The following is a 126,197-nucleotide window of genomic DNA, read 5'->3' as shown; positions in this document are numbered from 1 at the left end:
GAAATAGTATGCGCTGGCATAATTTGGTTTAGCGACGAAGCCCACCTTCATTTGGAGGGTTCGTCAACAAGCGAAATTGGCGCATTTTGGGGACTGAAAATCCGCATTCCGCGACCGAGAAGTCTCTTCACGCTCAACGGGTGACTGCCTGGTTTGCAATATCCAATCACGGAATAATCGGTGCGATATTTACCTTGATGGCACGGTAACTACCGAACGGTACGGGAATGTTTTGGAAATTGATTTCATCCCCATTTTCCAAGGTCATCCTGATTTTGACAATTTGTGCTTCATGAAAGGCGGTACTCGACCGCCGTAGAAGCAGGAGAGTGTTTGATTCCCTGGAGGAGCAGTTTGAGGACCGCATTCGTGTTCTGGGGCACCCAGAGGCCACTGGCATGGGTCTCGATTGGCCGCCATATCTGGATCTGAAGACATGCGACTAATCTTTGTGAGGCTATATTAAAGACAGTGTGTACAGCAATAACCCCAAAACCAATGCTGAGCTGAAAACAGGCATTCAGGAGGTCATTGACAGCGTCGATGTTCCGACACTTCACCGGCTAGTGTAGAATTCCGCTATTCGTCTGCGTCACATAATCGCAAATGATGGCACGCATATCGAACATGTCACAACCTACATCCGAAAAGGGGTAGTGACGTTTACATGTTGAATAAAGCGTATGTACGCCGTAGTTAGTAACTAATTTAGGTTTTTTTTCACATAGTTCAATAATTGTCACTCTATATCTTTCATATATTATAAAAACGTAAGTTTTTGTGCGTTGTAGTATGTCTGTTACCCCTTCACGGTGAAACGGCTGTAAGTGTATAGATAAAATTTGCAATGAGGGTTGCCTGTACCTTGAATTAAAACAGGCTATCTTGTATATTTCTAAAAACCAAAGGGTTTCGGGTGCGGGAGAAAAGAAGTGTACCTCATGACGCGGAAGTAGCCATACTTCATTCATCCAGCATCTGTGAATGAGAGCACTAGTGACTTTTTGCAGACTTTACACGTGATTTCAAGCCTTTACGAAACTTTTCCTCGCTGACATCCCCCACAAAAAGATGAAAGATGTTCGTCGCTTACTTAATTTTCGTTGTTCACTCAGGAAAACTGGCGCCTAAGCCATAACACTTTATTTTATTACTTCTTCACTACTATCTGTATTCGCGGCACATTTTGCATGCAATATTCACATATATCACTGATTTTTTGTTGTTGTTGGTGTCATCAGTCTTCTCACTGATTTGATGCGACCCAACACGAACTCCTCTCCCGTGCCAACCTCTTCATATCACAAGGGGAGGCCACGGCGTTTGGAACGCGGATTTACTTCAAACTTCTCCCACTCGTAGCACTACATTAGGACAACAAAATGTGTAAGCGGTAGCGCGTACTTCTCAAGCGTTACTGAGAAAATCGCAAGATAATTTCGGTCGTCAAGTATATACCTGTGCGTGGCCGTTTTTACCAGGAAGCGGCAGCAGCCGAGTGGGTAGCGTTCAAGCCCCTGATCGCTGGATCGAGTCCCGTTCGTCACTCTTTTTATTTCTAACACAGTCGTTTTCTTTACTATTTACATTACAATTGATATAATGGGAAAAATGCTTGTAATCGGATGAACATTTATTAAATTTGCAGTGTTATTTGGCAGCCTACAAATTTTTATTGTCACAAATAATATAATATTCATAACTATCGACTAGTAAACGACCAAACGCATAAAGTGATACTGAAAATGTCTGCTTGTCCGTGATTTGAGAAATCACGTATACCTGGAAGGAGCCCGAAACTACTTGTTACCTCCAAGATTTGACCAGCACAGACAGCATTCGAAAGACGTACAATTAATCGTCGCTTTCGACATTACGAGTACAATGGCAGAATGGTATTTTTTTGTAAAAACATGGAAAACATAAAGTTAAACGGCACCAGCTGCATTGAATAAATGCTGTTTTCGCATACGCAAGGTCTTTTGAGATTTTACGTGGAAAAGCGAACCTCGTTAAAATTTTCAAAAACCTCTCTTTCAGCCAAGAATTTGGAAGAAAACCATGCATAACGCTGCATTTCCTCAAATATCGGCGCTGATAATTGATCATGCAGTATCGAGTGTATTTTAATAGCGTCTTCAAGAGGCAATTTTCGATTAAATACGAACAGTTTTGAAGATAAAAATTTGTATACTGCCAAATAACATTGTAAATTTAATAAAAGTTCATCCGATTACGTGTATTTTTCCCATTATATCAATTGTAACTAGTAAAGAAAATTGTGTTAGAAATAAAAAGAGTGACGAACGGGACTCGATCCAGCGATCCAGTGATTACGGGGCTTGAACGCTACCCACTCGGCTGCCGCCGCTTCATGGTGAAAACGGCCACACACAGGTATGTACTTGACGACCGAAATTATCTTGCGATTTTCTCAGTAACGCTTGAGAAGTACTCGCTACTGGTAATATATTTTGTTGTCCTAATGGAGTACTCCGAGTGTGCGAAGTTTGAAGTTAATCCGCGTTCCAAACGTCGTGGACTGCCCTTGTCAGAGCAGCACTTGGAACCTACGTCCGCAATTATTTTCAGGATTTACTGCAATCTCTGTCTACAGTTTTTGTCCTCTACAGCTCCCTCTACTACAGTGGAAGTCATTCCTGATGTCTTGACAGATGTCCTATTGTCCTGTCCCTTCTCCTTGTCAGTGTTTCCATAAATTCCTTCTTCTCAGTGTTTCCATAAATTCCTTTCCCATTTTGCGCAGAACCTCCTCATTCCTTACGTTATCAGTCCACCTAATTTTCAACATTCGCCTGAAGCACCACATCTCAAATGCTTCGAATCTCTTCTGTTCCGGTTTTCCCACAGTCCATGTTTCACTACTGCACAACGCTGTGCTCCAAACGCACAGTCTAACAAATTTCTTTTTCAAATTAAGGCCTATGTTGGATACTACTGAACTTCTTTTGGTCAGGAATGCCCTATTTGTCAGAGCTAGTCTGCTTTCGATGTTCTTGCTCCGTCCGTCGTTGGTTATTTTGCTGACTAGCTAGCGTAATTCCTTAACTCCATCTACTTCGTGGCCATCAATCCTGATGCCATGTTTCCCACTTTTCTCATTTCTGCCACTTCTGCTTCGATTTACTCTCAATCCATATTCTGTACTCATTAGACTGTTCATTCCATTCAGCAGATCCTGTAATTCTTCTTCAGTTTCACTCAGGGTACCAACGTCGTTAGCGAGTTGTATCGTTGGTATCCTTTAAATTTGAATTTTTATTTCACTCCTGAACCTTTCTTTTATTTCCATCATTGCTTCCTCGATGTAGAGATTGAAGAGCAGGGGGGAAAGACTACGTCCCTGCCTTACAGCCTTCTTAATCCGATCACTTCATCCTTGGTTGTCCACTGTTATTAGTCCCTCTTGGCTCTTGTACAAGTTGTGTATTACCCGTCTCTCCCATTAGCTTACCCCTATTTTTCCCAGCATTTCGAACACCTTGCACCACTTTACACAGTCGAAAGTTTTTACCACGTCGACATATCCTTTAAACGTGTCTTGATTTTTCTTTAGTCTTGCTACCACTGTCAACCGCAACGTCGGAATTGCCTCTCAGGTGTCTTTATGTTTCCTAAAGCCAAACTGATCGTCATGCAACACATCCTCAATTTTCTTTCCCTATCTTCTGTATATTATTATCATCAGCAGCTTGGACGCACGAGCTGTTAAGCTGATTGTACGATAATGTTCGCACTTGTGCGGTCTTGTAGTCTTCGGAATTGTGTGGATGATATTTTTCCGAAAGTCAGATGGTACGTCGCAGACTCATACATTCTACACACCAATTTGAATACTAGTTTTGTTGACACTTTCCCCAATGATTTTAGAAATTCTAATGGAATGTTATCGATAGCTCCTGCCTTATTTGATCTTAAAGAGTTCCAAAGCTGTTTTAAAACCTGATTCTTGTACTGTATCTCCTATCTGTTATAAGTCGACTCCTGTTTCTTCTAATATCACATCAGACAAATCTTCCCCCTCATGGAGGCCTTCAATGTGCTCATTCTATCCATCCGCTCACTCCTCTGCATTTAACAGTCGAATTCTCGTTGCACTATCTTACCACCCTTGCTTTTACTTTCACCTAAGGTAATTTGACTTTTCTATGCGCTGAGTCAGTCCTTCCGACAGTCATTTCTTTTTCAATTTCCTCACATTTTTCATTCAGCCATTTCCTCTCAGCTTCCCTGTACATACTATTAATTTCATTCTTCAGCGACTTGTATTTCTGTATTCCTGAATTTCCCTGAATGTGTTTGTACTTCTTTCTTTCATCGATCAACTGAAGTATTTCTTCTGTTAGCCTTGGTTTCTTCACAGTTACCTTTTTTCTATCTATGTTTTTCTTTCCAACTTCCGTGATTGCCCTTTTCGTGATGACTGGGTGTTGTGTGATGTCCTTAGGTTCGTTAGGTTTAAGTAGTTCTAAGTTCTAGGGGACTGATGACCATAGATGTTAAGTCCCATAGTGCTCAGAACCATGTGAACCATTTTTTTTTCTTTTTCGTAAAATAAATAACAACCGCCTTCATTCAGAACCGCGATTTCATTTCAATGCACGCTGTATTTTGAGCCCTAGGGGTTTATCATCACGTGCTTTGACAATCCCCATAGATTTTTAGCCGATTTAGGTTAACTGTCGACATGGTAACTTGACAAGGTATATTACAATGTAGCACATTGTCAATGTTAGTTTACAAAACTAAGACAAATTGAAGAATAACTTACTGTCTCCATCAGTGAATACATAGTTTCGAAGCACAGTATGACTAAACATTTTTACGCACGCATATATACACTTTCTATTCTACAGCACATGTGCACACAATAATCAAAACGAGTCAAAGTATTTTAGAAGCAAAGATGCTGCAGTTCTACAAATACAAAGCTTTTGTTATTTCAAAGAAGATACAAAGCTACTAGTTCATTAGCTGTACAACATATAACTTACAAAGCGTTTGTAAATATTTCAAATTCGGATGAATGTCGTCAAATGGTTGCACTATTAAATATTTGTTTATTTAGGAAAAAATAAACTTTGATATTTTAATATTGGTGTTTTTAAATAGAAATTGATACGATCAAAGCAACTGCAATAAGTAAACGGTATTCAGAAAAATCTGTTGACAAACTATAGAACAAAATGTAGAACAACACCAGTAATTGAAGCACTACAGGAATAACAACTTACACAAAATATATTTTCACAATCATTCCCTTTTTAGGCACAGCATCACAAAATATTGCTAACTTATTTAGAAAAATTAATGTTAAAATATAATTTTCCATTAAAGTATACTTCTCCACAAACAACAAACACCAAACATGGACACAGTAAACACAAACACCTCTGTAACAGAAGATGGTGAAATATGTATATTACAAAGTAACTGCTGCCCTGCATTTTACATAGTCAAAACAGAAAGAACTCTCTACACATGTTAAGAAGAACACACTGATGCGTTTATGTTTAATCACTTTGACAAACCCACAATAGCCAACTACATATACCTTAATAGAAAAAAAGAGTAAGTGACATCCACAACAGCCTAATAGCACTCCAGACAGAAAACCATGCTTAGAAACTTGGTCTACAAGAACAAACATAAATAATGTTACATAAAGAAAAATCTTCTGAAAACATGTTGAATGAATAAACAGAGTTTAGCAGCCACAGTTTTCTCAGTAAATTTAAAAGCTCATTTTTCCCTAATTAAACAAATATTTAACACTGCAAACCATTTGATAACATTCACCACATTTGACAAGTTCACAAATATTTGTTTTGTAGATAATGTCTCGTAACAACTAATATTGTAATAACGTTGTATCTTCTTTCAAATAATAACTCATGTGAATATATAGTCCATCATGAGGTCTTTGACTGTTTATCAATACAAATAAAACAGATTCTGCAACAGTCACTTGTTTATTTTGCTCCTACACGTTTCGACGGTTCAATCCATCATCTTCAGGTGGAGAATTGTTTACGGTAAATAAGTTACATAAAACCGCAACCAGTCATTTTTTTGAATAATTATGTTTTATTCCCTGAACCAGTTTTCGAACATTTTCAGGTTCATCTTCAGATGGTTTCTGGAAGTTACATCATTATTTTTGGCATAATGCTGGGTGCCAAACTCTACCGGCCACACTATCAAGAGTTTCTCTCTCGTTTGGTCAAGCGTATAATCGTCAGGAAAAAAGAAAGATTGCGACCGGCCGATATCGTGTGTATCATTCAGAAGTCGCCGGCAACAAGAATCGATGCCACAGATATTAGCCAGAGCTTGGTGCAATCCAGAACGACGAATCGGAGGGACTACTGGATACCAAAGCTCTTGTCTCAGATGCAGCGCCCTCATACTGATGTCAATATAGAGCCGAGCCACGAGGTGCTCTGCCCGTTCCAAAACATAGCTGCAGCAGTCAACGCCACCGTAGGACAAACTAGTAGTTAAAGTTTCTGATGAAATTTATTTTCGTAAGTGTTGCACTTAGTACTGCAAGAGAACGGTTTGATAATACACTACTGGCCACTACTGGACCCGAAGATGACGTACTACAGACGCGAAATTTAACCGACAGGAAAAAGATGCTGTGATATGCAAATGATTAGCTTTTCAGAGCACTCACACAAGATTGGCGCCGGTGGCGACACCTACAGCGTGCTGACATGAGGAAAGTTTCAAACCGATTTCTCATACACAAACAGCAGTTGACCGGCGTTGCCTGGTGGAACGTTGTTGTGATGCCTCGTGTAAGGAGGAGAAATGCGTACCATCACGTTTCCGACTTTGATAAAGGTCGGATTGTAGCCTATCGCGATTGCGGTTTATCGTATCGCGACATTGCTGCTCACTTTGGTCGAGATCCAATGACTGTTAGCAGAATATGGAATCGGTGGGTTCAGGAGGGTAATACGGAACGCCGTGCTGGATCCCAACGGCCTCGTATCACTAGCAGTCGAGATGACAGGCATTTTATCCACATGGCTGTAACGGACCGTGCAGCCACGTCTCGATCCCTGAGTCAACAGATGGGGACGTTTGCAAGACAACAACCATCTGCACGAACAGTTCGACGACGTTTGCAGCAGCATGGACTATTAGCTCGGAGACCGTGGCTGCGGTTACCCTTGACGCTGCATCACAGACAGGAGCGCCTGCGATGTTGTACTCAAAGACGAACCTGGGTACACAAATAACAAAACGTAATTTTTTCAGTTGAATCCAGGATCTGTTTACAGCATCATGATGGTCGCATCCGTGTTTGGCGACATCGCGGTGAACGCACATTTGAAGCGTGTATTCGACATCGCCATACTGGCGTATCACCCGGCGTGACGGTATGGGGTGCCATTGGTTACACGTGTCGGTCACCTCCTGTTCCCATTGACGGCACTTTGAACAGTGGACGTTACATTTCAGATGTGTTACGACCCGTGGCTCTACCCCTCATTCGATCCCTGCGAAACTCTACATTTGGTTCTGAGCACCATGGGACTTAACATCTTAGGTCATCAGTCCCCTAGAACTTAGAACTACTTAAACCTATCTAACCTAAGGACATCACACACACCCATGCCCGAGGCAGGATTCGAACCTGCGGCCGTAGCAGTCCCGCGGTTCCGGACTGCAGGGCTAGAACCGCACGACCAAACCCTACATTTCAGCAGGATAATGCACGACCGCATGTTGCAGGTCTTGTACGGGCCTTCCTGGATACAGAAAATGTTCAACTGCTGCCCTGGCCAGCACATTCTCCAGATCTCCCACCAATTGAAAACGTCTGGTCAATGGTGGCCGAGCAACTGGCTCGTCACAATGCGCCAGTCACTAGTCTTGATGAACTGTGGTATCGTGTTGAAGCTGCATGGGCAGCTGTACCTGTACACGCCATCCAAGCTGTGTTTGACTCAATGCCCAGGCGTATCGAGGCCGTTATTACGGTCAGAGGTGGTTGTTCTCGGTACTGATTTCTCAGGATCTATGCACCCAAATTGCGTGTAAATGTAATCACATGTCAGTACTAGTATAATATATTTGTCCAATGAATACCCGGTTATCATCTGCATTTCTTCTTGGTGTAGCAATTTTAATGGCCAATAATGTATTTGTTAAATTTCCTGATGAAATTCATTTTCGCAGATGTTGCACTTAGTATTGCAAGAGAACAGTTTGTTAATATGTGCTTCAGGTGATGCTTTTCTAATCAATGACAGTTGTAAATTAACCAGAAATCCTGCCATAAAAAAGAGTGTCAAAATTAAGCAATTCTTTTATTCATCTCTGTACTTAATAGGCAATGTCCCAACTAAGTTATAATCGCCCAGCAGAAACCACTAAGGATACAAACTTGAAATTTGCGGAGGATGTTGACCTTATACTGTACGTGGGATCTAAGAAGGGATTTTTCTTAATTCTACGCCCAACTGTGTGAAACAGTAAAAGGTTTAAAAAAAAATGTCGCTATTAAGGCAATTTTGAATCTAGACCTATGAAAACTGTCGTTTTGTTTCTTGTTCAGAATTAAAGGAATACATGTTTCAGAAGTTTTGGAAATCTAGCCCCTTTGGGGATGCAGCAATAAGTGATTTTTTAAAAAAAACATTATTAAAGAACTACTGAACTATTTTTAAAGCTACAGCCTTGAGAATTGGTATTTTACTTCTGTGTTAGAAACTGAAAAAAATGTTTCATTTTTTTTCAACATTCATTCCCTAAGGGGGCTCTTTAGTTAGACATTAAAAGAACGTGTTTTAATGTGTTTGGATGTTGAACTCCGAAGGAAATAAAATAGGGGATGAAATGTTTTATGAAATCTTTGATTGTAAAAGCATGTTTTAAATTAAATGAATGAAAATTTGAATTTAGCTTCTCGGTTCGAAATGAAAAAAATACGTCTGTCACTATTTTTGGGAATTCAGCCACCAAGGGCATGAAATAGGGAAGACTGATTCACTGACTCATCACCGACCTGCCTAAACCACTAAGGATAGACACTGGAAATTAGCAGAGGGTGTGGATCACAAGAAAACAAATACAGAGGGCTACAATGACATCCAAAGCAGCTGGGAAAAAAATAAAAACTGGTATTTTAGGAGCAGCAGAAGAAGTAATAGGAAAAGAAAGGACAGAGAAAAGGAAAGGAATGGATCACTAATGACCTACTAAGTATGATAGAAAAAAGAAGGAAATTAAAAAGTTCTGTGAAGAGGGAACAGAATCAACAGAGAGGCAGAACAAGCAAGGGAAAAACACCTTTGATCTCTGTATTTCAGTTGAGGACAACATGAGAAAGGGAAATATTGACAAGGCCTTTAAATGTGTGAGACATTTCTCTGGGGACAGAAGAAACAAGTGTAGGGCTGTGATGGATGAAAATGGCAATATGTTGGATGACGATGATATGAAGTTGCAAGAAGATGGAAACAATATATAGGAAAACTGTGCAGCGACCAGAACTGTCTGAAAACATCATGGAAGAGAAACAGAAGTAGATGCACACAACAGAGGTGAACCTATGTTAAAGGAAGAGTTTGAACTAGCTCTGAAAAAATTGAAAAACAACAAATCGCCTGGTATAGACAATATCCCAGCAGAACTTCTGAAATCTGGAGGAGCAAAATTGAATCAGGAGTTGTATAATCTTAGTTTTAACATGTACGAGCAGGGTAAAATTCCTACAGACTTTGAGATAAACATTAAGATCCCCATTCCAAAGAAGCAAATGCTACGTGAAAATTATAGGACGCTCAGCCTAGTTACTCACGCCTCTAAAATAGTAACTTCAATTACCGTAAAACGCATAGAACAAAAAGTCGAAGCTACACTCTCCGAAGACCACTTCGGATTCAGGAAAGATAGAGGAACCAGAGAAGCAGAGAAAGCCTTTGATAATGTTAAATGGGATAAGATGTTTGAGGTTGTAAGACGTATGGTTTGCCGGTGATGGGCGAGGCATGACAGAATCTCTGACCAGAGAGTAGTTTGTCGTTAGTTGTTGCTTGTCGCGAGTCTGCGCTTGACTGCGCGAGTCGACAGCAGTAGTCTGGTGTAGTCTGCGTGAGTCGGCGGGAGTCGGCATGCGTCGGCTGTGTGCTCTGCTCGCGACTCTGGTCAGGATTCTGGAGGATGAGTATTGTTGTAGAAGGTAAAGAAGCAGCCTTGCGCATAATTAATAATGTATGTTAATTGTAACTTAATTTGTTCAAAAAAATGCCCCCATAATAATTTTCATAATATAAAGTAACTTTTTTAAAGAAAAGCATTCACTTCAATTTAAAGAATATTTCCAATGCATGATCATTCCTTCCAAGAATCAGAAAAAAATATACGCCAGCATTGCACAAAGCTGTGTCGAAAAATGACTAATTAAGAGCAGATATAATTGCAGTTTTATTGAGGTAGGAATTTTTGCTTTTGTTATTCGGAATACAGGGCCGAAGGTCAGTGCCGCTGTCCTCATAAAATTCATCAGGTTACAAAACGTTTTTATTATTTTGGTGTTTAGGAATTTTTCTGTTTCGAACTTGACATTAAATGAGAATAGAATTTTTGTGGTAACATTAAATGTGAATGCATTTCTGCACACAGACTATAAATGGGAGCCAATTTTGTTCAGAGGTTACAATATTATTTAAAATTCATTTAATTATTATTATTTTGGGGAGTTTACATTTGGCTCCATTTCCATTTTCATTTATCATTAAAATTCGTGTGGGGAGGTTACAAGGTACTCAAAAAAGTAGGAACAGACTATAAAGGTAGAAAAATTATATGGAACCTGTACAAAAACGAGACAGCAGTTATCCGTGGACGGACAAAAAAGGAAGAGGTGCAGATACGGAAAGGTGTCCGACAAGGTTGCGCACTATGCCCTGTTATATTTAACCTATACATTGAAGAGGCGCCGAAAAAAGTAAGGGAAAATTCACAGACAGGTGTAGTAATTCATGGCAAACGAATAGATATGATAAGATATGCCGATGATATAGCCGTCCTTGTTGAAAGTGAAGAAGATCTTGTAGTCCTACTGAATAGAATGGATGAAGTTATGGGGGAAGAATATAATATGAGAATTAATAAAGCAAAAACAAAAGTAATAGCATGCGACAAAAAAGATCAAGTGAAAGTCCAAGTTCATGTAGGCAATGAACTGCTTGAACAAGTTGATAAATTGACTTATCTGGGCAGTAATATTACCAGGGATGGAAGGAGCGAGGCAGAAGTGACAAGTAGAATTGCTCAAGCAAAGGCTGCTTTTAACAAGAAGAAAAACATCTTAACATCTAAGAGCATCAGCCTTGAAATCAGGAAAAGATTTTTGAAATCATATGTGTGGAGTGTGGCATGCTATGGGTGTGAAACATGGACTATCGGAACAGAGGAAGACCAGAAGCTAAATTCTTTTGATATGTGGTGCTATAGACGCATGCTCAAAATAAAATGTATCGACAAGGTCACAAACGAAGTAGTTCTGGAAAGAGCAGGTGAGAAGAGAAGCTTCTGGAGTTTCATTGTTAAAAGAAGAGTGCAATTTACAGGCCATCTATTAAGACATAAAGGACTCCTGAACACAATGATAGAGGGATATGTCGAGGGAAAAAGACCAAGAGGAAGACCACGGCTGAGGTACATGGATCAAATCGTGAAAGATGTGGGATGTAACACCTATAAAGAAATGAAGAGAAAAGCTGAAAGACGCACAGAATGGAGACAAGCTGCCATTGTAGCTGTTGCAGACCAATCCTTGGATTGACCACTACAGAAGAAAAAGAAGAAGAAGAAGAAGAAGTGGATCTTACACTGTGGGCATCGTTTAAGCATGGATTGTTCGAAATTCCACTCCTAAGTGGGTGAAATAGGGGGGGGGGGGCATGAAAGGCCTGTTGAAAATATGTCTTTATTAAGGCATTTTTGAGCATTTTTGAACATAGTCCTACGAAAGTTGGCATTTGGTTTCCCAGTCAGATATAAAAAAATACGCGTTTCAGCATTTTTGAGAATTCAACGACCAAGGAAGTAAAATAGTACGTGAAAGCTTTTTTTAAAGTAAATCATTATAAAAGAACTACTAAAACATCTTTTCAGCTACATCTATGAAAACAGGTATTTTACATGTCGGTTAGAAATACAAAATACGTGATCAAAATATCCACGGGTGTGCTGCCGGTCTATAGTGTCCAACGGCCACAATATTTCGGCGATCATACATGTCGCCATCATCAGGTGAACTGACGGACTGAGCTCCTGTGAACGTGCGGGCACGGAGATCCGTACGCTCTGGCTGCTGAGAGGGAACTGGGTTCGGTCACGGCGGCGGGCGATTTAAATACCCTCCGCCCGCGGCGCGCTCCCTCCGCCGTCCGCGCCCCGCGCCACGGTCGCGCGGTGGAACAGATTGCGACGGCGTCTGAGATGACGTCGGTGTCATGGCTCTGTCCGCCGTGGTCGTCACAACTATACGTTTGCTCGATTTACTCTTGATTAACCCGATCGCTGGTTCCCAAGCCTTGCTAAGATTATAGCCACAGTCACGGTTTATGAGGTCGTCATTGGTGCGAATTTCGATGGCCTATCTAACAACGCTGTCCCAGTATCTCGACGTCTGTACCAGAATCCTCGTGCGGTCATACTCCATGGCGTGATTTTCCGACAAACAATGTTCAGCGACCGCCGACTTGCTCGGATACATCAGTCGAGTGTGCCTCTGGTGTTCACGGCATCGATCCTCGACGGTACGCATCGTCTGACCAATATACGACTTGCCACATTGACACGGATTCTGGTACACGCCGGCCTTCCTCAAACCGAGGTCATCTTTGGCGCTCCCCACCAGTGCACGAGTTTTATTTGGAGGACAAAACACAGTTCCGACCCGGTGTTTCTTCAGAATGCGGGCGGTTTTTCCCGAGAGTGCGCCTGTGTATGGAATAAATGCAGTGCCTACCTCCTCCCTCGTGACTTCATCCATCTCAACAGGTTGTGCTGCAGTGGTTGGGCGGAGTGCACGTTGAATCTGCCACTCTGAGTACCCGTTTTTTCGAAATACAGTTCTCAGATGTTGCAATTCCTGGGGTAGACTCTCTGCGTCAGAGATAGTGCGCGCCCTATGTACTAGAGTTTTAAGTACCCCATTCCTCTGTGAAGGGTGGTGGCAGCTGTCTGCGTGCAAATACAGATCAGTGTGCGTAGTCTTCCGATACACCCCATGACCTAGGGTGCCGTCAGCCCTTCTCTTGACCAAGACGTCAAGGAAAGTTAATTTACCCTTCGTTTCAGTCTCCATAGTGAATTTGATGTTGGGGTGTATGGAGTTTTGATGTGTAAGGAAGTCAAGGAGTTTATCCATACCATGTGGCCAGATGACGAACGTGTCGTCCACGTAACGGAAAAAGCAAGTAGGTTTCCATACGGATGACAACAGGGCTTCCTCCTCGAAGTTCTCCACGTACAAATTCTCTACCACCGGTGAGAGTGGGTTACCCATGGCGACTCCCTCCGTTTGTTCGTAGTATTCTCCATTAAAAAGAAAATACGTCGAAGTCAAGACATGCCTAAAATGTTCAGTGGTCTTCTCGTCAAACTTCTGACTAATCAATTCTAGTGACACTCGCAGGGGTACCCTCGTAAACAAGGAAACGACGTCAAAACTCACCATGATATCTGACTCATCCAACCTGAAGCTATCAAGGCGTTTAACAAAATCCACGGAATTACGGATGTGATGAGGGCATTTACCCACATAAGGACTTAATATTCCCGTCAGGTATTTGGCCAACAAATATGTAGGTGCCCTGATGTTGCTGACAATGGGGCGTAATGGTACCCCCTCTTTGTGAACCTTCGGGAGTCCATATAGTCTAGGCGGTACCGTCGTTTCCTTGTTTACGAGGGTACCCCTGCGAGAGTCACAAGCTCGGATTGGCTGAAGCATGGGGAAGGAAATCGGCCGTGTTCTTGCAAAGGTCCCGCCCTTTTGCTGACGCGATTAGGGAAATCACGGACAACCTAAATCCGAAACCAAAATATTACTCGCAATAGCGAATAATTTTTACTTCAGCTACATTAGGTATTGAAAGAATACCTGCTGGTGACGCATGAAAATCCGTGCCCTGACCGGGACTCGAACCCAGATTTCGCGCTTATCGCTAGCGGTCGCCTTACCCACGTCGGATGTACGTGCACGCTTCCAGTATCGATTCAGCCCTCTATACGCCACAGTGTTTACATTCCCTAGTACTCACATGTATGTCTGAAGGAACAAACAGACATTGCAAAAATAAGTGTTACAGCCAAGACAGCCAAAAATGGCGATAACACTAATTTGAACAGGTTTGTCTCATTAACCCGCTAAGAGGGTACACCAGGGTCAAGCTCAGTTTTGGAACCCATACTCATGACTTTTTTTCCAATAAAATAATTAATAAATTACAAAACTGACATTAGACCTTTATTACTCACACTTAAGATTGTATTATGTATTTGTTTAAGTAAACATCTTTCGCCCAGTGGGCACTACACATCGACGCAAGGCCTTTCGCGGAGAGGGATGCGGCTTCGTGAAGCTCTGAACACGACAATTTTGAACCTAGAACTAAATTTCAAAAACTGCTTTGAAACTGATGATATTGCCCAACGTACCGCGTAGGATATTTAAAAAAATGGTTTTTAACAAAGTGACGGCACTCTGGAATAGAAGTAAATATTTTCAACAGGAAAGTCGTTATAAAAACTTGCAAAATACCGAAATTAAAATATATCGCAAAGATTCTAAATACTGCAATAGAAAAAAGGCCAACTCACAAGTTACAAAAACGTATAATGTAACTGCACATAGAGGGTGACAATTACCGAACTACATGAAAAAAACGTAAATTAGTTACGAACTAAACTTTATTCAACATGTAAGCGCCACTACAGATATTCGGATATAGGTTATGACACGTGCGATAGATATACCTGCCATCATTGGCGATGGTGTGGCGCAGACGAATAGCGAAATTCTGCGTGTTCCCCTGGAGTGTAGTAACATCGGTACTGCCGAGACCTCCTGAATGGCAATGGTTCAAATGGTTCAAATGGCTCTGAGCACTATGGGACACAACTGCTGTGGTCATCAGTCCCCTAGAACTTAGAACTACTTAAACCTAACCAACCTAAGGATATCACACACACCCATGCCCGAAGCAGGATTCGAACCTGCGACCGTAGCAGCAGCGCGGCTCCGGACTGGAGCGCCTAGAACCGCACAGCAACCGCGGCCGGCTGAATTGCACAGCAATGGTTTTTATCTTAATGTTGTATACTTTGTCTTTAATACAGCCCCACAAAAAGGAGACGCATGTGTTTAGATCCGGAGCATATGGCGGTCAATCGAAGCCCACGCAAGTGGGTACCCCAGAGCCAAAATGCGGTCCCAAAGTGCTCCTCCAGGACACAAACACTCTTCTGCTTCGATGGGGTCGATCTCCGTCTTGCACGAACCGCTTCTTGTCGAAATCAGGATCACTTCGGATAATAGGGATTAAATCATCTTCCAAAACCTTCACGTACCTAGATGTTAAGTCCCATAGTGCCCAGAGCCGTTTGAACCATTTTAAACCTCCACGTACCGTTCGCTAGTTACCGTGCCAACAAGGAATATCGCACCGATTATTCAGTGACTGAACATTGCCCACCACACAGTAACCCGTTGAGGGTGAAGAGACTTCTCTGTCGCAAAAAGTAGATTCTCAGGTCCCCAAATGCGCTAATTTTCCTTATTGACGAGCCCATCCAAATGAAATCCGGCTTCGTTGCTAAATCAATCCATACAGTGCATGCTAATTCCCATCATACCCCGCGGCCAATCTTGCAGTTCGAACGTCCTCAAACAAACCCTTCGGAAGTTATGACGATTTCATATCATATAGCTCCAAACCGGTCACCCTGTGTATTTTGTGTGTTATGGCTCCATCTAACTTGAATACGACTGTTTGACATACAGCTACGTGCAGTAATCGCTACTGGACATCTGATAACGGATAAATTAAAAAAAGCGTCATATGAGCGATAAAGCCATTCCTTGCCTGTGTTTGACTTTTGTCGTAGCGACTCAGTCAGCCTTATTGGAAAACTACTGACTCTTATAAAAATGGTAGCCTGTTTGCTGCATGATTTGTGTACCATTTATCTTACTGAAGTTAAAAAATTCTCGAAAATCTTGGAATCAGTGGGACTGATATATAGCCAGTAACAGGTTCGATAACAGGCAAAAATTGCCGAGACTCTCGATTCCTGCAATGGATTGACTGTCTACATCTACATCTACATCCATACTCAGCAAGCCACCTGACGGTGTGTGGCGGAGGGTACCTTGAGTATCTCTATCAGTTCTTCCTTCTCTTCCAGTCTCGTATTGTTCGTGGAAAGAAAGATTGTCGGTATGCCTCTGTGTGGGCTCTAATCTCTCTGATTTGATCCTCATGGTCTCTTCGCGAGATATACGTAGGAGGGACCAATATACTGCTTGACTCGTCGGTGAAGGTATGTTCTCGAAACTTCAACAAAAGCGCGTACCGAGCTACTGAACGTCTCTCTTCCATTGGAGATTGTCTATCATCTCCGTAACGCTTTCGAGATTACTAAATGATCATGTAACGAAGCGCGCTGCTCTCCGTTGTATCTTCTCTATCTCTTATATCAACCCTATGTGGTACGGATCCCACAGCAGTGAGCAGTATTCAAGCAGTGGGCGAACAAGCGTACTGTAACCTACTTCCTTTGTTTTCGGACTGCATTTCCTTAGGTTTCTTCCAATTAATCTCAGTCTGACATCTGCATTACCGACAATTAATTTTATATGATCATTCCTTTTTAAATCACTCCTAATGCGTGCTCGCAGATAATTTATAGAATTAACTGCTTCCAGTTGCTGACCTGCGATATTGTAGCTAAATGATAAAGGACCTTTCTTTCTATGTATTCGCAGCACATTACACTTGTCTACATTGAAATTCAATTGCAATTCCCTGCACCATACGTCAATTCGTTGCAGATGCTCCTGCATTTCAGTACAATTTTCCATTGTTACAACCTCTCGATATACTGCAGCATCATCCGCAAAAAGCCTCAGTGAACTTCCGATGTCATCCACAAGGTCATTTATATATATTGTGAATAGCAACGGTCCTATGACACTCCCCTGTAGCACACCTGAAATCACTCTTACTTCGGAAGACTTCTCTCCATTGAGAATGACATGCTGCGTTCTGTTATCTAGGAACTCTTCAATCCAGTCACACAATTGGTCTGATAGTCCATATGCTCTTACTTTGTTCATTAATTGACTGTGGGGAACTGTATCGAACGCTTTGCGGAAGTCAAGAAACACGGCATCTACCTGGGAACCCGTGTTTATGGCCCTCTGAGTCTCCTGTACGAATAGCGCAAGCTGGGTTTCTTTTTCGAAACCCATGCTGAGTCCTATAGAGTAGATTTCTAATCTCCAGAAAAGTCATTCTACTCGAACATAATACGTTTTCCCAAATTCTACAACTGATCGACGTTAGAGATATAGGTCTACTGTTCTGCACATCTGTTTGACGTCCCTTCTTGAAAACGGGGATGACCTGTGCCCTTCTCCAATCTTTTGGAATGCTACGCTCTTCTGGACACCTACGGTACACCGCTGCAAGAAGGGGGCAAGTTCCTTCGCGTACTCTGTGTAAAATCTAACTGGTATTCCGTCAGGTCCAGCGGCCTTTCCTCTTTTGAGCGATTTTAATTGTTTTTCTATTCCAATGTCGTCTATTTCGATATCTACCATTTTATCATCTGTGGGACAATCTAGAGAAGGGAACCACAATGCAGTCTTCCTCTGTGAAACAGCTTTGGAAAAATACGTAATTAAATTTATACAGAGCGCTAATAGTGGGAGTCCTACTCGCATCTGGCCATTTGTTAATGTAGGGTACCATTACCCTAAAGACCTTTCGCCACATGAAGGAAAATAGCCGATAACTAAAGTAAACGACAACTATAATTTAAACGTGAACAGTTGCCTGAAAATGAACCTGTCTGTTCAAAACCGGTATCGCTTCTATTTGTGTAAGTAAATCACGTTATTAGCAGTGGATGGCTGTTGTTTTCTTCGGCTGGACGGAGTGGCCGAGCGGTTACATGCGCTTCGGTCTGGAATTGCGCGACCTCTACGGTCGCAGGTTCGTATGGATGTGTGTGATGTCCTTAGGTTAGTTAGGTTTAAGTAGTACTGAGTTCTAGGGGACTGATGACCTCAGATGTTAAGTCTCATAGTGCTCAGAGTCATTTGAACCATTTTTGTTTTCTTCCTTGCAAGAATCGACTTGTAACTTCCGTGACGCTCTAGATTTTGCGTTTTCTTCTATACGTGCAGTGCCTCCTCTGTCGTTATTGCGAATGGCTGCGCGTGGGGAATTGTACAGTGCCTTGAGACTGACCTACTCAATGTTCATCGGCGGAGCGGCTCGCTTCCTTTGGCAACACAACATAAACAAACGTGAACCAATACTTCCGCGTGCTGACTCCCCCTGCCCGTAAATCAGCCGCGCAAACACGCAAACACGCTAACAAGAAAGGTCTAGCCTAGTACACGGCGTGAGGGTATTGTGCGCAAAACCGGTAACTACGTAGTAATAATGTCTCCTAAGTACTCGTTCACTGTGTGTTGCCACACTAGGGAGTCCATTAATTCATGAAACCTAATATATAAGCCTGTGACGTTTGCTCGCTGAATAATAGGGAGCGAAAGCAAAAATCCAAGATTGCCAGTTTACCGTAACATATTTGAGCTGCCGCACCCTTCAATTACGACAGGTGCACATAAAACCTTCCTGATTTCCAATGGAAATTTAGAAAAAAAATAAACTTTTAGACATACATATACTACTGGCCATTAAAATTGCTACACCACGAAGATGACGTGCTACAGACGCGAAATTTAACCGACAGGAAGAAGGTGCTGCGATACGCAAATGATTAGCTTCTCAGAGCATTCACACAAGGTTGGCGCCGGTGGCGACGCCTACAACGTGCTGACACGAGGAAAGTTCCCAACCGATTTTTCATACACAAACGGCAGTTGACCGGCGTTGCCTGGTGAAACGTTGTTGTGAAGCCTCGCGTAAGGAGGAGAAATGCGTATCATCACGTTTCCTACCCTGATAAAAGTCGGATTGCAGACTATCGCGATTTCGGTTTATCGTATCGTGACATTGCTGCTCGCGTTGGTCGAGATCCAATGACTGTTAGCAGAATATGAAATCGGTGGGGTTCAGGAGGGTAATACGTAACGCCTAGATGGATTCCAACGGCCTCGTATCACTAGCAGTCGAGATGACAGGCATCTTTTCCGCATGGCTGTAACGGATCGTGCAGCCACGTCTCGATCCCTGAGTCAACAGAAGGGGACGTTTGCAAGACGACAACCATGTGCACGAAAGGTTCGACGACGTCTGCAGCAGCATGGACTATCAACTCGGAGACCGTGGCTTCGGTTACCCATGACGCTGCATCACAGACAGGAGCGCCTGCGATGGTGTACTCAACGACGAACCTGGGTCCACGAATGGCAAAATTTCATTTTTTCGGAAGAATCCAGGTTCTGTTTACAGCATCTTGATGGTCGCATCCGTGTTTGGCGACATCGCGGTGAACGCACATTGGAAGCGTGTATTCGTCATCGCCATACTGGCGTATCACCCGGCGTAACGGTATGCGGTGCCATTGGTTACACGTCTCGGTCACCTCTTGTTCACATTGACGGCACATTGAACAGTGGACGTTACATTTCACATGTGATACGACCAGTGGCTCTACCATTCACTCGATCCCTGCAAAATCCTACATTTCAGCAGGATGATGCATGACTGTATGTTCTATGTCCTGTACGGGCCTTTCTGGATACAGAAAATGTTCGACTGCTGCCCTGGCCAGCACATTCTCCAGATCTCTCACCAATTGAAAACGTCTGGTCAATGGTGGCCGAGCAACTGGCTCGTCACAATAGGCCAGTCACTACTCTTGATGAACTGTGGTATCGCGTTGAAACTGCATGGCCAGCTGTACCTGTACACGCCATCCAAGCTGTGTTTGACTCAATGCCCAGGCGTATCAAGGCCGTTATTACTACCAGAGGTTGTTGTTCTGGGTACTGATTTCTCAGGATCTATGCACCCAAATTGCGTGAAAGTGTAATCACGTGTCAATTCTAGTATAATATATTCGTCCAATGGATACCCGTTTATCATCTGCATTTCTTCTTGGTATAGCAATTTTAATGTCCAGTAGTGTACTTGCCATTTGCGGCATCATACATGGTAACTCAAACGTTTTGTGCAAAAAACTAGTGCACTTCTACATGGAGTCCTTCCGTAGCCTGAAAAATGTCCAAACATACTATGTGCGCACGTGCGTGTGTGGAGTATTGGACGTTACTGCATCCACAATGCGTCTGCAGAGGTCATCATGATGCCGTAAATGCGATGCGTCACAATGCGTTATTAGATAACTCCACAGGAAGATATCACAGCGAGTAGGTCCAGAGATCGCACGGGCCAATTGGTTAATCCATCACGTTCTATGAGGGGTGTTCAAAAGGAGAAGTACGAAGCAGCACTGTGGGTATAACTGAAGTCTTTTTTTTTTCTTTTTCCAAATATAATCACCGGACTCCTGAGCACAGCCACCCCGATATTTCAGGAGCCGTAGTATTCCCTTTTCCCAAAAGTCCTTCAGTTAGATGTCCGGCCTGAAGCGGTTCCCTTTGAAATGCTTTTACGCCGACGAAAGACATGAAGCATATGAAGATCTTATCTGTTCTTTCGGACATGTCCGAAAGAACAGATATCATTTTCATATAGTTAAGGCTAACCGGCCATTGACCTTCTTCTTCTGTGCTAGATGCACACGCATTGCCCGAACTCTTTCGGGACTGGGTAAGATTTTGTGCCGCGAGTAATGAGTATGGCGGGCAGGGGCAGTACGAATGTGGTGTGTGAATATTGAGTTGGGAATGTGGGTCTCACGGGGAGAGTGCAAGGGATAAATCCCTGCAGTCGCGCTATCGTCTGTGCCCTCGGTGGCTCAAATGGAGAGAGCGTCTGTCGTGTAAGCAGGAGATCCCGGGTTCGACTCCCAGACGGGTCACACATTTGCAAGCGTCCCTGTTGATGTATATCAACGCTTGTCGACAGCTTAGAATATTGATTTAATTATCATTTCATTAAAATCGTAGGGCGACATGTCCGGGCTTTAGGGCTGCTCCTACTTTAACTTGTACATTACACTTTGTGTGACACCTAGCAAGGTGGCGCAGTGGCTAGCACACTGGACTCGCATTCGGGAGGACGACGGTTCAAGTCCGCGTCCGGCCATACTGATTTAAGTCTTCCGTGATTTCGCTAAGTCGCTTCACGAAAATGCCGGGGTAGTTCCTTTGAAAGGGCACAGCCGATTTCCTTCCCCCATCCGTATCTAACCCGATGAAACCGATGACCTCGGTGTTTGGTCGCCTCACCCACATTAACCAGTCAAATTTGTGTGACCTTGGAGCCATGTGGACGTCTATTATCGTGAAGCAGAATCACTCTCTCCGCGAGCAGCAGGTTTTCCCGTGATCACGGAAGTCGATGACTATCGAACCTCGGACGTCGAAACAGATGGGGACCATCACCTTGCGTGGTGAGGGCTCGGCTTTGAATTTTTTAGGGGGAGGTAAGGGCACTGCATTTGCGTCCCTCGACGTCTCACTACATTACCCCAAAGCAGCATATGCAAACGTCAATGGGTTTTGATGTTGCGACGTTTCGTACCTTTTCATCTGAACACTCTGTGATATCCACGCAAACATTTTACTACATATACACTCCTGGAAATGGAAAAAAGAACACATTGACACCGGTGTGTCAGAGCCACCATACTTGCTCCGGACACTGCGAGAGGGCTGTACAAGCAATGATCACACGCACGGCACAGCGGACACACCAGGAACCGCGGTGTTGGCCGTCGAATGGCGCTAGCTGCGCAGCATTTGTGCACCGCCGCCGTCAGTGTCAGCCAGTTTGCCGTGGCATACGGAGCTCCATCGCTGTCTTTAACACTGGTAGCATGCCGCGACAGCGTGGACGTGAACCGTATGTGCACTTGACGGACTTTGAGCGAGGCCGTATAGTGGGCATGTGGGAGGCCGGGTGGACGTACCGCCGAATTGCTCAACACGTGGGGCGTGAGGTCTCCACAGTACATCGATGTTGTCGCCAGTGGTCGGCGGAAGGTGCACGTGCCCGTCGACCTGGGACCGGACCGCAGCGACGCACGGATGCACGCCAAGACCGTAGGATCCTACGCAGTGCCGTAGGGGACCGCACCGCCACTTCCCAGCAAATTAGGGACACTGTTGCTCCTGGGGTATCGGCGAGCCCCATTCGCAACCGTCTCCATGAAGCTGGGCTACGGTCCCGCACACCGTTAGGCCGTCTTCCCCAACATCGTGCAGCCCGCCTCCTGTGGTGTCGCGACAGGCGTGAATGAAGGGACGAATGGAGACGTGTCGTCTTCAGCGATGAGAGTCGCTTCTGCCTTGGTGCCAATGATGGTCGCATGCGTGTTTGGCGCCGCGCAGGTGAGCGCCACAATCGGGACTGCATACGACCGAGGCACACAGGGCCAACACCCGGCATCATGGTGTGGGGAGCGATCTCCTACACTGGCCGTACACCACTGGTGATCGTCGAGGGTACACTGAATAGTGCACGGTACATCCAAACCGTCATCGAACCCATCGTTCTACCATTCCTAGACCGGCAAGGGAATTTGCTGTTCCAACAGGACAATGCACGTCCGCATGTATCCCGTGCCACCCAACGTGCTCTAGAAGGTGTAAGTCAACTACCCTGGCCAGCAAGATCTCCGGATCTGTCCCCCATTGAGCATGTTTGGGACTGGATGAAGCGTCGTCTCACGCGGTCTGCACGTCCAGCACGAACGCTGGTCCAACTGAGGCGCCAGGTGGAAATGGCATGGCAAGCCGTTCCACAGGACTACATCCAGCATCTCTACGATCGTCTCCATGGGAGAATAGCAGCCTGCATTGCTGCGAAAGGTGGATATACACTGTACTAGTGCCGACATTGTGCATACTCTGTTGCCTGTGTCTATGTGCCTGTGGTTCTGTCAGTGTGATCATGTGATGTATCTGACCCCAGGAATATGTCAATAAAGTTTCCCCTTCCTGGGACAATGAATTCACGGTGTTCTTATTTCAATTTCCAGGAGTGTATTTGCTACATCATTGTGTTTGGAATCTGGATGAAAATTCTCGTGATATTAAAAAAAAGGACTTCATCGTTACTAAAATAATTAATTATTGTCAATGACATAATGAAATATTATGTAAAAACCTGTATCTCAGATAATACCTATGGGAAAAGGTAATGATAATCTCCATCTTTCGTTATCTATGATTCTTCTAGAACAATCCTTTTTCTTGTTGGAACTGTTGTACTGATCCGATGTGATTGATGACTCGTATCACAGAGGTCTGTAAAAAGCTGTATTATCTTGTTAAGTAATATTTGAAAAATAGAGTTTCTGTGTCATTGCAGTCAACCCTTTCGTTGGAACTTTTGTTTCAACATGATTCTCGTCCTAAATGAATGATAAGTTTTCTTAACAGCTACAACTGAGCGCAGCCATTAGCGCTATTGATCTACGGTGCGGTTTATTGGTAAATGCTGAATAATCACTGATTAACATTAGAATTACTTTTAAATGTTAATGCACATAGTAAAAGTGCAGGAAAGGTTTAGGAGATTCGATAAGTGATTGTCTTATGTTCAAATGGTTCAAATGGCTCTGAGCACTATGGGACTCAACATCTGAGGTAATCAGTCCCCTAGAACTTAGAACTACTTAAACCTAACTAACCTAAGGACATCACACACATCCACGCCCGAGTCAGGATTCGAACCTGCGATTGTCTTATGTTAGCCGCCATCTTAGTGAAATATTGCAACGGCAGTTTCAAACTGAATTTTTAGATAGACATAAATCTTGATCGACGTTATTGCGATAATAATTCTGTATTAGTGGCCCAGAACCCACTCAGAGGTAATAAATTTCACTTAGATTGTGAATAATCTTTAACTATAGTGCAAACAGCATCTTACGTGATAAAAATTGTTCTGTGCTTATGTATGAAGCCAGGTTATTTCGTAACAACTTTCATGAAATGTTTTTATGAGCAAATAATACGTTAGTGTTGTGCGCATGTGGTATTGTGTGTCAAAACTGTTCATTCTGCTTAAAGAAATGCGTTGCCACCTCGAATAAGAGTAGCGGTAAATTGGACAGACGATCTGCAACTAGTAATGGGACTGTTATGCAACGTGTGAGGTAGCGGGGGAGTCGTGGCGCCCTGGAAATATTCAGAGTTCAGAGTGGGCGGCCACCCCTCTGGCCGCTCGGCAGGGACGAGGTCGTTAGCATCCACGTGGTGCCTCACAACGGCCGGACCACGTGGTCCATCGCGCGCGTGGCTGGGAGTTCCTCGGTGACGCTGTGCGCCGGGAGGGCCAAAGATGGCGGACTTTGTGATACCTTAATGGCAGACATTGCACAGTTCGTATGAAATTAATAGTAACCAGATGAATCATGATACCTCAAAAGGGAACAGGTACATTACTATTATTTGGACGACGATTCTGATGGTGTAATCAGATTTTCCACTCATTTATTAGTTTTAAGTTTAGTATCGTGCGGTGAATTATACAAGTAACACAGAGCAACGAATTTCCAAAATATAAACTCTTCATCCGATTTTGTCGATCGCCGTGTCTGTAGAAAGCTATTTGTGTAAACCTAAATTGGTATGAATAACAAACTTAAATAGTACTTGAGTTATTGGAGGTCAAAGTGGCCGATTACTGTCGATCACGTCACGCCATAAGTACTCCACAGTGACACAAAAGAAACGGTAGTAGGATGCTTGCAAATATATTTATTCATCTATCTCTTTGTTTATATCCGATATATACTAGTCATGAAGAAATTGGTTAAATATTTACAGAGACATTAGGCGACTGACCTTCCTTTTGTTCTATTCCTTTGATATATGTTTATTTAAGTTCTTTGTGTATCTAATAACGTGTGTCAGAGCATGTTTATGGTCCAGCCGTAGGAATATTTATTTAATTTAAAGTTTTTTATATGTAACTTCAGTATTTCGAATGTGTTTCATTATGTTTGTGAGTGTACATTGGCTTGGAGACATGGAGGGAGCGCTCTAGCCAATCACAGCGCTCATTACTAAGAGAGGCGGATGTAGGCTGGGAAGGAGCATCGTTTCCGGAGAGGACACGGGGGAGTTCCGAACAGTACGGCAGAGGACTAGAGATGGGCAAAACTGTTCTTTTCAGAGATTGGATCAGAACTGTTCACTCCCTGAAATGAATTAGCTCTTTTTCATGACTCACCACTCATTTACAATAGAAAATAAATGGAAGGCACATTGCCCTTTAAACTTGGTTTATTCCAGTACTATACCTGTATTTTGATATTATTTGATCCTATTTTGAAGTAACACACATAATGAGTAAGAATTTTGTATTGTTTATTGAAATTTCCACGATATGACAAAGTTTATGATTATTGATTTATTTTGCACTATCGTGGTTTTTTGGGAGATCGGAAAATGTTGTAACTTGAGATTTACATTAACAATATATTTGGCTATAATGCATTAAAATTTCATTAACCTCATACAAATACATCGCAAGCCATATATTTTTAATGTGAACGTTTCCTTCCGAAGACGCCTAAAATCGCAAAATCCGTACCAGAATAAGAAAAAAAAAATATAAATTTGACTGTAAAACGAAAGTGCTGCATATAGCCTTACGCAGAATAAAACAAGGAAAATATTGGTGTATCACATTTTGCGATACATTTATCGGTTCGCTCGTAATTACAGCGTAAATTCGAGTGTCCATAATAAAAATCCTATAGTAAGAGGAGTCATCAGGAACCTAATCTAATCAGTTTAAACAAATAAAAATAAAATAAAAACAATTGATGTATACATAACATAATAATGTAATATACATAGCGGTATTACTACGAAGAACAATATCCAGTAGGGACGAACTCCGATGCAGAGGCGCTGAGTCGAGCAGGTCGAGCAGCGAGCTGTATTACTGCGTGAGCCGAGACCGCAGAGACCAGAGTGACACCTGAGTCGCTTTGCTCAAAGCTCTGGCTAGAGTCGAGAACGGTGGGGTGAGCGTTGAGAGGGCGAGTTCCGAGGGTGGGGGGAGTGGTGAACTCACCCGCTCCGAGACAAATCGTCCGTTCTCTTGCGAGCAGGTTGTTGCAAGTAGTTCCTATGTTATCCGCTAGGTGGCTCTCTGTCCTGTTGCTCGCATCAACTGCCCAGAGGGCAGGACGTGCGACTGAAACGATCGCCGACAGGGTGCGATGCGAAGTTAAGCTGCGCCAGACACTGGCTGCACGCTGCAGACGACGCACAGAGACGGCACGGCATATGTGAAACACAAAATCCAATGGGGCACTGCACAATGCAGGCAGCCAAGGTAGAAGCAGGGCAGAGGCCGGCGCTGGCTGTGTTGTGTGGCGTGCACTGTGCTCTGACCAGCAGTGGCGCTGCTGATATGCTCCGTCTCTCTCTCTCTCTCTCTCTCTCTCTCTGCCGTGGGAAACGTTTGGAGCTACCGTTCTTTTTTTCTGAATCACTGATTGTTCACTCCTTTGAAAGATTCAACTCTATGAATTAGTTCAAGAGCGGATCCCCCATCTCTACAGAAGACACGAAGAGTGCTGTACGCGACGGCGCGGCGGACGCACGGTCGCGAGAGAGACTTGGAGAGAGTCGAGCGGTTGGCGCGTGGTCGCGGCAGATAGAAATACTGTGGGGTGCCGGCTTGTGCACTTGTGAGATTTCCGTGGCTTCTACAGTAGTCTACGTAGTGTGCGTTTAGAAGTAAATATCTCGCGAGCTGTGTTGTTGTTCGTAACTAATTACGTGCTGTAGGAATCTATTGTTTCCCTGTTCATCATCATCAGTTATCTGCTATATTAGCAGCTCCTTTGCCTCTCCATTTTCTGCGATCCATTGCTTCCTTCTTAAGGCTGCTGTATGTTGTACCGTCCATCATGTCATCCAGTATCTGGAATCTCTTCCTTCCTCACTTCCTTTTCCCTTCTACATAACCTTCTAAAACTGTTTTTATCAGTCCGTCATTCTTTCTTAATATATGCCCAATCAAATTTCTTTTTCTTCTCTTTATTACATCTAGTAACTGTCTTTTCTCTCCCACTCTTCTCAGTACCTCTTCATTTTTTACTTTGTCCATCCAACTTATTCTTTCCATCCTCCGCCATGCCCAGATCTCAAAAGCGTCCAGCATTTCTCTGTCTTTTTTCCTCATAGTCCATGTTTCAGTGCCATTTACAAGAACACTCCATACAAGACATTTTATGAGTCTCTTTAGAGTTCTCTGTCCAGACCGCTGCAGAAAATTCTCCTATTCTTATAAAACACCTCTTTTGCAATTGCTATCCTTGTTTTAATTTCTGTGGTGCACTTCCAGTCGGTGTCTATCCTGCTTCCAAGATACTTAAAATTTTTCACCTGTTCTAGTATTTCTGCATTCAGCATAATTTTTATTTCCTTATTTCCTCCTGGTGCCAATACATTTGTTTTCTTTACGTTAATTTTCATTCCATATTTTTTTCCGTTAGTAGCAATGGTGTCCACCAAATCCGTGTAATTCTTTTTCCCCTGTGGCTAGAAGGACCATGTCATCAGCAAACCTCAAACACCCTACTCTTCTTCCTCCAATTTCTACTCCTTTGTCATCTAATGAGCATTGGTCAATCATATTTTCCAAGTAGAGGTTGAAAAGAGTATGTGATAGACAGCATCCTTGTCTTACTGCTTTTCCTAGTCTGATCCAGTTTGTACTTTCTCCTCTCACTTTAACTGAAACTTTTTGATTAAGATATAATGAGTTTATAAGTCTTCTGGTTTTCCAGTCCACTCTCTTTTCCCTCATTATAGTAGGGAGCTTGTTCCAAACCACATTGTCAAATGCCTTTTCTAGATCTATGAAGCACATACATAGGTCTCTCCTTTTTCAATAAACCTTTCTCCCAAGATTAGTAGGAGCCCTGTTGCATCTCTGGTGCCTGTATTCCGTCTAAAGCCAAACTGCTCCTCGCCAAGATTCTCCTCCATTACTAAGTCTTTTATTAATTATTCTTAACATCACTTTGGCTGCATGTGAAATGAGGCTGATTGTCCTGTGCTCGCTGCATTTCTTGGTACCTTGTTTTTTCGGTAATGGAATCATTACTGTTGTCAGAAAGTCCTCAGGCCATTCACCACTGTCATATATTTTATTACATAACCTCAACATTTCTCCCGGTATTGTATCTGTACCTACCGCTTTGCCATTTTTCATTGCAGCTATGGCAGACTTTACTTCTTCCATTATGATGGTTGGTCCATTCCCTGTTATTCAACTTATATTTTATTTAATTGCTGGGCCATCGACACCTATAAGTGTTTTTCAGAAATATACCACATTCTCAAAAGTACTTCTACTATAGTACTCATCATTTAAAGTGGTTAAGATAGTACCTGCAGATTTTATTTAATTGCAATCTTTCATTTGTAAATTTATATGTTACATACATAATTCGCAACTGCCGAGTGATAGAAACCTTCGACCATTCGATTCATGCGTGTGTTCTTATCGTATACTGTAGACTCAGCAGTATTTGGCCTGTAATGCGGCAGCTAGGTATCGCAGCCCCTGGACAACGAAACCAGCCAAAACTTTTAGTATTTCAACATTGAGTTGGAGGGTACGTAGTTAGGGGCCACACCATCATTCATTTTCTTATTGTTTGAAAGCACGCAAACAGCACCAAAGATTGCTAAAAATCCTTACTCTTGTATTGTTGAGATTATTTAATGTGCATGTAGCTTGTTTGCTGGTCCTATAAGATCACTTTTGTGCACGAACTTGGTACCATTTACACTGCTTGACAGACGACATTGGTACACGATCCCAGGTCGAGATTTATTTAACAAAATGAAGATTATTAGCCGGGAGAAGCAGATATTACAGAAAACCTCATGTTACGCTAATGATAAGTAACTGTTTTTTTTTGTAGTCTTGCCCAAAATTGTACAATACCAATCTACCACGACACACCACAACTCCTTACATCCACCAGAGTGGAAATGTTCGGTTTTGCAAGTCACGGACATATAAATTCCACTCCCGTAGTGCACTATACTACCGAAAGATAACGTTCGGCTGAAGGGGAAGAAACTGAGGAACAGCAAATTGCTCGAGCTTGTCCAGATCAACGATTACTGTTCCTGTGTGCTCGATGAACAAAATGGTCCAACAGTGCTGTCTTTCATCAGCACACACCACACATTCATCTCTTCACTGTCTCTGACGTGTGCCCGAATACAGCCGGTGTTTTACGAGCCTGAGATGCGAATGATATGCCGGTTAACTTTCCCACTTCGTCAGAGAAGACGACGTTTCCTGGATAGCTACGGTTTTGGCCGATCCATTCCAACAAAGTTCGTGGCGAAGCTGCAATTCGTTCCTCTTCAATGTTTGTACAATGTGAACCTCGTAAGCTTGCATACGAAATCGACTGTGCAACACCTTGTGAACTGTTGTGCGAGGGATATTTAGCACTCGTGATTCTCGATGAATTGATGTTGCTGGGCTTCTTTGGAAGGTCTCTCTGATCTCCTCTACCATTTCATTAGATGTGCGTTTTCTGCCGAACCTGACGGTTTACACTATCATATCCAGGCCTAATCGTCTTAACTTCGGGTCGCTCCCTTTGAAATTTACGTAGCAAATTTCTTTGGACATCAGTGGGTGATTTTGTTTCCGCTTACCGCGTCACGAATTTTGCTTTCTCCTGAGGTGTAGTCAGTTCTGGCTTATGATTGAGCACCTGAAACAAAACAAATCATTAAGGAAAATGCCAGACAAGTGTGAGTAGAAGTCACGCTTTGAGGGTTCCACATAAGCTTAATTATGTATGTAGATAATAAAATATAATAAAGTTTGTAACCCTGTGTAGACATACATTTATAGGCACCGGTGTCTATATCTTTGACGCACTGTAGCGTCGTTGGATGACTTTCAGGATATGCTTTACTACGAAAAACTTCGTTTACTAAGTCCCCTCTACAACATCTACATGTGTGTAACATAAAGCTTCGAGGGTATCTATTGATCACCAGCGAAAGTTTTTGTAAAACTTAAGTAATCTGCTTTTGAGATTAATACGCCCTTAAAATTTTTTGTTTGGGGTACCTTATCTGAGCAATGGCAGAGTCGCGGTCCCTATATGCAAACCATGATCAGCGGAATGCAGAGCTTCATCATTAGGCAGTGAATAAAACTGACGTTACGGACAGTTAGAAGAAATACGTGGTAACGATTTTAAAAGTACTGTTGAACACATCTACAGTTTTAGGGCCAACGCATGTCATACTGATTAACGCTCTCGATAGTGTAATAAACACGTTTCATTTCTGCTTAAAGTAATTACTATGTGCCAGTGTAAAGTAGTTTTTTTCCAGTATTTGCCAGGAAGTAGGTTAACTTGTAACTGTCTGCTTGCTAGTGCATGTTACTGCGTTCGTATCCAATTACAAACGTTTTTCATGTTGAAGCAAAGCTTAATGCAGTACTACCTTATGTACGTTCGAATGAGCGAACCTACATAATTACGAAAAGGTAAAAACAACAGAGGTATTAAAAGGTAATAGAAGTGCTACGTCACATACAGCAGTTCGTACGACGTCTAATCTGCTAATTGAAACTTCGACGGCGTACGTTATTTGTGACTTTCTCTACAAGAACCACATTTTACGCAACATGTAAAGAATTAGACAAGATTTACGTTGTGATTGCGGGAAGGTAATCGGTCATATGAATTATAAACTGCAGTCTCATTTAGTAGAAGTGCCTTAGAGGCCCCCGTATCATGACATCTATCCACTTCCGTATCACTTTCATTACCCTCACAATTATGTTTGCCTCACCGATCCGTTCCCTGTTCATTCGTTTGCTTCCTTGTATATCCCAATAATAACTGACATGCATCTCTCTGTTGTTGGCTACACAAACCTTAGCTTTTCTACGATCTTATCATTAACTGTCCAAAGTGAAGCCAGCTGGCATGCACTGATCGTAAACTTTCCTTATTTTACTGCTAATGTAATTGATTATTTGACTTCTTTCGTCCCAAGTCTAATCCTAATAATTCTAAAGTTTTCAGCGAGTCAAACTCTATCTACAACTTGTACAGAAACAAAACTGCAGGTATAAAGAGTTCGAAGACGTGAAAAGGCGGCACTGGTCGAGAATGGAGTGAGACAGGGGTGTAGCATCTCCCCGATGTCATTCAATCTGAACGTTGGGCAAGCAGTCAATGAAACCAAAAACAAATTTAGAAAGGAATTAAAATTCACGGGGCAGAAATAAAATCTTCGAGATTTACCGATGATGCTGTAATTCTTTACTTTTTATCACAAAACGGTATTATGTGACAAAATTTTCTTTTTTCTGAAAACACGATGTTTAAAATCAAAAAATAAAAGTACCGTAGTCCAACGTTTACAAAGCAGGAATGTATATTATTAATAAGTCTAACTTGAGAAGTTTCCCATCTTCCACGTTGTATTTGTTTTTTGAAGTTAATGTTTTACCTTCAATTATTTTCTCGCCACTCACTTTCTTTTGTCGGACCGTTCAGAGGAAATATGTAAGTTACGAAATAAGGAGTGAAGATTTAATTACTTAATTGCGTTTCATTTATTATAATCAGATGACATATCCTGTACCTCTTATGAAGTAATATTTCCTGCAGAAAATTTACTATTTACCTTTACAAAGGCCCTTTTCAAAAGGTTGGATAGGAACTGTTCATTGACCAAACGATTTCGTAATTAATCTCTGGAATTCTGGCTACGTTAATTCCTACACTGTTTCGGTGTAGGAAGCCTATTAAACTTTCATGGTCGACTGTCGCTAAACAACGACGGCAGACAACCAAAAGATGTGAGCGTGAAACTTAATCATATCTTTCTTTCAGCGATGGGCACTATTAATGATACATTTTATTATTTTCAGATTACGACGAGATGCTTGCAGGCGGTGTTGATGCCGATTATTGGACACAAAAGAAAATCACATCGCCATTGGTATGTGCATTCTTGACGCGACTTTGAATCATTCGCATTTCGTAATGTAATTTCGCTAGGTATTGCTCCATTGCAGAATTTTCTCTACCGAGAGGGCACCTTCCAATTCTCAGAGATGTCAAAGGATTTGAAATATAAATTAAACGCAATGGATAGCGTATTGCATAGACGTCATAAATATCACCAAAGTAAGACAAAGGAAATGAAGCACGGTTGGATTAAATCAAGTGATGCTGAAAGAATTAGAAACTAGATTATGGAATGAGACCAAAAATAGGAGATGCGTTTTTCTCTTCTGACAGAAAAATAACTAATGATGGCTGAAGTAGTGAGGATACAAACTGCAGATTGCCAATATCAATAAAATCCTTTCTTAAAATTGGAAATACGTTAACATGTAAGGTAAATTTCAATGTTAGGGACTATTTTCTGAAAGTATTTTCCTTGAGTGTAGGCCTGTAGGGAATTGAAACATGAATGATAAATAGGTCTTCAGACAAGAAGAGAATAGAAGCTTCAGTAGAATGTAATTCAGTGAGAAGAAGCTATTTTATGTTTCCTTCAGTCGAGTACGATAATGAAAAGATACTTATCCATCCAGAGAGCTGCATATTAATCGGCTGCTTTTGCACTTCTTTCCCCATTCATAATTTCTGTTTTCACCATTCGTTACTCATAGAGTATTCGCCTGGACAAAGATGGCGTTCAGAATTTCACAATGACAGGTGTACTGACGTTGATCATACACTATGGATCATTGTGTATCTCTTAGTTTCGTGACGTTTCTACGTCTTTTAACCCTGCAGACCTTGGCTGAAAGTTATTTTATGTTTTGTTTCCTAGTTCAAAAAGACAGACGCGTCTGATGATACGCTCACAAATCTAAGTCGGTCATATAGTAAAGCAAAAAATTTGCTTTAAAAGACTGTTTTGAATTTTAAAAATTTTAAACCTTGGGTCACTGTGTACTCAATGTGTTGTTTTCTTCATGTTACGTAATTTGCCTTTAAAATGTTTGGTTATTAACATAAAAAAGAATAATCAACAGAAGAGAAAAATTAGGAATTTAGTTTACTACAATACGGTTTTGGCAAAGTCTATAAATATTTTCTTTAAATTTTATTACTGAAATTACGTACTGCAACGTAGGTTACTGCTCAAGCTGTGGCTGATTAGCGAGCAGAAATGCTAATTTATTATCTAGATGTTTAGATTTTTATTAAAAAATAAGGGATAAGCTTCGCTGTAATAGTATGACCGCTCCGGTAAGCACACTGCATGATTTACATCACTATGAAACCGATGGCAGCAAATTGTGTTATTAAACGTAGTCCAGCTTCCTAGAATTGCATTTACTGTTTTGCTTGTTTGTAAGGAACCTGCTACATGCGACGCTGAAACGCTAATATCAACCTACCATACTTCTCACATCAATTATTTATTTTCCGTAGCTCGTAATCCATATTGCACCACAAAAAAGCGTCGAACTCGAAACTTTCTGCTGCGACGATATCAGTGGCATTATGACCTGCAATTTCAGTGGGAATCGGGAAACTCCCGGACGCTGAGATAAAACTTTGGCAAACATCATCACATATGTAATTGAAATACTGACATTTTCCTGGTGTTGGAATTACTCATGTCGGAACGTTATGACACGCCGAAGTGATGTCATCTGATAATACTCTCTAAACACAAGAATTTGACCTTTTCCTGTAATATTTCATGGCTTCCAGAGCGAGAAATTGTTATCGAGCTTCATATCTACCGTTAACAAATCTTCCCCAGTTACGTAATACAATACAGGATTATTACATTATCTGCAGGAGATTTTGTTTTCATCAAGCAGTTACGTTTATTTATTCATTTTCTAACTACTTTCATTCTTTCGAATTTTATCTTATGTTACCACAATGTGGAAACATGTAACATGTGTGATTAAGGGAGAAGAGAGTACATGAGGAAGAAGGCATAAAACTGAAAGCAACAGAAAGTAAAATTGAACTGCTTTTACGGTACAGATATTACAGGAGCATGCTAACTGATAACTGGATGAATGAAGAATAACCAATTTCAAAGTTTAGTCAGTTACATCTTCCATACATAATTTGAACGAATCTCTTATCGAAACGATGTAGAACGAGTCCCTTTAAGAGCTATATATACATGAGTAGTGTTAACATTAATGAACACATTATTTTTTCAGTACTACCCATTCAACTACACATCAATGCGTTTTATTTTATTTATTTTTTAACTGCCTACCCGTTTTTAAATATAAATTCGGCAGTTGAATAGAAGCGGTTGAGCAACAGAAATGGTTTTAAGTTATATTTAAAACCTGCTTTGTTTCCAGAAAGATATTTTATGATACTGGGCTAGTGATAAAAAATTTTTATTGCTGCATCTTGAATTCCGTTCTGAGCCACTGACGGCTTTAAAAATGTATAATAAAAGTAGTTTTGCCCTATAGTGCTGTAGATATTGACACCACTCTTCTTCTCAAATTGTGATGGATTATGTATGAAGAATTGTGTTAGCAAATATATGTACTGTGATTGCGCAGTTAAAATGCCTTGCTTCTTGAAGAGGTGCCTAAACGATGTACATGGAATAACACTGCATAGTATTCTTACCGTTTGCTGTTGTAAAATCAATACTTTATCTCTAAGTGATGGGATAGTGCAGAAAATAGTTCTGTAAGGCATCAATGAGTGGGAAAATACAAAATATGTGAGGAGCTTAATTCATTTGTTTCCAAGATTAACAATCATACGAAGAGCAAAGGAACTGAATTATTTGAGAAGCTCAGTAATACGCTTCTTTCACCAATATGCACACCAAGAAACTTGGAGCATTCTACCCTATTTACTGACTCCTGTGCGTGTTCTACAATTTTTGATATAATGCTATTCGCTGTGCAGAACTTAATGCAGTGTGTGTCCTTTTTTTTCCAATATTTATGGGGAGTCCATTTTCTGAGATACACTTGATAATTCCTTGTAAAATATCATTTACACCGCTTCCGTTGCTTTCTCTCCAATGACACTTATTATAACACTAGTATCGTTTGCAAATAGTATTAATTCTGTTTGTTGAATGTTAAGTGGAAGGTCATTCACATGTATAAGAAATAGGAGTGTATGCGAAATTAAACCCTGTGGGATTCCCTTTTTGCTGGCTCCTCAATCACTAAAATTTTCTATCCTTTCAACATTATTGGTATTATTGTGCACAACATTTCGCATTCTGTTTGTTAAGTACGATTCAAACCAGCTGTGTATAAAAGCATCAGTTCCTTTGTAGTGACAAAGCAAGGTTTGAAGCGAAACTGATGTTTATTATGCATCAAACTGGGTTTAGGGGTAAAAAAAAGTCTACAAAGAGTACCTGTTGTGTTTGTTGAGTGTTAAGTGGAAGGTCATTCACATATATAAGAAGTAGGACTGTACCCAAAATTGAGCCCTGTGGGATTCCCTTTGTGCTGTCCCCCAGTCACTAAAATTTTCTATCCTTCCAACACTATTTGAATTATTCTGCACAACATTTTGCATTCTATTTCGTAAGTATGAATCACACCAGCTGTGTATAAGAGCATCATTTCCATTGTAGTGGAAAGCAAGGTTTGAACCAAAAGTAATGCTTGTTATGCAGCAAACTGAAATTAGTGGTATAGAAACTGGATGATTAAATGCTTCACACGGAGTGCTTTTCTGCAGGGCTGTTAAAGCTGGGCATTGAAAATGATAAGAAAAGGAGAAAACTGAAGCATTCAAGATGTAATTTTGGAGTAGAATAGAGAAAATAAAATGTATGGATAAATTGCAGAACACTGAAGTACTGGGATTGATAAAGGAGTCAATTCTGTTAAATATAGTTAAGAAAAGGAAAGCTGAATGGGTAAGTCATACTGTGAGGAAACAGCCTGTTAAACGTATAGTGGAAGGAGAGAAGAAAGTATGAAGAAGGTTGGAGAAGGATGGAGGATGAAGAAGGATGAAGTGAAAAGAGGAAGATACCATCATACAAAGCAGTTGACCTGGAATGGGCCATATGTGGACAGCAACAGTGTTATCTGTATAACAGGAAACAAACGAAATACCTGTGCAGTAAGCATTCAGTCTTCATCTGGCTGGGAATGAACTACATGTGGTGTTCCTCAAGGCTCCATTTTGGGTCCATTGCTTTTTCTTGTGTATATTAATAACCTCTCATCTGTGACATAGCCAGACGCTAAGTTTGTTTTGTTTGCAGACGATGCAAACATTGCAATAAGTAGCAAATCAAGTACAGATTTAGAAGTAGCTGCTAATCAAATGTTCACTGATATTAAAAAGTGGTTTAAAGCTAATTCTTTGTCATTAAAATTTGAGAAGACCCACTATATGCGGTTCAGAACCTGTAAGAGATTTCCGTCCAGCATGAGTATAATATATGAAGACGTGCACATCGAAGAGGTTGACAGTATTAAATTTCTGGGATTACAACTTGATAATAAATTCAGTTGGGAAGAGCATACCACAGAATTGCTTAAGCGCCGAAACAAGTCTGTATTTGCTGTGAGAATGATGTCAGATGTAGGAGATATAAATATAAAAGAATCTTGCATACTTTTCTTACTTTCATTCTATTATGTTGTATGGGATCATATTCTTGGGCAACTCATCAAACTGAGCAAAAGGTTTTAGGGTGCAAAAGTGTGTGATAAGACTCATTTGTGGTTTGAATTCAAGAACATCTTGTAGAAACCTTTTCAAGGAACTTTGTATTCTAACCACTGCTTCTCAGTATATTTATTCCTTAATGAAATTTTTTGCGAGTAATACATCTCTATTTCCAACAAATAGCTCAGTACACAGTATCAATACTAGGAATAAGAAGAATCTACACAAAGGCCTAAAATAACTTACCTTGGTCCAAAAAGGGGTCCAACATTCAGGAACAAACGTTTTTAATAAATTGCCAGCAACCATTAAAAACTTGGTTTCAGATAAAGCACGGTTTAAACAGAGGCTGAAAGATTTTTTGATAGGCATCTCCCTCTACTCCACAGATGAATTTCTTAACAGAGACTGTTGAGTCAGCTTAAGTAAAAATATCTGCTCGATTTCAGTTTTGACAACACTTCATCATAACAGTCAAGATTAGGTATTTTGTGTGTGATAAATTTATTAATAGAGGATAACAGTGTTTCATTCTGAGAGTGTGTTAATTCTGTAAATATTAGCTGTCCCAATTTACTGCATTGTATTAGCTTATTTTCGACTATCTCCTGACAAAAGATCAGTGTAGTAAGTATTATATTCAAATGTTTTATGTCATACTTTCTGACATGTTCCACACCCACGAGAATCATCTCATATTTTGGGTCTATGGAACGAAAACTGAATCTAATCTAATCTAATCTAGGAACTTACCAAGAACATCTTATGATGACGATGAGCTTCAGATAGGTCATCTGAGATTCAAACATCTGTGATGTAATCTCCAGAAAAATCTAATTAACTAAAGTGCAGTCATAGTCGTTTCAAATGAAGTATGCACTGAGGATATTTCAGGAGGTAGGGCGCAGCACGTTATTGGGGCGCAGCACGTTATTTCGGACGCTGAGTCATCGGCAGAAGCAGAAGTAACTGCAGGCGTGTTCCAGGGGAGTGTGTTGCTACCCTTTCTGTTAATGCATATGTCATATGGAAGCTGTGTCTGGCCCAGAGTAGTGCGCAGGTAGCCTAATGGTAAGGCGAATGCTCGCAATAAGCGGAAAATCCAAGTTTGTGTCTCCGGTCCGGCACAAATTTTTACTGTCGTCATTCCATTATAGAGATGGGAATACGTTTCATGTACTCCTGTTAATATTGCTGGGCGAAAAAGCGTGAGCGTGTTTGAGACTGTCGAAGCTTTTAAGAAACAAAAGAGGAGACAACGAAGGGGAAATAAATCGCTTCGAAGAAGCAACCCCATCTGCAAAGCTTATCATTTACTGAGTAATGTCAGGGTCGTGCTTAGTGTGTCAGAGGAAAATGTTCCGAGTGTATCAGCTGCGTTAAGCTGTCAGGATCCGGATCGGTGCTTCCCCACTAGGACAGTATCAAACACTGGTGACCTTAGAGAAGGACAGAGAGGGCCTGTTTTTTTATTTGTCCAATAGAAATGAAAAGGATCAGTGATGACCAATACCAACGCCTACAGATCGAACAGTACTTGACACACAGTCAACATGGGTGTAGAAAACATCATTCCTGTGAAACACCACTAGCTGTTTATTCACATGACGTGCTGAGTGCTATTGACAAGGGATTTGAGATCGATTCCGTATTTCTAGATTTCCGGAAGGCTTTTGACACTGTACCACACAAGCGGCTCGTAGTGAAACTGCATATTTATGGAATATCGTCTCAGTTATGTGACTGGATTTGTGGTTTCCTGTCAGAGAGGTCACAGTTTGTAGTAATTGACGGAAAGTTATCGAGTAAAACAGAAGTGACTTCTGGCGTTCATCAAGGTAGTGTTATAGGCCCTTTGCTGTTCCTTATCTATATACATGATTTGGGAAACAATCTGAGCAGCCGTCTTCGGTTGTTTGTAGATGACTCTGTCGTTTATCGACTAATAAAATCATCAAAAGATCGAAACAAACTGCAGAACGAAATGGTGCGAAAAGTAGCAGTTGACCTTAAATAACGAAAAGTGTGAGCTCATCCACATGAGTGCTCAAAAGGAACTCGTTAAATTTCGGTTATACGATAAATCAGTCTGATCTAAAAGCCGTAAATTCAACTAAGTACCTAGGTATTACAATTACGAACAGCTTAAATTGGAAGGATTGGATTAGGGAAGGACGGGGAAGGAAGTCGGAAGTGCCCTTTCAAAGGAACCATCCCGGCATTTGCCTGGAGCGATTTAGGGAAATGACGGAAAACCTAAATCAGGATGGTCGGACGCGGGATTGAACCGTAAATTGCAACGAACACATAGAAAATGTTGTGGGGGAAGGCTAACCAAATACTGCACTTTCTTGGCAGGACACTTATAAAATATAACAGACCTACTAAGGAGACTGCCTACACTACGCTTGTCCGTCCTCTTTTAGAATACTGCTGCGCGGTGTGTGATCCTTACAAGATAGGACTGACGGAGTACATCGAAAAAGTTCAAAGAAAGGCAGCACGTTTTGTATTAAGCCGAAATATGGGAGAGGGTGTCACAGAAATGATACCGGATTTGGGATGGACATCAATAAAAGAAAGGCGTTTATCGTTGCAACGGAATCTTCTCACGAAATTCCAGTCACCAACTTTCTCCTCCGAATGCGAAAATATTTTGTTGATACCGACCTACTAGGGAGGAACGATCGCCACGATAAAATAAGGAAAATCACAGCTCGTACGGGAAGATATAGGTGTTCATTCTTTCCGCGCACTATACGAGATTGGAATAATAGAGTATTGTCAAGGTGGTTCGATGAACCCTCTGCCAGGCACTTAAATCTGATTTGCAGAGTATTCATGTAGCTGTAGATGTAGACTCACAAGTATGAGCAAAAAGTTTTCTTTAGCACTAAAAATCGTGAGATTGTGCGATGCATGTGCCCAAAAATTGGTTCTAAACGTTCTTTTTAGTCATATCAGCCCGTGGTAAAAGTTGATATTGGGGCATTACGTGAACCGTTTCCTGCATACTAGAAAATGTGGCAAGCTTAGTAGAATTACAGCTGAACAATAAAGCTAAATAATTTGTGGCATTCATGTCGCAAGGTTTTGACGTCATTAGAGTCGTCTAAGTACCACATATTTGTATATTTCTTTGATTGTAGACGTTAAAGTAAATAATCCACAAATTGAATCAAGAGCAACTGTGAAGATAAGTATCGCAATTTAAATGCTGATCCCTTTCGATTATTTTATAAAGGCCTGTCTTCTGATCTAGACTGTATAACAATTCGATTGCTTTCCGAAATAGTATGACGAGATGTCTTCGTTTTCAGAAGTCATATAAAAACTTCCTTTCAACGAAAGATACACATTTTAAGATCAGAAAGTTACGTACTCCACTTTAACAAACAAACAATCCGCAAAATTATAAACTTATCTCATTAAAATCTATTTGTTGTAGGACTTTCGAACTATGGTCTTCGATACCTTGAAGAAAAGTCTGTTGACACACATCTGACAGGAATTAAGAAAGAGCGTTCTTGTGAAACGCAACTGTCTGTTCACCCCAAGTAATGAATGTTTTTTGACATAGTGTACCGGAATAATTCCTTCAGTAACTCACAGAATTAAGCAACATTTTTATGAAGATATGGCAGTTCCCAAAGAGCGACCGTGTTAATATCCTGTGAAACTGTTGCCACCACTTGTTTGTCGAAAACTTAGTATTCAAGGACATTTCGTGATGATTTTAGTGACTTGCAGGAATGATGGAGAAGAGCACATGTTTCAGTTTCTGGGGTAACAAACCCTGGTCCCAAAGCGATTAGGTCAAGAGTTATATGTGAAAATCGTTCTGGTACCTCTGCCAGTGGAATACGCATACCTTTACTATTGAAACTAAGATTTTAAGGTAAATATCTTCTTAAGGTACTTATCAGCTCGTAAATACTTTATAAAATTCATGACACACCAATTCTAGTTTTATTTATATTTTATTCTGAGAGGTTTCTGACATAAACTGTGTTCACAGCACTGTACTAAGCGCAAAAGAAAAATCGTGTCAATTATATGAAAGAAATGGCCTAAGAGGTCACAAGATTATTTAGAATGTACGAGGGTCGGTCAAAAAGTAATGCCTCCCATTTTTTTTCTACTTAAAGAAATTAAGTTAAGTGAAAAATTTGAATTTGGCGCCATTCCTCAAACCTTCTTCTGCAATCCACTGCAGTAGTAACTTTCTGTGTCAACAGGTGGCAGCACAGCAGAAGTTTGTAAGATGGCCGACATCGATGTTCGTTTGAGACAGTGTTGTGTGATTGAATTCTTGAATGCAGAAGGTGAAACGCCCATACGCATTCATGAAAGACTGAAGAAGGTGTATGGTGTTGTGACAGTGGATGTCAGCACTGTTAGACGATGGGTTCGTCGTTGTAAGGAAGCTGAAGGGCAAACACCGTTGACTGACGAAAAGCGGAGCGGCAGGCCGGTGAGTGCAGTGACTCCACACAACATTCAGCAAGTTGATGACATCATTCGTGGTGACCGTCGGGTGACTGCAGATGAAGTGTGTCGCATTATTTCTCTTAGTAAAGGCAGTGTGATCACGATTATTAAACAATTGGGGTACTCAAAAGTTTGTGCACGGTGGGTTCCAAGAATGTTAACCGATCAGAATAAAGAGGCAAGGAAAACAATAGCCTCCCAACACTTGCAGCGCTTCCGTTTGGAGGGAGATGAGTTTCTGAAAAAAATTGTGACCGGGGACGAAACATGGGTGCATTTTTTTGAACCCGAATCAAAGAGGCAGTCAATGGAGTGGCGTCACACAAGCTCGCCGAGGAAGAAAAAATTCAAAACTGTGCGATCGGCAGGGAAAGTTATGGCAACAGTTTTCTGGGATACAGAGGGTGTGATTCTGGTTGATTTTTTGGAGCAGGGATGCACAATAAATTCTGTTCAATACGTCACAACCCTCAACAAACTTAAAGCACGTCTTCAGCGAGTTCGCCCAACAAAATCAATGGCAGATGTTCTTCTTTTGCATGACAATGCAATACCACACACCAGTCGTCACACCTCTGACGAGATTGTCAAAATTGGATGGGAAGTTTTGCCTCATCCCCCATACAGCCCTGACCTGGCACCATCAGACTTCCATCTGTTCGGGCCACTAAAAGAAGCTCATCGTGGGATTCATTTTGAAGATGAGGAGGCCGTCAAAACATCCGTGCGTCAATGGCTTAGGAAGCAGAGCTGTGATTTTTACCGTGCTGGGATACATGCCCTTGTTCAAAGATGGACCAAAACTGTAGAGATGGGCGCAGATTACATTGAAAAATGACAAAATGATCCTCAATGTTGTGGTTTTCAACCTATGTAATCGCATTTAAATTTCCTGACAATTAAACGTAGAAAAAAAAATAGGAGGCATTACTTTTTATTTTAGTTGATGATGTGTCACGAAGTATATCACAGCTAATATGCTTATGATGCTGGTTCTCACTCGGTTAACAACTCAAATGGTCGTACCTTGCTATTGATCCTTATACATTTAATGAATGTAATATTCTCTGATTGCCTTAGATGTAGGTATGTTGACTTTTTGTTTAAGTGAGAAATACGGTGATTGAAAATACTTAAATTTTATTGCTCTATGTGTAGGTCCGCTAATTTCTAGCTTTGCATGTCAGTATGAAATAATTAATTACACTCTGTTGAAACGTCCCCTTTTGAACAATTATACATGACTGTGCTTAAACTGACACACAATATTTTGTTAGCGCAACGCAATCTGACTTTCAAAATTCCCTACAAAAGAATGGCCCTGACTAACATTAAACTATACCTTTCACAAATCACTTACCTCACAAAAATCTTCGCTGCTCAAGCTACTGCAATATAGCGAGCGCCACTACTGCCAGCTAAATAAAAGATTCAAACTATGGAAGGCACTAACTACTGATAGGGATAGTTAGCAAATGAAAGATATTAATAGAGAACAAACAATGTATTTACCTTGATATCATCATATATAAATATAGCAGTTCATGACAAATTTCAAAACTCCGCCATCTCTCTCCCCACATCCACCACTGCTGCCGGCTCACCTCCAACTGCGCAACGCTACGCGCTGTTCACAGCCAGCTGCCTAACACTACAATGGCGAGTATAATTGGATGTGGGGAGAGAGATGGCGGAGTTTTGAAATTTGTCATGAACTGCTATATTTATATATGATGATATCAAGGTAAATACATTGTTTGTTCTCTATTAATATCTTTCATTTGCTAACTATCCCTATCAGTAGTTAGTGCCTTCCATAGTTTGAATCTTTTATTTAGCTGGCAGTAGTGGCGCTCGCTGTATTGCAGTAGCTTGAGCAGCGAAGATTTTTGTGAGGTAAGTGATTTGTGAAAGGTATAGTTTAATGTTGGTCAGGGCCATTCTTTTGTAGGGAATTTTGAAAGTCAGATTGCGTTGCGCTAACAAAATATTGTGTGTCAGTTTAAGCACAGTCATGCATAATTGTTCAAAAGGGGACGTTTCACTGTGTTATCCTAAGCTAGTATTTTTATATTTTACACTTAGAAAATTGTATTTGTGCTTCATTATCGTACAGTTTTTTGTCAAAAAGGACTTGTTAGTAAGGCCCTCTTGACAGAAACATTATGACAATTCTTTGTATTCTTGAAAGGCTCACTTATGATTTTGTGAACGTATACTCTCTTTTAACTTGGTATGCTATTAGTATATCACTTCTGAAGGATTTGATCCTAAGTATGCCATGGGGTAGCCCACTAATGGGTCCTATATGTTCTCATCGTTTTTCATGATTTTGACTGTGCCAATTTCTGATTACCTTTGCTGTAGATGTATCAGATATTGGGTTTAATAATTACTGTGTTGCTGGATGGTACTTTTTTTTATAAAAGATATGTAAACTGAAGTAATACCTTTTAGATATATATGTCAGGGCAAATTTACCCAATTCTGATAAGTTTATATTTTATTGTAAAGGTGTGACCCTTTAGTTTTTATGATAAAGAAAAAAAACACTTACGTAATATAATTTAAATTTTTATTACTTTGTTTTCCTGTAGATGTTTGCCTGGAATACAGTTTTGTTGCGAGATGTATGATTAGCGTTATTTTCATCCTGCCTACGAATGTATTATCTGTGTAGTCCTTAATCTCCGTGTTGTTTACTATAAGTTTTGGCCCTGTACTGTCTCCTTTTGGTTCTCTTCAGTGTGTTGCTCTTCACACTGATATCATACTTGTAATGTTGGAAACTAACGATACTTTTAGTATTTACATGTAATGTTAGCTGCAGATTAATTTTTCGACTAAGCAATTTTTCTGTTGTTACACTCGAAATAATCTCGTGACCTTGTAGGTCATCTCCTTCATGCAATTGAAACGATTTTTGTTTCGTATTTCGTACAGGACCATGAACATGGTTTATGGCCGAAACCGGTCTTAATAAAATATAAATAAATTCCAGATTTGTGTATCATGACTTTTTTGGGGGAGTTTGTAGGGTAGACAGTTTTCAGTGGCGGTTGTATGGACCAAAACATGAAAATAAGTTTGTTAAACATGGGCTCTGAAATACACTCGTGGAAATTGAAATAAGAACACCGTGAATTCATTGTCCCAGGAAGGGGAAATTTTATTGACACATTCCTGGGGTCGGATACATCACATGATCACACTGACAGAACCACAGGCACATAGACACAGGCAACAGAGCATGCACAATGTCGGCACTAGTACAGTGTATATCCAGCTTTCGCAGCAATGCAGGCTGCTATTCTCCCATGGAGACGATCGTAGAGATGCTGGATGTAGTCCTGTGGAACGGCTTGCCATGCCATTTCCACCTGGCGCCTCAGTTGGACCAGCGTTCGTGCTGGACGTGCAGACCGCGTGAGACGACGCTTCATCCAGTCCCAAACATGCTCAATGGGGGACAGATCCGGAGATCTTGCTGGCCAGGGTAGTTGACTTACACCTTCTAGAGCACGTTGGGTGGCACGGGATACATGCGGACGTGCATTGTCCTGTTGGAACAGCAAATTCCCTTGCCGGTCTAGGAATGGTAGAACGATGGGTTCGATGACGGTTTGGATGTACCGTGCACTATTCAGTGTCCCCTCGACGATCACCAGTGGTGTATGGCCAGTGTAGGAGATCGCTCCCCACACCATGATGCCGGGTGTTGGCCCTGTGTGCCTCGGTCGTATGCAGTCCTGATTGTGGCGCTCACCTGCACGGCGCCAAACACGCATACGACCATCATTGGCACCAAGGCAGAAGCGACTCTCATCGCTGAAGACGACACGTCTCCATTCGTCCCTCCATTCACGCCTGTCGCGACACCACTGGAGGCGGGCTGCACGATGTTGGGGAAGACGGTCTAACGGTGTGCGGGACCGTAGCCCAGCTTCATGGAGACGGTTGCGAATGGTCCTCGCCGATACCCCAGGAGCAACAGTGTCCCTAATTTGCTGGGAAGTGGCGGTGCGGTCCCCTACGGCACTGCGTAGGATCCTACGGTCCTGGCGTGCATCCGTGCGTCGCTGCGGTCCGGTCCCAGGTCGACGGGCACGTGCACCTTCCGCCGACCACTGGCGACAACATCGATGTACTGTGGAGACCTCACGCCCCACGTGTTGAGCAATTCGGCGGTACGTCCACCCGGCCTCCCGCATGCCCACTACACGCCCTCGCTCAAAGTACGTCAACTGCACATACGGTTCACGTCCACGCTGTCGCGGCATGCTACCAGTGTTAAAGACTGCGATGGAGCTCCGTATGCCACGGCAAACTGGCTGACACTGACGGCGGCGGTGCACAAATGCTGCGCAGCTAGCGCCATTCGAGGGCCAACACCGCGGTTCCTGGTGTGTCCGCTGTGCCGTGCGTGTGATCATTGCTTGTACAGCCCTCTCGCAGTGTCCGGAGCAAGTATGGTGGGTCTGACACACCGGTGTCAATGTGTTCTTTTTTCCATTTCCAGGAGTGTATATACCTGAGGAGCTATATCGTTCATCTTCTACTGAACAAGTGTTCATAGCTCTTAGGGTATGCATTTTAGAATCCTTGTTTGCTCTGGATATGCCGTCAAGATTTTGCAGTTCGTTTTGATCGTGTGTAGACTTAAACAAATTTTGAAAGAAGGAGTTAAATGTAAGAAATCTAAGAGCGTTGCTCAGATGTTTCTAAATTATTTATAAATATCAAAAATAGGAAAGGGTCAGTCATATGTCATTGGGGAACGTCAATTGTAACTTAGATTCTGCTTAATAAGATTCCATTTGTAAATACATAGTGTGAACCTTCTGACAAGAAATCACGTTTTCAGTCAGTGGTGCAAAAAAACGTATGGGGTGAATGAATTTCTTTCCTACACTACTTTACCAAATGTGTTTAACTAGAATAAAGAGTTATGTGGGTGTAGTAATTGTTGTTATTGCGTAGCTTAGTGGATGATTCACTAATGAGCTTAGGCTCGTAACTAGTAACACCAAGTAATAAAGAAAATGAATACTGCAACTTCGAAGGCCCTCTACAATTTATTACATAATTTGGTAGTTTTGTGCTACCACTACATAGGGAAGAGAGAGTCACAGATATGGTAAGAGTACTGGCATGGTAGTCACAAAAGTGAAGGCATGTTTCTTTGCCTATAAATCTTTGTACGAAGTTTCAGTCAACGGTTTTCTTTTTCCAGTGTCAAAATATTTTTCCGCCAAACACTTATGCAGCAAGGAAGGACGATAATAGTGTAATAAGAGAAATCAGGGTTCGCAAGAATGAGTTCGGTGTTCACTCCTTCCACATGATTTTCGACACTGGAACGGTATAGATATAATTCCAACACCTGCAAGCAAGTGCGACTTGCAGAGCAGTCATATAGCTTTAATTATATCACAGGTCAACTTGTGATGTAAAACTCATTAGGCATTGTGCAACATGAAACATGACTGAACTGCATTCACAATGCTACAAGAAAAACTATGTTCAAATTACGCGTATTCAACTTCTTTTCTTTTCTAGGACAACAGTATAAACGATGAGTTTTATTTTCAAATCCATAACTGATACATACCTCACACAGCAGTTCGCACTGCAACGGCTTGAGGAATGTTTAACACGATATTCCATACTGCAGTTCACTTCATAACTCCTTGAGGGATGTATGGCATATTCCAGCAGTACAATGCATTACCTCACACTTCAGTTTCCGCCACAGCACCTCGACGAATGTATGTTACATTATAGCAGTATATCGCAGTAATGTACACTGCAGTTGGCACCACATCACCTTGTTGAATATACAGCATAATCCAGCAGTATAATGCACTAACTCACACTGCAGTTCGTAACACACTGCCTTGTGAAATATATGGTATATTTCAGCACTGCAACGCAATAGCCCAAACTGCGGTTCGCACCACGCCACCTCATTGAATGTGTGACATAATCCAGCTGTATAATGCAGATACCCACAATGTAGTTCACACCATACCATCTTGTAGGATGTGTGTAAAATTCCAGCAGTATCACATAATAGCCCCCACTGCAGTCCACAACACCACACGTTTTGAATTGCGTGGCATATTCCAGCAGTATGACACAATACCTCGCACTGAGTTCGCAGCCCAATACCTTGGGGTAAGTATGTGAATAATGACCATTCCTCCTGGGACACTTGTGTTGTAAACTGTAGATTCTGTCGGCCTTTTTTAAGCTCTTGCTCTGAAACGCTTATCTTTTCATCTTACCATCTTATTTATTTATATCACATGTTCCATTACATTGTAATATCACATACGTGAATTTTAGATTAACAAAAATAAGACAACATAGATCATGCAAATACAAAATAAGATTACATCAAGACTTACCAATTTACTGAAATGTCAAATTGTATTTACTTGTACAGATCTTATGACTCCCAATCTGTTAGCCATCTAGCATACATTCAGGTTTTTAAAGATATGTGTGAAATTACAATTGATACCAAAGAGGATCAATACAACTGAGAATCTTATTGAATTACAAAAGCTGTAAAAGTATCTTATGAATTTACGAACTAAGTCTGATTTATTGATCGGCCGTCGTTCACGCTTTTCAGTTATTTGCTTTCTGATAGTATCCTCTCTGTCGTAAAATTACTGCAGTCTAAAAGCATGTGGTTAATATTTTGGTTGTTTCCTCCTTTACAGGCGGACAGTGCGTCATCAATTCTGTTGCACCATTTACAGTAGAGTTTTTGTTTTCCATTACCCGTTAAGATGACTGCAAAGTTCGGTGATAGTGGTAGCTTAATCGTTAAACGTCGGCGGATAGTAGGAAAACACTATTTCGTATTTCCCCCGTTTCCATTAAATCGGAACACTTCTGTCAGATTTTTCTGTATTGCATGTGAGGTATTTTGTTGTATCTTATTGTTTTCCACGATTTGGCTGTTCTCTTAGCCAGGTTATCAGCTAGCATATTACTCCACATTCCTGTACGAGCTGTAATCCGTCCGAAATCCACCTGTCAGTTTCTGCATCTGCAGTCTTCTGATTTAGCACCGTATATCTTCAACCAAGAAGTTATAATACTTTGGATTTCGTAACTGTCAGTGTGGATTAGTGCAACACTTCAGAGTGGATTTTTGTATGTACGTTGTATGTTAACCGTGGACCTAGAAACGACGGACAAGCTCCGTCCCCACCGCAGCCGCAGTGGTCCACAACCCCACGACGACTACTGCAGTCCACTTCACCCCTCCGCACCCCACACCGAACTCAAGGTTGCGGTGCGGTTCGGCCCCCGGTGGATCCCCCAGGGAACGTCTCACACCAGACGAGTGTAACCTCTATGTATGCATGGTGATGGTGATGTACGAGTACGTGGAGAACTTGTTTGTGCAGCAATCGCCGACCTGAGGCGGAATAAGGGGAACCAGCCTGCATTCGCCGAGGCAGATGGAAAACCGCCTAAAGTCAATCCGCAGACTGGCTGGCTCACCGGACCTAGACACAAGTCCGCCGGGCGGATTCATGTCGTGTCGCGCTCCTTCCCAATTCGGAAAGCCATGCGTTAGACCGCACGGCTAACCGGGCGGGCATCAGAGTGGATTACTGCAAGTCTATCATCATCATCAGTGTTCTGCTAAAAGGCAGGTTTTCACATGGTAGTTCTCCAGGCTGTCCGTTCTTCTGCCATCCTCTTCAGGTCTGCATAATTTCCTCTTCCCTTTACGTCGTCTATCATCTTGTATCTCCTCCTTCCTCTCAGTCTTCTCCCACAAACCAATCCTTACAAAGCATCTGCTAGCAAGCACTCCCTTCTCAATGAATGTCCCAACCAGTTATTTTTCCTTTCTCTTACAACCTTCAGCAGATCTTCTCTCACCAACCCTTTCCAATACCCTTTCATTACTTATTCGTTCCATCCAGCTTATTCTGTCCCTCCACATCCACATCTCAAACGCTTCTAACCTTTTCTCATCCTCTCGTCTCAGTGTCCATGTTTCTGCCCCATATAGTGCCACACTCCAGACATTTGCCATGCCTTTTCCTTAGTCCTTTATCTAATTTGCCACATAAGAGTCTCCTCTTTCTGTTCAATGCCTCCTTCGCTATGGCAATTCGAGTTTTCACCTCCTGGTGACATCTCAAGTCTTCAGTTATCGTGCTTCCGAGATATTTAAATGCACTTACTTGGCTAATGGTAGATTGTCCTATTTTAATATTGGACAGTCTGCGTCTTGTACTGATGACCATACTCTTTGTTTTTGCTGTGTTTATTTGCATCCCATATTCCACACAAGCTTCATTCAGATCTTTGAGCATGTTATTCACTGTCCGCTCATTTTCTGCCACTAATACCATGTCATCAGCAAATCTTATACATTCTATTCTCTTTCCACCAATACATATTCCTCTTTTCCCATCTAAGCTTTTCGCAATAATCTCTTCAAGGTATGTGTTAAACAACAGTCTAAAACCTCGTCCAATGCTGCTTCCTTCTGACATTTCAGTTCCGATCCTTATCTTTACTTTCTGATGTAAATATAAATTCTGTATCAGTCGTCTATCTTTTCAATCTACTCCTTTCCTCTTCAAGATATCCATCAGCTTGTTCCACTGAACTCTGTCAAAAGCCTTTTCTAAATCTATAAAAACAGCAAAGATTTCTCTACCCTTTTCCATATATCTTTCCACTATAGTTCTTAGCAGGCCAATAGCATCTCTTGTTCCTTTTCCTCTTCTAAATACGAACTGCTCCTCTGCAATCCCTCTATCCAGCTTGCCATATAACCTTCATTCAACACTCTCAGCAAGACTTTAGCTGAATGAGAAATTAGACTGATGGTCCGGTGCTCCTCACATTTTTTAGTGTTTCTCTTTTTCTCTATTGGTATCATAACTGTTCCTGCGAAGTCCTCGGGCCATTCCCCTTTGTCATATATCTTGTTACAGGGGTAGACTAATTCTTTTCTTGCCTTGTTTCCCAGACTCTTCAACATTTCTGCTGGCAAATCATCTATTCCACATGCCTTACTATTCTTCATCTCCTTCAGCGCCTTTTCTACTTCTGCTTCCAAGATGGTAAATCCATCTTCCGGCACATACTGCTCCTCTTCAACCTTAATTTCGCTTTGCATTTCATCCCCCTTATACAAACATTCAGTATATTCTTGCCATCTGTTCAAAACCTCCTGTGGTTCTTTTGCTAGTGTACCATCCGCTCTTTCTATTTCCATGTAATTCCTCTTTCTTTTACGCTCAAAAACTATCTCACTAGCCAGTCTATACATAATTTCATATTTTCCCTCAAGTCTATCAATATTCATTAAATTGTTGACTGACTCCAGCGCATTTAGAATGCAAATTGTTCAGCATTATTATTTGAGCATGCATTAAGCAAATGGGCTGTAATTTATGACTAAGATTCTTCTTGATAAGTATTGCTATCCCTGAGTCCACTCCGTCGTCTGATTTGCTTCCAGCCGCGTGTGTGCATGTCCAACCTAATTTGATATTAGCTGCATGCCGCATTCATGGTGCTGTAATTTTAGTTGGCAGCAATGCATCTCAGGAAACCTGGGAGAGAATGCTGTTGTTTCCAAATGCAACCAGCAGGAAGCAGTCGAGCGGTACTATTCACTGGTTGGCGAAGTCCGTCAGCTTCAGTGATTAGTGCCATGGCAGAAAGTAGTACCGCCACTCCGACGCCTCTGAAACCTGAGCGTTACACACGTGTCGCTGTCGTGACACTGCGGTATGCCGCAGACTGTGGCGTCAATCGATTTGCACTCGTGAACATGCTATATAACACTTGGATCCACTCTACAGGCAGACACGTGACTCGTCCCGGCTGCTGGCGCGCCAAGTTCCGAGGCATTTGTCACCTGCAGGCGCCGGCCGTCGCTGCCAAAGTGGGCGCCCAAAGCGCTGCATCACCGTCGAGACGCTTCTAATTAGCACTGAGCGCCAGTGAGTCACTGATCACGCAGTGCTCGTCTCACTCACCCACTAACTCATCATTCACTTTTTTTAAGTGCCTTGCACTACGTGATCAAAAGTATCTGGACACCTGGCAGAAAATGACTTACAAGTTAGTGGCGCCCTCAATCGGCAATGCTGGAATTCAATATGGTGTTGGCCAACCCTTAGCCTTGACGACAGCTTCCGCTCTCGCAGGCATACGTTCAATCAGATGCTGGAAGGTTTTTGGGGAATGGCAGCTCATTCTCCACGGAGTGCTGGACTGAGGAGAGATATAGATGTCGGTGAGGCCTGGCACGAATTCGGCGAACCAAAACATCCCAAAGGTGTTCGGTAGATTCAGGTCAGGACTCTGTGCAGGCCAGTCCATTCCAAAGATGTTATTATCGTGTAACCACTCAGCCACAGGCTGCGCATTATGAGCAGATGCTTGATTCAAAATTGTTAAGGCTTTCGTGGCCACTTGTTGACAAACTGCCTATAGGCTTCTGTCTCGGGTTCTTCGGCCAACGTTCATCTGATGATTTTACTGACGTTTCGCCAGCACGAATGGTTGGCATTGTCAAAGCTTCACCGCCCATTGCCGGTGGTGAACCGCATACTGGCAGTTCACCACCGGCAATGGCAGGTTTATTTATATGGCTTAAGTCATTTAAGGAAGTTTCCCACTTCATCTAACTGGGGTGAAATTATATTAGATGGCTCCCCATCTGTTCTTGATATACGTGAATGACCTCCCTTCTTATCTGAAAGAAGAAGCTAAATGTCATCGTTTGCTGATGATTCATGCATCATTATGAATCCAGTAAAAAAAACTGCAAAAGGAAATGATACAAATAATGTCTTTCGAAAAGTTATTAATTGGTTCTCTGTGAATGGGCTTGATCTGAACATCGAAAAAGACAGCACATCCAATTTTCTTCTGCAAGGAGTACACTTTCTTCAATAAATATAACACATCCGCAGAAGTCAGTAGCCAGGGTAGAGCATACTAAGTTTTTTGGAGTACATATAGATGAGAGGTTTAAATGGAAAATTCATATTTTGGGTCTCCTAGAACGAATAGGTTCAGTAACTTTTGCAATCACAATAATTGCTAATTTTGAGGACACAGGAAATAGTAAGCTAACATATTTTGCATACTTTCACTCTGTAATGTCATATGGAATAATATTTTGGAGCAACTCAACATGTAGGCTAAAAGTATTCACTGCTCAGTAGAAAATGCTTTGAATAATATATGGGGCTCATAGTTGCACATCTTCTAGTCATCTGTTTAAAAGATTAGGAATTCTTACAATAGCCTCACAGTACATTTAATCAGTAATGAAATTCGTTCTTAACAACTCGGGCCAGTTTCAAAACAACAGTAACATTCATCATTACAATACCATAAGAAAGAAAGATTTACACTGTCCTCTACTTAATCTACCTTTGACACAGAAAAAGGTAAAAATATGCTGCTGAAAAACTTTTCGATAAATTACCATGTGAAATAAAATGTCTGAGAGACAGCAGCAACAGATTAAAAAATAAACTGAAATCTTGTCTCTTTGACCACTCCTTCTATACCATAGATGAATTCTTGATCAGGAATAAATAAATCTATAGGTATAATATGTGCACTTTGTTTAATTTAAGGGAATGAGATAGGTAATAAAAATTTTAAGCTTAAAGGAAAGAAACTTGATTCTTGTGTGCATTTCTTATGCATTTGACACATTATGCATCGTAACAGTTACTGTGAAATTGATCACTGGAACACTTAACATACTAACATGACAAACATATTGCAAACATGACATAAATATTGTGTGTGTGTTATTGATGTAGTTTTTGATACATATTTTAGGCAGGGAAATACTGTTAGTTACACTCTCTACATTTTTGATGGACGTTTTAAATGTGAAAATAACATTTTGACTCTTGACATAGGCACTGTGTGTGTTTTTATCTTCTTTACTGCTAAAATTATTCTTGGTCATGTTTATTTCTGTGCATAGTGCCATTTAGGCATAAGACGAAACGTCAGCTGCCTGCTTAGCATCTTATTTAAGTAGAGCACATGTGTTTTGTAGAGTTATACATACATGTACAGGTGGAAATAATGTAAGTTAGACACTGTATGTTTTCAGAGATATTTTAGACATAAAAGTTACACATTGCGTCTATGACATAAATATTGTGTTGCTGATGGATTCTTCACATATGTCTTAGATGTAGAATTACTGCACGTTACGCCCCTTATGTATTTTAGATGTGGAAAAAAACATTGTGAGACCTGACTGATGCAGACACTGCGTATGTGTGTTGCTGTCATATATTTTGACATACATTTTAGATGTGGATTGAAAATTGTAACACTTGACATAAATACTGTGTGCATGTGTGTGTGTGTGTGTGTGTGTGTGTGTGTGTGTGTGTGTGTGTGTGTGTGCATGCTCGTGTGTGCTTACATATTTTTGATAATAGTAGGTACAATTTGATATGAATATATTTAATTTGAGGGCTTCATAACGCCTTACATCAAGTGTGGTACAAAGGACTGAACTAAGATTGTTGATGGATGGTGAGTAACCTTAAAGTTAGATCACTAGCGCCAAGATGAAGATATATTGTCAATATCTTTACAATGTTTCTGATAATTAATCGAATGCTTTTGAACATGGGACAAAATTCAACTTGTTTGGATACTTCTGAGCATTGCATCAAAGCTGTTCCAATAAATTTTCAGAATGGCGCCATTGTACACAATTCAGATGAAATTTACGTATTTTAGATGCATAATTTGGATGTCGAAATACTTACTATTAAGTAAAACCCTTTACACATTTTCAGTAAATAAGTCTTGGCGTTTGGGTACTTTTGAACAGGGTGGAAAATTCAGATCGTTTGTATACTTTTGAACACGGAATCATAATGACTGACAGAGAAGTTGTTGTTTTCACTGCCTTAGATTTTCTTGTAATTTCCCACAAGCACAATTGAGCTAGTTCTGCATATTGCAATTTTTTGTATTTCCTATCTCACCATCCTGTCTCACTATTTTGTGTTTTTTAATTACCTGCCATGCCATATTGCAGTTTTATTAAATTTCCCATAATGCCACTAAGTATTTTTGAATTTCCTACTACTGCTATCTCATATTTTTTGGCTATTTCAGTACCGGCTATTGGTGGTTGCTTGAGCTGTTGAACAACTTTGCCACAGCCATTCAACTGTCAGTGCTTGGTTAAATGGTCAAATGATATGAAGATTGGCTATGAACTGTAATGGGTGATTCATGTTAATGAATATCATGGAAGCAATGTTTTCTCACACAGATCCCATGAAGTTCTTATGTTTACTCGTCATAGTTCAATTCTCCAGACTGTAGTGTATAATTACTTGTAAACTGCTTAGAAGTGAGCTCTCTGATACTTTGTTTCCCTCCAGGTGACTGCTGCTACAGCGTTATTTTCTTCTTATGGTTGTAATAGATGAAGTGTGGCAGTTGTCAAAGGAAAAGTTGACCATCATTTAAATTTATTCTGATTAGTGAGGCATTCTTCTTATTTCTTTGATGTTTTGTCCATATGTGACATTTTAATAACGCAGTAACGCAGTTGATTCGAAATAACTTTCATGTCATGTACCTTATATTAGAGATGACCACTGACGACGGAGGTGTGCACAAATATCCATAGCATGCGATTTTTGATGCAGCAATGATGACGTATCCATGCTTGTAACTTAGCTAACTACTGTGTTTGCTTAACACTGCATCTGATGTCGTTGTAGTACGTTCATGTAGCTCTCTTACCTTAGTATGGTGTGTTGTTGTATTTTTAGATGCACTTGAGAATGGGCAGTGCGTGAAACTAGTGGTGGAAATAACATCCTTCTTCAAATAGTATGGGGTTGTTTGATGTGAGGGAGCACCATGTTACCTGAGGACTTGTTTGTATGGAAGACAATGAAATGAGAAGTCATTGACGATGGTTATGAGGATATTGCGATTTTTCAGCTGCTAGAAGAAAGGCACTGAGCCATTAGATGAGTGATTGTGATTTGAGGATGGCTGAGAGTAGGCCCATATTTGGTTAATTGAGATCAGTAAAACGAAAGACACTGACGGCCTAATAATGATAAACGAAATACATTCCCTAATACTGGTCATGATGAGATATTTACATCATGTAACCCAGTATGAGTGGAAACATAATATTTTACTTTCAAAATGTTAGGAGCTGCACTATAAACTGATTGTTTTGAAGTCGTAAGGCACGTGAATTAGTTGAGATGAAGCGAGGCTAGCGAGAATATTAGTGATCAGTATTGTGTTTGAAGACAGGAAAAAGGCAGAAGCTGGAGCATTGAGAAAATGTATAAATTGTAAAGGTTGCTTCCTCTGTCACTTAGATAAATGATCACCCACTGTGAGCCACCACTTAAAATTCCCAACATGTAGAAAGAAGACAAGTGAAGGTGTTCAATGTTTTAATGACTGCAGTATTGTGGTAAATTGCTCGGACCAAGTTTGCTTCTTCGTTGAATATGAGATAGTTTACTGAAATTTCGTGTGTTTAATTAATGATTTGAAATGAAAGGTGATGATAGATATTCTCCAGACCTTGATTATTTTCCTGGTACTTATTTTCACAGTGATCTGAATTTTTATAAAAGCTGTACCAACCAGCGTTCCTCCATTTACCAGCTGTATAAGAACTGGGTGTATTGAAATGATAATGCTATAATTTTGTATGTTTATGTGTAAGTAATAATTTTTTTCTTTTTAGCTGTGTAGTTTGATTTCTACGGCTATCAAAATATAGATGATACATGTGTCGCCTATGTGTGGTGTTGTGGTATAAATTATTTTGTTACTAAGAACACATTTTGTTGACATACCCAGCGAGTACTATGGTACTCTTCTATCGCTTGACACTCTCTTACAGGTGGTGACTTTTTTATGTATGCTCTGTGCTCAATGATTGTTTTCTTCCCGACAGATCGAGGAATGGCATCTGCTTACAGCTTGACCATTTAGCTATTTTTAGACATAATCACCACTTCTGTCGATTCATTTTTGTAGATGCTGTGACAGTTTTTGTATGCCCATGTCATACCAGCTCGCCGCCATGCTATTCAGAAAGTTATGAACCTCTTCTTTCACCTTGTCGTCGGAGCTGAATCGCTTTCCGGCCAAATATTCGTTTAACCTAGGGTACAGGTGATAGTCACTGGGCGCCAAGTCAGGACTAAAGGGTAGGTGGGTGATTATGTTTCACTGAAACTGTTGCAGGAGAGCAAGGGTTTGCCGAGTGATGTGTGGGAGGGCGTAGTCATAGAAAATGTGTACAACCTTGCTGAACATTCCTCTTCTCCGGTTCTGAATTGCCCGTTTAAGTTTTTTTCAGAGTCTCACAGTACCTTTTAGCATTAATTGTGGTCCCAGCGATTCAGCTCCGACGACGAAGTGAAAGAAGAGGTCCATAACTTTCTGAACAGCGTCTACAAAAAAGCATCGACAGAAATGTTCAAGCGGTAAACGGATGTAAACCATTGTAGAAATAAACAGGTATATGTAAAAAATAGGAGACCTTACTTTTGGGATTACTCTCGTAATCTTTAGTCGTTGGCTGACGGACTGTCACATGATTCGATTTAGCATGGTCTTTGCATGCTACTGACTTATCATCTCCTGCAGATCATTCAATGGCCCACCAAACGCCATTCTCCACATCCATAATTGGCGGCATCTTCTGTCATAATAACCCCAACCGTCCCTGTGATGTGTCAGTGTGTATGATGACCCAGTGTGTGTTGAGTGTGCATGGTAAGTATCCCTCTCTTTCTTAGAAAAACGTTTTGATGCTAGGATGCTATATATTCGATATACCACTTTAAACTGAATTATAGCAAACAGTTTTTCCATCAAGTTATCGTATCTCATACACTGACTTAAAATTATCAACGTAGTTCCCGTTTTATTTAAAATTCCTGTTTGTCATTCTTATCTTAAGGTTGTTCCTAGGTTATTTCAAGCACTTCCTTGGAAATTAGCCGCAGATTTTTCTTTCTTTAATATTTCCGGCGTATCTTGATTCTTCAAAAGATAAGAGTGGCGCTTGCCAAGTTGCTGGAATGTCGTACACAACATAAAAACGTTTCACACAATTTATTTTTAAATGAGAGAGGAAGGGACGAAGTGCGTCTGCTTTACGAATCGAACCACTAACCAGCTCAAGCAGGTCAGGCTTTTACACCTTCCTCAACACACTACTGACTAATTGTCTCCGCTTCCCTGTACCTCTCATTCTGCAATGATATTAATTTCTCCGGACTCAGCAGTTAAAATGAAAAACATCCACAGGTACAACTTCTTCAGACATGTGGAAAATACACCTCTTTCAGATTAAAAAAAAAAAAAAACACTCCGTCTTCAGGCCACGAGTGGCCTCCCGGGACCATCCGACCGCCATGTCATCCGCCAAGGAGGATGCGGATAGGAGGGGCGTGGGGTCAGCACACCGAAGCCGCTACTATTCGGTCGAGTAGCTCCTCACTTGGCATCGCGAGGTTGAGTGCACCCCGAAAAATGGCAACAGCGCACGGCGGCCGGATGGTCACCCATCCAAGTGCCGTCCACTCCCAACAGCTCTTAACTTCAGTTATCTCACGGGAACCGGTGTATCCACGGCAGCAAGGCCGTTGCTCCTTTCAGATAACATCAATAAATTAAATTAAAAAGTACGTAAGTACACAAAGGTGACAAAAGTCATGCAGTAGAAATATGCACATATACATTTGGCTGTAGTATCGTATTCACGAGGTATAAAAGGGCAGTGTACTGGCGGAGCTATAATTTGTACTCAGGTGATTCGTATGGTTTCCGACGTGATTAGGGCGCGCGACGGTTATTAACAGACTTTGAAAGCCGAATGTCTTCACTTAACGATCTAGAGCAGCGGCGATAGCGTAGAGTTGTCACTGCTAACACACAACCAGGACTGCGTGACATAAGCTCAGAAATCAATGTGAGATCTACGACAAATGGACCCGTTACGATAGCGTGGCGAAAACTGTTAATGGGCTATGGCAGTAGACGGCCGACCCACGTGCCTTTGGTAATAGCACGCTTCTCCTGGGCTTTTGGGTATATCAGTTGGATCCTAGACTAGAAAACTGTGGCCTGGTCAGATGAGTCCCGGTTTCAGTTGGCAAGAGCTGATGGAAGGATTACATTGCGGCACAGATCTCACGAACCCATGGACACAAGTTGTCAACAAGGCACTAGGGAAGCGGGTGGTGGCCTCAAAATGATTTTTACATGGAATGGACCGGGTCCACTGGTCCAGCTCAACTCACCATTAACTGGAAATGGTCATGTTCGGCTACTTGGAGACCACTTACAACCGTACTTGGACCTCATGTCCCCAAACAATGAGGCGACGTGTCACTGGGCCACAACTGTTGGAGATTGGTTTAAAGTACATTCTGAACAATTCGAACCTATGACTTGGCCACACAGATCGCCCGGTATAAATCCCATTGAACACTTGTGGGACATAATTGAAAGGTCAGTTCGTGCACAAAATCCTGCAGCGGAAATACTTTCGCAATTATGGTTATAGAGACGGTCGATCATCAGTCCAGAAACTGGTTTGATGCAGCTCTTCATGATACTCTATCCTGTGCAAGCTTCTTCATCTCCCAGTAACTACTGCAACCTACATCCTTCTGAATCTGCTTAGTGTATTCATCTATTGGTCTCCCTCTACGATTTTTACCCTCCACTCTGCCCTCCAGTACTAAATTGGTGATCCCTTGATGCCTCAGAACATGTTCTATCAACCAATCTCTTCTTCTAGTCAAACTGTGCCACAAATTTTTCTTCTCCCCAATTCTATTCAATACCTACTTTAGTTACGTAATCTACCCACCTAATCTTCAGCATTCTTCTGTAGCACCACATTTCGAAAGCTTCTATTCTCTTCTTGTCCAAACTATTTATCGTCCATGTTTCACTTCCATACATGGCTACACTCCATACAAATAGTTTCAGAAATGACTTCCTGACACTTAAATCTACACTCGATGTTAACAAATTTCTCTTCTTCACAAACGATTTCCTTGCCATTGCCAGCCTACGTTTTACATCCTCACTACTTCGACCAGCATCAGTTGTTTTGCTCCCCAAATAGCAAAACTCATCTACTACTTTAAGTATCTTATTTCCTAATCTAATTCCCCCAGCATCACCTGATTTAATTCAACTACATTCCATTATCCTCGATTTGCTTTTGTTGATGTTCATCTTATATCCTCCTTTCAAGACACTCTTCATTCCGTTCAACTGCTCTTCCGGCTCCTTTGCTCTCTCCGACAGAATTACAATGTCATCGGCAAACCCATGGAGGTATGGCTCAGTATTTCTGCAGGGACTTGCAACGACTTGTTGGGTGCCTACATTATATCGAGCAAAAGGAGGTCCGACACAGTGTTAGAAGGTATCCCATGATTTTCTTTTTCATATCAGTGCAAGTAGGCACGCAAAGAATAACTCCGTATCAAGTTGGAGTTTTATGTCAATCAACATTTTTAAGAAACACGAAGCGCTGACAAAGGCGAAAGTCACGTAAAACTGCCAGAAAAGGGTAATTTATAGATAGTCGAAGAGAGAATCTCAGGTTTTTCCATATAGAGTGAGAGAAATCAGATGAGCCATGACTGGGAAATCAGTTATGTGCAAAGCCTCAATGTAATTTTAAACATAAGATAAAAATAGACGTGCGTTAAAAATCTTCGTAAGAATCTGCGGAAAGGACGAAGTTCTTGCAAATGTATACGAAGAGTAGATTCTGTTGTCTTCACTTTATAGAGAGGCAGTTACAGTAATTCGCTGTTAACACTAAGTTCTTGTACTATCTTCGTCTTTGACATAGTCTAATATCACAAGATTTTTCTTGTTTAATTTGTGGAGTGCATGTTAATAAGGTATACATGTGTAAATCTTTCACATGTTGGGTAGAAGAAATAGAGACTTACATCTTATGTTCATATAGATTTAATTTTATTTATTAATTATTTAATGTCAATGGACAAATAAAGATCATATTATAAAATAGGGAAGCGGTTTTACATGAATCACAGCTAGCTTCTACATTGATAACTTATGAACGAGTTTAGCACAACGAAGACATTCCTTGGAAAAACATACTCGTGGAGATTACAACGTGGATTCCGCCGCGGCGGCCGGTACATTGACTCTCTTTGCCAAATTTCTCTCGGCAGATGAACACAATTCTTGTCCTGGACCGATGACATCGGGGTTCCACCGTGCTAGTAGTCTCTCCCTGAGCAGAGGGAGAGTTGCATTGTTGCAAACGAATAAAACGAAAAGCAGTGGACCCTGTACCATCGTAGCTATATGGACATAGTATACATACTGCGCTATGCCTTGTGCCTGGTGGAAGCCAATTCTAACAATCGTACCTATGCCACTTAAAGTGACAGTCTTAGCTGACATGTAAAGAATTAGTTTCTTTGAGCCAAACGTCTCTTTACTATAAATTTTGAGCTGCCGCATGGAATTACGAGTACGTCGGTACATGTATCCCACCAGTCCAAGGCAAACAATATTGTAAGCTACTGACAGAGAAATTCCGACGATGAATATTACCCGACTGTGCAACAGGTAATATTCGCTCGTTCTTTCCAAAGCAATGGTTGCCACCAGTACTACGCTCCAGGGTATTAGCGAACACAACAGCTGACGGCGGAATACCTTCCTCACTTCAGCACGTTCTAGGTCGCTAGGAAGCCTGAGGTGACGAACGCATGCGTACATTTGGTAGCAGAATGAGTTGAGCCAGATACAGTTCAGAAGAGTTAGTGCGCTATCAATCTGCACCGTCGTAGATAAGTCAGGGACACCTGCCATACGATACAAGACCTCAGAAAACAAGATCTGGATCATACCTGTTATCTGAAAGGACAAGAATATCTTTCCGGGCAAGTTACGTAAATTGGGAAGGTACACGTACACTGCGCCAGTCAAAAATCGGAAGAGAATATTCACTGCTACAAACGTTATTTCTAAAGGTTCTAAGCCGTCGATTTTAAAATCCCTGTACTTCAAGGTGCCACTGTTTAGATTCTCTTTGTAGCTCAGTATTCTGTTTGTCGGCTTGTCTTTCTCCTGTATGTAATATCCACTGTTTGATGAGTACCAACCACGGTGGTCCATGGGGGCGCGACATGCCTCGAGATAACTTGTGGAAGCAAAATCGCGACACTTCAGCAGGAGAATAGCCCTGCAAACAGAGCAGACGGCGTCGGTTGCGTTGAGTTGCGGGCAGGGTTGGTCGTCAGGACCACCGAAAACGCAGCGGGCATCGCGCACAGACTGAATCATACTGAAGGGGACGTCCTGGCAAATGCTGATCGAGTTGACAGTCATCCAGGCGAAGAGGCAGAGGTTGACGTTGGCCCTCTGCGTGTAGGCCAGGTAGCTGGTGACGGGTATGTGGGGCGACCCCTGCGACAGGTCGTGCCACAGCTGCACGCGGCACTGCTCGCGCCGCTTAGTGGTTTCCGGAGGCAGGTCTTCCAGTGGGCACGTGGGGTGGTCCAGGCCGTTGGCCAACAGCTGCATGCAGCCAGTGTCCACGGACAGCGTAGCGTTGCTTTTGTCCTCCAGCTGCCACTCCTCGCCTGGAAGATCAATGAGAGCAGCTGGGTGGTGGTTGTCGTTGTACGCTGAGTCTGCCACAAATGTGGACAACTTTCCACCACCAACGGTTATCGTATTATTGATGCCACTACCAAACAATCCCATATATGAGTATCTCAACACGGTGTGTCATTCTTAATCTGCTCAGTTACGCTGCCAGCTGGTGTGAAGTGAATAAGTGTTCTTCAATATTCTCAGACCCTTAAGTTGAATATATGAAGATGGTATCTGTTCCTGAAAGAACAGATACCATTGATGACTGTGCAGCTTCTCTAGAACGAAATGTTAAATAAATATAAACCCTTAGCTACCGACAGATGTTGTTGATTTATATCAATGGGGACAGCTGAAAATGTGTGCCCTGACCAGGACTCGAACCCGGAATCTCCTGCTTCCATGGCAGACGCTCTACCTATGTGAGCCACTGAGGGCAGGGACTTATCCCTTGCACGCTTCCTGTGGGTCCCACGTTTCCAACTGTCCACAACCTACACTACTGGAAATTAAAATTGCTACACCAAGAAGAAATGCAGATGATAAACGGGTATTCATTGGACAAGTATACTACGTCTACATGACTACTCTGCAATTCACATTTAAGTGCTTGGCAGAGGGTTCATCGAATTGACATGTGATTACATTTTCACGCAATTTGGTTGCATAGATCCTGAGAAATCAGTACTCAGAACAACCACCTGTGGCCGTAATAATGGCCTTGATACGCCTGGGCATTCACTTAAACAGAGCTTGGATGACGTGTACAGGTACAGCTGCCCATGCAGCTTCAACACGATACCACAGTTCATCAAGAGCAGTGACTGGCGTATTTTGACGAGCCAGTTGCTCGGCCACCATTGACCAGTCGTTTTCAGTTGGTGAGAGGTCTGGAGAATGTACTGGCCAGGGCAGCAATCGAACATTTTCTCTATCCAGAAAGGCCAGTACAGGACCCCCAACATGCGGTCGTGCATTATCCTGCAGAAATGTAGGGTTTCGCATCGATCCAATGAGCAGTAGAGCCACAGGTCGTAACACATCTGAAATGTAACGTGCACTGTTCAAAGTACCGTCAATGCGAACAAGAGGTGACCGAGACGTGTAACCAATGGCACCCCATACCATCACGGCGGGTGATACGCCGGTATGGCGATGACGAATACACGCTTCCAAAGTGCGTTCACCGAGATGTCACCAGACACGGATGCGACCATCATGGTGCTGTAAACAGAACCTGGGTTCATCCGAAAAAATGACGTTTTGCCATTCGTGCGCCCAGGTCCTCGTTGAGTACACCATCGCAGGCGCTCCTGTCTCTGATGCAGCGTCAAGTGTAACTGCAGCCACGGTCTCCGAGCTGATAGTCCGTGCTCCTACAAACGTCGTCAAACTGTTCGTGCAGATGGTTTTTCTCTTGCAAAAGTCCCCATCTGTTGACTCAGAGATCGAGACGTGGCTGCACGATCCGTTACAGCCATGAGGATAAGATGTCCGCCATCTCGACTGCAAGTGATACGAAGCCGTTGGGATCCAGCACGGCGTTCCGTATTACCCTCCTGAACCCACTGATTCCATATTCTGCTAACAGTCATTGTATCTCGACCAACGCGAGCAGCTATGTGGCGATACGATAAACCGCAATCGCGATAGGCTACAATCCGACCTTTATCAAAGTCGGAAACGTGATGCTACGCATTTCTCCTCCTTACACGAGGCATCACAACAACGTTTCACCAGGCAACACAGGTCAACTGCTGTTTGTGTATGGGAAATCGGTTGGAAACTTTCCTCATGTCAGCACGTTGTAGGTGTGGCCACCGGCTCCAACCTTGTGTGAATGCTCTGAAACGATAATCATTTGCGTATCACAGCATCTTCTTCCTGTCGGTTAAATTTCGTTTCTGTAGCAGGTCATCTTCGTGGTGTAACAATTTTAATGGTCAGTAGTGTACATTCTTCGTGTCGCTAATAGATATTTGCCCATTCAATGGTATATGTTCTTTCGGGAATAGATACCATCTTCATATAGTTAAAGGCTACCCGGCCACTGACCTTCTTCTGTGCGAATGCGCACACTTTGCCCGAACTCTTTCGGGACTCGTCAGCTTAGGCTGGCGCGAGTAATGAGTGAATGGGCAAATACCTATCAGGAACACTATGAATGTAGGTTGTGAACTATTAGGACTGTGGGTCTCACAGGAAGCGTGCAAGGGATAAGTCCCTGCAGTCGCACCCTCCTCTGTGCCCTCGGTGGCTCAGATGGACACAGCGTCTGCCATGTAAGCAGGAGATCACGGGTTCGAATCCTGGTCGGGTCGCACATCTTCAGCTGTCCCCATTGATGTACATCAACAACACCTGTCGGCAGCTAAGGGTTTCGATTTAACTGTCATTTCACTTGGGTTGAAGTTGTTGTTTGTCGTATTTTGTTACTATCCTGTAACTTTCTATGCTGACAGTCAAAAGGTGACCATTTTTAAATTAATTTTAATTACAGTACGGGTGTATAAATGTAGACTAAAGCGTCAATATGCTTAAAATAATGAAGGGCAATTATCCAATCACTAGAAAGAAGGAAACTCATCGTCCACATACTATGAGCTATAATTTTGTACCGCCATTTTTGCTCCATTCTTCACAGATGCAACTGCTAGTTTCAACAATCAATTCTAATTACGCTGCATTCCTCTTCTAAAATTTACAGCACTTATTAATTCGTACTCTTTCAATACTAATATTATTAACATGTATTTTAGTGTTTGGAATAATTCATAATTAATTATTCATGTTTTGTAATAATAAGCAACATCCTTTGTTTCATAAATGGCCTCAAAACCTGTACCTGGTAAGAAAATTACAAGCACAAATGGTGCACGTTCATATTCAAATACTATCACAGAAAAGCTTCCAGAAACTCTTGAACTGATAAGAGCTGTCAAAATCAAATGTTGTTGCTGTTGTGGTCTTCAGTCCAGAGACTGGTTTGATGCAGCTCTCCATGCTACTCTATCCTGTGCAAGCTTTTTCATCTCCCAGTACGTACTGCAACCTACATCCTTCTGAATCTGCTTAGTGTATACATCTCTTTGTCTCCCACTACGATTTTTACCTTCCACGCTGCCCTCCAATGTTAAATTTGTGATCCCTTGATGCCTCAGAACATGTCCTACCAACCGATCCCTTCTTCTAGTCAAGTTGTGCCACAAACTCCTCTTCTCTCCAATTCAATTCAATACCTCCTCATTAGTTATATGATCTACCCATCTAACCTTCAGCATTCTTCTGTAGCAGCACATTTCGAAAGCTTCTATTCCCTTCTTGTCTAAACTATTTATCGTCCACGTTTCACTTCCATACATGTCTAACCTCCATACAAATACTTTCAGAAAAGACTTCCTGACACTTAAATCTATACTCGATGTTAACAAATTTCTCTTCTTCATAAACGCTTTCCTTGCCTTTGCCAGTCTACATTTTATATCCTCTCTACTTCGACCATCATCAGTTCTTTTGCTCCCCAAACAGCAAAACTCATTTACTTCTTTAAGTGTCTCATTTCCTAATGTAATTCCCTCAGCATCACCCGTTTTAATTTGACTACATTCCATTATCCTCGTTTTCCTTTTGTTGATGTTAATCTTATATCCTCCTTTCAAGACACTGTCCATTCCGTTCAACTGCTCTTCCAGGTCGTTTGCTATCTCCGACAGAAATACAATGTCATCGGCACTGTTCACCATGTTTCTCACTCTTTTTTGTGGTGGACTATTGTTCTTTTGCCACTCGATACCACTGTTTCGTCGTACACTGTTTTTCACCACGTAAATATTGCGACTCCATTACGTGTTTCATCTTCTTTGGTATGATTACCTATTTGTTTCCAACCTAACGAAGTATACGTTCGAGAGTATTTTCTATTTATGATGTTTATACCGTGTGTGTGTGTATGAGTGAGAGTCACATATAGTCTCTGAGTGCATCCACTTTCCGAATGGAAGGTAACCTGAGAAATGAGGTAACTACTTCTACTGGAAGGGATCGTGACAGAAAGGCAAAACTTTCAATTAAAGCCTGAAAATTTCGTCTGAGAAAATAAATGACCGTTAAGAGGAACGGCAGAAACAGAAGACACAAATGAAACTCGCAAAGGAAATCAGAGCGCTTCTAGGCGCTTCAGTCGGGAACCACACGACCGCTACGGTCGCAGGTTAGAGTCCTGCATCGGGCATGGATGTGTGTGATGTCCTTAGGTTAGTTATGTTTAAGTAGTTCTAAGTTCTATGGGACTGATGATCTCAGACGTTAACTCCCATAGTGCTCAGAGCCATTTGAACCATTTGAAAAGAGATCAGAGCAATTAACAGCCCAGAAGTGACATCACATAGCGATGTCGATATCAAAATAGTACTAGGTGACGAAACCAAAATCAGTATTGTGTCGTCAGGGACTGGAAGTCGATCAGGCTGGCACAGAAACAAAAGTGCATGATCCAAACAAATGTTAATAGGGGTGATTATTTGCAAACTACGATGAATTATACCTTAGCGATGCCGATTTGAAAATGGTACTGGTCGACGAAACCAGAGTCACTATTGTGTCGTCAGCAACTCGCTATCGACCAGGCTGGCCACAGAAACAAAGGTGTGTGATCTAAAAATTGTTAATAGGGATGATTATTTGTCAACTGCGGTGAACTATACCTCGGTGTGGTTCCAGGCATCGAGAAAAACAGATCGTAAGTAAATGTATTGGATAAGTCCAATAAGAGCTGGAAGTGACCTGCTGCAGAAGATGAAGTTTGGTATGACGTTGGAAGTGCTGTAGAAGGGATTTCTGAGTCCAAGGAACTATCACCACATGGACTTTGACTGATTCTGTATTGAAAAAATACTTTTTAAAATAGACACGGACCTTAAAAGCCATATAAGCCAATTGAATTAATACTTTAGAATGATCACACGTATGAGACAAAAAAAAAACACATGCACCACAAAGGAATTATCCGAATGGGACAGAAATCGGTAGATGTGATATATATGTAAAGGTCAGGAAAATTTGGACTATTTATTCAGGAGCAATAGCTTCATAAATTGAGCAAATCAATAACAATCTCTGGTCCTTATGTAAGCATTTATTCATCTTGGCACTGCACTGGCTGTTAGAGTTGTTGGACTGCTATTGAGGGATATCGTGTCAAATTTTGTCTGATTGGCGCGTTAGATCGTCAAAATTCCGAGATGGTTGGAGGGGCCTGATTTTGTCAGTTTTGTTGATGGAGAATTCGTGTTTTGGGTCTTGTGTTACTTTATTGTGACAGATCCTAGTCTATATCCACGAAAGATTCGCTTTTTCCTACAGCGATAATACGCCCTAGCGTTTTTTAGATATAGACCACGAACACTGAATGTCCCACATAGCTCTCACGCATTATTGTTGATCGTGTCGAGTGACCACTCAAACTAGGGACTGTAATGGGACGTCTAATGTCAAAACCTGAAGAAGGTGTGAACTTTGAACACATGTAAAATTGTGTGGTGAAAAGTGATGGTGGCGCCTACCTCCTTTTTTCCTTCTCTCTTTTTTTTTTGTTTTTGTTTTTTTAGTGCTGTCCGTCAGTGGGATTGTAAATTTTTTGCGGGTACTCGTACGCTACTACGATTTCTGTTCTACGACTTATAATAGAAACAAAGAGGAAAGGCATTAAGTATATATTAGTTGGAAAAAGTCATCCTAAGGAAGGCAAAGATAATCAACAAAATGGTTCAAATGGCTCTGAGCACTATGGGACTTAACAGCTGAGGTCATCAGTCCCCTAGAACTTAGAACTACTGAAACCTAACTAACCTAAGGACACCACACACATCCATGCCCGAGGCAGGATTCGAACCAGCGACCGTAGCGGTCACGCGGTTCCAGACTAATGCGCCTAGAACCGCACGGCCACAACGGCCGGCGATAATCAACATTTTCCATATAAATTGACTGCGATGCAAGTTCTCATAAAAATTAATGAAGTTACGACCGTCTAGTTGTGAAGAGGAAAACTGTTATTCTTAATGGAAATTAAATAATGAGGATACTTCGGATGTTCTATTCGAATAATTCGTTTATTACAAAAAGTTCCCTTAAACGGAAAGATACAAAAAAGTGTAAAAAGTTACTTTTTTTGATCGCAACAGAAAAATAGAAGAAAGCCAGTAAAGGTGGTAAATTACATCGGTGGTCTTAGTTGTAACGTAATCGTGATACAGTATCAAACAAATACAACAAAAGATAGTAGTTTTCGCTGGATCTAACTTTCTTTGCGTAACAAGTTTACGTAAGTAAATTTACTGTTGGAACTGACACACGACCGCAGAGCGAAAAGTTTTATTTACGGTATAGAATCCATTATTAAAATTAAAGGAAATTAGCCTATGTAGACAGCACGATTTATTTATGAAAGTATACGATAGATAATTCACAGTGCAATCAGCTTTAAATGGTTATAAGTTTTGTATATCGGTGCAATTAAATCCATCCAGCTAGAGACCATGTTACCCAAACGTTTCTCTAACGGGAGCGCTTCCGTATACATTTTCCCATACTTTGAAATTCACGCATACATATGAGAATTACTTAAGAATTAGGGAATCCTTTCTGATAGCAAGAAAGTCAGATGCGTCAACTTTAACATTGCTTATACGTATATTATTTCAGTCAGAAGCTACACTGAAGAGCCAAATAAACAGGTGCACCTGCCTAATATTGTGTAGCACACCCACGAGAACAAAGAAGTGCCTCAGCACGAATTTGCATGGACTCGATTAATGTCTGAAGTAGTGCTCGAAGGAACTGACACCATGAATCCTGCAGGGCTGTCCCTCAATCCGTAAGAATACGAGGGGATGGAAATCTCTTCTGATCAGCTGACGTTGCAACGCTTCCCAGAAATGCTGGCTGGTTCAAATGGCTCTGAGCACTCCGGAACTTAACATCCGAGGTCATCAGTCCCCTAGAACTTAGAACTACTTAAACTTAACTAACCGAAGGACGTCACACACATCCATGCCCGAGGCATGATTCGAACCTGCGACCGTAGCAGCAGCAAGGTCTCCGACTGAAGCGCCTAGAACCGCTCGGCTCCCAGATATGCTCAATGATGTTCACGTGTTGGGAGTTCGGTGGCTAGCGGAAGTGTTTAAACCCAGAAAAGTGTTCTTGGAGCCACTGCGTTGCAATTCGGGTTATGTGGGGTGTCACATTGTCCTGCTGGAATTGCCCAAGTCTGTCGGAATGCACAATGGACATGAATAGATGCAGATGATCAGACAGGATGCTAATGTACGTGTCACATGTCAGAGTCGAATCTAAACGTATCAGGGGTCGGTCCCATATCACTTGAACTGCACACGCCCTACACCATTACAAAGCCTACACTAGCTTGAATTCATGAGATTGTCTCCAAGCCCGTACACGTGCATCCTCTCGATACAATTTGAAACGAGATTCGTCCAACCAGGCAACATGTTTACACTCATCAACAGTCCAATATCGTTGGTGACGGTCCCAGGCTAGGAGTAAAGCTTTGTATCGCGTAGTCATCAAGGGTACACGAGTGGGTCTTCAGCTCCGAAAGCCCATATCAATGATGAATGGTTCGCACGCTGAGACTTGCTCATGGTCTAGCATCGAAATCTGCAGAAATTTGCGAAAGGATTGCACTTCTGTCACGTTGAACCATTCTCTTCAGTCGTCGTTCGTCCCGTTCTAGCAGGATCTTTTTCCGGCCGCAGCGATGTTGAAGATTTGATGTTTTACCGGATTCCTGATATTCAAGTCACACTCGTGAAATGGTCATACTGTAAAACCCATAGTTCGTCGCTACCTCGGAGACACTGTGAGCCGTCTTTCGTGCGCCGACTATAACACTACGTTCAGACTCACTTAAATTTTGATATACCACCGATCTAACAACTGCGCCAGACACTTGTTGTCTTATATAGGCGTCACCGACCACAGGGCCGTATTCTGTCTGTTTACATACCTATGTAATTGAGTACACATGCTTAGACAAGTTTCTTTGGCTCTTCAGTGTATTTTCGAGTACGTGGTTGCACAGGGCTAAATATACTAGCCGGCCGCTGTGGCCGACCGGTTCTATTTTTATTACTAACAGGGCCATTTATTTAAATTTGACTTGCAATCTCATCCCTCAGGCTGGCCACGGTGGCCGAGAGATTCTAGACGCTACAGTCTGGAACCGCGTGACTGCTACGGTCGCAGGTTCGAACCGTGCCTCGGGCATGGATGTGTGCGATGTCCTCAGGCTAGTTAGGTTTAAGTAGTTCTAAGTTCTAGGGGACTGATGACCTCAGATGTTAACTCCCATAGTACTGAGAGCCATTTGAACCATTTTTATATATACTATATCATAAATCGAGACTGATTACTGAGGCGGCCTAGTACACCGTGTTTCGGTGGGCAGAGCCCTCCTTCTCAACTCCCTGCAGCCACATGAGAGTTCGTTCATAACGTTGAAAACGATCCTTACTTGTTAATACACATCCACACAGATATTTCTCAGATTTACTGTAGGTCAGAGTACTGACATTTAAGCATAGTCCAAGCAGTCTCCTTTAGTAGACCTGGAGCACCTTTTAAGTGTTCTGCCAATGAATCGCAGTCTTTGGTTTGCTGTACCCACAATATGATCTATGTGATCGTTCCAATTTAGGTTATTTGTAGGTGTAATCCCTAAGTATTTAGTTGAATTTACAGCCTTCAGATTTGTGTGACTTAACGTGTAATCGAAATTTAGCTGATTTCTTTTAGTATTCATGTGAATAACTTAACACTTTTATTTACTCAGGGTCAATTGCCACTTTTCACACCATACACATATCTTATCTAAATCATTTTGCAAGTCGTTTTGATCATCTGATGACTTCACAAGAGGGTAAATGACACCATGATCTGCAAACAATCTAAGACGGCTCCTCCGATTGTCTCCTATGTCGTTAATAGAGATCAGGAACAATAGAGGGCCTGTAACACATCCTTGGGGAACGCCGGATATTACTTCTGTTTTACTCCATGACTTTCCGTCCATTACTACGAACTGTGATCTTTCTGACAGGAAATAGCGAATCCAGTCGCACAACTGAGGCGATACTCCGTAGGCACGCAGTTTGATTAGAAGACGCTTGTGAGAAACGGTGTCGAAAGCCTTCTGGAAATCTAAAAATATGGAATCAATTTGACATCCCCTGTCGATAACACTTATTACTTCATGAGTACAAAGAGCTAGTTGTGTTTCACAAGAACGATATATTCTGAATCCGTGCTGACTATATGTCAATAAATCATTTTCTTCGAGGTACCTTATAATGTTCGAATACAGTATATGTTCCAAAACAATACTGAAAATTGACTTTCGTGATATAGTCCTGTAATTCAGCGGATTACTCCTGCTTCCCTTTTTGGGTATTGGTGTGACTTGAGCGATTTTCCCCTCTTTAGGTACGGATCTTTCTGTGAGCGAATGGTTGTATATAATTGCTAAATATGCACCTATTTAATAGCATACTCTGAGAGGAGCCTGACTGGTATACAATCTGGACGGGAGGCCTTGCCTTTATTAAGAGATTTAAGCTGCTTAGTTACACCGAGGACATCTACTTCTATGTTTGTCATCTTGGCAGTTGTTCTTGATTAAAATTCAGGAATATTTACTTCGTCTTCCTTGGTGAAAGATTTTCGGAAAACCGTGTTTAATAACTCTGTTTTAGCGGCACTGTCATCAGTGACTTCACCGTTGTTATGGCGCAGTGAAGGTATTGATTGCGTCTTGCCACTGGTGTGCTTTATGTATGACCAGAATCTCTTTGGGTTTTCTGCCAGATTTCGAGACAGAATTTCGTTGTGGAAATTTTTAAAGCATCTCGCATTGAAGTACGCGCCAAATTTCGAACTTCTGTAGAACTTGGCCAATTTTGGGGATTTTGCGTTCTTTTAAATTTGGCATGCTTTATTCGTTGCTACTGCAACAACGATCTGACCAGTTTTGTGTACCATTGGGGATCGGTACCATTACTTATTAATTTATGTGGTATATATCTCGCAAATGCTGTCGATACTATCTCTTTGAAAACATTCCACAACTTTTTTACACTTACATGATAATTTCCGTAAGATTAATGGATTTCTATTGTTAATGTTAAGCCTCTGGTTTAGTCAGGTTATCCAGGTTCCATCTCCTTAAATTCCCACCTTTTTACAGTTTCTTCAGTTTTAATCTACAGTTCATAACCAATAGATTGTGGTCAGAGTCCACATCTGCCCCAGGAAATGTCTTACAATCTAAAACCTGGTTCCTAAATCTCTGTCTTACCATTGTATAATCTATCTGATACCTTCTAGTATCTCCAGGCTTCTTCCATGTATACAGCCTTCTTTCATGATTCTTGAACCGAGTGTTAGCTATGATTAAGTTGTGTTCTGTACAAAATTCTACCAGGCGGCTTCCTCTTTCATTTCTTACCCCCAATCCATATTCACCTACTATGTTTCCTTCTCTCCCTTTTCCTACTCTCGAATTACAGTCACCCATGACTATTATATTTTCGTCTCCCTTCACTACCTGAATAATTTCTTTTATCTCATCATACATTTCATCAATTTCTTCATCATCTGCAGAGCTAGTTTGCATATAAACTTGTACTACTGCAGTAGGCGTGAGCTTCGTGTCTATCTTGGCCACAATAATGCGTCCACTGTGCTGTTTGTAGTAACTTACCCGCACTCCTATTTTTTTATTCATTAATAAACCTACTCCTGCATTACCCCTATTTGATTCTGTATTTATAACTCTGTATTCACCTGACCAAAAGTCTTGGTTCAAATGGCTCTGAGCACTATGGGACTCAACTGCTGAGGTCATTAGTCCCCTAGAACTTAGAACTAGTTAAACCTAACTAACCTAAGGACATCACAAACATCCATGCCCGAGGAAGGATTCGAACCTGCGACCGTAGCGGTCTTGCGGTTCCAGACTGCAGCGCCTTTAACCGCACGGCCACTTCGGCCGGCCCCAAAAGTCTTGTTCCTCCTGCCACCGAACTTCACTAATTCCCACTATATCCAACTTTAACCTATCCATTTCCCTTTTTAAATTTTCTAACCTACGCCACGTCGAAATTAAGTGTAAGCTAGAGACAAATGGAGAGCTGCCAGCCAGTCGAAAGATCGAAGATGGAAAGTACACGAGCAACTATCGCAATTATCTTACGTGGTGTAGAAAATCACAGGTGTTTTTTGTACCTGATTCCTCGAATGACAGTAGAGTCAACAGCCTTCATTGCATAAACGTGAAGCGCGTGTATCCCAGAATCAAACTTACCTTTGATGGCGATAGGTGGTGCATTTTGTGTTCTAGGGTAGCTGGTGATATAGTAATGAATTTTGTAAAGCGGTAGGAAACTTCGAGCTTCGTTGAACCAGACGTGGTAGTAGAAGCCATAGAGGGCGTCGGCGAGAGCGAACATTGGTGACGCCTCTGGCTGTTGCTTCTCACACTGCGCGCTGAAGTCGTCGCGAAAGGAGAGGTACTGCCCGTGGTACGACAGCAGGCGATCATTCAACAGCGGCAGCCTGTTGACGCACGAGCGGCGAGGTTGAACGTTAAAAGCAAATAAAACAAACACGCCAAATCATGTACAGTGCATTCAAGAACGTAAAAATATGCATGATCAAATTTTCACTCTGCAGCGGAATGTGTGCGAGGATTTGAAACTTCCTGACAGATTAAAAATGCTTACTGGACTGCGACTAGAACCGTCGTGTTTTGTTTTTTAAGTAATGGTCTTTCCTTGTGATGAGCTACAGTGATACACATGGCGGTCCATTGACCGTGACCGGGCCAAATATCTCACGAAATAAGCGTCAAACGAAAAAACTACAAAGAACGAAACTTGTCTAGCTTGAAAGGTGAAACCAGATGGTGCTATGGTTGGCCCGCTGCCATAGGTCAAACGGATATCAGCTGCGTTTTTTTAAATAGGAACCCCCGTTTTTATTACATGTTCGCGTAGTACGTAAAGAAATATGAATGTTTTAGTTGGACCACTCTTGTCCCTTTGTGATAGATGGCGCTGTAATAGTCACAAACATACGGCTCACAATTTTAGACGAACGGTTGGTAACAGGTAAGTTTTTTAAATTAAAATACAGAACGTAGTTACGTTTGAACATTTTATTTCGGTTGCTCCAATGTGATACATATATCTTAAGTTAACTTATGATAACTGAGAACGCATGCTGTTACAACGTGATTACCCGTAAATACCACATCAATGCAATCAATGCTCAGAGTGTTGTCCGTCAACCACAATGCATTTGGCACTACGTGTAACGACATTCCTCTCAACAGCGAGTAGTTCGCCTTCCGTAATGTTCGCACATGCATTGACAATGCGCAGACGCCTGTTGTCAGGCGTTGTCGGTGGATCACGATAGCAAATATCCTTGAACATTCCACACAAAAAGAAATCTGGGGACGTCAGATCCGGTGAACGTGCGGGGCATGGTATGGTGCTTTGACGACCAATCCACCTGTTATGAAACATGCTATTCAATACCGCTTCAACCGCACGCGACCTATATGCCGGACATCCGTAATGTTGGAAGTACATCGCCATTCTGTCATGCAGTGAAACATCTTGTAGTAACATCGGTAGAACAGTATGTAGGCAATCAGCATACATTGCACTACTTACATTGACATCGATAAATTGGGGGCCAATTATCCTTCCTCCCATAATGCCGCACCATACATTAACCCGCCAAGGTCGCTGATGTTCCACTTGTCGCAGTCACTGTGAATTTTCCGTTGCCCAATAGTGCAAATTATGCCGGTTGATGTTACCGCTGTTGGTGACTGATGCTTCGTCGCTAAATAGAACGCGTGCAAAAAATCTGTCTTCGTCCCGTAATTTCTCTTGTTCCAGTGGCAGAACTGTGCACGACGTTCAAAGTCGTCGCCATGCAATTTCTGGTGCATAGAAATATGGTACGGGTGCAATCGATGTTGATGTAGCATTCTCAACACCGTCGTTTTTGAGATTCCCGATTCTCGCGCAATTTGTCTGTTACTGATATGTGGATTAGCCGTGACTGCAGCTAAAACACCTACTTGGGCATCATCATTTGTTACAGGTCGTGGCTGACGTTTCACATGTGACTGAACACTTCCTGTTTCCTTAAATAACGTAACTATCCGGCGAACGGTCCGGACACTTGGATGATGTCGTCCAGGATACCGAGCAGCATACATAGCACACTCCCGTTGCGCATTTTGATCACAATAGCCATACATCAACACGATATCGACCTTTTCCGCAGTTGGTAAACGGTCCATTTTAACACGGGTAGTGTATCACGAAGCAAATACCTTCCGCACTGGCGGAATGTCACGCGATACCACGTACTTATACTTTTATGACTATTATAGCGCCATCTATCACAAAGCGAAAAAAGTGGTCCAACTAAAACATTCATATTTCTTTACGTACTACACGAATATGTAATAAGAAATGGGGGTTCCCATTTAATAAAAACGTAATTGATATCCGTTTGATCTATGGCAGCGCCATCTAGCGGGCCAACCATAGCGCCATCTGGTTTCCCCCTTCAAGCGACCAGTTTCGTTCTTTGAAGTTTTATTGTTTGACGCTTATTTCGTGAGATATTTGGCCCGGTCACTATCAATGGACCACCCTGTATAACGTTAAACAAATGTTGATGTAATTTTTTATCATTGCCAACAGGTTCTTCTATTTATCTACATAAAGCATGGAACTTTAACGGACGACAATAGCAGTGTACATTTTTCATCCGCAAAAGACGTACACGAATGTCTATGTTCTGTGTTATTCCCCCCATCTCCGGACAATCCAAGCCAAGGCACTCTCCCGACTCTCCTCAAGCTCCTTTCCAGCAGTATGTGGGGTCTGGACCCCTCCACCATCCTCCACACCTATAAATCCCTCATCCGCCCTATCCTCTGCTACGCCCACCCTGCCTGGAACTCTGCCCCTCCTACCTTTTACAAATTCCTTCAGATCTTTGATTACCATGCCCTCCGCCTCGCCTATCGCATCCGTCTCCCCTCCCCCACGCGGATCCTGTACGACCTAATTTCGTGCCCCCACCTCCTACTTTTCCTCGAACGGGTACGGATCCTCTAAACCTCCCGAAAACTCGGTCCTCCTCACCCACTTGTCTCACCCATCTTCTCCCACCCCCGACCGCTGCCGTGACTGTATTCCCATGTCCCACCTGCTCTCCATCTCTCCACCCTCCTTACCCTTTCGCATGGTGGCTTCCGCCAGCTCCCCCTCCCTGATGATTCCCTCCTCCCCTCCATCTACCCCTCCTACCAACATTGATCCTGCCTCCCACTTCCTGTGTTTTTTCCTTTGGGCACCCTCCCTCCCTTCTCTCCCCCTTCCCAGCCACCTCCCTTTCTTTCCACTCCTCCCCCGGGCTTCCTTAACCCCCGTCCCTCTGCTCCTCCTCCCCCGGGCTTCCTTAACCCCCGTCCCTCTACTCCTCCTCCCATCTGCTCTACCATTGGCATCTTCGCTCTCCCATCTCCCTCCCCCTCACCCTTTTCTCCCTCTTGGCAGGTCCCCGGACTCGCGCACGTTACGTGAACATTCGCGCGCCGGAGATCATCGCCATCCATTTCTCGTGTGTGCTGTCATGTTTTGTGTTTAGTTTTCACCGTCACACTCCATCGTTCACATGTGCCAACGACATCATCAGTGTTAGTGCGTCGTGTCAACAGTTTGTAGTGTGGATTATCGTCGAGTGTGAACGGCTCCGTGGTTTTGTATTTATGTGGCTACTGTTTTATTACCCACCATTATGTAAATTATGTGTATTCCTTCTGTGTTATTACACAGGGTGGTCAGAAATAGTTTGAAAAGTTTGTGATGGTGTTGCAAGGTATATTGTCGTCAGAAATAATTCTTAAAAAAAAATCAATACCTAGCGCCGTTTCCGAGATAAATAGCACTGAATTTAACCAATCAGACCGTTTCGTGATCAAATTTCAAGCTCGCCGCCAGGAATAATTACTGTCAGTTGGTGTCAGTGTAGATGACAGCACACGAAACTGCTCAACCTTTGAGTCTGTTCGATATTGAGTCGGTGTCCCATTTTTATATCATATTTTTGGTTTTCGGGAAAGCAAACCAAGAACACGCTCGGCAACCCCGTTTATTGATACTGCACACTCAGTAACTTGACAGGATAACTTCAATGCTAATTGACTCAGAAACAGCGCAATGTATCTCATTTTCTTTGTGACATTTATTTCTGAGTGTAACCTGCCCTGTAACACCCTTAGACGCTTTTCAGACTTTTCCTGACCACCCTGCGTACATGATGGGTCACCAACTATTGCCAACTAGAATAAATCCGAAAGTATGATAGTAGCTGAAACGTTTGTGGGACATATGTTGCATGGGACAACGGGGGTCATAATATGACTTTGGTTTTTTGCTGCTCGGTGTGGTCGCTTCAGAGATATGAAGATCAACTTCGATTTTTAAATGGGATGCTATAGTCTGGTACTTGTTTTCTGAAGGCGGCTATCGAAACTAATCCAATGATGTGTAACAGTAAGGTCTTTGAAGGTCAACGAAGATAAAAAATGTGGTTGTTGTCTTCAGTCCTGAGACTGGTTTGATGCAGCTCTCCATGCTACTCTATCCTGTGCAAACTTCTTCATCTCCCAGTACCTACTGCAGTCTACATCCTTCTGAATCTGCTTAATGTATTCATCTCTTGGTCTCCCTCTACGATTTTTACCCTCCACGCTGCCCTGGAGTACTACACTGGTGATCCCCTGATGCCTCAGAACATGTCCTACCAACTGGTCCCTTCTTCTAGTCAAGTTGTGCCACAAACTCCTCTTCTCTCCAATTCTATTCAATACTTCCTCATTAGTTATGTGGTCTACCCATCTAATCTTCAGCATTCTTCTGTAGCACCACATTTCGATAGCTTCTATTCTCTGTTTGTCTAAACTATTTATCGTCCATGTTTCACTTCCATACATGGCTACACTCCATACAAATACTTTCAGAAACGACTTCCTGACACAAATCAATACTCGATGTTAACAAATTTCTCTTCTTCAGAAACGCTTTCCTTACCATTGTCAGTCTACATTTTATATCCTCTCTACCTCGACCATCATCAGTTATTTTGCTCCCCAAATAGCAAAACTCCTTTACTACTTTAAGTGTCTCATTTCTTTATCTAATTCCCTCAGCATCACCCGACTTAATTCGACTACATTCCATTATTCTCGTTTTGCTTTTGTTGATGTTCATCTTACACCCTCCTTTCAAGACACTGTCCATTCCGTTCAACTGCTCTTCCAAGTCCTTTGCTGTCTCTGACAGAATTACAATGTCATCGGCGAACCTCAAAGTTTTTATTTCTTCTCCATGGATTTTAATACCTACTCCGAACTTTTCTTTTGTTTCCTTTACTGCTTGCTCAGTATACAGGTTGAATAACATCGGGGATAGGCTACAACCCTGTCTCACTCCCTTCCCAACCACTGCTTCCCTTTCATGCCCCTCGACTGTTATAACTGCCATCTGGTTTCTGTATAAATTGTAAATAGCCTCTCGCTCCCTGTATTTTACACCTGCCGCCCTCAGAATTTGAAAGAGAGTATTCCAGTCAACATTGTCAAAAGCTTTCTCTAAGTCTACAAATGCTAGAAATGTAGGTTTGCCTTTCCTTAATCTTTCTTCTAAGATAGGTCGTAGGATCAGTATTGCCTCACGTGTATGTGGTACGAGCGACCATTTACAGCAGATGTTCGAGGTGATGACCATTGGTAACTATGAAGTGCTGCAATCTTCTTATCATGAATTGAGTGATATTCCTTATCACTTCGGCACTTATCGAAGCACATGCTCTGACAATTCTCTCTCGTATATCATGCAAATAGTAAATATTCGCCGAATACGGCGTATCCATCTAACGTGCCATCGATATGTAAACACCGTTCGACGGTTTCACAATACATCACTGATGGGAACGACATGACTAGTATCATCGAATCAAGCGAATGTGAAAGACGTATTCCTTCGAAGAATACGTCGATATGCTTCTCATTTACAGAGACTGCCAACTAAATTCAGTGAGATCTAGAGAGTTATTCGCTGAAAGATATCCCCAACGTACTCACCCTACACGTGTGTATGATAAATTGAGAACAACTGGATCAAAAATGGATCTGAGCACTATGGGACTTAACATCTGAGGACGTCAGTCCCCTAGAACTTACAACTACTTAAACCTAACTAACCTAAGGACATCACACACATCCATGCCCGACTCAGGATTCGAACCTGCGACCGTAGCGGTGGCGCGGTTCCAGACTGAAGCGCCTAGAACCGCTCGGCCACATGCAGCTGGTTCTTCAACGCATCAGGAACACATCCGGCAAAGGATAGTTAGTAACGAGGAAACGGAAATTTGTACTCTTGCAACTGTGGTTCGAGATCCTTGTGTTAGTTCGCGTCAAATTGCAAGGGAATATGTTCTGCATCGCCATAAATATCAACCTTACCATATCAGTCTCCACCAAGAATTAACTGGTACAGATTGTATGCATCACATTGAATTCTGCCGATGGACTTCAGATTTAGAGGGATGACACATTTGTTAATGTGATTTTATTTACTGACGAGGCTACATTCACGTACCATGGATGCGCTAATTTGCATAACATGCATTACTGGGCAACTGAAAGTCCGTATTGCCGGCGACAAGTTGCACACCAAAAACCGTGGTCGGTGAATGTACGGTGTGGGATTCTGGAGGAGAGAATTATAGTCCCCTATTTCATCGAAGGAAATCTTAACGGTAGGAAGTACACCACATTCTTGTAAGAAACATTAGGTCTGTTTTTGGAAGAAATACCTTTTGAAATAAGGAACAGAATGTGGTATCTACGCGATGGGTGTCCGGAACAGTTTTCGCTGACGGCTAGACATGAGTTGCAGAGACAATTCCCATATCGTTGGATTGGACGCGGAGATGTGTCGTGGCCGGCTCGTTCGCCATACTTGATGCCTCTGTATTTATTCTTGAGGGGATTCGTAAAAGACATTGTTTATAAATACGTTCCAGCTACACCTGAAGATATGCGAGAGCATGTGCTTCGATAAGTGCCGATGTGATAAGGAATACCACAAAATCCATCATAAGAAGATTGTGGCCCTGTAGTATTACCAGTGGTCATCATTACGAACATCTTCTGCAAATGGACGTTCATACCACCTTTGTGACCTTCGTTGACCTTCAAAGACCTTACTGTTACACATCATTGGATTCGTCTCGATAGCCGCTATGAGAAAATAAGTACCAGATTATAGCATCCCATTAAAAAAAAAAGTGGACCTTCATACCTCCGAAGCGGCCGAACCTAGAAACAAAAAACCAACGTCATATTATGGACCCCGTTGTCCCATGCAACTTTTGTCCCACAAACTTTTCAGCTACTATCATACCTTCGGAGTTATTCTTGGTGGCAACAGTTAGTGACTCACCGTATAGTCTGAACTGATTTTAAATGTGAACAGAGGGGTCCAGAAAAATGTAGACGCTCTTCAATAGTCAGTATTAATAGAACAAAATGACATTCCGTTACAATTATTGCACAAGTGGAGGGTTATTTTACGTGATTAAAGTGACCCCCATTAGCAGCCAAGCAACAAAGATGCCGCTGAACTGTTGACCTAATTATGACTGCTAGTGTAGCCAGAGGTTTGCCCAAGTTATCACTGTTTAGAAAAATTATAAAAACTTAGGTAGTACACGAAAGTAACAGTAGTTCAAAATGGCTCTGAGCACTATGGGCCTCAACTGCTGTGGTCATCAGTCCCCTAGAACTTAGAACTACTTAAACATAACTAACCTAAGGACATCACACACACTCATGCGCGAGGCAGGATTCGAACCTGCGACCGTAGCAGCAGCGCGGCTCCGAACTGGAGCGCCTAGAACCGCACGGCCACCGCGGCCGGTGTAACAGTAGTCCCTCTAGTAAAAGTAGTAACACCGTTCATTATAATGGTTTGCTCTGCTCATCTGCTGTGTATCATGTGACCCATTTGAAGACAAAATACAACATCAAAAATTGAAGACCAAACGGAATCCTGTAATAACTAGTTGCTGTAACCATCTCCTTCCTGAATTAAATAATCTCAGTAGTTCCTGTAACAGTTAAGCAAAAATTGATTCAGAAGTCGTAATGAGTATGATAAAATGGTTTAGATAGTTTGATAAAATAGTTTAGATAAGTAGTTTAGACATGAAGAGAACAGAAGCGTTCGAAATATGGCGCTACGGAGGAATGCTGAAGATTAGACGGGTAGATCACGTAACTAATGTGGAGGTACTGAATAGAATTGTGGCACAACTTGACTGGAAGGGACCGGTTGGTAGGACACGTTCTGAGTCATCAATGGACCTCCAATTTAGTACTGGAGGGAAGCGCGGAGGGTAAAATTCATAGTGGGCGACCAAGAGATGAATACACTGAGGAGATTCAAAGGGATATAGGTTGCAATAGTTATTCGGAGATGAAGAAGCTTGCAGAGGGTAGAGTAGCTTGGAGAGCTGCATCAAACCATTCTCTGGACTGAAGACCACAACACAACACAACAATGAGTTTAACATAGGCTTTAATGTACACTGGTGTATACCTTATTATATACTTCCCAGGCGACTTCTTGTCTTCTTCCACCTTGTAATTCGCTGCCTGCTCGCTGACATATTGCATATCTTGTACCCAACCCCTTAATTTCGTGTGTAGCATGTCCCTCATATGCTCCACGTGGTTAATCCAGGTACTGAGCAGCTCATCATTCGGGTGCGTATCCTGAGAAACACAGAGAATAATTCAAATTACTGGCATAATATTCGCAACCAGCAGCCAGTCTTAACTTACATTTACAGGTAGCGCTATTATGTAACATTTAAATTGTGGCCGGCACATGGACTAACACTTAGTTTTCTACAGCCATTGCAACATGAATCCAAAATAAGTGTCTAGCGATGTCTTATTAAATACAGACAATTTTCAACCTATAACAACAGATAAGAGAGTTCCAATTATTTCTAAGTAGCAACAGTATGTGAAGATAACACGATCCAGATATTTTTTTTCTTTTTGCTGTGCTTTCTTTGTCCTTGTTTTCCACTGTACTTTCTTGATACATCGAAAGAGTCTTTTCAGGATGAGTACTGTAAATTTATTTTTTCCTACAGCTATGTTCCTGTTTGCCTCATGTCCTCACCATCAAATATCGTTGTGCTGATTGCTGAGCGTTGTGACCCGACTAATCAAATGTCTCCACCCTGGCCAGTTACCAGCTTCTCTCAGAACCTTCTGAGCTGACAGACCAGAGATGTTCTTGATTTGATCCATCCACCTGCTCATTGCCCTCCCCTTCGGAGAGCGTCATGAACCGACGAACCAAGCGTCTCCACCCTGGCCAGTTACAAGCTTCTCACTGAACCTTCTGAAGAGGAAGACCAGAGACGTTCTTGATTTGATCCGTCCACCCGCTCGTTGCCCCTACCTCTGGTCTTGTGACCACGACGCCTCCTTTCATGATTATTTTCTCGAGATTTTCTTCACCTCTTCTCACAATATGGCCATAGAAATGGAGAATATTTTGGTTGACACGAGAAAAAGGCGCCTGCAGATACTAAGTTGGTCAATAATGGACGCATTTGTTCTTCTTTCGGTCTGTTTTATGTGCAGCATCACGCGCTAGCTCCAAAGCTCAAATGCTTCGATGCACTGTGAAAGGTCTCTGTTGGATTCCTTTTAATTTTTTAAAACTGTTGTCATTTTCGGCATACATTCCACATCTAAATTTACTGTGGTGTTTCTGGCTACCTGGGAGGAGACTGAGCAGTGGAACGTGTTACTTTTACACATAATCAACAACGATCTGTCGCACCACTACACTTTAAAACACAGTTTATATGTAATTCATGTCACACAGTCTCATACGGAACCTACATCCACTTTCTTTTATATGTTGTATATGATAAGATACTGTCATCCCCCTTCCCTTCTGTGTGAAAGGATGTATGAGCAAATGTATTTCTAGTTGCATGCTTGATGGTAGCAGACAAGCCTGTCTGCTTGATAACAGTAGGACTAACGACGGAACAGGTAGCTACGTTTTATAAAAGCAAAGAGGTTTCTATTCTTGGTATGGTCCTGTCCGTCCCTTGTCATGTTGGTGTAGGAAGCTGCCTCTCTGGTCACTTCCGTTTGTATTTGTTAAGCACCCTCGGTAGGGGCCCAAGCCAGTTGGTCCGCGGCGAGTGTCTGAAGTGGTAAGATCTCCAGCTAAACGCGTCTCTGCTAAGTCCGTAGGACAATGGATTTCTTAAGTTCAGCCTAACTGAAAATTTAATCACCTTTATTTCAGGTTTAGATCTAAAATATCTGATGTTATCTTAAATTGCAATACAGTGTAGTTCGAGTGTGAAGTTCAGAATGTCTTCCAGTAGTTGTTTTGTCACTACTTTGTGAGTAAAGTGGAACCACGTGTGGATGATCCGTAACTCTAACTAAGGTCATGAATCTTAAAAGCGAAAGTTTGTGAGATTATAACATCTGGTCTTGACAATATTTTTCAATATAGCAACTTTTCTTTATGTTCAACCCACGTGGAGTGTATTTTGTGAGACCAGTACCACGTGCTTATACTATTGTTTGACCCATCTGGTTAATAGTAAGACGATAGTAACCAGTTCGAGGTTTTTCTTTTGTAATTCGTGTTTCGATGTAATTTATTTTAATTATAAAAATTATTGTGGAGTTACACTCTTTGCGTAAACCAAGTTGACCACGTGTAGAATGTAGTGTAATTATCAAAGTAGCCCTCAGATATTCTTTTCGGGAAGATTTCACAGAGAGTTAGTATGAATTTAGTATACCAGTGTGTGGTAATTTCATGACGGACAGCATTGCGCAACGAACGAAACTTCTTTGGGTGACAATTGAATCGGTTGGTTGTGGTTAATTTCCTCTTGCATATGTTTCAGCATTCTTCGTGTGTTATTTTATGAATGCAGTGTTGTATGCAGTCTCCCAATCTTGGTTCCATATTTGATGTGTTCCGTAAGATTACAAACTCACATTTTCACAATCCTGAATAAGGCACCAGTTTAGTTATCGTAGGTTTGCCTGTCCTTAATCTATTTTCTAAGATAAGTCGTAGGGTCAGTATTGCCTCACGTGTTCCATCATTTCTATGGAATCCAAACTGATCGTCCCCGAGGTCGACTTCTACCAGTTTTTCGATTCGTCTGTACAGAATTCGTGTTAGTATTTTGAAGCCGTGGCTTGTTAAACTGATAATTCGGTAATTTTCACATCTGCAACAACTGCTTTCTTTGGGATTGGAATTATTATATTCTTCTTGAGGTCTGCACTAGTAATTCAATTTCTCACTCAGCAGACTGCTAACACATTACGAAGATGACGAAAGGGTTGAATTTTTTCACCGTCCTTATCCGTTTTCAGCTTGCATTCTCTCTCTCTACCAATGCTACAAGTATCGTAGACGTAGGGAGAGTCACAACTGTTGCAGATGGTTAACGTTACAATCGGACAGGCAAAGATAACGACAGTGTGAATCAGACATATAGGAAGCACACTCTCAGAACTGACCACTTACGCGGCTGTGTGTGTCACTTTCTCACCCATCTTACGGGTAACAAACTGAGGATGAAAAACGTCACTTACCATGATCTCGAATGCGAATGGAACTAAAGCTGCTGATATGTGCCTCACACCATGTGACAGCAACTGCGCAACATCCCGTGAGTAGCTGGAGACGTGTTCCAGATAGGCGGGCACCTCGGCCTGCAATTCTGGACAAGACAGACGACATTCTAATGAACTACTCATCTGAACAGATTTCTGTCAGAAACACAGCTTTCACTTCCTGGCTTCACCTGTTTCCATGCTCCATGTACACAGGACTGCACTGGTACTTGTCAGCAAACCAAAATCCAGGAAATATACACCAACTTTATCAATAATAACTTAGAATACTGTAGCTCCATATTTAGCAATTATATACGACCACTCGCTCACAGGAAGATCCGTACCTAAAGACTGAAAAATTGCTCAAGTTACACCAATACCCAAAAAGGGAAGTAGGAGTAATTCGCTGAATTACAGACCCATATCACTAATGTCTATTTGCAGTATGATTTTGGAACATATACTGTATTCGAACTTTATGAAGTATCTCACAAATTCAGAAAATATCCTTCTTGTGAAACCCAACTAACTCTTTATACCCATGAAGTAATAAGTGCCATCGACAGGGGATTCCACGTTTTTAGATTTCCAGAAGGCTTTCGACACCGTTCCTCACAAGCGTCCTCTAACCAAACTGCGTGCCTACAGAGTATCGCCTCAGCTGTGAGACTGGATTCGTGATTTTCTGCCAGAAAGGTCACAGTTTGTAGTAATATAAGGGAAGTCATCGGGTAAAACAGAAGTAATATCCGGCGTTCCCCAAGGAAGTGTTACAGGCCTTCTACCGACCCTGATCCATATTAACAACGAGACAATCTGAGTAGCCGTGTTAGATTGTTTGCAGATTATGCTGTCATTTACTGTCATGTAAAGTAATCAGATGACCAAAACGAATTGCAAAATGATTTAAATAAGATATCTGTATTGTGCGAAAAGTGGCAGTTGACCCTGAAGAAAGAGAAGCGTCAAGTTATTCACATGAATACTAAAAGAAATCCACTAAATTTCGATTACGCGATAAGTTACACAAATCTGAAGGCTGTAAATTCAACTAAATAATTAGGGATTAAAATTACAAATAACCTAAACTGGAACGATAACATAAATAATATTGTGGGTAGAGCAAACCAAAGACTGCGATTCATTGGCAGAACACTTAGAAGGTTCAACAGGTCTACCAAAGAGACTGCTTACACTACGCTTGTCCGCCCTATTCTGGAGTATTGCTGTGCGGTGTGGGATCCGCATCAGGTGGGACTGATGGATGATATCGAAAAATTACAAAGAAGGGCAGCTCGTTTTGTATTATCGCGAAATAGAGTAGATAGTGCAACAGACATGATACTTGAATTGGAGTGGCAATAATTAAAATAAAGGCGTTTTTCGTGCGACGGGATGTTCTCATGAAATTTGAATCACCAATTTTCTCCTCCGGTTGCGAAAATATTCTGTTAGCACCCACCTACATAGAGAGAAATGATTAACATGATAAATTAAGAGAAATCAGGGCTCGCACAGAAAAATTTAAATGCTCGTTTTTTCCGCGCACCTTTGGAGAGTGGAACGGTAGCGAGACAACTTGAAGGTCAACCCTCTTATAGGCACTTTATTGTGAATAGCAGAGTAATCACGCAGATGTAAATGTAGATGTCCACATTGTAACGTTCCTTCAAAAAATAATATAATAGACTTGACGATTAAGTTGAATGAATGTCTGATCTGTGGAATGACTACTGAACTCGAATTGTCGTGTGGCGTGTTGTAAGTGCAAGTAGTGTGCTTAGTCTCTGTAATTGTTAGCAAAACTTAACACGAATCGATTGGGTAATGCAACTCCAAATACCAATAAAGAAACAGTCACTGCAAAATACATTCACCCCCTTAACCACTGAATGCTAAGGCCCTGTTAAAAAACCAATAAGTTTGGTCCCTGTACACGTAACAATTAAATTAAATTGTCTTATCTCTAAAGCAGCAACGGTGGAACGCGTATATTCTGGTCTCTCATAAAAAAATATAAATATACTAACTACAGGCTCATCAGTGTGCAATGCTGGCCATAATACTTGAAATGCACATGAAATTCATTTGGCTGATAAACTAGAACATTTAAGAAATTCCAAATTCTTTGAAAAATATATGACCCGGGCTGGGAGGCGGTGATGATTATGATGGATTACTAGCACTCAGTGTTTTCAGCAAAATTATATTCCAAATTAAGTTTGTCTTTTCAAAAACATCTGACAATTGAAGTTACATTACTCACAATTGATTCACAAACAATGAGATTTAAACAGCAAGTATTATCTAACTTCATTAATCCAACGTAAATGCAAATCATCAAATTACACATAGCTCTGTTAACAAATCTTAAAATCATTACAAAAATGAAATACCTAACTAGACTCTCTGTCAAAACCGTTTATGTACATTCTGGGGTCACTCAACAATAACAAATTGTCAGCCAACTCACCTACACTAACGCTCTGGCAAAAACAGAAATCGTAATTATTGAGAATCTTCACCTTGGTTGCATGAAGACCTCTGCTTCCATGTTCAACAATATCGACATATCTACATTGATCTAACTCTTGGTGGCTTCACACAGCACACCACAGAAGCCGCCCACTCCACCGCCTTTCCCTCACAGGCAGCTACCTACAACTATGCCCCCGGCTCTCTCCAACACTACATTCTCAGACCAGAAACAGTATCTCTGGCTCTACGGCCGCGCACAGTCAGCGATTCACATTATCGAGCCTATCAGAGACATTCGTCGTTTATAGTACACTAGTTTCAATTTAATTTATTAATATTCTTATCTCATTCTGGTGCCACATACAAGTGAGCCCCAGTATACTCCTTTCAACATTCTGTTCAACATGAAAGACGAGATTCAGTCTTTAAAAAAAAAGTGGGATGTGAACTAGTTCCTGTTACTTTTTTGTGACAATATATATGAAGACCAGTCAGAAAAGGATATAACTGCTAGACTGACTTAACACGAAAACATGTGGACACTGAAAAAGAGAGGTTCCAGCTTTGATGAACATACTCTGAATGAATATCGTTCTGTGGTGATATTGAAAGTGATCTCCTCTATACAGCGAGTAAAGGTATAAAATAACGTTACTTGAAATCTGTCTGTCAAAAAACACCAATCTCAGAATCCTTAACTATAAAATACAGTTCCTCTACTCGAACTTGCTAACGTAGCAGTGACCAGTTAATATTGTCCTCGTCGTAAGATATAACGGGATATAAGATATAACGGGGGATAGTCGGAAGGCTGCACTGTCCAGAATCGGTATGCCAATCATAAAAAATCGCCGTGAGCAATGAGGCTGTCATTCCACCGACGCCCCTTGAGCTGTTTGTGTCTATTACAGCGTCATCTATCACAAAGCGGAAAAAGTGGTTCAACTAAAACATTCATATTTCTTTACGTGCAACACAAATATGTAATAAAAATGGTGGCTCCTATTTAAAGAAACGCAGTTGATATCCGTTTGACCTACGGCAGCGCCATCTAGCGGGCCAACCATAGCGCCATCTGGTTTCTCCCTTCAAACTAGACAAGTTTCTTTCCTTGTAGTTTTTTCGTTTGACGCTTATTTCGTGAGATATTTGGCCCGGTCACGGTCAATGGACCACCCTGTATTCAGGGTGTTACAAAAAGGTACGGCCAACCTTTCAGGAAACATTCCTCACACACAAAGAAAGAGAATATGTTATGTTGACATGTGTCAGGAAACGCTTACTTTCCATGTTAGAGCTCATTTTATTGCTTCTCTTCAAATCACATTAATCAAGGAATGGAAACACACACCAACAGAACGTACCAGCGTGACTTCAAACACTTTGTTACAGGAAATGTTCAAAATATCCTCCGTTAGCGACAATACATGCATCCACCCTCTGTCGCATGGAATCCCTGATGCGCTGATGCAGTCCTGGAGAATGGCGTATTGTATCACAGCCGTCCACAATACGAGCACGAAGAGTCTCTACATTTGATACCGGGGTTGCGTAGACAAGAGCTATCAAATGCCCCCATAAATGAAAGTCAAGAGGGTTCAGGTCAGGAGAGCGTGGAGGCCATGGAATTGGTCCGCCTCTACCAATCCATCGGTCACCGAATCTGTTGTTGAGAAGCGTACGAACACTTCGACTGAAATGTGCAGGAGCTCCATCGTGCATGAACTACTTGATGTGTCGTACTTGTAAAGGCACATGTTCTAGCAGCACAGGTAGAGTATCCCGTATGAAATCATAATAACGTGCTCCATTGAGCGTAGGTGGAAGAACTTGGGGCCCAATCAAGAGATCACCAACAATGCCTGCCCAAACGTTCACAAAAAATCTGTGTTGTGACCTGATTGCACAATTGCGTGCAGATTCTCGTCAGCCCACGCATGTTGATTGTGTAAATTTACAATTTGATTACGTTGGAATGAAGCCTCATCCGTAAAGGGAACATTTGCACTGAAATGAGGATTGACACATTGTTGGATGAACCATTCGCAGAAGTGTACCCGTGGAGGCCAATCAGCTGCCGATAGTGCCTGCACATGCTGTACATAGTACGGAAACATCTAGTTCTCCCGTAGCACTCTCCATACAGTGACGTGGTCAACGTTACCTTGTAAGCAGCAACTTCTCTGACGCTGACATTAGGGTTATCGTCAACTGCACGAAGAATTGCCCCGTCCATTGCAGGTGTCATAGTCGTTCTAGGTCTTCCCCAGTCGCGAGTCATAGGCTGGAATGTTCCGCGCTCCCTAAGACGCCGATCAAATGCTTCGAACATCTTCCCGTCGGGACTCCTTCGTGCTGGAAATCTGTCTCGATACAAACGTACCGCGCCACGGCTATTGCCCCGTGCTAATCCATACATCAAATGGGCATCTGCCAACTCCGCATTTGTAAACATTGCACTGACTGCAAAACCACGTTCGTGATGAACACTAAACTGTTGATGCTACGTACTGATGTGCTTGATGCTAGTACTGCAGAGCAGTGAGTCGCATGTCAACACAAGCAACGAAGTCAACATTACCTTCTTTCAATTGGGCCAATTGGCGGTGAATCGAGGAAGTACAGTACATACTGACGAAACTAAAATGAGCTCTAACATGGAAATTAAGCGTTTCCGGACAGATGTGCACAGAACATCTTTTCTTTATTTGTGTGTGAGGGATGTTTTCTGAAAGTTTGGCCGCACCTTTTTGTAACACCATATATATATGGAACGACTGCTACTTGCACACACTTGGTGCATTGATGCATGTAGTATCAGTGCGCCTGCTGTCTGTGTGTAGAATGGCGAAGTTGAATTTAACTGAGGACACATGGTGGGAGTCTCTGCAGGAGCATTTCGGAAATTGTACGACTTGTCGGCTTTTTGAGGAGTTCTGTGGGGAGTGTCTTCAATGCGTGCCGAAACCAAGGTGAAACCACATCCAGACGTCGTCGGGTTGGGCTGACACCCCTCATTACAGATGTCGGATGTTGTAGGCTGGGCAGACTGGTAAAACAGGACAGTCGGCGAACTGTGATGGAACTAAACATCAGACTTTCATGCTAGGCAGAGTACAGTGCAGCGACCACTTCTATCGATGGCAGTCAGCAGACGGCGACCCATGCATGTACCGATGTTAACAACACAACGTAGACAACTACGACTGAAATGGGCACGTGACTATCGGTACTGGACGTTAGCACAGTGGCAGAGCTTTGTATGGGCCGATGAACCCCGATACCTCCTTCAAATGGTTCAAATGGCTCTGAGAATTATGCGACTTAACTTCTGAGGTGATCAGTAGCTAGAACTTAGAACTAATTAAACCTAACTATCTTAAGGACATCAGATACATCCATGCCCGAGGCAGGATTCGAACCTGCGACCATAGCGGTCGCTCGGTTCCAGACTGTAGCGCCTAGAACAGCACGGCCACTCCGGCAGGCATACCTCCTTCATCATGCCGACAGGAGGGCGCGAATCCGTCGTCTACCAGGGGAACAGCTCCCTGACACTGCTGGGCAGAGACGAGTTGGTGGCCATTCCATTATGCTCTCGGGAACATTGACATGGGCATCCATGATTCCAGTGGTGCCCGTGCAAGGCACCGTGGTGGCCAAGAAGTATCGTAGCCTGGTTCAATACTGTACCGCCTGCCATCGGGTTCCCCAGGGAACGTCTCACACCAGACGAGTGTAACCCCTATGTTTCCGTGGTAATGGTTGTGTAAGCGTACGTGGAGAACTTGTTTGGGCAGCAATCGCCGACATAGTGTAACTGAGGCGGAATAAGGGGAAGAAGCTCGCATTCACCGAGGCAGATGGAAAACCGCCTAAAAACCATCCACAGACTGGCCGGTTCACCGGACTTCGACACAAATCCTTCGGGCGGATTCGTGCCGGGGACCAGGCGCTGCTTCCCGCCCGGAAAGCCGGGCGTTAGACCGCACGGCCGAGCGGGCGGGCCATGGATACCATACTAGATGAAGTTTTCGCACATTGCGAATTTCTAACTCGTCGAGCGAAGGCGCCGCGACTCGGCTGATACCTCGAAAATTTTCGCCACTGAAATTCACCGAGAAAACCTGCATTTCCAAAGAACATACTTACAAATAAAGACTCACCTGTTTTGCTGATGAATTCTTCTCGGGTTATCAGCCGAGTGGTGGCGTCGTCTTGTGGCAACGTTTCAATGAGTTTCGTACCGTTCATCTTCTGGCGAAGTGTGTCAACTCCCTCCCATCTTCGCCAGAAGATGATGGGCACGAAACTCATTGAAACGTTGCCACAAGACGACGCCACCACTCGGCTGATAACCCGAGAATAATTCATCACTGGAATACGCCGAGAAAGACTGCAATCGCATGTATCTCACCTGTTTTGTTCAAGTGCCGCTCGAGAAAATTCCATTTTTGGCGCCCGGCGCATATTCTGCCTAGGCGTATGGCTTTTGTGATGTGCCGAAGGGTGCGCAGTAATTTGGAGAGGACAGGATCCCTCTGATCGTCTGAGGTCAGCGTTTCCACGTTCCACTCCGTGATGTTAGACCTTTAAAAATAAAACGTAGTCAGCTGGTGTAACAAAACAAATCATGAAATTTGATTGTAAGAGGGGATGTGATACGTGGGGAGGCGCCTGTGCCAGTCGCTTTCTCCGTTCGATTCACCCGGATCGATCGTTTCCCCCTGACGTTCCTTATCTTTGCCACGTTGGCCGGTGGTGGTGCTGGTGAGCTGGCGGGCAGACTGGGTTTTGCCTTCGGAACGGCCAGTACGTGTCGCTGCTCAGAGGGTGAAACTTGTGTTTGCGTGGAGTTAGCTGGATTCGACCAGTGTATGTGGCTCGGAGTGCGGAAGTGCACCTGTTACTGCAAGTTCTTGAGGCGTGACTGGCCGATGGTCTTCCATACAGGACACTGAGCAATGTGTTAATCATTTTGGCTAGTGCTTGTACCACGCAACTGTCTATTGAAGAAGTAGACATTCAAGCTTTCTAGTTTTGCAATCAGGCCTACCCCTGTTTTCACTAGATTCTTCCTTATGAGTGTCAATATTGTATTGGAACTGCGACGTACTGGTGTAATACTATTATGCTTTGTCTTATCGTTGCCCTTTTAAAACTAGTCTGTTTGTGCTGGGGCAGTTTTACAAATTTTTAAAATTTGAAGTCTACAGTTAATGCTTTCAACCATTTTTAATTTGCCTTTGTCTTGATGTGATCTATCTTGATAGAATTTTATCTCACTATATTCTGGGGCTGTTAACATTGTTTCTTTTGGCTGTGGCTGTGTGCCTGTGCAGCACTGCAGCGGGCACCTAGTCCGTGTCTAGATCGATGTCCGGAGTACGACACCTTGGCCGACCAATACCAGAGGGGAACGAAGGTTCTTTTGGCCGCGGGGAAAATGGCAACCAATTCGGCGGCCACTTAGTTCTTCGGGTTGCAGTGAGTGGGGATCTTGCATTAAGTTCAGTTTCCTCTGCAATGGGACGCCAAGGCGTTTGTTCCGTTTGCTATACTCCTTATATATTTACCTTCAAAACCATAAAGGAAGGAGACTAGTGTTCTGAATTATACCTTATATGCAGCGGGAGTTGAACTTATGTACATGCTAAAGAGAAATACTTGATGGGAAGTGGAAATTGGAAATTACGTGAATTGTCCCATTGCGATTGCCCAGGAGACCTATTTAAAAGAAACTTACTTCACCTTTATTATTAAAGTGCCCTTTGTCAAATGAAACTGATTTCACCTTTTATTTTTGGAGTTGTTACAGTTGGTATGGAAGTTATAAGAAGTTCTTCTTTGCAAGTAATTCAATCAGAAAGGTTTTGTGTAATGTATTTTTTGACTTGTGTATCCTGTTCAAAAGAAACTAATTTTACCTTTATTATTCAAGTGCCCTTGTTAAATGAAGTTGATTTTACCTTTTATTACTGAAGCGCTTACAGTTAGTAGAGAAGTTACAAGGATTTCTTGTTTGCACCTAATCAATTAGAGAGGTATTGTTTTCTGACTTGTGAATAAGAGACACTTGTACAAAATTTTTGTGTAAATACTGTACCCTTTGGGTTAAACTGTTGATCAGTTACAAATTAGTTGTATCTTGCAAACCCTCTGTACTTACTATTTCCATTGTCACCGGTTTGCACGTAAACACGACGATGCAGCATGCTTAAAAGTGATGCCTCCGGATTGTTAGTGTGAAACTCTCAACGCTTTGAAAATAAAACATTCTTCATCTTTACGCTTCACGTTCACATATTTGCAGCCCTCTGACGCTAGAGGGCTCACAACTGTAGGGTGTAAGACGGCGGTGTGTGACGTAACTTTATCAGTGCGTGAGAAACAGAGTGCTGTAATCGTGTTTCGAATTCTAAGAGATCGTCCAGACACAGGGCAACCTCTCCTGACAGACCACACATGAACGCTGAAGCGACCCAGCGCCTCGAGTTCGCTCTCGTCGATCATCCTCCAAACAGTCCGGACTTTGCGCCATCCTACGAGGCGTGTTTTTTAAGTAAGTACCGTTCTGAAATTAAAAGAAGACGTGCTAAGATATCTCAATAATTTTATTTCTGCATGAAAGCCTGTACCTTAATCTACTTTTCTACATAATTTTCGCCAATATTGAGGCACTTGTCATAACGTTGTACCAGTTTTTGAATACCCTCGTCATAGAAGTCTGCCGCCCGACTTGTTAACCACTGCATCACCACTGTTTTGACTTCGTCATCGTCTTGAAGACGCTGACCGTCGAGGTCAAGTGCAGGAACAGATGGTAGTCACTGGGCGCAAGATCGGGGCTGTACGGAGGATGATCTAGAGGTTCCCATCGAAAAGATGTGATGAGATCTTTGGTCTGATTCGCCACATGCGGACGGGCATTGTCTTGCAGCAAAACGATGCCCTTGCTCAACTTCCATGGACTGTTTCTTTCTCTCTGGTGTGACGTGGGCCACCCATGTTTCATCGCCCTTAACAATTTGGCTCAAGAAACCATCACCGTCGTTGTGGTACCGCTCAAGGAAAACTTTTAGTTTCGTGGACATCCGTCAACATTTTCGGTAATTCGAGGCTCTGAGCACTATGGGACTTAACATCTATGGTCATCAGTCCCCTAGAACTTAGAACTGCTTAAACCTAACTAACCGAAGGACACCACACAACAGCCAGTCATCACGAGGCAGAGAAAATCCCTGACCCCGCCGGGAATCGAACCCGGGAACCCGGGCGTGGGAAGCGAGAACGCTACCGCACGACCACGAGCTGCGGACCCGGTAATTCGAGTGCTCGGTCACAATGCCATACATAACACTACGAGAAACACTAGGAAAGTCATTCCGCAAGGAGGAAATCGTAAAGCGTCTGTTTTCTCTCACCTTATTGTCCACTTCCTGCACCAAACCTTCATTAACGACCGAAGGACACCCACTCCGTTGTTCATCATGCACAGTTGTGCGGCCATCTTTAAGTGCTCTCACCCACTTTCTTACCATTCCATCACTCATAAAGTTTTCTCCGTAAACTGCACAGATCTCACGATGAATATAGATCGCTTTTAGGCCTTTAGCACTAAGAAATCTTATAACAGCCAGTACTTCACAGTCGGCGGGACTCACGATTATCGGAGGCATCTTAAACACTCAGTACACAACGTAAACAAGGAAGAATCAGACTGTAATGGCGTCAGTGCGTAGATTAAGGTACAGGCTTTCATGTAAAAATAAAATTATTGAAATATCTTAGCACGTCTTTTTTTAAAATTTCAAAACGGTACTTACTTAAAAAACACGCCTCGTATATTCATCTGTTTCAAAAAGTTGAAGGACACTTTCGCGGACTTCACTTTGATGGTGATTAAGGCGCGACGGTAACACCATACTGGTCTCTCTTGGAGAGAAATGTGGTCGTTCCTAAGGCGAGTACTTAGAGAAAGATATATGCAGACATGAAGAATAAAGATGTAGAGTGTTACTAACATTTGTTTTATTTAAAAATCTATAAGAATTTTCACATAAATTCGGAGACAGTATTTTTCAGCACATCCCAGTATTTTGTGGAACAGAATTGTGACAGCTAAACCCAACTTGCCCTTTCACCAGTATTAATGTTTTCCTTTGGTACAGGCGCCCAGGTCATAAGAGATGACTCAGAGTGAGCTCCTCCAGCGCAGCAGGCCGGAGTGGCCGAGCAGTTCTAGGCGCTACAGTCTGAAACCGCGCGACCGCTACGGTCGCAGGTTCGAATCCTGCCTCGGGCATGGATGTGTGTGATGTCCTTAGGTTGGTTAGGTTTAAATGGTTCTAAGTTCTAGGGGCTGATGACCAGAGTAGTTAAGTCGCATAGTGCTCAGAGCCATCTGAACCATCATCCTCCAGCATAAATTACGGGTGGTATGCGCGTCTGCTGACACATTTTCGAAAACTGTCTGGTCTCTGTTGAAATACAGGGTGTCAGAAAAGTCTTTCCCTGATTACATAAATTGATAACTCAGGCTAGAAGTAAGATAGAGATATGAAACTTGTGTCGAATTGTTTACAGCTATCAAAGTTTTTTTCTGTTTTAGGATCGCAGCACGTAGGTAGTGGATGAGGGAGTGTTCCCAAGAAGCCATGTTAACCAATCAGGAGAAGGCACAGTGTGTCCTGTGGTACCATGAGACACGATCACCAGCCACAGTGCAGAGACATTGGAAGAAACCCACCTGATGTCAAGAGCATTAAAGCCAGGTACGAGAGGTTCAAGAACACAGGATCGGTTGCTGACCTTCCGGGGTCTGGTCGACCAAAAACCTCAGCAGACAGGGTGGAAGCTGTAAGGCAGTCTTTTCTGCGAAGAAATCGATGCGCAGGGCCTCATGTGAATTACAGATGCCAAAAAGCTCTCTCCGTGACATTTTACACAAACGTTTATTGTTTCGTGCATACAAAGTGCAAATCGTTCAGGCCTTGTTGTTCGATGACAGTATTCGTCGATATGACTTTGCGGTCGAAATGCTATCACGTATTGAGGACGATGATGGTTATCTCAGACGAATTGCCTTTTCCGACGAAGCGACCTTTTATGTCAGTGGAGTAGTGAATCGCCATAATGTGCGCATTTGGGGTTCACAACCCCCTGGCGAGGTCATGGAGTGCACCAGAGGCAGTCCAAAGGTCAATGTTTGGTGCGCGCTATTGCATGACCGAATTATCTGGCCATTCTTCTTCGCTGAGGCTACCATCACATCTGCAGTGTATCTGGACATGTTGCAACTGTATGCTGTTCCTCAGCTGCTTCAGCATCACCCCGATGTCTTTTAGCCGGCACGGTAGCTCAGCGTGTTCGGTCAGAGGGTTAGCTACCCTCTGTAATAAAAAAACTGAGTTAATCGATGAACAATGAACTTAAAAGGATGTCTTACAACGTCCGCCCCGAGCAGACACAACGAACAAAAGCGAACAAAGTGAAAAAAAAAAAAAAAAAAAAAATCTTGTTTGTGCAAGACGTTCGGGTTTGGACGTCCGTGCCTATCTCGATATGACCTGTCCTGGGCGATGGATTGTTGGTGATGGGCCAACGGTTTGGCCTCCACGCTCATCTAACGTAACCCTAATAGACTTCTTTTTATGGGGTTATGTCAACGACGAGGTCTACCGAACACGTGTATCAGATCTTGAAACCCTGCGGCAATGGACAACTACAGTCGCTTAATCGATCCCTCCAGTGATGTTGGCTAATGTGTGAACGGAAATTGAATATCGCCTAGATGTGCTACGTGATACCAAGGGTACTCATGTGTAAGTTTACTGATGTGTGAAAAAAACTTTCATAGTTTGTAAAGAATTTGACACCAGTTTCATATTTTTATCTTACTTATAGCCTGAGTTATGAATTTATGTAATCAGGGAAAGACTTTTCGGACACCCTGTACAACAATCCCTGTGCTCATATGCACCAAAGAATGTGGCAGGACAAGAACATGTCCTAGTACATGAGGATCATTATCGCCATATTGTGGATTTTGGAAAGCGCTGTTTAGAAATGACTTATTATGAGATTGTGTCTTCTCAGTAATATGCTTGTTGGCAGCCGTGATTCAGGGCCTCCACATTCGTTTGCTGGATGTGGGTTGGTGATCCCGGGTTTTCTGAGCTGGGGACTGGTAAGCGCCGGCAGTCCCCTGTCACCGTAGCCTCCGGGGAATGATTCAGCGACCACCATGGCAGTGGAGTGGTTGAACGTTGTGCGTCACAGGGAATGGGGATCTTGGTTTAATTTCTCCGGATAGCGAGGATGGTACAAGCCTCCATAAAAAAGAGAAGCCTATATCTCGAGGTGTGCTGCATGCTGGTGAGATGCATGGCTGTTGAGGTGTAACAGTCTGTGGGGTCTTACCGGTCATCACCAGGGGGAACTTTATTGGTCACAATGGGGCTATGCCCCTTGGACATCAAAATTAGAGAGCAGGCTGCGTGGTTCTGGGTCAAGAAAGGAAATATTACGAAGATAGAGGAGATTTTAGGCACTGGGGCTAGGGACAAGGGTGAGATTCGGCAAAGGGGTGAACAACTGTGGCAAGAACTATGGGAGACGGACGAAACAGGACGTAGGACATATGAACTTATTTCGAACATTAGGGAACAATTAAAAATGAAATACTTTGAACCCACCAGAGGACTAATTTATTTTCTCACTGGACATATGCCTTATCCGACATACTTACGTTGGTTAGGGAAAAGGGCCACACGCTCGTGTGAATGTGGTGAACCAGAGGGTACTCCCGATCATGTGATTTACGAGTGCCCCCTTTTGCTTCCATACTACGTGACCAGTTACCTGACCATGACGCATACCACCTAATAAGACAACAAGACACTTTCCAAGTCGGCCGGAGTGGTCGAGCGGTTCTAGATGCTACAGCCTGGAATCGCGCGACCGCTACGGTCGCAGGTTCGAATCCTGCCTCGGGCATGGATGTGTGTGATGTCCTTTGGTTAGTTAGGTAATCTAAGGACATCACAAACATCCATGCCCGAGGCAGGATTGGAACCTGCGACCGTAGCGGTCGCGCGGCTCCAGACTGTAACGCCTAGAACCGCTCGGCCACTCCGGCCGGCCGGTCGGCTCCTGATCGTTGTCAGAAGGAGGCTAGTTTTTGATAACGCAAAGACTTCTATTATTCGGAAAATAACAACCCGGATTTCTTTACGTAATCAGTATGAATTTTATAATTACCTAAGGGACCTTTAACAATGAACAATAAAAAAATTTGCATTTGCAAATGAAATCATTAATAAATGTGGCAGCTATGAGTTGTATAGGAGACAAGGAGCGGCCTTCTACGACCAGGATGCCGCAGTATTCTCTGCTGTAGTAAGGGCTGTCTGACATTTATAAAAATAACATGACGTGGAGGTAGAAAAAAAATAAAGGAAAAGAATAGAATAAGAAATCTGGTAAACACTAAATATATTCAAATAATCCTCACACGCAATTAGGGTTTATTTATGAACAGTATAACTTACATAAGTAATTTTCTAACTGTTTGGTGCGATCAGATTTCAGCCTGTCCAGTGTTAGATTCTTGGATCACGTTTTTTGTCACAAATTACAGTCATTACTTTTCTCCTTCCTGCGAGACAATTCTTGCACCAATCAACACCTTCATAACAATAACTTGCCGGTTTACAGTATCGCACATAAATTATTCGAATTTTATTAATTAATAATGTTGTCTGCACGCTGGCAAGACCTCTCACTTTTATGGCTTAAAGACGCTTTCACATTACAAGCAGAAGTACGATAAAATCGGAAGCTCTACAAAGGTTTTTACAGTCATCTTTTATTTAGATCAAAGCGGAACGTTCAGTTCAGCTTCTGTTAAAATGTTTATTTGACTGCACAAACGATTTATTAGCGTCCGCGCTAGATGCGCATCTTTACAGTTACGTAAATTATATAAAACGTCTTTCAAAGAATAGGTATCGTCTCATAAGTTGATCATTTAATATACAGATAGGTGAATGCCTTTCCAAGGGTACTTACAGCTTTCACACGACGGAAATCCCAATAATATTACTCGCTGACGACAGTGTGTACCTAAAGTAAACTGATGTGCATCCTCAAAATGGCGCTAGTGGGACCACTCTTATGCGACTGGCGCGGAATTTGGATAGACGTGGTCTTTCAGATGTAGAAACACGTCTACCATCTTTCGTGTACAACGCACCGCTCTTCTGGCTTTTGCGTTTTTTCCGTCGCTGTACTTGCATGACATCTACATAATACAGATGCATATAAAAATGTGGTATGACCATAGCGCGGAAGTGCATTCAGCAGGCTAGATTACACTCTCCTGGCCACGCGGAGTGCCCGCGTGGTTTGAGGCGCCATGTCACGGACTGCGCGACCGCTCCCGCCGGAGGTTCGAGTCCTCCCTCGGGCATGGATGTGTGTGTTGTTCTTAGCGTAAGTTAGTTTAAGTAGTGTGTAAGTCTAGTGACCGATGACCTCGGCAGTTTGGTCCCTTCGGAATTCACATACATTTGCACACTCTGCTGAATGTACAAGTTCTGTATTGTGATTGTACGCCTTTTTTTATATGCATCCGTATTGCGTTGATGTCAAGTAAGTATATTAGTGGAATTATGCTGTAAAGAACACCTTAAATGCCGGCAGTGGTTTGAGAATCAACGTTAAAGTTCGAAATTAGTAACTACCAAGAAATAGCACGCAACGGTAACAAACCCCTGAATAAATAATAATCTTTTGTATTTTCAAAGAAACTAGTGTCCACTAAGGTACAATAACTAATATTGAAAAATGCATAACGCCGTGCTGTCTGTAATAATGTTTTATTTTTCTACCGGTTTCGGTTTTGAGCCATTATCAAAGGCAAGGCAGCTGGACAGCATACAAAAGTGGACAATGTGAGAATACCAAACAGAAGACGAAAAGAAGAAAAAAACCTAAAATCGATCAAAATACCCACGAAAATCGTCACAAATGTATCAGATGTCATACATGGTTTAACAGAAGTTACCACAGAAACCATAATTGCCAAGATAATACAAAATCAAAAATTGTAACAAGATAAAAATATGATGGCACATTGACACAAATACAGCAATACAAATCAAAGAAATTCTAGGTCAAAGATGACAGTCTTGATAAAACCTAACAAGTTGCCATTAAATAATTATGTGACAATAGGCTAATAAAACTTGATTGAGATTACATAAAAACGCCAATAAAATAAGATGTAAATTAACAGATGAATGTAAGGTTATAAAATGTCTTACAATTCATTCAGAAAAGGTAAACATGTAAAATGCAGACTACAGATTCATACAAGAAGCAAGACTAACAAAAACTAGCGACAAACAGGCAGGGTGTACGACACAACGCATCAGAATAACATGCAGTAAGAGAAGAAATATTATCAAAGATTACAGTACGATTAAGAGCCATTAGTAATAGGCTATAACAGAATTTAATTTAATACCATACGAAATATTATTAGAGAAGTTTATACTATCAACTATGGGAGTAGGACATATAAATCTTAGAGCAAGATCAAAGCACGTTGGGATATAATGATGACAGGCTCTGGGAAGCTAGTAGTTCACTGATGTGGTACGATGAAGACGTTGTTAATATGTAAAAGCTTAAATAATAAACTACTGTACGTGGTAGATAAATTTAATCTCTTGCACAACGTCAACTATTCAGATGTCTCATAATACCAGGCGCGTCTGAAAAGTTCGGTGAGGGCTCTCAAAAGACAAGGGAAACAAGAGTTTCAAATAAAATATGTTTACAGTCTTCATAGTAATCTGCACTGGTTATATCACACTCCTGACAACGCCTGTAGAGCTGTGGAATACTGTGAGCAAACACTTCTTGTGGACTCGATCGAAGCACCGTGATCACGTCTTGTTGGATATCCGCAGGCTCAACATTCTCGCTCAACGCAATGTGACCGTTCTTGAATACCTACTTATTCTCCACATTTGGCGCCATTTGACTTCTTCCTAGCAGTATTGGACACCGGAAGATCCTGAGAAAGATCCCGGCAGAAGGGTCGAAACATTGATCCTTTTAGAAGAAGTATGACGCGGCGTAATAACCCAGAACATTTTAACTTCAGTGACAACGTCCACGAAAGCCTGCAGACTTACATTAAGCCTGCTGACTTACATATGACCTCTTTTTGCTCCCTCGCTTTAACTTAATGCTGAATGGCTTACGCTTCACAGGCATTTCGGGTATACTACAAGGCGTGACCACGCTACTTCGGGAGATTCCATAAGAAGCGTTTACTGACAATTTTCAACAGCTTCACAAACGATGTCAGAGGTGTGTTGCACCTAATGATGACTACTCTGAAGGTATTCTGTTCGTAACTAACGTTTCCTTAATTTTCGGAGACCATGCACCGACCTTTTCAGACGCATCTTGTACTATTACTTGAAAGGAGTACCAGCTTGATGTGTGTCTAATTGAGTAAGTGTAAAATTAATAACACAACCGCAAAACACAGATGGACCTTGCAAAATGACCTGTGCTCCTTTGTTGGCAACTCTGATCTCCAGATCGTCTAAGGCCTTATAAACAGTTAGACGCGAACAGTATTTTTAGCTCGTTACGCAATGCATGACGTCAGCTACGCATGACCTTGAACAGCATTGCCGCTGCGCCGAGCATTGCCGCTGCGCCGAGCTGGGTGCGAATACTAGAGAAACTGAAGTAATAATTTCGTTGCGCGAGAATAAGGGTGCATATCTTTGAGGCCACTTATGAAACTTTTAATGACATATAAATCTACTTGTTCGTCCATACTCTGCAAACCACTGATAAGTAAATGGCAGAGGGTACTTGTTCCACTACCACGTACTGGGCTGTTCTCATGTTTCATTCTCGTCTATGCGAACTGTCACTAGTCTAACCTTGCCTCTGCTATTGTTACGAGAGCCTTATCTAGGGGTCCTATTATACTTCTAGCATCTTCATCGCCAATAGTTTAAGGTCAATGAGTGATACGATACTTTTCAGGATTTACTCCCACCTAAGCACAGTCCTGAAAATGTTCAAACCTCATATCGCGCACATGCATTCTTTCACCAATGACGCACCGATTGTCGTCCATTGCACACACGAGAATGTACCCTAGTTCTGTCACGCGTCAAATAAGACCGAGCAGTTCGTAGTTTACTCAGTATTAATCACAGCCTCTCTGCGGTTCAAACGATACGAAGCTCATAGTGACCGAATTGTTTTATTTGTTTTTTTACCCACAAAAACCAACACACCACCCACGCTATCACAACAATCAGCGTTCTCCTCTCTTCGTCACTCCCTACCGCTCGACTGTTGAATGTGGTGTGGTCGAAACAGACTCTGTTACGGTATAACAAATGTACGTTCACTGAAACATTTTTGTTCTTGATGCTTATACAGGATGGTTAGTTGATAGTGACCGGGCCAAATATCTCACGAAGTAAGCGTCAAACGAAAAAACTACAAAGAACGAAACTCGTCTAGCTTGAAGGGGGAAACTGGTTGGCGCTGTGGCTGCCCCGATAGATGGCGCTGCCATAGGTCAAACGGATATCAAGTGTGTTTTTTTTAAAAAAATAGGAACCCCCAGTTTTAATTACATATTTTTGTAGTACATAAAGAAATATGAATGTTGGACCACTTTTTCGCTTTGTGATAGATGGCGCTGTAATAGTCACAAACACATAAGTGTGTGGTATCACGTAACATTCCAACACGGCGGACGGTATTTGCTTCGTGATACATTATCCGTGTTAAAATCGACCGTTTACCTATTGCGGAAAGGGCCGATATCGTGTTGATGTATGGCTATTGTCATCAAAATGCCTAACGGGCGTGTGCTATGTATGCTGCTCGGTATCCTGGACGACATCATCCAAGTGTCCGGACCGTTCGCCGGATAGTTAAGTTATTTAAGGAAACAGGAAGTGTTCAGTCACATGTGAAACGTCAGCCACGACCTGCAACAAATGATGATGCCCAAGCAGGTGTTTTAGCCGCTGTCGCGGCCAACCACACATCAGTAGAAGAGAAATTGCGCGAAAATCGGGAATCTCAAAAACGTCGGTGTTGAGAATGCTACATCAACATCGATTGCACCCGTACCATATTTCTATGCACCAAGAATTGCATGGCGATGTCTTTTAACGTCGTGTACAGTTCTGCCACTGGACACAAGAAAAATTTCGGGACAATGACAGAATTTTTGCACGTGTTCTATTTAGCGACGAAGCGTCATTCAGTAACAGCGGTAACGTAAACCGGCATAATTTGCACTATTGAGCAACCGGAAAATTCACTATGGCTGCGATAAGTGGAACATCACCGACCTTGGTGGGTTAATGTATGGTGCGACATTATAGGATGAAGGATAATTGCCCCTATTTTATCGATGGCAGCCTAAATGGTGCAATGTATGCTGATTTCTACGCAATGTTCTGGCGATGTTACTACAAGATGTTTCACCGCATGACAGAATGGCGATGTACTTCCCAACATGATGGATGTCCGGAACATAGCTCGCGTGCGGTTGAAGCGGTATTGAATAGCATATTTCATGACAGGTGGATTGGACGTCGAATCACCATACCATGGCCTGCACGTTGAACGGATCTGACGTCCCCGGATTTCTGTCCGTGGGAAGAGTTGAAGGATATTTGCTATCGTGATCCACCGACAACGCCTGACAACATGCGTCAGCGCATTGTCAATGCGTGTTGTTACACGTAGTGCCAAATGCATTGAGGTTGACGGACATCATTTTGAGCATTTATTGCATTAATGTGGTACTTACAGGTAATCACGCTGAAACAGCATGCGTTCTCAGAAATGATATGTTCACGAAGGTACATGTATCACATGGGAATAACCGAAATAAAATGTTCAAACGTGCCTACGTTCTGTATTTTACTTTAAAAACCTACCTGTTAGCAACTGTTCGTCTAAAATTGTGAGCGATATATTTGTGTCTATTACAACGCCATCTATCACAATGCGAGAAAAGTGGTCCAACTAAAACATTCATATTTCTTTACGTAGTACACAAATATATAATAAAAAATACTGGTTCCGTTTGACCTATGGCAGCGCCATCTAGCGGGACAACCATAACGCCATCTGGTTTCCTCCTTCCAGCTAGACGAGTTTCGTTCTTTGTAGCTTTTTCGGTTGTCGCTTATTTCGTGGGATATTTGGCGCCGTCATGATCAATGGACCACGCTGTATACTGATGCAGTTTGAAGCGACCAATGGAAACTTGTACTAAGTCAGGCATTCAAACCGGGGTCTCCTGCTGACTAGGATGCGCTGACCACTACGCCACCCTGGCATAACGGCTTTGGAAGACTGCTCAGACTACCTTAGCGCACCTCCCTCCTCAGCCCTAATTCCCATTCACGCCTCAGCCCACTTGGTATTCACTCTAAACTCAAACAGCATAGCAGAGGCTTTCGAACTCTATTAGAATAACACCTCCTCATCAAACGATTCGGGAATTCGGATTGAGGAGCAATGGATGTGAAAGGGTCCTGTGGTCCCCTTTCATTATCAATTTATTTGCTTTCCAGTGATACAGAACTCTCTGGCATGCGCGCGAGTGAATGAATGTGGGTGTGTTTCATCTTGCTATACGGTAATTTAGTCTGCTGCAGAGAATCAAAGGTAGTCGTGCAGAATGGTAACCCTTGTACACTACTAACCATTAAAAATTGCTACACCACGAAGATGACGTGCTACAGACGTGAAATTTAACCAACAGGATGAAGATGCTGTGCTATGCAAATGATTACCTTTTCAGAGCAATCACACAAAGTTGGCGCCGGTGACGACACATACAACGTGCTGACATGAGGAAAGTTTCCAACCGATTTCTCATACACAAACAGCAGTTGACCGGCGTTGCCTGGTGAAACGTTGTCGTGATGCCTCGTGTAAGGAGGAGAAATGCGAACCATCACGTTTCCGACTTTGGTAAAGGTCGGATTGTAGCCTATCGCGATTGCGGTTTATCGTATCGCGACATAGCTGCTCGCGTTGGTTGAGATACAATGACTGTTATCGGAATATAGAATCGGTGGGTTCAGGAGGGTAATACGGAACGCCGTACTGGATGCCAACGGCCTCGTATCACTAGCAGTCGAGATGACAGGCATCTTATCCGCATGGCTGTAACGGATCGTGCAGCCACGTCTCGATCCCTGAGTCAACAGATGGGGACGTTTGCAAGACAACAACCATCCGCACGAACAGTTCGATGACGTTTGCAGCAGCATGGACTATCAGCTCGGAGACCGTGGCTGCGGTTACCCTTGACGCTGCATCACAGACAGGAGCCCCTGCAATGGTGTACTCGACAACGAACCTGGGTGCACGAATGGCAAAACGTAATTTTTTCGAATGAATCGAGGTTCTGTTTACAGCATCGTGATGGTCGCATCCGTGTTTGGTGACATCGCGGTGAACGAACACTAGAAGCGTGTATTCGTCATCGCCATACTGGCGTATTACCCGGCGTGATGGTATGGGGTGCATTGGTTACACGTCTCGCTCACCTCTTGTTCGAATTGACGGAACTTTGAACAGTAGACGTTAGATTTCAGATGTGTTACGACCCGTGGCTCTACCCCTCATTCGATCCCTGCGAAACCCTACATTTCAGCAGGATAATGCACGACCGACTGTTGCAGGTCCTGCACCGGAGCTCTGGGCCAGTTACTGCGCCGGTTCTTAGCAGCCCATCTGTCAGGGCCCGGTCGGAAGCCGTCACAGTGGGACCAACGACTTTCCATCGACACCGCGAGACGTACCTGTCGGCCAACAATGTCGAACGCTCAGCTCTGTCTTTAGCGACTATCAGTGGCACAGTCTTCATGTCCCTCTACGTTTATGCAATGTTCCAGGCCTGTATCAGAAGTTGTAATAGTTTTTTGTTGAAGAGAATTTTTCCTTGGTTATTAAATTTCTCTACTGTGGTCCGAATAAACCCCTGTTCTTGATTACCTCTGTTTTATTACTGAGCCCTATCTTTGGGGCGACGTCGTTGTTTTCCCGGGTCGTGTGAGTGGGCGAGTTTGGTACTCAGGAGGAGCCAGGTCCGTGCAGTGCCAGAACACGCTGGCGGCACGCGTGGACATTTCACAATATATATAAATGACCTAGTAGATAGTGTCGGAAGTTCCATGCGGCTTTTCGCGGATGATGCTGTAGTATACAGACAAGTTGCAGCATTAGAAAATTGCAGCGAAATGCAGGAAGATCTGCAGCGGATAGGCACTTGGTGCAGGGAGTGGCAACTGACCTTTAACATAGACAAATGTAATGTATTGCGAATACATAGAAAGAAGGATCCTTTATTTTATGATTATATGATAGCAGAACAAACACTGGTAGCAGTTACATCTGTAAAATATCTGGGAGTATGCGTGCGGAACGATTTGAAGTGGAATGATCATATAAAATTAATTGTTGGTAAGGCGGGTGCCAGGTTTAGATTCATTGGGAGAGTCCTTAGAAAATGTAGTCCATCAGCAAAGGAAGTGGCTTACAAAACACTCGTTCGACCTATACTTGAGTATTGCTCATCAGTGTGGGACCCATACCAGGTCGGATTGACAGAGGAGATAGACAAGATCCAAAGAAGAGCGGCGCGTTTCGTCACAGGGTTATCTGGTGAGCGTGATAGCGTTACGGAGATGTTTAGCAAACTCAAGTGGCAGACTTTGCAAGAGAGGCGCTCTGCATCGCGGTGTAGCTTGCTGTCCACGTTTCGAGAGGGTGCGTTTCTGGATGAGGTATCGAATATATTGCTTCCCCCTACTTATACCTGCCGAGGAGATCACGAATGTAAAATTAGAGCGATTCGAGCGCGCACGGAGGCTTTCCGGCAGTCGTTCTTCCCGCGAGCCATACGCGACTGGAACAGGAAAGGGAGGTTATGACAGTGGCACGTGGAGTGCCCTCCGCCACACACAGTTGGGTGGATTGTGGAGTATAAATGTAGATGTAGATGTAGACTGCCGGATGGAAGGGTTGTGGTCACCAGAGTGCACGACTTCGTCATAAACCGGATCCAGCAAGCTTTAAGATGAGTGCATTTCATTCCAAGTAGAGAAACCTCCACCATTGTGACATCTCGCGATTCTCCAGTGACTTGGATTCGTGTTGCTGCTTTTAGCGTCGGCGAGACGAAGAGCAGCGAGTGGAGTGCTAGGGGAAGGCGGATCTGATTAGCTTTCCTCGACTTCTTATTACTATTTACTGCGTTCAACCTCTTGCAATTTGTTAAGGTCAACCAACGGCAATTTTTCTTGTGTGGTGGCCTCTAACGCCCTAGTTACCTGCCCAGCGGGTTTGTGTATGTAACGGCAGTCTACATTTCCTCCCCTTGCAGCTGCTGTCCGCTAAGGCGTATAGCTTTGACAGCTTTCTTGATTGTAGGCCGGTTGGTGATTCTTCTACACTGATGGTAGTGATTCCTTTCTCGTTCTGGGCGCTCTAAACACACTATTCTCGTCGTAGTGCACACCGCCGGTTCCGGTTTTTGCGTATTGTTCCATCGTTGCATTTGATTTATCGGACGTCAGGTAGCTTCAGCAAGATTATCATTAGTCATTCGTTAGACTGCCACTAGTCTGAGTTACCATCTTGTAAAGTGTATGCAACTCTTGTCTGGCTATCTTATCGCTCGCGAAGGTGTTTGTTGCCGGACCTCCTCAGAGGTTGATTCCTGGAGCACCGTCTGGATCAGTTGCTTGTTTTCTTAATTAACTTTTGCTATTTGCTGTTTTACAGCAGCTTTCAATTTTTTTGTATTATTGCCGTTCCTGGCGTGTAAGGCATTCAGCCGTGATTGTGGTTATTTGCTTTAAAGTTCTAATTTGGTATTTGTATTTACGCAGTAAGCCTTTAAAAACTTATTTACTGCCATTCTTGGCGTCTGATGCCGTCTGCTGTTTTTGTGGCGACTCGCCTTTAATATTTCAATACCTGTAATTTGCAACTTGCAGCGAGTTTTAAGCAATTCTTAATTTATTGCCATTCCTGGTGAATAAGGCCTTCTGTCCAGATCACAGTGGCTTGCTTTTAAAACATTATCTGTTGTATCTGTATTTAATGGTGATTTGCTACATTGTAACTCTCTGGAAACACTATTATTTACACTGTTGCTTATTTCTTCATTAATAGCGTGTGGTATTTTTTTTTATTTATTGTTGACTCGGGAATTGCTGACTTAAAATAAATTGAGTGTAACTGTAAAGGGCAACCAATAATGACTGAATATGGCCCCGTCCACAATCGTAACCGAATCCTGCCCTCCCTCGACTACCAGGTCACAATTATTGCTTCTCAAGCACTTTCCCGTGGGAGATATGGCGTCCCATCTTGCAAGATGAGAAAAGCGGACTACGTTGCTGGTTTGACAAACACTCAAGTACACTATCTCACCTCGACTGGCATACAGTATCACCTGATCTAATGCCATCGACGATCTCTGGGAGTAATTGGAAAAGCGGCTGAAACATACCACTCAACGCCCCTGCAGTTCGGTGCCTCTAAGGGTTCAAAACATCAGGGAACGGCCTCAGCTGGCTGTAGCGTATCTGAAACCTGTTGGATGCTCTTCCTCGCGCGAATTGATGACATCATCAAGGCAGTTCTGATTATGTAGGCTTTCCCGGCGTAATAAGTCTTGAAAGTCTCTTCGGATTTGCTGCCGGATCCTAAAATCAACTTGACTCGATATTTCGGCCATCTAACCGCCATCTTCAGGAGAATGCTGCTTCTGCTGATGAGTCCCGCTGAGAACTGACGCCAGGCTCCAATCGACGTCCTATATAGGCCACCGTTCAGTAGACGGCGCATGCGCCGCCCATCACGGTTGTTAGCCTCCAATACAGGGAGGTGGCGCCTCCCTTAGTGGAACACTGCTGGCAGCGATATATCGCACTCAGGGCCGCACCGAAGAAGGTTCAGTTTCGATGCGAGACAATACAGGATTCCACGTCTTGCTAAGAGGGAACCCATTGTCACTGTTGATTAAATTATCCGCCAACCTTATTTTTAATCGCCTCTTTATAGACACTGTTCCAAAAACTGGAAATGTTGACAACTACGACAGTTTCATCAAATTTCATACTGTGTCCCTCATTTAAGAACACACATTACAGTGTGTTCTGTCCAGCTTCTAAGATTAAGGCACTATTCGGCTCTGTGTGTAAGTAGTCTGTTTAGGTGTCAGTAGGCCGTTTAGGTTTTTATATTGGTAACGCCACGTAGCGCTCTGCATGAAATTCACTGGCTGTGCTGTGTGCGGTCTGTGGCTGGTATTTTGAGAGCAGACGATCTGGACGTGTGTCCATCAGAGACCGTAAATTTGTAAGACTGGATCTCATGAACTGATATACACTCCTGGAAATTGAAATAAGAACACCGTGAATTCATTGTCCCAGGAAGGGGAAACTTCATTGACACATTCCTGGGATCAGATACATCACATGATCACACTGACAGAACCACAGGCACATAGACACAGGCAACAGAGCATGCACAATGTCGGCACTATTACAGTGTATATCCACCTTTCGCAGCAATGCAGGCTGCTATTCTCCCATGGAGACGATCGTAGAGATGCTGGATGTAGTCCTGTGGAACGGCTTGCCATGCCATTTCCACCTGGCGCCTCAGTTGGACCAGCGTTCGTGCTGGACGTGCAGACCGCGTGAGACGACGCTTCATCCAGTCCCAAACATGCTCAATGGGGGACAGATCCGGAGATCTTGCTGGCCAGGGTAGTTGACTTACACCTTCTAGAGCACGTTGGGTGGCACGGGATACATGCGGACGTGCATTGTCCTGTTGGAACGGCAAGTTCCCTTGCCGGTCTAGGAATGGTAGAACGATGGGTTCGATGACGGTTTGGATGTACCGTGCACTATTCAGTGTCCCCTCGACGATCACCAGTGGTGTACGGCCAGTGCAGGAGATCGCTCCCCACACCATGATGCCGGGTGTTGGCCCTGTGTGCCTCGGTCGTATGCAGTCCTGATTGTGGCGCTCACCTGCACGGCGCCAAACACGCATACGACCATCATTGGCACCAAGGCAGAAGCGACTCTCATCGCTGAAGACGACACGTCTCCATTCGTCCCTCCATTCACGCCTGTCGCGACACCACTGGAGGCGGGCTGCACGATGTTGAGGCGTGAGCGGAAGACGGCCTAACGGTGTGCGGGACCGTAGCCCAGCTTCATGGAGACGGCTGCGAATGGTCCTCGCCGATACCCCAGGAGCAACAGTGTCCCTAATTTGCTGGGAAGTGGCGGTGCGGTCCCCTACGGCACTGCGTAGGATCCTACGGTCTTGGCGTGCATCCGTGCGTCGCTGCGGTCCGGTCCCAGGTCGACGGGCACGTGCACCTTCCGCCGACCACTGGCGATAACATCGATGTACTGGGGAGACCTCACGCCCCACGTGTTGAGCAATTCGGCGGTACGTCCACCCGGCCTCCCGCATGCCCACTATACGCGCTCGCTCAAAGTCCGTCAACTGCACATACGGTTCACGTCCACGCTGTCGCGGCATGCTACCAGTGTTAAAGACAGCGATGGAGCTCCGTATGCCACGGCAAACTGGCTGACACTGACGGCGGCGCTGCACAAATGCTGCGCAGCTAGCGCCATTCGACGGCCAACACCGCGGTTCCTGGTGTGTCCGCTGTGCCGTGCGTGTGATCATTGCTTGTACAGCCCTCTCGCAGTGTCCGGAGCAAGTATGGTGGGTCTGACACACCGGTGTCAATGTGTTCTTTTTTCCATTTCCAGGAGTGTATATATTATGACACTATTAAGGTAAATACATTGTTCTCTATCAAAATCTTTCATTTGCCAACTATGCCTATCAGTAGTTAGTGACTTCAGTAGTTAGAATCTTTTATTTAGCTGGCAGTATTGGCGTTCGCTGTATTGCAGTAGCTCGAGTAATGAAGATTTTTGTGAGGTAAGTGATTCATGAGAGGTATAGGTTATTGTTAGTGAGGGCAATTCTTTTGTAGGGATTATTGAAAGTCAGATTGCGTTGCGCTAAAAATATTGTGTGTCATTTTAGTGTTGATCAGAATAATTAAAGAGTGAAATGTCTGAGTACGTTTACTTCTACCAGCTGTTTGAAAATCAAATAACGTAAGGGGTTTGGGTTTATCAGCACAATCATTCATAAATTTTTCTAAGGAGAGGTTTCATGTGAAAGATGATTTGGGGCTTAGGAAACCCGGTGTGTACAAAATTCCGTGTCAATGTGGGAAGGCTTACATTGGCCGTTCGACTCACACAGTGCATGACAGGTGTGTGGAACATCGCCGTCATACGAGGCAGTAAAATCGGTAGTAGCAGAACACTGCCTAAATGAGGGACACAGTGTGAAATTTGATGAAACTGTCGTAGTTGCCAATATTTCCGGTTTTTGGAACAGTGTCTATAAAGAGGCGATTGAAATTAGGTTGGCGGATAATTTAAGGGGGGTAGGACGTCAAACGGGCCGACTTGGAGCAGGAGAGGCACCACAGGACATTTTAATTTACACTGTCTGTACTTTTACAAATAAATTCATAAAACCTTGTTAGCATGACCAGGAAGTATTCAGGTTTCACACTCACAGCAGAGGAAGTTCCAAAACGTAACAAAACAAATTGTTTTTACATGTGAAATTTCATCATTTTTTCACTTGGTATTGGCTGCATTTGTTCCTGTAGGTACACTTTCCTTCGTAAGTAAGAGAGATTCTTCGATGAATTTTGCACATAATACAAACCATACTTACAGGTGTATGAAACTCTAGAATTTCCCAAATCTGTTAAAAACTGTGGTAAAAATTGAGATAATTGAGTATAAAATTCGAGTTTTCTCTAAATACAAAGTTTAAAATGTAACAGCCCATTCATTTTTCCATAAATTCAAGAGTTTCATACACCTGTCAGTACGGTTTTCAAGCTGCGCAAAATTCATAGAAGAATCTCCCTTACTTATGAAGAAAAGTGTACCTATAGCAACAAATGCAGCGAACAGTAAGTGAAAAAAATTATGAAATTTCACATTTAAAAAACATTATTTTTTCGTGTTTTTGAACTTTCACTGCTATGAGTGTGAATTCTGAATCCTTAGTGGTGATGCTGACAAAGTTTTATGAATTTATTTGTAAAAGTATAGACAGTGCAAATTAAAATGTCCTGTGTTACCTCTCCTTCTCGAAGTCGGTCCGTTTGACGTCCTCCCCCCCTTAATCAAAAGAGACAATGGGTTCCTTCTTAGCAAGACGTGGAATCCTATTGTCTCGCATCGAAACTGAACGTTCTTCGGTGCGGCCCTGAGTGCGATATATCGCTGCCAGCAGTGTTCCACCAAGGGCGGCGCCACCTCCCTGTCTTGGAGGGCAGCAACCGTGGTGGGCGGCGCATGCGCCGTGTACTGAACGGTGGCCTATATAGGACGTAGATTTGCAGCCTGGCGTCAGTTCTCATTGGGACTCATCACCAGAAGCAGCATTCTCCTGAAGACGGCGACCAGTTGGACCGCCGAAATATCGAGTCAAGTTGATTTTGGGATCCGGCAGCAAATACGAAGAGACTTTCTAGAGACAGTTCTACAAGATTTTGGCATGCTCTCGCCTAGGGTGTCTGTTTGACGTCAGATATTAGTCTCGAGGTATGTTGTTGTTGTTGTGGTCTTCAGTCCTGAGACTGGTGTGGTGCAGCTCTCCATGCTACTCTATCCTGTGCAAGCTTCTTCATCTCCCAGTACTTACTGCAACCTACATCCTTCTGAATCTGCTTAATGTATTCATCTCTTGGTCTCCCTATACGATTTTTACGCTCCACACTGCCCTCCAATGCTAAATTTGTGATCCCTTGATGCCTCAGAAGATGCCCTACCAACCGGTCCCTTCCTCTTATCAAGTTGTGCCACAAACTCCTCTTCTCCCCTATTGTATTCAATACCTCCTCATTAGTAACGTGATCTACCCATCTAATCTTCAGCATTCTTCTGTAGCACTACATTTCGAAAGCTTCTATTCTCTTCCTGTCCAAATTATTTATCGTCCATGTTTCACTTCCATATATTGCTACACTCCATACAAATACTTTCAGAAACGACTTCTTGACACTTAAATCTATACTCGATGTTAACAAATTTCTCTTCTTCAGAAACGCTTTCGTTGCCATTGCCAGTCGACATTTTATATCCTCTCTACTTCGTCCATCATCAGTTATTTTGCTACCCAAATAGCAAAACTCCTTTACTACTTTAAGTGTCTCATTTCCTAATCTAATTCCCTGAGCATCACCCGACTTAATTCGACTACATTCCATTATCCTCGTTTTGCTTTTGTTGATGTTCATCTTATATCCTCCTTTCAAGACACTGTCCATTCCGTTCAACTGCTCTTCCAAGTCCTTTGCTGTCTCTGATACAATTACAATGTCATCGGCGAACCTCAAAGTTTTTATTTCTTCTCCGTGGATTTTAATGCCTACTCCGAATTTTTCTTTTGTTTCCTTTACTGCTTGCTCAATATACAGATTGAATAACATCGGGGAGAGGCTAAAAACCTGTCTCACTCCCTTCCCAACCACTGTTTCCCTTTCGTGTCCCTCGACTCTTATAATTGCCATCTGGTTTGTGTACAAATTGTAAATAGCCTTTCGCGCCCTGTATTTTACCCCTGCCACCTTTAAAATTTGAATGAGAGTATTCCAGTCAACATTGTCAAAAGCTTTCTCTAAGTCTACAAATGCTAGAAACGTAGGTTTGCCTTTCCTTAATCTTTCTTCGTAGGTACCCGTCGTCTAGGGGTAGCGTCTTTGATTCATTATCAAAACTTCGCCTGTCTCATACATCTTGCTCACCAGATGGTAGAGTTTTGTCATGACTGGCTATCCCAAGGCCGTCATTAGTTCTAATGGAATGTTGTCTCGAGGTATAGGAAAAGTGAATGGAAGTGTAAGAACAAGAAGAGTACAAGAGTAGTAGATGTAAGATTGGTGGTTGGGGCTTTCAGTGGCGTACGTACCCCGACGCAGAGCAGGAGTCTATGCAGTCGGCAGCGACGAAGCACGCGAGGTCCATAGCGAGCTGGTTGTTGGCCGTGGCGTCAGTGAGGCCGGCGAGAGCAGCCAGGCCGTCGTCGCACCCGACGCTATAGCGTGCCAGCGTCCAGCTCGTTATCAGGCGAAGCATGGCACGCTCCGCGATGGACCGATACTCGAGGGTCTTGCAGGCTATCAACACGTCAGTGCGTCCTGCAAAACGTTGTAACGTATTACTATCTTTACGACGTTTCTCGTCGAGCCATATGCGTTACATGCATAATTAAATCGAAAGCCACATCAGTCGTAGCAGATGAAACAGCTTCTCTGTATCACTTGGTGCGGCATGCTAAAACAGACGTCTAACGTTAATTGATGAAGTCCAGACGCATACTGGTACGAGGCTCACATGCCAGAAAGAAATACTGGACGAAGTCCACAGGTACTATGAAACCTTATATGCCCCTACCACAGTGGAAGATGCAGCTCTCGAGGACTTTCTCACTATTTTAGGTCCACAGTTGTCGGGAACAGACAACGCTGACATTCTGTCACCTATTACTAAAGATGAAGTGCATGAGGCAGTGCGTAACTCACCTCTCAAAAAATCTCCGGGACTTGATGGCCTTCCTGTGGAGTTTTATGCCCGCTACTGGTCTTTTATTGGGGACAAGATCACTTCCATGGCAAATGAGGTCCTGAACGGAAAACCGGTCCCTGTAGAGTTTAAGGAAAGTAAAATAGTACTGATTCCTAAGAGTAAAGGCAATACCGACTTAAACAATTTTCGGCCTCTTTCGCTACTAAATTCTGATTACAAAATGATTTCGCGTATTATCAACTAAAGACTCTCTGCCTTTTCCAACAAAATATTGAGTCATCATCAATCTTGTTTTCCGACCAGAACGATATTCGAAAGTCTATCTGCATACAGAGACGTCATTGCAATTACCTCAGTGACAAGTATAAAATGTGCTTTAATCTTCATAGATTTCAACAAAGCTTTTGACCGCGGTAGTCATAGATACCTCTTTGCGACGCTGTCAACAATGGCTTTCCACCCCCAGATTGTGAACATGCTAAGGAATATTGCAACAGGAATAAATGCGAAAATAGCAATCAATGGCCAAACATCTAAACCCATACAGATAAGGCGAGGGGTTCCACAGGACAGTCCCTTATCTATGTTTTTATTTTCCGTATCTTTAGAGCCCTTCCTCCGCACTGTCCACGCAAGATTAACGGGTATAACATTGAGTGGTGAGAAAACTGTCATACGAGCTCATGCTGATGACGTGGGCGTTGTAATAAGGAATAAGGAGGAGACAGTTACACTGGAAAGAGAAATCCAAAGATATTGTCTAGCGTCGGGAGCGACAGCAAATGAAAACAAAAGTCAAATATTGAATCTACGGGGCCTAGATCACCTTCGACTGGCATGGGCAAAATAAGACAACAAACATAAAACTTTGGGAATAACCTTAATGGCATGTCCGATGAGGATGGCTGCTTTTAACTGGACGGAAACTAGGAGGAAAGTTCATGGTGCTGTAATGGAGAACATCCATCGAATTATGGACCTGGAACAAAAAGTCAGATTCATCAACTCCTGCGTTTTGTCTAAAGCGTATTTCACTGCGCAGGTATTTCCAATCCCTAAACTAGTAGCGAAAGGGATCATGTCCACTGTTATCAATTATTTATGGCGAGGAGACATATTCAGGGTTGGTGCGACTACCGTCATACTGGATGTCAGAAACGGGGGCCTCGGTTTGGTGGCTATTCGCAATAAAGTGTCTGCTCTGTTCCTCAAACGGACTTTCCATATACTCAGAGAACTTCCACAATGTATAACCGCAAAGCTCTTTAAGGCTGTGACACCCCATAGCCTGCAAGCACCGATTGATGTGCTAAGGATTAATGCCCGTCTGCAGTATGTGAGGAACTTTTTCCTCGAAGCAAGTTATCTTAGTGACGAAATCAGAAGCAACACACGTATCACAGCGCGCGACATCATACTTGAAAGGAAGTTAAATGAGGGTAGAAACAAAATTGAAACGAAATTCCCAAATTGTGACTGGAAAGCTGTATGGCGGAACATCAACTATGCCAGGCTATGTACACACGCTATTTCCGCATGGAACAAAACAGTTAATAATGTCATCAGCACCAACGAGAGACTATATGGGATCGGTTTAAACCAGACACACCTTTGTGGAAAATGCAGTCTGGTGGATACACTCAGCCACAGATTCACCTGTGGTGGCAATGTGCATAACTAGAATTGGATCAGGCAACAAATCGCCTTTCTCACCAATTCCTCTACGGAATATATAACGCCATCGCTCCTCCTGAGACCAGGCATGACATACTTTCCGAAATTAAAAACCAACGCCGTTAGGTGGTTACTGGGAAAATGTGTTAGTTATGTCATCCACAAACTTGGGTCGGACAACGAGATAGAATTCCGCGTTTACATGAAGTGTGAATATGCAAAAATCAGCCCGTATCGCAACCACAAGAAGCACTACGGCAACATGCTGAAGATCGGTTTTGAGAGAATGGGTGTTGGATAATTATGTGGAACCACTACAACACCTTGAACAAGAACGAACAGAAGAAAATTAAAAGTCACTTGGTTTCTTATTATTATTTACTATAACCTTGCTTCCAGAACATTTTTTTTCTCTTTTTTCAAAACATTTTATCAAAATTACTCGTGTTCGACTTGAAACGTATTTGTGTGATTCGAGAAGAATTGTTAAGTTTTTATCAGTGCTCAGTTTCTACTCAGAGAAGAGGTTTCTTCGTCTTTCTTACATCGGAGAATGGGAATATTGTGTTAAGATTTCTGCACACTTAGTGCTATGACCCAACAGGGAACATGAAAAAGGGGTGGGAGGGGTTTGTGCCTCGACGCACTGGCAGTGCCGTGAAGAGACCCCACTGCTAGTGCGGCATGTACCACGCCCTGACCATTCTAAAAATACAAAAAAATATATAAAAAATAAATAAAAAGAAAAAGAAAATAAAAGTGGTTAATAAAAATTGGATTGCTGGAAAAAAGATGGATATAAAAAGTGGATAGAGAAAAAACAAAAAAATGGAAAAAAAGTGGTTAAAGAACTGTGGTTAAAGAAAAAAAAGATGGATAGAGCATCTGCCATGTAAGCAGGAGATCCTGGGTTCGAGTCCCGGTCGGGGTATACATTTTCATCTGTCCCCGTTGACGTATGTCAACGCCTGTAAGCAGCTCAGGGTGTTCATTTCATTGTAATTTTAATATTTCAACTCTAAGCTGAAGGCCACCATTAATTTCTTTGAAAGCCCGCAACCATGATGGAGAGTATCAAAGAGAATGACTCCTTCAGAGGCCCAGAAGACCATGATTCTATCGCCTGTGGCTGCGGTTTTAAGCTTTTTGTACGGAGGAGATGTGATATGACGCCACACCATGGCTTTCAGTTCCGTTTCCGGTGCGAAGTGGTGAACCTACATTTTATCGCCCGTGACGATGTTCGATAAGAAATGGTACTATCAGCCTTGTAGCAAGCAAACAGCTCCGCACAGATGGTCCTTCGTTGATTTTTATGGTCTTCTCTTAAGTGGAGATGATCCCAGTGGGCACACACATCTGTGTACCCCTACGGGTAGATGAGTGTGCCAGCACTAACAAAAGAAACAGACAGTTGAGCAGCGAGGTGCGTGTGACGCGTCGATCACTTCGAATGAGAGTGTTCGCACGTTTCAGCATTGCGGGCGGGCCGCACACGGGGCATTGGACAGATTTGCACGACATCTTTGCGATGGTGACAGCCACGTAGGAATTTTTAACATGTTTCAGCCCAGTCAGCAACTGTGATAAATTAATATTTCAAAAATCCGCCTCAGTTGCGAAATGCTACTGGTCTTTACCCAGGTTTCAGTTAACCTAGCCTTCTTCAGAAGCATAAAATAAACTAATACATGCCAGAATAAGACACGGTCAAACATAAAAAGCTTACGTACCGTGATACCAGGTCAACCTACGTTACTTAGCTGAGGAACAGCCCCTTCGTGGAAAGCAGTCGATTAGCCGCGGACGCTACGTTGGAACTGACTGTGGCACGCGGATATGTGCCGAGCAAGATGGCGGATCACGGAAAGTCAAAGGTGCCTGCCATTGGCTGTCTTTATGTTATGTACTGGGAAATTACCCATAACCTTAAACCATAAACCACACCAGTGGCAAGACGCAATCAATACCTTCACTGCGCGATAACAACGGCCAAGTCACTGATAACAGTGCCACTAAAGTAGAGTTATTAAAAACGGTTTCCCGAAACTCCTTCACAGAAGAAGACGAACTAAATATTCCTGAATTCCAATCAAGAACAACTGCCAAGATGAGAAGCATAGAAGCAGATATCCTCGGTGTAACAAAGCAGCTTAAATCACTTAATAAAGAAAAGGCCTTCGGTCCAGATTGTATACCAGTCAGGTTCCTCTCAGAGTATGCTCATATAACAGCTCCGTAGTTAGCAATTATATACAGCCGCTCGCTCACAGAAAGGTCCTTACCTAAAGACTGAAAAGTTGCTCAAGTCACACCAATACCCAAAAAGGGAAGGGGGAGTAATAAACTGAATTACAGGTCCGTATCAGTAATGTCGATTTGCAGTAGCGTTTTGGAATGTATACTGTATTTGAACATCATAAAGTACATCGAAGAAAACGATTTATGGACACATAGTCGGCACTGATTTAGAAAATACCATTCTTGCGAAACAGAACTAGCTCTTTATAATCATGAACTAATGGGTCCTATCGACACGGGCTATCAAATTGATTCCACATTGTTAGATTTCCAAAAGGTTTTCGACACTGTTCCTCACAAGCGTCTTGTAAGGCAACTATCTATGGAATATCGCCTCAGTTGTGCGACTGGATTCGTGATTTCCTGTCAGAATGGTCACAGTTCGTAGTCATAGAAGGAGAGTCATCAAGTAAAACAGAAGTGATATCCGGCGTTCCCCAAGGGAAGTGTTACAGGCGATCTGTTGTTTCTGATCTCTATTAACGACATAGGAGACAATCTGAGTAGACGTCTTAGATTGTTTGCAGATGATGCTGTCATTTACCGTCTTGTAAAGTCATCAGATGATCAAAATAACTTGCAAAATGATTTAGATAAAATATTTGTATGGTGCGAAAAGTGGCAATTGACCCTGAATAAAGAAAAGTGTGAAGATATTCACATGAGTACTAGAACATATCAGCTAAATTTCGATTACGGGATAAGTCACACAAATCTGAACGCTGTAAATTCAGCTAAATATTTTGGGATTACTATTACAAATACCTAAATTGGAACGATCACATAGATAATATTATGGGTAGAGCAAACCAAAGACTGCGATTCATTGGCAGAACACTTAGAAGGTGCAACAGGTCTACTAAAGAGACTGCTTACACCACGCTTGTCCGCCCTATTCTGGAGTACTGCTGTGCGGCGTGGGATCGGCATCAGGTGGGACTGACTGATGACATCGAAAAAGTACAAAGAAGGGCAGCTCGTTTTGTATTATCGTGAAATAGGGGAGATAGTGCCATAGACATGATACGTGATTTGGAGTGGCAATCATTAAAACTAAGACGTTTTTCGTTGCGACGGGATCTTCTCATGAAATTTGAATCACCAGTTTTCTCCTCCGATTGCGAAAACATTCTGTTGCCACCCACCTGCATAGGGAGAAATGATCAACACGATAAAATACGAGAAATATGGACTCGCACAGAAAAATTTAAGTGCTCGTTTTTCCCGCGTGCCGTTCGAAAGTGGAACAATAGAGAGACAGCTTGAAGGTGGTTCACTGAACCCTCTGCCCGGCACTTCATTGTCAATAGCACAGTAATCACGTAGAAGTAGATGTATATGTAGAAATTTGTGAGGGAACAAGGCACTAAGTAGATAGAATCCCGATGAGCGTTAACTGTAAACCTAGAGCCCGCATCGCATCTCGTGGTCGTGCGGTAGCGTTCTCGCTTTCCACGCCCGGGTTCCCGGGTTCGATTCCCGGCGGGGTCAGGGATTTTCTCTGCCTCGTGATGGCTGGGTGTTGTGTGACGTCCTTAGGTTAGTTAGGTTTAAGTAGTTCTAAGTTCTAGGGGACTGATGACCATAGATGTTAAGTCCCATAGTGCTCAGAGCCATCAGAACCATTTTTTTTTTTGTAAACCTAGACCTTATTAACTGATACGAAATTTACTTAGACGTTACGTTCAGCTTGTTAGATTAAAAACCACATATGATCACCTCTATGTTGGTATGGTTCCACACGATCTCATGCGGGGGATGAACAAGATTATATGTCAGTTTCGCGAGTACTTCTCAAAGTTAGGGGAAGTTGGAAATAAAATAATTTCCATTATCCATGGAGTAATACGTCACTTTGTTAACGCGAAATTTGACTAAGGTTGTTATATTATGGCACTACATTACTACGCATTTATGGCTGACTGGGTGTGTAAAGCTTAGGGCATCATTTATGGCTTTATACACAGGTGGTCAACGTTGTGTTTAGGAAATCTGTAATAACTTAACCAAACATACACTAACTATAAATATAATATGTACGACCGTCCACTGTATGTAGTCACAAGGGTGACGTGGAACAAAACTCTTAAGGGAAAAAAATGGTTCAAATGGCTCTGAGCACTATGGGACTTAACATCTGTGGTCATCAGTCCCCTAGAACTTAGAACTACTTACACCTAACTAACCTAAGGACATCACACACATCCATGCCCGAGGCAGGATTCGAACCTGCGACCGTAGCAGTCGCGCGGTTTCGGACTGAGCGCCTAGAACCGCTAGACCACCGCGGCCGGCTCTTAAGGGAAAAAATTGATTATTAGTTAGCAGTGGGTTCAAGACCCTATGTATTCAAATAGGTTATGCCACGCTAATTGTCGAAATACACACTCTAGTGTATCAGATATTACCTATTTAGGACGTTGCCTACAAGGCTATTAACTATTTAGGATGAGGATTACTGTGAGCGTCCTGGAATTCTCACATAGACTACCAAGAAATAAGGACCTAATATTTAAAGTAGGGTGTGTCAGAATGAGCTTTTCACTCTGCAGCGCAGTGTGCGCTGATATGAAACTTCCTGGCAGATTAAAACTGTGTGCCGGACCGAGACCCGAACTCGGGACCTTTGCCTTTCGCGGGCAAGTGCTCTACCAACTGAGCTACCCAAGCTCGCCTCACGCACCCTCTTCACAGCTTTACTTCCGCCAGTACCTCGTCTCCTACCTTCCAAACTTTACAGAAGCTCTCCTGCGCAGGAGACCACTTGTCCGCGAAAGACAAAGGTCCCGAGTTCGAGTCTCGGTCCGGCACACAGTTTTAATCTGCCAGGAAGTTTCATAGGGTGTGTCAGAACGTACAACGCAACTGCCAACACACTTATGTACTATTGACCGATAAAGGTCAAGCTAATAATATGAACATAAGCTGTATTCTTCCCTATTGAACGGGAACATAAATTACGGATATGGTCTACTAGCGAGCAAAGTGTAAATGTCTCACGTATGTTAATAGCATAAATCAGAACCTAGTATTTAAATTAGGGTGTGACTGGGCCCACAACGGCCCCATCATCACGCTTACGTGCTGTTGACCGACATAGGCCAAGCATTTACAGGATATTGTCTGCAAACTAACCTTTGATAGGAATAATATCTCAAAGGCTACACTGTATACAGCGTGACTAAGCGGGCAACGCTATAGTTCTCATAAGAAAGATTCTTTAGAGCAACAAGGTCAAAGTTATCTGCCTAGGGAAGAATACTTTAAACTGTATTCCATAAATATTAAAGTTAGCCTAAATTGGCGTCAAGATCTCATGAAATAGGATCGGCCAGCTTGAATTAAAGGCGGGCATAAGTCTTAATGCCTATGGGTAGAAAGAAAAGGTAATGTGTGCCAGAACCGGTGGTATGTTTGTCTACCATATTGTCAGTTATGTTGGAACGAGATCTATATATACCGTAAGGAATATTAATTAAACCATAGTATTGAACGTCACTAAATGTCGTGGTGAATTTCTAAGTCTTAAGCGTCGAAGTATCAGGAATGGATATGCAATGACGAGGCACGAAAGTTAGTGTGATACTTTAGCTACGTGCCTTTCTGAACTGTTATTACTCGTAAACTAATCGTTCACTGAATGGGATAACGTTGACCATCTGTATTGCAAAAGTCATCTATATTCAAGTTGCATATAGTGATTTGGAAACTTGACTTGTATGTAACAGGACTATGTATGACAGTACACTACTGGCCATTAAAATTGCTACACCAAAAAGAACTGCAGTTGATAAACGGGTATTCATTGGACAAATATATTATACTAGAACTGACATGTCATTACATTTTCAAGCAATTTGGGTACATAGATCCTGAGAAATCATAACTCAGAACAACCACCTCTGGCCGTAATAACGGCCTTGATACGCCTAGGCATTGAGTCAAACAGAGATAGATGCCGTGTACTGGTACAGCTGCCCATGCAGCTTCAACACGATACCACAGTTCATCAAGAGTACTGACTGGCGTATTGTGACGAGACAGTTGCACGGCCACCATTGACCAGACGTTTTCAATTGGTGAGAGATCTGGAGAATGTGCTGGCCAGGGCATCAGTTGAACATTTTCTGTATCCAGAAAGGCCCGTACAGGACCTGCAACATGCGGTCGTGCATTGTCCTGCTGAAATGTAGGGTTTCGCAGGAATCGAATGAAGGGTAGAGCCACGGGTCGTAACACATCTGAAATGTAACGTCCACTGTCCAAAGTGTCGTCAATGCGCACAAGAGGTGACCGAGACGTGTAACCAATGGCACCCCATACCATCACGCCGGATGAGACGCCAGTATGGCGATGACGAATACACGCTCCCAATGTGCGTTCACCGCGATGTCGCCAAACACGGGTGCGACCATCATGATGCTGTAAACAGATCCTGGATTCATCCGAAAAAATGACGTTTTGCCATTCGTGCACCCAGGTTCGTCGTCTAGTACGCCATCGCAGGCGCTCCTGTCTCTATGCAGAGTCAAGGGTAACAGCAGCCATGGTCTCCGAGCTGATAGTCCATGCTGCTTCAAACGTCGTCTAACTGTTCGTGCAGATGGTTGTTGTCTTGCAAACGTCCCCGTCTGTTGACTCAGGGATGGAGACGTGACTGCACGATCCGTTACAGCCATGCAGATAAGATACCTGTCATCTCGACTGATAGTGATACGAGGCCGTTGGGATCCAGCACGGCGTTCCGTATTACCCTCCTGAACCCACCGATTCCATATTCTGTTAACAGTCATTAGATCTCGACCAGCGCGAGCAGCAATGTCGTGATATAATAAACCGCAATCACGATAGGCTACAATCCGACCTTTATCAAAGTCGGTAACGCGATGGTACGCATTTCTCCTCCTTACACGAGGCATCACAAAAACGTTTCACCAGGCAACGCCGGTCAACTGCTGTTTGTGTATGAGAAATGGGTTCGAAACTTTCCTGATGTCAGCACGTTGTAGGTGTCGCCACCGGCGCCAATCTTGTGTGAATGCTCTGTAAAGCTAATCATTTGCATATCATAGCATCTTCTTCCTGTCGGTTAAATTTCGCGTCTGTAACACGTCATCTTCGTGGTGTAGCAATTTTAGTGTCCAGTAGTGTAGCATGACAAGCTAGTATATAATGTGTAGGACTATGAGGTCAAATTTATGGTACCAAAAGGTCTTTAACAAAATCAAAGTAATAGCTTATACATACTGGGCAAATAAGAGTGCATTCATAGGATGTAAGTACGCGGTGACCAAAAGAGAATAAGGTGGTCGATGTTAACATAAAGTGAATTACGTTGGACGAAACAATGGTAAGAAACCATCGAAAAAGTATTATGCATCCTACCCATCACATTCCACAACCTCTGTCTAACACGCACTCTCACACATTTCGAAAACGTCTTGGGCTCAATAAAGAGCTGTAGACTGATTAGTTTCAGCCTTCCAAACCGCACTTCGTACCATGTGGTCACACGCGAAAGGCTGGACAAAGTCAATTGATGTGTAGTGAGTGTCACAGTCATTTGCTGTCAGACTGTGAATGTTTTATCTTGTTTGATAACGATATATGCAAGCAAAGCCTAGTCTGAGTACTTCAAAACTGGACGGTGATTAGTGTGAATCAGTGCTATACGAAAAAGTACTCACTGAATTCTCTACAGTAGGCGCGATATATCCAGTCTGCACCGTAGCCCTCGAAGTTGGAGGTGTAGATCTTATCGCAGACACAGTCGAGCACCGTAGTGCCGTTCGCCGCCAGCAAAACCAGCAACGGAGCAGCTACCCCCAGTGGATGCATTGTCAGCTGTTGTTGAGACCGAGAGGGAATCACACGCAGTGAGCATCGCAGGCACCGCGGGCCCACTATAAGGATTCTCGTAGCGGAAGTCTTTCCGCAGGATGGGAAAACCACAGGAAGGACGACGACTTCCGTGCTTATTCTTTTTTCCTGTCACAGTAACAACCTGCGAGCACACAGTCGTTTCAGAAAGATATTCCTTCGTTTTACGCGTACATCTGCCACACGTTTTTAGGACGACAGAGAGAGCCACTAAGGGATAAACGGGTGATACCCAGAAGTGAAGGTTTAATTTCCGACATAAGAATTGCGAGGCTTGACCTCCTTTAACACTGATTCACCAACTGAGAGAGGTTGTAGGTAACTCCACTCATTGTAACAATAAATTTGTTCATCCCTGTGATTGACGCTATGCCTGTTATACAGGGAGACAATATTATTGAAATACGTACAATAAAATCGTCATTACGGTTTGTGTTAGGATGTTCAAACTGCTGGCCACGGGGCACTCTGGGAAATAGTATGCGCTGGCATAATTTGGTTTAGCGACGAAGCCCACCTTCATTTGGAGGGTTCGTCAACAAGCGAAATTGGCGCATTTTGGGGACTGAAAATCCGCATTCCGCGACCGAGAAGTCTCTTCACGCTCAACGGGTGACTGCCTGGTTTGCTATATCCAATCACGGAATAATCGGTGCGATATTTACCTTGATGGCACGGTAACTACCGAACGGTACGGGAATGTTTTGGAAATTGATTTCATCCCCATTTTCCAAGGTCATCCTGATTTTGACAATTTGTGCTTCATGAAAGGCGGTACTCGACCGCCATAGAAGCAGGAGAGTGTTTGATTCCCTGGAGGAGCAGTTTGAGGACCGCATTCGTGTTCTGGGGCACCCAGAGGCCACTGGCATCGGTCTCGATTGGCCGCCATATCTGGATCTGAAGACATGCGACAAATCTTTGTGAGGCTATATTAAAGACAATGTGTACAGCAATAACCCCAAAACCAATGCTGAGCTGAAAACAGGCATTCA

At 42.7% G+C, this 126,197-nt stretch overlaps 1 protein-coding gene across 1 annotated transcript; it reads right to left on the bottom strand.

Moving 5' to 3' along the window:
• Positions 1 to 60,562: 60,562 nt before the first annotated feature.
• Positions 60,563 to 125,184, bottom strand: LOC124551095. Its single transcript, XM_047126026.1, has 7 exons — positions 125,010 to 125,184; positions 114,731 to 114,959; positions 92,004 to 92,176; positions 85,085 to 85,212; positions 82,017 to 82,192; positions 73,619 to 73,869; positions 60,563 to 62,222 (listed from the first exon to the last, which is right to left on the bottom strand). Exons 1-7 carry the CDS (start codon positions 125,158 to 125,160, stop codon positions 60,736 to 60,738), a joined length of 2,595 nt encoding a protein of 864 aa, XP_046981982.1. The 5' UTR covers positions 125,161 to 125,184; the 3' UTR covers positions 60,563 to 60,735.
• Between the last annotated feature and the right edge of the window lie 1,013 nt (positions 125,185 to 126,197).

This window comes from Schistocerca americana, chromosome 9 (assembly GCF_021461395.2).
Source record: "Schistocerca americana isolate TAMUIC-IGC-003095 chromosome 9, iqSchAmer2.1, whole genome shotgun sequence".
In the NCBI taxonomy this organism is placed as follows: domain Eukaryota; kingdom Metazoa; phylum Arthropoda; class Insecta; order Orthoptera; family Acrididae; genus Schistocerca; species Schistocerca americana.
The sequence above is the reverse complement of the archived record's forward strand: the minus strand, read 5'-3'. Positions and strand labels throughout refer to the sequence as shown.

Coding starts and splice junctions, on each gene's coding strand:
- LOC124551095 (XM_047126026.1), bottom strand. CDS start 125,160: ATGCATCCACTGGGGGTAGCTGCTCCGTTGCTGGTTTTGCTGGCGGCG. Junction 114,960..125,009: donor CGCCTACTGTAGAGAATTCA/GTGAGTACTTTT, acceptor AACGTTTTGCAG/GACGCACTGACGTGTTGATA. Junction 92,177..114,730: donor GACTCCTGCTCTGCGTCGGG/GTACGTACGCCA, acceptor TTATTTTTAAAG/GTCTAACATCACGGAGTGGA.